Source organism: Pelecanus crispus, chromosome Z (assembly GCF_030463565.1).
Source record: "Pelecanus crispus isolate bPelCri1 chromosome Z, bPelCri1.pri, whole genome shotgun sequence".
In the NCBI taxonomy this organism is placed as follows: Eukaryota; Metazoa; Chordata; class Aves; order Pelecaniformes; family Pelecanidae; genus Pelecanus; species Pelecanus crispus.
In genome coordinates, this window is record NC_134676.1 from 26,190,128 (window position 1) to 26,312,023 (window position 121,896).

A 121,896-nucleotide genomic window follows, 5' to 3' on the forward strand; every position below is an offset into this window, starting at 1 on the left:
CTCCTCCTCGCCATAGTGAAACCGTCCTCCTGCAGCCGAGAGACATGCCTTGTATTTTCTCCAGCACAGTAAGTGATGCTGAACCTTACACAGGATTTACACCACTGCTTCTCCCCATTCTGCAGGTGTTGCCTTTCGCACTTGACACCTAGAAAAAGGGATGGTTGCAACATAATGATTTTTATCGGTTTAGGTGGCACGTAGAGAAAGGGGCCTTTACAGCCTACTAAATCAATGCTTCTGCTAGCCAAAGATCAAATGATAATGTTGCCAAATTACTGGCGAGGCAAGTGAAAGCCACAGAATCCGTTCTGCTATAGCAATAGAGGTTTTCTATTTCAGGCCTCATTCATCTGGGACCTTTCATATTCACAGGGCCTTTCTTTAGTCATGCTATGTAAGCAGCTACTGTATATACTGAAAGCCAATTTTCCCATATACTTAAGTGTGCTGCTGGAGGAACAATAAATCATTAATCTATTTCCAATTTCATTACCCTTTATGTGATATTGATACAAAAGCATCCTTTCCCCTCATCTGCTTGTTTCTTGGATGAAGACTACAAGAAAGGCTTCTTCTCTTTATACAAATTGGCAGTTAGCTGTTTTCCTTTCATCAATACAGAAGGTGACAGACATTTTCTATCACAAGAGGATTTTGGAAAAGGGATGTGTGTATTGGCGGTGTGTCATTTTGCTTCCAAACATGCAATACACTGGGCTAAGTTTTGCTGCCGTCGACACCAGTGTAACATCTCCAGAAAATCCCTGATGAACACAGAATATTTTTTTCCTTCTGAACATGAACAGCCATTTTAAAGAATCATTATGTAAATATACATATACATAATGTAAATAAATGTCAACCACAGCTCCCTCTCATCTTCTCTATGAGCAGTGTCATTCTAGCACATCAACAGAATTACAGTAGATCTCAGCCTTGTACTTACGCTGCGTGGCTATAAATCAAGAATAATTTCATTGAAGTTCATCAAATTCTGTTGATGCAACTCCAATGTAAATGAGGTCAGAAACAGGCTTCATGACCTCTGGTTCCTCTCGCCCACTACATGCACAGAACATAATGAACTAAGCAAACATAGTAGGCAAGATAACACTATTCCTGTAGCATAGAAAATACTAAAAGCAATTAACAACATCAACATTACAAGATGAGTGTTATGAATGGCCAACACTTACTAGAAGTAAAAGAGCAGAATCACTTCTCTGGAGACCTGGCACCAGGAGACAGAACCCATCATATGAAGTCAGCACCCCAAGCTTGTTCTGGTTTGGTAATTACTTAAAGTAGTTACCATCTGATTGCAATTAGGTGGACTAAGTGAAAGACTTCATGGTTTCACTTCCATTCCTAAGCAACAAGACCAATGCTCCAGCTGGCTCACATGGCTCTCTTGCATATTATGAGGCATACAAATACTAAGCTGAGCTATTTATGATTCATGTTAAACTTATATCATCCAATCCAAATCCCATTATCTGAATACAAAGATTCCCAAGGGGGTCCACAGGGTTTGGATCAGATCTACAATGACAAATGCCAAGTTTGTAGGGCCAAAATGAGCTGACTACTCCAGCGTAATTTTGGCATAACTCTATTAAAGTCAGTGGGGCTACTCTGATTTATGACAGTCTGAGAGAAGAATTTAACCATTAGTGGTTTGCACTGGAATACAGTGTGCTTCTTATTTTACAGCAGCCCTAAAGATTTTGGGTTTTTTTTTTTAAAAAAAAACCCTAATTCTTTTTTCTTTCAATTGTAGCTGTTACACGTTCTCCTGATGGTTTTTCAGATGTAAGATACCCCATTTAAAGAGCTCATGATTTCTTCCAGTAAAAATATTGGTTACAACCTATAATAGGGCAGAAAAGCTTTTAGTACAGTGTAGCCTTTAAGCCAAATTCAGCTCTTACTCACACTTCAGTGGGATTCTGTTCTCACTTGACATCAATAACGTTGCCTAAAAGGAAATGAGAGAGGGGTTTGGTCAATTATACTTGTATAATTTTTACAGAACCAGCTTGAAAGTGGCAGAAATAATCATTAATTAAGACTAATGGGAAGATTCTGGGGTACAGAAATAACTATTTACTATTTCATTTTAAAGGCAAAAATGGGAGGACAAAAAATGAATGATCACAAGAGCTACAACCCAGTATGGAGCAGTGTGTTTGGGAGTATATGGCTATTAATAAAGTCATATGCTGGTATTTCTGTATGAATAATATCTCAAAGCTTTATGCAGTTGCCGCAGCCTTGCCTCACATTTAATGAGAAGGCACCACCAGTGCTCTGAAGCACTGAACAGGTTAAAAAGCTGGGTAAAACTACTTTTGCTTCTCCTGAGACTGGCTGGTTGAGGCAGCTCTGATAACTAAGGAGCTGCCCTGTGCTTCCCTGCTGTTGGTGTCAACATCCCTGCCAGCCACCAGTGCAGAGGAATCCCAGGTCAACAGCAGCCACCTGCACGCCTCCCCAACACGCAGGAGTCACAGTATTTTACAGATAAATAAAGCTGTCTGCAAGGAAAGGGAGTTGTCATTTGTTTTCAGAAGTTATCTCCTGCAAGGAAAAAGCCCATTTCTTTATCACTGGGAATAGTACTATTTACAAGAACGGGACACCGAATCAGGCCAGTCTTCCCAAAGAAGCCCTACAGACAGATGAAGCTCAGGAGAGTTTGGCTGCTGATTTGATGCTTCTTACAATCCCCCTGAAGCTTTGAATGCCTTGGTGTCATTATTAGGGGACAAAATTGCATATTCCATAAACCTACCTTAATCTGGCAACTTTTACAAGTGCTAAATTCCCTTTTAAAAAGGTGTCAAAAAAAAGTACTGAGGCACAGATTTAATAGCTTGGATTTAGTCGGTCAAAATCAAGGGCAGGTACAGAATAGCTATTAAAAAAGATCAAACGGCATGCGCATCACATCCAGCGGAGGTGGGTGCAGTGATATATGGTGCAGTTCAGTCTGCCCCATTTGCCCAGAGTCACTGCATTACCAGCACTATATCCTAACTTAACTGCTCTGTAAAAGTGCTTTGGAATAGGGAAGTGCAAGATGAGCCATATAAAACCAAATTCTCTTCCATTCTATTTAAAAGTTAAAGGCACCAGTAAAAAGAGAATAAATATCACTCCTCACTTTATGCAGATGGGAATATCCATCATGAAATGATTGATAAGCCTTATTCGAAAGGCAGCCTTCAGGGTGCTGCTCTGTGCCACCTCGCTGAGAGACACCGTGCCATATCCACGGGCCACAGCTGCAGAGGCGGTGGGAAGGTCTCCACCAGCCTCTCTGTGCCCCGGGCAGGGTCACCCACCTCTGGGGCAGGCTGCACAGGTGGCAAGCCTGCTGCAATGTTTTGGCTGGGGGCCTGGACACATGCCCTCGCACGTGCCCCATAGGTGGCCCTGTGCTACACCTCACCACTTGCCACACCTGGACCATCTCATTCCAGAGGAGGAAATAGGGATGCTCCAGGCTATCCATGGCATCAGAAAGGATGTGCCAATAACTGTCCTGTCTCTGAGCATGTCACTCCTTAGACACCTTCTCTAGGAGAGAAAAAACCTCCTGCCTGTGATCTTTAAGAACCCAGAGGGTATGCAGGAACAAATAAATCATCTACAGCAATTTCAGATGCCTGGAGACCTCTTCAGTGCCCACTTGCAATATGTGCTGGGAGGAGTGAGGGAAATACTCAGCAGACAGCAGTCAGTCACTGACAAAGCCAAATGCACCTCAGGAAGAGGACAGGACAGGATTTGCACAGAAAGGCGAACAAGAGGGTGAAGCTGCCACACCAACACAAATTTAAATACCAACTTGTTGTCCAGAACAACTGCCTGCACTAGACATCATTAAACTTCTGGGAAAGGGACAGTTAAATGAAACTCTCACCAAGGAAAAATTATCTCAAGGAGAAAGATGCTTCATTAGTACAGCACCCTCCTCCCAGCACTCAGCTCACAACCATCACTGTCTGCTGGCAAGGCAGCCGGGCAGGGTTCTTTGGCAGGGAGGTACCCCCAGTCAGTGCTCCCCACAGCTGTCACAGCTGTAAGTCCTGCACCCTGAGAGCCCACAGCACCTCCTGCCCACTCTCCTGGACAGCTCTGCTTTTACCTGCTGGCACTCTGGTGTGCAGCTGAAACATGAAAACGTGGGTATCTCGCAGTCCCCCCAAGGACTGGAGCATCACCAGCCTTGGACATGGCCCCAGATGACCAAAAGCATTGGGCTTAATTGTAAAAAGTAAATTACTTAAGTAAATACCAGACTGAAATTCTGTTGAATTATGTGTCTGTCTTATCTCTAGCTCCTGTCAAATGCAGTGACATTTCCCCTGTGCTCACCTCAGCAGCCAGCGTCGTCGCGTGCCAGCAGCCCTCCTCCTCACGGAGGGCAGTGAGCCTGCCAGACCTGCACACTGACCCGTCTCACAGCTGCACACACGGGGCACAGCTATCAGCCTGTGCTTGCCCCTGACCAGAGGCTCCATTCATGTTTCCAGCTCTTCCCTTCAGTAAGAAGTTTCTGGAAGGTCTCATTGATCACTGGCTGATGGGCTGACCCCTGCTGCATGCTTATTAATCTCCTCTAATTACTAGGTGGTGGAATATTTAAAACAGATTCTTTTCTGACTGGTTTGTCGCCTGCAGTGTAAATTTTGTTTGCACTGTCCATATGGGGATGTTTATTTCTAAACTTCATTGTTTTCTGCCCATCTGTGTGTAAGGACAGGTGTAAAAGAAACCTCTTATTTGATGTTAACCCCAGCAGACCAGCACGGTGAGCTGCCACCTGTAGGGACAGGGCGGTGGGTCTCTGCTGGCCACCTGGCAAGGTGACAGCACAGCTGCCTGTGGCTGCCACATCTAGCAGGGGGGATTTTTGTGCACCTGGTGAGGTACAAATGGAGCCATCATCCTTCAGAGGATGTCTCTGAGTAGAGCCAGGGACAAGTCAGTTTAACATGGGCCATCTTCTCTGTAGAGGATGCTGGGCAAAATTCATTTCATTACCCAATGAGTCCCTGAGATCCTCAAGGTAGGCAGATCCTACACTTCACTTCGCTGTCCCATGGAGCCCCACAATTGCATCTGGCCAGAGAACAGCTGGTTTTGGTCTGACTGAGACATTTTGGTCTGTCTGGGCATCCGGCCTTGGTATGAAAACATCAGGAAATAGAAACTCCATCTCCTGCCTCCCTGGTTACTCCAGAAGTACCACCTGCCCTGCACTACAGCTCCAGCTAGTTATGTTTTTCTCCACTACATTAAATACTCTTTTAACAGCTACTACTCTCTCCCCACAGAAGTGTTACTCACCACAAGCAAATCACCTCTCTGATAGATAACAAAGGCAGCAAATGCTTTGATCCCAGATTCTGCATGCACTAAAGTGAAGTGAGCTTGGAGGGACCAGCCTCTCCATAACCTTCTTTTGAGAGGATGAAGCCCCTCATGAGGGAGTCACTTCCTTAACTTTGTCCACGTCAAAGCTGGTATCTGAGGTGTCCCATTTGGTAAGAAAGGACAGCAGCCCTCTGTCTTCGGTGTATGCCTTAGTTTTAATACACTGAAACTTACTTGGTTTAAATGGGTACACTTCTGAGTGTGGTGTTCTCAGTAGTAATTACTAATCCTTGTAGTGGCCTCCACTAATCCTTGTGGTGGCATGAACTTTAAACAGAAGCTATTTTACCTTTGGAAAAAGGGTTACCAATAACAATGTTGAATAACATGAGGTTTAGGACAGATCTCAGTATTACAGTCATCCCAATTCTGTAATGCTTTCCCATGGCCAACTGCTCTTCCAACCCTGTCAGTCCATTCCCAGAGCATGGGTTTTCCGCATATTAAAAGAACAAAAGGCAGGTGGATTAGAAGACTTTCATAAAGTGTGAAGTCAACCACCTACATGTGCTACATCTTCACAGCCGGGCCTCACAGGAAAATTTGTCCTCTCATCCAAGGAGTGTCTCAGAAAATCTTGGTGAGAGCTATGTTTTCTGAAGCCAGCTCTGGAAATCAGATGGTTGTGATTGCCCAGATGAAATGCTTCTACACGAATGCACACAGCATGGGGAACAAACAGGAGTTGGAAGCTACTGTGCTACTAGAAAGCTGTGACCTGATTGCCATAACTGAAACTTGGCGGGATGAATCCCATGACTGCAATGTGGCTGTCAATGGCTACAGGCTGTTCAGAAGAGACAGGCGAGGAGAGAGGGGCAGAGGCGTTGCCCTCTACATAAAGAAATTGATACAGTGTGAAGAGCTGTCCCTGAAGAATAGCCACGAGCAGGTTGAAAGCTTATGGGTGAGAATCAGAGACAGAGGCAACAAAGGGAACCTTGTGGTTGGCATCTACTACAGGCCGCCTGATCAAGGGGAGCCTACTGACAAAGTCTTTTTCCTCCAGCTCCAGGAGGCTTTGCGCTTGCAGACTCTTGTCCTACTGGGGGACTTCAACCACCCCGGCATTTGCTGGAAAAGCAACAAGGCGAGCTGTAGGCAATCCAGGAGTTTCCCAGAATGCATTGAGGATAACTTCCTAAGCCAGGTAATAGACAGCCCTACCCAAGGGGATGCAATACTGGACCTGATGGTCACCAATGCAAGTGAGCTCATCAGTGACGTCAAGACTGGAGGCAGCCTGGGCTGCAGTGATCATGCTTTGGTGGAGTTCACACTCCTGAGGGACATGAGAAAAGCGAGGAGTACAGTCAGGACCCTAAATTTTAGAAAAACAAAATGCCAGCTTTTCAAGGAGTTAGTCAGAAGGACCCCCTGGGAAATGGTCCTCAGGGGCAGGGGAACAGAACAGAGCTGGCAGATCTTTAAGGACGCCTTCCATAGAGCACAAGAGCTCTCAGTCCCCAGGTGTAAGAAGTCAGGCAAGGAAGGGAAGAGACCAGCATGGCTGAGTCGAGACCTGCTGGTCAAACTAAAGAGTAAGAGGGAACTGCACAGGCAGTGGAAGCAGGGACAGGTGTCTTGGGGACAGTATAAGGAAGCTGCCCGGTTGTGTAGGGAGGGGGCCAGGAAGGCCAAGGTGCAGCTGGAGCTGAACTTGGCAAGGGATGTAAAGAATAACAAGAAGGGCTTCTACAGGTATGTCAACCAGAAAAAGAAGGTTAAAGAAAGCGTACCCCCCCGATGAACAAGAATGGCAACGTAGTATCAACAGACAAGGAGAAACCGGAGGTGCTCAACAACTTCTCTGCGTCAGTCTTCACTGGCAACCTCTCTCCTCACCCCTCCTGAATCGATGGACCACAAGACGGGGATCGGGGGGTAAAGCCCCTCACACTGTAAGGCAAGATCAGGTTTGAGACCACCTGATGAACTTGAACGTACACATTACGGGACCTGATGAGAGGCATCCCAGAGTCCTGAGGGAATTGGCTGATGTAGTTGCCAATCCACTCTCCATGATATTTGAAAAGCCATGGCAGTCAGGTGAAGTCCCTGCTAATTGGAAAAAGAGGAATGTTGTGCCCATTTTTAAAAAGGGAAGAAAGGAGGACCCTGGGAACTACGAACCTGTCAGCCTCACCTCTGTGCCTGGGAAGATCATGGAGCAGATCTTCCTAGAAGTTATGCTCAATCACATGGAAGACAGGAAGGTGATTTGAGACAGCCAGCACAGATTCACCAAGGACAAGTCCTGCCTGACCAACTTAGTGGCTTTCTGTGAAGGAGTGACTGCATCAGTGGACAAGAGAAAAGCCACAGCTGTCATCTATTTGGACTTCTGTAAAGCGTTCGACACAGTCCCCCACAACATCCGTCTCTCTAAATTGGGGAGATATGGATTTGATGGATGGACTGTTCGGTGGATAAGGAATTGACTGGATGGTCGCATCTAGAGGGTAGTGGTCAATGGTTCAATGTCCACATGGAGACTGGTGACAAGTGGAGTCCCTCACGGGTCCATACTGGGACCAGTGCTATTTAACATCTTCATCAATGACATTGGGATTGAGTGCACCCTCAGCAAGTTTGCAGATGACACCAATCCGAGTGGTGCAGCTGACACGCCAGAAGGACGAGATGTCATCCAAAGGGACCTGGACAAGCTGGAGAGGTGGGCCTGTGTGAACCTCACAAGGCCAAGTGCAAGAAGGACATGGACCTGTTGGAGTGGGTCCAGAGGAGGGCCACAAAAATGATCCGAGGGCTGGAGCACCTCTCCTGTGAGGACAGGTTGAGAGAGTTGGGGTTCTTCAGCCTGGAGAAGAGGAGGCTGCAAGGAGACCTTATTGCAGCCTTTCAGTACTTAAAGGGGGCCTATAGGAAGGATGGGGACAATCTTTTTAGCAAGGCCTGTTGTGACAGGACAAGGAGTAATGGATTTAAACTAAAGAATAGATTTAGACTGGATATAAGGAAGAAATTTTTTTCAGTGAGGGTGGTGAAGCACTGGAACAGGTTGCTCAGAGAGGTAGTGGAGGCCCCATCCCTAGAAACATTCACGGTCAGGTTGGATGGGTCTCTGAGCAACACGATCTAGTTAAAGCTGTCCCTGCTCACAGCAGGGGGGTTGGGCTAGATGATCTCTAAAGGTCCCTTCCAAAGTATTCTATGATTCTATGATTCCATGATTCAAATCAGTGACCACTTCTGCTGCTTTCCAATAGGAGAGGGGTGAACAAGTGCACCTTTGTTTGCTGGTTCAGCGTCATCAGGAGATAATAAAAGTGCAGTCAGCAAATACGATGCAATGCACAGAAAATGCCTATGTCTCACACCTATGTCTACAAATAGTCTAGTGAAAACACACCAGAGCTCTTGTTGCCTGCAACCACATTTCCTCAGGAGCAGAAACATGGAGAAAATATAGGTTTCCTTCCACCGAATGGCTCTGTCCAAGAGCACAGTTTCCAAAGACAAAAAGTGCTCACACACTTCCAGCTGGAAGCACTGCCCAAGGGCTCTGCCAAGTCACACCTGGCCCACAAGGCAAACACATTCATGTGTTATCTGCCTGTTGGTAAATCTGCCCTTACCACTGGAAAGTATCTCTTTACACAGTCTCAGAGAAAGGACGGTATAATTGTTACCATATGAGTTTCAGATTAAGGATTTCCTAGCCTGCAATAGCTCTGTGATCTTCAGCAAGACACTTAATACCTTCCTGGGAATTCTTCACTCTTTAAAAAGCATAAGGATAAAAATGCTTCCCTATTCACGGCAGGTTGTAAGGATAAACTCAGTTCACATGCTGAAGTGCTGAGATACTGTGATAACATATGTGCCATAAAAAGGAAATATCTCATGAATACATTGAAGAAGACAGAAAACAGGTTAGACTTCAAGGAACAGCATATGTCAGTCTAGCAATGTACAGTCAGACATTTCTACAGCTTTCTTATTTTCCACCATGAAGGACTAAAACCATGGCACACTAGCATCATCTGCTTGCCATCAAAGCAACACTGCTCAGTCAACAGCATCAAAAGCTTCAGACAAGATCTTAACTGTGCACTAAAAATTAATAACAAAACCTGCCTGGTGCCTGTAGCCTGTTACACAGAAGTGACGGTGCACAGGGAACTATTCGCAACAGAACTAACTTTGTATCATGACCTCTGATGACATCTCAAAGTCAGGAAGGTGCCTTTGTTGTGGAGTAGAGGATTACCCAGACTTACCATGAAGTCATCCTGGCAATTTGTATCTGCTTACCATAATGCCTGGGTCCAAATCTGCCTTAGCTCTGGGGAAAGGCTTAGGGCTCATTTTCAACGACAAGAGATGCTGGAAGGCCAGAGTGTTCTAGGCAGCCTGAATGATCCTCAAGTAAAATTGGTAACGCTGATCAAAAGCAACCTCAAGTACAACACCTTGGACCTCTGTGTCCAAAAATTACCTCTGGGTTTAGTTCATAACTCATTTACTCTGGTTATTCTGAGCCCCTACAGTGCTGTACAAAGTCCATCCAGTACAGTACATATAGGCTTGACCTTTATTTACAGTGGAGCTGTACAACTTCTCTGATTGCCCTTTTTGCTATGACTTTCACAGAATTGTAAGATCGATAGCAAAATTGTTGTCATGGTTAGGGATAAGAGTCATGTTCTCAAACAAAACATTCTGTGACAGCTTATAGTATCAAAAGATAAATAAAAAGTCTGTAATTAGGGAAAAGAAAAATTCCATGAACCTGTAGCAGAAACTTGGTGCAAAATGGCTTGTAAATCCTTCTTCAAGAGACAAAAACAGTTTTGGGATAAACATGATGACAAAATTGGATGGATTGAATATACAACCAGTGTTAAAAGATGAGTGTACAAACCAGGAAGAAAAAGGAACAAACAAGACCAGAAATGGTACTCCACCGGTACAAGAATGTCCTTCTAGGAACAACATTAAGCTGTCAGAATTTGATCTAAGAGGAGCAAATCTGTATGTCCATTGTCATGAAAAACAAGAGGAAGAGAAACACAATGAAGAACAGCACAGAATATTGGGCTGCATATAGTCAGACACGAACACCCACACTCAGGCTGTTTCTGCAGCTTCATCAGGGCACAGACTGGGTTCCTCTGGATACACTAACCCCGTGTTATACACTGGTGTAGAGCAATACTTTTGCCTGTCTTCTGTTTTTATCAGAAAAATACAAGTATCAGCAAAATAACAACACTTCTGAAAAAAAGGTTTTTTTCTGATTCTCTAATCTGCACACAAAAAGACAGAGTCATATTCTCTTGGGAAGCAGATGTATTTGGATCACATTTCTTCTTTTTCTTTCTCTTACAAAGGAGAGGCATTTAAAAATAGTATAGCATCATTTTAAAATAGATTTATCATCCAGTTTTCCAGTTTCCCTTAGGCTTTTATAATTGTGAAACTATGAGCATGGGAGGGACGTTCTGTCCTATGTAAAGAATGTGCCTCGCAGGGGACCCAGGCATGGTCACCTCTCCTGCCCATGCCTCAAGCTCATGGCTTCTCCCTACCAGAGCACTTCAAAAAAGCAGAGTCATGGTTGCCTTTGTCCCTTAATTTTCAGAACAAAGGCTGACAAATGCAAACAAATGACCTCCAATTATCATTCATACAATGGTCCGTTTACACTTTTCTGGAATTTTAAAGGATCTTTCAAGGGGGGTTGTGTTTAACCTTCACTGCCTTTCCAGCACACACTGATATCTGGAGTCTCGACTTAAGTAGACTCATTATTTCTCCATAAAGATGTCTTTCTAGATGAGCTTTCTGATCTTGTTTGTGTTTGTGATTGAAAGCGTTATGTCCCCAAACGGCCAGTATAAATCATTAGAGTTTAATTATCAAAACTGTTTTCTCCTCCAAGTAATCTTTGGCTAAACAAGTCAATGTGACAAGTGAAGGAAGACAGGAGTTTTTACAGACAGCTTGTATGTACCCAGGTAATGTGGACAGCAAGTGCACATGCAAGGTTTTTATTTCAGGAAGCTCTGCAGGCTCAGATCACGTCCTTCATACTGGAACAAGCAAAACATGGTGCACAAACCTAAGCACGGCTCCTTTGTCTTCAGATGGTTGTTCTAATACAGGACTAACAGGATCTCACCCAAAACATCTGCATGAGGGAATGCCACTGTGGCTCCTCTGGGCATCCTCAGGGGTCAGCTGGATGCAGACCCCGCCCCCCCCCCCATCCATACTGGAACTGATGATGACAAATCCAACACTGTATGTATGTTATTCAAAAGGTAATGTGGCCCTGCAAGAAAGTCAGCAGTTTGGATCTGTGACTTTGACAGCCTGAATCTCTCCGTTCAGGCAGTCCAAGGGCAAAAATGTGTACATTGCTAGAACTGTAAGAATATTTCCAGTTAATAGGCTGCATTAATGTCTAAAAGTTAAATTACAGTCTTTACACTTCCTCTGCCTTTTCTCTGAATACTCAGCTCCATTTGTGCATTTACAGACAAGAGAGATTTTGAATTAATAAGTGTGGTATTATGGCATGATCTACAACTGAGAGACGAAAGGCTGATTCTTGTTTCAGTCCTAAGCACACTGACATCAGGGGTAAATGTGGATGGAGCTTGATGCAAGGGATTCAGCCATGCAACTGACATTAAAGCTAATAGGAACCACAAGAAAAACAAAATGACATTCTCTTCCTTGGACAAGAAATTAAATAAAGATTACAACTTATTCAAAGAGTTCAAAGTCAATTAGTTTTTCCAGTGAAATCAATGCGAAGGACTTTCCATTTCAGTTCATCAGACTTGCTGCCCACTGAGAAGAGTGACTTTATCTGGGATCTTTATCACCATTTGCTTTCCTGGGTTGTGGGCTTTTCTTCTTACTTTTTTTGTCTGATTGATGATAGGTCTTATAAATACAACACTCATTTTTTCCAAAGGTAATTCCACTGCTTTTAATAACTGGCTAGAATTTTGAAAAATCACTGGAATTTTCCTTTTAGACACTGTAAATGCCACAACAAAGACCAATATTAGCTGGATGAAACATCCAAAGCACACATCCCGCTCCCCAACAGGCCTGTTAAAGTGTGGCTGCAGATCTATGGAGACACTCTGACCAGGATCAACTTTAATCCAGTGATGTCTCTAAAAATGGTGTGCATACTTAGACTTGGTCTTCATTTGTCACTGTTTGGTTAAGGTAGGTGTCACCTGAATGGACTTGATCTTTCTCCATTGGCGGTTAGCAGTGCGCACAACAGCAGACAGTCACTTATAAAACCACTAGAGAACATAGAGTAGATGTGCCTGAAGGACATTAGGCTGATGTCTACACTCCATTCATTCAAAGATGTCAACTCTACCTGCTTACATGTACCGATCCTAAATTTTGGTATAGGAGATTGGGTGTTGGCATTGCCATCTCCAAGGCCTGGGCTGGTTCCCAGCCTGACAACCGCCATTCATCCTGAAAACCACATATCCACACAAACATGACATCTCTTCCCTTTATCTTCCATGAAAGGTTTGCAGCTGATCCGGGGCTACTATAAAATTAGTGCGCCCTCCCAGCTTATGTACAGCTACACCAGCCCAGGCAAGCTGAGGATCCAGCAGCCAAATCACCAGGGCCTGATTTCTAACATTATTTAATAATCATCATAACATTTAGTTGCTAAGTAGCCAAAGTATTTAATCACATCGTTCTCAACTTCCCATGCCCTGTAGTTATCACGCTCCCTGCAGTCATTGCTCCGCAGCCCGCCTGGTGTGCCCGCAGCAGCTGGTGACCAATGCACCAGACCGCGGAAGAGCTCTGCCCAGCTGACTTCACCCCCTGGTTGTTTGGACCTCGAGCTTGTGCTTGTAAAGATGGATGTGCAAGATGCAGTGGGGACACATGTGCCGGTGGGGCAGGGGTGGGAGCAGGAGGTGATGGTGCAGCTAACACTGCCAGAGCTGCGGTGGCTGGGTGTAGCTTGCCATGCAGTCTCCAAGGGGAAGGGACGTGGGGAAAAGGGAGTTTTGTCTCAATATCACTTGCCCTCCCCGCCTCGATACTACTATATATAAGTACTAGATATATATGTAGTATATGCAGGGTTTGCTTCCAGTTAGCTAAAGGAAACTATTATTTTAAGGACTGTCCTTCTCATGGTAGATTTGTTTTACTCTCGAATTACCATCTGCAGTTTAAGGAAAAAAAATCAGAACTGTATTTTCATTAAAAATCTTGTTTAGACTAGGAGAAAGGGAGAGACTCAGATCTTTTGGAGAAAGAGCAAAGAGCATGAAACATCCCAAGCGGACAGGCGATGGGTTTATCACCATGGCCATGGCTCTGCACAGTAACACCTGTGTCAGCTACCCAAACAAAACTGCACAAAACACTTTCTGATAGCCAATGTTGTGATAAGAGGCAGAGTGTGTCTTTTAGCAAATACCCATGTGGGACACACACTGAGCACCGGTGTCAGGTCTCCACTGCTACTGGGAAGAGGAGCTTATCTTGCTGAGTTCAGCTCTGAGCCATGTCCACCCCAAGCGAGCTCCCCACTCTCAGCAGGCAGCCATCCACCAAGGGTGGGCTCAGCCCAAGCGCTGCCAGCTCAGCCATGCCTACTGCCTGGCAACACTTACACTCCGGTGTGGCATTTTTTCCAAGGCATCAAAGGCAGCAAATTTCACCCCAAATGAGATGCGAACTTCCTGATGAAGCGGACACTGCCACACTGTGGCAAAGGTGGCCGGTGTTTGCTTGCCCAGAGCTGTTGCCCCGGGGCTCCCCTTCCCTCATGGGAGGGAAGCAACTTGCCACTTCTGGCTTGTGCCCAAAACTCCAGGATGCACCAAGCAGCCATAAAGGGACTTTATTTTGGTCATACTGTCCATAGAAATACAGTGTTTCCAAGCAACAGCGGTGACTATATAGGTTGTAGGCTTCTAATAATCATGGGCTTTGGCACCACAGTAGATGTTCAGGACAGCCTAGTGGCTTGAAGACTGTTTTGTGGCATTAGAGACATGAGTTCAGCTCAGCCACAAACTTCCTGGAGATGAACTGCTCAGCCTGTTCTGTGACTCACCTTCATCTGTGCAAACAGAGCCGCTATCTCACAGGGTCCTCCAGTGAAAAAAATAAACCAGAGACTACGGTGTTCTCACCTACATCGGCGCTGAAGGCCAGGAAAGCCCCCAGAGCCCCCACTCTCACTATTCAGCCAGTAACTGGTCCAGGACTGACCACCACCTCTGAAAGTTCAGAGCATTTAGGCCTAGTTATATCCTGACAGAGCTTTTACATGTGCTTATACAGCCGATGTGTAAGACAGGCTCTGAGATCACTAGGGCGAGTTACAATGTCATAAAAAATCCAGTGAATCTCATTGCTTTTCACATTTCATAAATAAAAAAAATGAAGTGAGATTTTTTTTCCTGAAATAGCAATTTAATTGATAAAGTAAATTCCTGTTGTTTGGCTCCACTCAGGATATAGTTCTACATGTAACAAAAGGATAAAGAGGACAGAAGTGGAAGACAGTCTACACTATGAAGATGAAAAGAAGAAACATTGTGATCTGTGCAAACCCTCTGAAAACCCTACTTTTGCTTTTGCTTTTATTTCTCCCCTGTATTTTTAAGAACTCAGTTGAAATAATAAATATCCCACCTTCTACCACTGGAAGAATCACTGCATTTCATAAGACATAAAACAGATGTTCATATAGAGACTTCATACAGCTTGTTTTCAAATGGATTCATCTATATTCACACAGATTATTAACCCTGTAACCATTTGGAATCACATTCATGTACATGAGTCTGTACATATGCATTTCCTTCACTATATACATTATTAGCAAACAGAAATGTTTAAGTTACAAAAGGACAGCAACTCGATCACTACAGGATCCCAGTGGCCACTACCTCATGGGATTTTTATAGAGTAACATTACAGCAAAATCACTTGCAGTGATTTATATACCATAAACAGTGTATCTCAACAGCACAACCAAGAGCATGAAGAGTCATCAGGAGCAGAGAAGGCAAGGGAAACAGCCCTCCCACCATACCAGCAAGGGGTAAAAATAGAACTATTCCAGTAATAAAAGATTGTCACAACATAACCTTGCTCTGTGACAGTATGTAGTATTTGCTGTGCGTTAGCATCAGTATTTACTGTGGCAGTGAAGGTGTTGCATCAAAGTATGTAGCAACAGGCCAGAGGCGCTGAGTGATGGGTTTCTATCAAAGGGCTCAGGGTGGGGAAGAGAGAGGAGATCCCATGCCAGCCCTGGTGCCCAGCTGCTGTGAAGCGGGGCAGCCCCAGAAGCGCTGGGTCCAGGGGGTCTTCCCAGGGGGCCGCAGGGGACATCCCCACTCCCATGCTCCCAAGGCACCCCTTGCTGCTCGCTGGGTCATGTGGCTCCAGTGGATGAGCTGCTGGCAGCAGCCATCCCCCTCTGTCACCCTCCCTTGACCGTCCATGGTACCTGTGCTTTGCAGTCCCCTCCCCAGGATGCTGGCTGGAGCCCAGGTCAGATTTGGAAAGATTCCCCCCACAATGTGTCCTCCAAAATCCTGCCCTCTAACCCAGCAGCAATCCCACAAGCTGCCTCGTCCCAGCGTGCAAAGTCCCAGGAAAGCATGGGTCCCACAGCTGAGCGCTGCCCCACGCCTCCCTAAGCTGCCTCAGATGGAGAAATGAGACCCCGGCACACTCAGAGAGCCAGACCCCACCTCGAGCCTACTTCTGCCCTAAACTCTGGGGACATGGACAGCTTCATACCTTCTCTATCCTTTTTTTTAGACCTCCTGATAACCTTGGCAAAGATGAAAAAAAAACATCATCATGAGAGAGCCCTCTGCTGGTAAATTAATTTCTGGCTGGAGAAGAAATGACAAAATTTGTCTTGTGTAGGGTTTCTTCTCTACCCTGTCAGCAGATCTGTAAGGTTATACAAAACAGTATCCTTTCATAACTGCATTAAAGGAACAAGGACATCTGAAAATCTATGTGCTGGGAAGACGGTGGTGAACAAGGTCCCCAGGTTAGGGAAATCAAGTTAGGACAGTTTGCTGCTGATTTCCTGGGGCAGATTTAACTATTGAGTTAAAACCCCCCGACATTAGAAGTGACACTACAATATAAGTCAAAGGAAGACGCTGCGGGAGTTCAGGCTGGAGAGCAGAGAAGGAGGGGACACGCTCCCTATCACCTGTCTACACAGTGATTGTCCGGGTGCATTGTGTGCATGGTGATTATCAAGTTCTCATACAAGGCACAAATCTGGCGTGCCATTTGTGCCACACAGGCTGTCATCTAACTGTTGGGTATGAAAACTGCTGTCCCCAATCTCTGCATTTCAGTCCTACTACAGCAGGTGTACTAATGTACCAATTCTGTTAGGACAATACTATCACCTTTGAAAATGCATTTAGGGTTGAAAGAAATCGAGGGGAGAGCAGAAAGCCAATTAGGTTTATGTCGGCAGTGGTGTGTGGCTGGAAGGCAATCAGTGCAGCATCCCTCTGTGAGCAAGGAGCATCATACCCCAGGGCAGGAATACAATCCTTCCTTCCCTACACAGCTTTACCGTAACCCTCCCTGGGATTTTGGCATCAGTTCTGACCCTTTAGTTATCCATGACATACGACACAGAAAGGGAAACACATGAAAAAGTAACTGGTGAGGGATACTACGCTTCAGGCATTTCTATTATCTTTCTCCATCAAGGCCATTCAAATTTAAAAATGCCCCCAGTAGTCTTTGCCCTGCCACTGCTGATGGCCGTGAGTGCCATGCCATGGTGGGTGTCCCCTTGTTTTCAGTCACTGGCCACAAGCAGGAGAGAGCAGCATGGTCTGTGCAAGACTGGCCCTGAGGGGGGAGGGATTCCTCAAAACTATGGCTCTGTAAGACCCTTCCATATTTATAAGTTGCATTAACCCCGAGCACCATGTATTAAGGTATTGATCTAAAAGCTGCTTGATAACACACAGAGAAATACTACATTGATGATATATGGCAAGGGGAAATACATCTGGGAGATAATGGCAACTTGTTGCAGTTTGAAATGGTGACAAAATGTGATTATCTGAGGTAAAAATATGCTACTAATAATTTGGCAAGAGGTCAAGCATACTTCAGCTTTGTGGCTCCCCTGCAAAGCCCGACAATAAAAAGCGGAGGGAATGAATGGCGTAAAGGCTTTCTTCTCACTAAGATCAGCTTTTTATGTTCATCTATTGAATTTTAAAACAGCCAATTTGGAGAGGGAGCCTTAATAAACTGACCTATTCTCTGCAACGCTGGTTTCATATTTTTCATCTCTTTCCTAATATAATCGATAGTAAAGGAAAGATTGGGCTGTAAGTAAAATTGCTCATGTGGGCAGTCCATGGGAAGCACTGAGAGGATGTTTTAAACACCCTTAATAACAATTAACATCTCAGAGAGGGTGTTTCAGCCATCAGTGGGGCCGGGGTTAGCACACTGTCAGCAGGAACCATTTCCGTCAGACCACACACCTCTGCCATGCCACAAACTTCTCGAGTTTTGGGAAAACATAGTGCACTGGGTACAAATTTAGCAGCAGTCAACTTCTTTTTGCAGGTAGAGTACAGGATACCCAGTCCTTACTCCAGAGAGAGAAGCTAAGCCCCACTGTTGAGAGGGCAGGGCAAAAGGGACAAAAGTATCAGTGGACCCCAAATCACCCATATCAAGAACATCTGTTGCCACCAGGACCCAGGCTGGATACCTTTCCTGATCATCCCCCACTGAGCACACCTTCCCCTTCAGTGGATTTGTGAAGCGGTCACCAAGCCATCAGATATGATCCCCTGACTGGCGAAAATCCTGGCCACAGGCCAGCACACAGGTTTCTTTGATCCTTCAAGTGGGCACAAGGCTATTTCATATCTCCCAGGAATGCCTGCCACACCTGGCAGGATCTGCCCTGCAGGAAAAATGCAAAGAGCCTCTTTTTACAATTCTATACTGGGAGCCCAGAAGTTCATCTAAGTGCCATTTGCAGGTAGTGGACTTCCTTTTTTTTTATTTTAAGTAATCTTGTTCCAACAATTGCAGTATAGACCTCAAAATGGATTTTATTATTTTATTTATTTACTAAAATGTAACATTTGCACTTAAAACAGAGAATGCTCTCCAGCTGTCAGCTGTCATGCCAATTCATTATTCATAATCCCGATATTAATTTTTTAGATGTTAAGCTATTGTCCAATAGCTGGTTGTGACATTTTGGCACAGGGGGAGTGGAAATGAATGCTTTTGAATTGGTCTGGACTCACTGTACAGGAATTGCAGTTGCAAGTACCCCTCACCACTCCTCTGCTGACTTACTCCTCTTCCGTAAGGAGATTTCTTGCACCCAGTGATGCACCCCAACAACCTCCTTTGCACCCATTTGTCTGCCAGCACGTGTGAAGGGGATGCAACTTACAAAAGGATTAGTTGGTCTCTACTATGGAAGGTGGGAAGAGGTACCAAATGACACCAGACTGGAATCAGGTACTTCCACAACCTTTTAACAGTGCCCTGAGGCATCCAGTTATGAGCAAGTTGGGTTTTTTATCATCTAAGTGACAGTCAGATCTCAGTAACACGCGAGGAGTCAGCTGGCCTGTGGTTTAACTATGTCCCAAGTGCTAAGAAACTGGGAGGGTTTCACGTAAACTCCCCTGGGACCACAGGCACTGTGGTCCTGTTCACACAGAGGGTCGCTGCACCAATGTACCTCTCCATCCCACAGCCTGGAGAACTCAGTTCTTTGCCTGAACTGACATCATCTGAGCTTTCTTTTTCCTGTCACACCTTCATTTTATGTTCTTGGGCTTATTTTCTGTATAGCTTGCTTTAGCCAGCTTGTTCCAAACTACCCACTGCCCTGGGTGACCAAGAATTATCACTGAAATAACCATGCAAGAACAAGGGAGGAGACATTCAAAAGCAGAGATGAGCATGAGAGTCTCATCTGCATCTTTGAAAATTCCCCTCATTAGTATTACAAGCATATCTTGAGAAGGATGCCTGATAGTGGCAGCCCATATGGCAAAAAGAAAGACAATGTTCAAATAACAAGAGACATATTTGCCAAAAGCCAGTGCAGAAGCAACACCAGATTACATCCCAGGTGTTAAGTGCATTCCCCCAGGCACTCTCCGCTCATATACCTTTGCTGTATGTCAGACCCTTACTCAGCACCTTCTTCAAAGAGAAGAAGTAAAACCTTTTAGACACCCAGAATGAGTGTTGTAAGAGCACCCACTTTGGGGTGCCTCCAAAACCACCCTCAAATGCAATATTCCTCTTGCTTTCTCATTCCAGTTTCTACTTGTTCCATGACACTAAAATCTCGTCTCTACACAAGCTTTGCTCTATAATTCACTCTCCAGTCTCTGTTTAAAACACAACAGATTCCAGCTATAAACTGCTTCAAATATCCTGAGAACTTCTGCAAAGCACAATGCAAATTTTAAAAGTTCAAGCCTGGTGCTAATGCAATAAAAGAAGGCGAATATGATTCCAGATATACAGTTGGTGTAATGCCTTTAGGAACCGTTCCATCAGTTTTATTTAGAAAATGATTGTATTATGTTAAAACAACTAAATTGGATAAGAGGGAGAGGGATTTGTTGACGTAAATCTTGTCTCTGGGTTCCAAACCCCTCCAAGTAGATTCAAATAAGAAAATATATACAGAGAGAACTGCCAATTTCCCCTGAGGAGATCTTTTTTCAAGGAAGTAAAAGTCCATATTGGAAATCAATCCAGTTGTTTATAAAGCAAGAAACCTCTATTGGAAGTCAGCAGGAAGGAACATTGGAAGCAAACCATCAAATAACAGAGACCAAAGGGGAAAAACACCCAAACTATATATCCCAAACTTACTGTTTTCAAATAATGGTTCTGATTCTGACCTCATCTGCAATAATTCTGGAGTAACTTGGCATATGTCAGCCAAATATCACCAGCTCAAAGCAAACAAAACACAATGGAAGAGTGATCAGGAATAGGCCAACAGCTTTAGTAAGGGTTGCCATGAATAACCAGCATGGGGAAGAAACAAGGCAGGAACAACCTTAGGCAGCAGAAATTCTTCAAATATTTTGCACAGACCTGACATGGTATGCTGGCGGCAATCTTCAGCCTACCAACGAACATTGATAGCTATTCACTTTAATATTTCTCCTGCCAGAAGAGTCCTGCCAAACAATATCAGCCCAGTGGGAACAGAGAGCCTGGGCAGAGGCCAGGGTAGGAGATGAAGGATTTGCCTCCCTTCTGCTTTCCCCTGTGCCTACAGCTCCCCAAAATTGGGATTAAGAGAGGCGGGGAGCAGAGCCTGCTGGAGGCACATGTCCACAAACAGCTGTGATTTTGCCAATCAATTCTTCTTCCAGCCCAGCATTGTTTGTCCCTAACCTCCTGCTTAAATAGGTAATTGAATATTGTTTGGCTGAATTAAATAGAAGATCTGGGAAATAAGTGCAGCTTCATGCTGTAGAAATGATGGGAAAAATTATCGATACGTACTTCTGTGTAATGCTAAACAGCTGTCAAGACGTAAAAAGAAACAAATCTGAAATGACACTGTTACGCATCTCCATACAAAATTCTTTCCCTGTAACCATTACTGCTCCTTCATGTGTTATGCCAGCAGGGAAACATTTGCTAGGTGATGAATTAACTCATTAAGATATTTCAAAGCTTTGATTGCTGAGCAATGGCCAAAGGCCACTGTCCCTCTGCCCACAGGCTGGTGTGGCCATGCCAGTCACTTGCAGCCCTTCATCCGGGCGGATGGCAGCAGCAGTGATGGTGACAGCTGCCTGTGCTCAGCATAGGTGCTGCTGCAGGTGAGGGGGACCTCAAGCCATGCACTGGCCACTGGCTTCTGGGAGAGGGATCCATTGTAAGGGTTGCCAGCCTCGGGGTGCCTGGATCCTAGCCTCAACTCGCCCTTAATTTGAGCCAAGTCATCATGCAAGCAAATGTGAGTAAGGCAGTTGTAAATCCCAACAGGCAGCATGGCTGCAAAGCTTATTACAGACAGAGCCTGATAGAAATGGAAAAATCCGTGCTTTATCTCCTCCTGCGCAGAGTGAAATCACAAGGGCATCTTGCCCTTCCTGTGAAGCCACAGGACTTTGGTGATTGTGGGGGATGGGGACTTGTCCCTGGGGCAGTGGCAGGAGTGAGCCGGCTCGGGCACCTCTGCTCGCCCAGGCACCGCAGCTCCTTGGCCCCTTTCAGCCCTCTCCCCTGGCGAGTGACCGCTCTCACTCCTCCAGAAATGCTACCATCTTCTTGGCAGACTGGGCATACTCATTTCTTGTCCCAGTGGTATGTGTTGGAACATGCCCTAGCACTTGACTAAATCTTGAGCACATTACTGACCCATTAAAGAGTAAAATGCTCTTTCCTGCTCAGCACAGTAATGGACTGCCTGAGAGCCTTGCCATGCACTGAATCAGACATGGTCTGTGACCATGTAGACTAGTGCTCGCATATTGCATACGCATATTGCATACAGCATCACCTCTTTCACCAAGACAAAATAAAAGGGGGATGGGCAATCCATTTGGAAGAAGCTGATCCCACCCTGGTTTTTGAGGAAGGCATGGGCAATTATTCTGAGAAAGTGGAAAACAGCAACAGCCCCTCACCAGCTCTTGCCCTTGCCACAGGCAAAATAAAGAACAGCAAGAGAGAGGGTCTTTTCATTCTCTTTTACTGACAAACAGCTCAGTCTTTGACAAGGAGGCATGCCCTAATACCAGGGCTCTGATCCCATGAGGATAGGGATGAAGCTACAGGCCAGTGTTCCTGCCTACAAACCACTGGAGGAATGGGTTTATGCATGGCAGAGAAAGCAAGCTGTGTGCTTTTCCTTGGACTTCACTGGTTAAAACCAGAAGATCCTGCTGTATGACTGACTACAGCGTCTCAGCCTGGGAGAGGACCCAGGTCTCCTCACAGACAGGGCTGCAGAAAGTGAAGCCACCAGAGATCAAAAAAATCTCACCTGCCATTCAGCCAATATTTTATCAAATAAGAACCCTTCTTTTCTCCTTGAGAGCCAGTTCTCACTGATGCTCATAGATATTCTTGCATTGTCAGCTCATATTTTTGTGATCCTTCCCAGGGGACTGAAAGAACCTTATTAACATTAGATAGTTTAGTCTTCTATTATCCTGTTTAAATTGTGGCTGTGACATAGCATGAGGGGCACAGGTACAAACTGTAAATGCAAAGGAACAACTAAGCTCACCGGAGGTCTCACTTGGTGTCTTTCAGAAATCCCTGTGGAGAGACATCATCTGATGCTACCTCACTGCAGAGGCCTGTCACTCAAGCCACAGTAATTCATTTTTCATCACGGAAGAGGGAGTTGGTTGAGATGGCATCATCACAACTCCATTTTCACCCCAAGATGAGCTTAGCGTCTACCAGCGCTTGTCCTCAAATCTTAGCCCACTCCTGCCCAGCGCCACCCTGATGTGACAGTCTGCTTCTGCTCCTGCAATGTCCATGATCAAAGTTGTCATCAACATGTCTCTGAGATGTAAAAATGTTTCTCCTTCCCCTTGAAAATCCCTAGGTCAGCTGTACATTGCCATGACACTCCTGTAAGAAAAGGAAAAATACATTCATCCAAAAACCTCAGGTGCTGGAAAGAGGAGGTTTCATGCTAAAATGTCCCACTGCTGCCTCTGCTGCTAGTAAGAGTCATTGTGGCCCTGCGCATGGCCAACTTTCAGCCCTGATAGGCATTTCTTTTCCCAAGGTCACCTGCAGGAAAATCAGAAATGGGATAAGACATCCCAGCTCCAAATCTTACACTTCAGTCATATGGCCATTGCCTCCTTCTTTTGCCTTTGCCAGTTTTATACTGTCCTGCTTGCAACAACGTTCATGCTCTACAGCACCTCTCTCCTCCAAACAAAAATCAATAGAAGTCACCACTGGTTTAAAATTGAAGCAAACAAACTTTTCAGTAACTCTAACAACTGCTCAGAAAGGACAAAAGCACTTCAGATGCCTGCACTGCATTGGATTTCTGGAGCAGCAACTGCTCTGCTTTCCCTTGCCGTTTCCACCATGAAAAACCAAACTCGTATATCACAATTTACTAGAGCATATCAAGATCTACCATTCTGTACCAACCTGGGGAAAATATGGAGGGGGAGTATAATAGCTGTAACAACTAGCTCTATGTATGTATCAGCCAGACCTATACTGCTGTATAAATACTCTGTATGAAAATCCCCGGGAGAAGAGCGATTACGGTAAGGGTGGCTTATCTGCATGATATTTGATTAACTGAAAAGGAGCTAAACAAACAGTCATTTCTCTTTAGCAACTTGTCCTATTTCCTCCTTGAATGGTAGAGTATTGAAAAAAGAAAGCAAAAAGTCTATTTTTAGGTACAGCGAGTTCTTGCCAATGCCCTGTTCCCGCATCCCGGGCAGCTGCCACCCACCACAGGTTTGGGGAAGGCGAGCGACACTGCTGCCGGGAGGGCTGGCAGCCTGCGTCCTTGCAGCACCAGGCACAGCACCATGGCCACTGCACCAGCACCTCCCGGGGGGCTTTAGAGGCAGGAGGCACACGGCAAAAGCCAAGCCCCCTCGAAATTAACAGGGTGTCATCCGGAGACTTTTGTAGCAGGCACTTCCATTTCTGGCTTCATTTACTGCAACAGCTAATTAAATACATTTCAACTAACATTCACACCATTCACATCGTGTTGTCCTGCCTGGCACCCCAGGTGAACCTGGGCACAGCAATTCTCCCCAGAGGAAGACTCCACTGGCAGCCTGGGGTGGAGGAGTCCACACTGAAGGAGCACCCACATGTCTGTGTAAGACAGGACCAGGAGTCCACAATGGCAGAAAGATAATTCAATTCTCCTTTGAAAAAAAAAAAAATCCCTGTGGAAAACACTAAAGTCCATATAATTCACACCTATTTTTTTTTGCTAGAAGTCTGGCCCCAGGGTGTGTGTAATGATGCAAATAAGAAAAACTCTTATTTGGGGAAATTAACTGTGCAACCCCAAAAAATCCCCTTCACAATAAAGACGTGTTTCTCTTATAAAAGTGAAAAAAAATCCTGCTTGGCTGTTAACTATTTTGTAGGCATCTTGGACATTATATTATTTGCATCAAGATGGGGATGGCAGAACATCTCAGGGGAACCTCACACAGGTATTTCAAGGGTTTCTTCTTTTTTCTTTTTTCCAGTTTTCTATGTGCAAAACCTAATAGCTTGTTTTCCTTTTTTCTCAGATAGAAAAAATTTTCCTGATTCAAAGCAGCACTGAAGTACAAGGCTCTGCCAGATGTTACATAAACGATGATGTAATGCTGAAGTATTTCATTACATATGCAGCTCTGTTCTTCAGCCCAGCAGTGATTTATTACATGTTGTCAATCCCATTTTATGTACCCACATCATTTTTACATCATTTTTCTTCATGACATTGTTACATTCTCACAGAAGCACATAGAGATAACATCATAACAGTGCAGGCAATGAAGTTAGCATTTTACAAATAATGTTACTAATAAATAAGTATAGCAGTGAGGGGGAAATGGTCTGTCTGAGAGAGTGAAAAGCAAATTTACCTTTGAATAATCTGATGGGGGGAAGAGGCCATAGGTCCAATAAGAAAACTGAGTTTGTATCCTCTCAGAGCATCTTCTGCCTTCATGCAGAATGGTGAGTAAATGCTGTTCTTGCTTCTTTGCAGTTTAATCTCACATTCTCTTTGTTTTCCTAACGTGTCCTGTGTGCTGCCAGCTAGACCATATACACCATCTGCTTGGTCAAACAGATTCATCAGCAAGTGCAAGAAGATCAACGCTTAAAATCTGTTTTGACCCTGAAATTATCAAGCCATCAGATATATCAGCTTTTTTCCCCTGATCTTCCATGAAGGTTTGTTAGAAAAAGCACACCCAGCAACATCGCTTCTTATCAGGAGAAAAAGAATTCCAGAAACTATAGGCTGAAAAGATATGAAGGTCATGTCAAAATAATGCAGCAGGATACATAAAAAACACATTCCTACAGCAATATGGTTAAAGAAAATAACACTTCTAATGAGCAAGATGCCAAAAATCCTGTTAGACAACTGAAACAGAGAAGTCCTCTTTTCTAGCAGACGGCCATTAACCTGCATCATGCAAAATGTTGCAGTGAGAAGCTGCAGTTGATAATAATTTAAAATTTCCTTCTTCCAAGGAGCACAGAGGGCCAAATTCTGCTTTTGCTATGTCACTAGCAAATCAAAGAAATCTACTATTTTAAATGGCATGTCCCCTTTGGGCATATAAAAGGCATATCCCTGTTTTATGCAGAGTCTTTGCAGGTCGGTATTTGTCACTCAGTAGTTAAGGTACAGGTCAGCAGAAGACTCAAGTATATGCTTAATTCTCATGAATTTCAATGGTTAAGCACCTGCTTAGAGATTTGGCTAAACCAAAGCTTCCTTCTCCTTTTCTTTGGGATATGCTTGGGCCCTATTCCAAAGCCCATTAAAATTTGTCTGAGGCCACCCACCGACTGCATCGCATCTGGTATTTCAGTGCAGAGCACTCAGCCTACCCTAAAATGTCAGTGTTTCACAGAGACATGCTTCTACACTTACAAATAGCTAAGTGCTTCCCCAATCTGGACATCGAAAACAAGGAGTCCAGAAAGGAGACTGCTTTCTGCTCCTAGACATCTCTGAGTAGCTGTCTGGCCCACAGACTACTCTTACTGTCTAAAGCAAGTGAAGAGATAAGCTGAGTTTACTTTGACTCCCTGCTTGGGTTTCAGACCATTTGTAATTAATCCTCTAGTTGCACTGGTAGGTTGGGACTCACCACCTACTATTGTTTGCGCTCCCCAGCTGATGAGACTCCCTTTTCCACCAAAGGTAAGCAGAGAATAGAAGTGGAAAAACCTCAACATGCCACAATTTCTTCCATCTCTAGTTAACCCAAGATTTTGCCAAGCAGAATATTTTTTAAAAAATTATGCCATTCTGCCTTTATTGTTTATTTACTTATGGATACCCAACCAGCCATGGCACCACAGTAAGTCATCTCTACTGCCATTAGGCAGTTCAGGAGAGGGGTGCATGGGCAAGGGGCGGCATGGAGAATGGAAAGGACTTGCCCGAGACTGCGCAGAAGATGAATGGCAGAGCCAGAAACAAAGGTAGGTCTCCCGAGCCCCTGTTCTCTTACTGGACCCCGCTATTACAGTGAATTGCCAGCTGAGAGGAGAGTTTCATCTCTTTTGGCTAACTTCAAGCAAAACATTCATGTGTAGTTTTGGACCTCCAGCCTCTTGACCAGCTCATTCAGGGCTCATGTCTCTGGGGTGCCTCAGTGGCGGGTGAGATGCTGAGCAGCCAGTGGGATGGCACGTTTCTGGCAGGGCAGCACACCCTGCCTGGCTCCAGGCATCACTCATGGAGTCCTTCAGGCTCTGAGGACATTTCCACGGTTTGGCCTACAAGCCGACATTGGTTTTTTTTGGAGGGGAAGGAGGAAGGACTGGCTGTTCAGCTGTCTCACAGGACTGAAATAACTGCCAGCACACCAGCAATGCAACGCAGTCATCCTCTCAGCCTTGTCCTGTGTAAGGATACCTGGAAATGGAGAAAAAGCTTTTAAGGTACCATGGCACACATGAGGATATAACCCCTCCGTGGGTGCAGGTTGCTTTTATCTTCTCATCAGAGGGGGAAAAAAAAAGTTTATTATCCAACTAGCCATGAGATTTAAAATGGGGCAAATAGGAGTTTGATTTCTTTTCAGATAAAAGAGATGTTACAAATGAGAATTTTATCTTGCATGGAGGCGTGACAAAGTATGAGACAGAATCCTTCTTGATTACAATCTTCCATCATTTTGATTTTATAATTACTGAATGGAATCAATCAGCTTTCAATTGTTACCTTGGCAAAAGATTAAAACATCATTACTTGTCATACATATTTCACACTTTAGCAAATTTTAATAAACTGAATGCATGAGAAATGGTCATATTATCTTTCACAGCACTGGGATGCTAATGACATTTCTATTGATTTTAATTCACATTTGTTGGTCAAAATAGCTCAGATTCAGGCAAGGCATGGACTCCTATAATCAACACTAACAAATGAAGACTGCTGAGCACTGAAATGGCTAAAAGGGAATCATTCATCAGAAATATCATAAAATAATTGCCAATGAGCTAGGGAGGTCTTATCTTCCTAATGATCATCCTTTACGGTCTATCGATCCATTTGTAAGGGGTACGTGTTGGTGACCACTCCGTGAGAGCACCACAAAGTAGGCCACACAAGATGAGCAGGGGAAGCCGTCTCAGACACAGCTGCCCATCAACCATGACAGCTATTTTCACCACCCCGATATTTTGGTGGGAAGCCGGGATGCCTGCTTGGGGATCTGGCCTCGGCTTGCTGTGGCAGAGATTTTTTCCTCATGGCGCTCATCACCCTGGCCAGCCAGGACAAGCCCTTTGGACCTGCCAGTGGTGTCCCCACCAAACCACAGCTGGTGGCAGCACTAGCCTTTACGGCTGTGGCAGTCAATCCCACAACACTGTGTGTATGCCAGGTCTCATTCCTGCTGTACCAGCCCAGTCTATGCAAGGTAGTGATGCCTGTTCCATGAATAAAGCAATGGGGAGCAAGTTTGGGTGGGTTTGGTGGGTTCTGAATACCCTTTAAACACAAATTATAGGACAGTCTTCTCTTACCACATACACTGTGAGTAAACTAATATTCCAAGTTATCCAACTAATCGAAATAATCCCATCTATTAAGACAAGCAGAGATAGTTACTACTCAATATTCCTGAAAGTTTTAGAAATCTAGTCCAACCAGCACTTTTTTGCTGAATCATATTTTGTTGTTTGAACTCATATTGGTGCTTTCTCTTCTACTTCTAAGCATGACTTAATAGCAAGATGATGTAATTAGATCTTGAATTACTCAGACTTCATTACTATTATCAATACATTACAGAACATTTACTAATATACTCTGAAATGTTATAAATAATTAAAACTTAAATACATTTGTTGAATTAATACAGCACATTTTGTAATACATTTTTTTCCTTCTTCTCCTGTGGTCCAATACTGGGATGCTATTAGCCTACAGACCTGCAAGCTTTTAAAAATCAACTCATCTCTAAGCCCTTGAAGAGTGCCATTAACACCAGTAGAGCTAGACACAGCTTTAAAATTGAGCACATGCAGAAGTGTTTGTAAGATCAAGATTTAGCTTTCCTGCCTACTACTGATCTCCTTGAGCTCCCATGTCAGTCAGCGGAGTAAGTAGGTTTACCATCCTGTTTTAGGTTTACCAACCCAATAATACTGTCTCAAGCTTTTACTATTTTAATGCATGCACTCACAGACATATACAATTCAGTGATTTACAGCAGAATTTTGCCACTCATGGAGCACTTTAGCAAAACTGTAGCTTAGCTGAATTACCAGCTGATCTGTACAGTTACCACCAGAAACCTTAATTGTCCCTCTCCTCATCATCACCAAACATAAACACAGGTGGGTGGGAGTACTATATGTCATGGTTTTAATGTGTGTAATGCAAAGCAGTACATTTATTAGCACCCTTAAATAGGGTGTGTTTGTTCTAGTGGTGCTGTGTTTTTTGTTTCAGAGGTCTCCCACACAGAAGTATGGATGTAGTGTTGTATCTCTTTAGTAAATATTATGATTTAAGACCCAGCTTTACCATGCATAGAGAATGTATACCTACTGTGGTAACCCTTAGAAACCACGCCCCATCCTGTTACACAGTATATGTCTACACATAACCGTTAAACATTCCCTGCCCTAAAAATTGCCAACTCATTTGCAATGCATCACACAGTAGCAGATAAAGTGGATTATACATATCATTCATTGCAAATCATTTAACTACATGAAGAAAGTGAGATACAGGTACTTAGAAAACAAAATGTGGCATCTTCCTTGGTACACTCCTGCTGGAAACAAAGGACAAATTCCCTGCATTCCCTCTGGTGTAGAAATTATCAGTTACCTGGTGAATCTGGCTCCTCAAAAAATTGCACTGTGAGCACAGGCAAGCCAGGGTTGGAGGCTCACTTCTACACTGTACTGAATGAAATCCAAAGATACCAAGAAGGATGAAGGGGACCTCTTTAGAGTTTGGCATGGATGAGTAGCCGTTTACACACAACATGAAGTGGAAACGTAAGAAAGAGCTGCACAAAGCTGCATCAGCTGAAAGTTTGACTCTCAAGTGTGTTAAAAATACACCAGGGGTGAGTGCATGTCACTCGGTCATATTACAAGCTTGGGTACCACATTTCAAGGCTGCTCAGGTCAAGTTTTCCTGATACTCTCCCTCTTCTATCGGGTTAACTGCTAGGTTAACTAAGGCATTCTCATAAGCAGCAGAAACATTGCAAAAGCCAATACTTATTTTAAGATCTAATTCTGCTAAAGGTAAAATACAAATGTATACACCAGGCAAACAGAACTGAGCTTGGAGCCATAATGAAGGGAATCATGGAAGCCGACAGTGCTGTGGACCAGCAACACCAAAACCCAATGGACTGTAAATATTAATCTTCTCCACTCCAAGATGATAAAACGTGCTTCCCTGGTCCCCCTGCATCTCTTCAGAATGGGAGATATGATAACCCTCAAATGCTTTAACAGAAGCACATACTACACTGGGGTTTTATGCCTCTTTGTGCTTAAAAATCACTATTCCAAGCAAAACTGCTTGTGCACTTGCCTTCAGTTTGAGGCCCCATGCAAGCTCTCCCAAACAACTTGTTCACATCCAAAACATCAAGAAATTCCAGCCTCTGTATTTCCTTGGCAACGGGTTAGCAGCCAGCAAAACATCCCCTGATATCAGCCCACAGGACTTCACATCCTCACCAGGAAAACATGGCATTAGGAAAACAAATCCACACTAACTCACCAGGAAGCCAGCAGCATTTTTCTTCTGATTATAGCGGCTCAGGAACAATCAGGCGCTGTCCTTCATGTCCAAAGGCACAAGAAGAGACACTAAGTTTTATCTTGTTGATGATTTGTTGATTAATGGCTTCCTAACAGTCGAGGTCATTTACTGCATATCCAACATGACTGATGCCAACACACTGTGGTAATAATCTCAAATCAGAGGGACATCAAAAATGAGCCTTGAGAACAGAATTCTCCCTTTCCTATTCCCACATAACGGCCATTTATAAAGCTACAACAAGCCTCAAAGTGCACCTTGCAACACCAAATTTAACATAGGAGCCTGACTTGCAAAGTAAAATGAATGTAGAGGAGTTTACTCACTGTATGTTTTAGCTTTAGAGGCCTCTTAGGGTATCACTGTTAAAAAAAAAAAAAATCAATAAAATTATGGCAGTGACACAAAACCAATAACACAGATGAATTTGGAGTTGAGGAATCACTCTTACACTGCATCAGTCCCTAAGAGAATAAAATGTGTTGCTAAACTAAAGCCTTGTTAAGATGTCATGTACTCTTCCTGTTTTCCTTTCCATGGTCACTGGTTACCAGGGTTTCTCCCATCTAATCAGTTCCTTTTTAGTATCTTGCTCATACTGGGTGAAATATTGGCTCTAGAGCCAGTGTGAGGTTTTCCATTTACTTCAGTGGGGCCAGGACCTCACACTTGGATTTTATCGTGCCTGTAGCTTGGCGTAGCCCTGCGGTGCCCCTTCTGCCCTGCACCTCTGCCCACTCCCGGCCCTTCCCAACCCTCTGCCCACCAGATATCCCCACAGCTCCATCAGTAGCAAGAAATTCCTACCTCTTAGTGACCACATGGCTCATGTACATATATGTGTATGGATATGGATACAGATATTGGTATGCTTATGCATGTATGTATGCATGCCTCTGATTCTAAGGAGGGGAAGATAAAGTATATACACCTAAACTAGAGATTTCAAATATTTATAGGTCCCACTGCCATATTAGCTCACACAGTTATCCTGCCCAGAGATCCAGCTGCACAGTCCAGGCCACCTCAGAGCAATAGGACCCTGGAAAGGTGTCACCTCCTGGTCCCCAAGTTTTGCCTCCCCTCTGCTCTAAATTAGGTGGGGCTTGGACTGTGGTTCCCCCAGGTCTGGTGTGTGGTCAGGGCCATGGGGAGATTCCTGTCCTCCCGTCACTGAGGGTCACGGCTCTCCTGGCACTCTTGTCTCATGCAGTCCTCTGCTTGTCTGCTTGTGGGCTGGCATGGGTGAGTTACCACCATGGGGAAGAGAGAGACATGGGTTTCAGGGCTGGGGAGGGGCTGCAGGTGAATGGGACACTGTCTTGTAACTTTTTGATTTTGGCCTTCTCTGTTATAACCATAATATGCTTTTAACATCTTTATAGATGTATATGGAAGTGTCAACTTTGTTGTTGTTATGTGTTGCTAAAGAAGACTTATGACTCAAGGATCTCCAGCCAGAAGAGAAGAGCTTAAAAATGGAACAAAAGTGCCATCCATAATTTAAATGGGCAGCTCTCCCATTGAAAAATGCTTTTCAATTTAAACTCCATTAACAGGAAATTAGGAGATCTCCCATCACAGTGTTATTGTTTATTTTAAAATGAAAACTAAGAACATAAAAATACTATCAGCACAAATGTTTGATAGACCCAGAAGTAAATTAAACCATTTTATTACATTTTTTTACCCCCAATGTTTATCTTATAGTCTCTGGCAATTTAAAGTTAATAGACAAAACTATTAAGAAGGTAGTGTAATTTGAAATTTTGGGCCAACTCGTCATTGCTCTGGAATCAATGACAGAACTGCCATTGATTTCCATATGATCAGTATTTAGACTAGGGTGTTCGTATTAACAGCATGGATTGCACAGAAGAGGCTGACCCTTGACTCTTCATATGACCAATCTTCCACTGGTGTCAAGAGGAGAGCACCACAACCATAGAATCATAGAATCATAGAATCATAGAATCGTTTAGGTTGGAAAAGACCTTTAAGATCATCCAGTCCAACCATTAACCTACACTACCAAGTCCACACTAAACCAATCAAGGGTAGACTAGACTAAACCATGTCCCAAAGTGCCACATCTACCCGTTTTTTGAACACTTCAGGGATGGTGACTCCACCACCTCTCTGGGCAGCCTGTTCCAATGCTTGACCACCCTTTCCGTGAAGAAATTTTTCCTAATTTCCAGTCTAAACCTCCCCTGGTGCAGCTTGAGCCCATTTCCTCTCGTCCTATCGCTAGCTACTTGGGAGAAGAGACCAACACTCACCTCACTACAACCTCCTTTCAGGTAGCTGTAGAGAGCCATAAGGTCTCCCCTCAGCCTCCTCTTCTCCAGGCTAAACAACCCCAGTTCCCTCAGCCGCTCCTCATAAGGCCTGTGCTCCAGACCTTTCACCAGCTTCGTTGCCCTTCTCTGAACACGCTCCAGCACCTCAATGTCTTTCTTGTATTGAGGGGCCCAAAACTGGACACAGTATTCGAGGTGCGGCCTCACCAGCGCCGAGTACAGGGAGACAGTCACCTCCCTGCTCCTGCTGGCCACAGCATTCCTGATACAAGCCAGGATGCTGTTAGCCTTCTTGGCCACCTGGGCACACTGCTGGCTCATGTTCAGCCAGCTGTCAACGAGGACCCCCAGATCCTTTTCGGCCAGGCAGCTTTCCAGCCACTCTTCCCCAAGCCTGTAGCATTGCATGGGGTTGTTGTGACCCAAGTGCAGGACCCGGCACTTGGCCTTGTTGAACCTCATACAGTTGGCCTCGGCCCATCGATCCAGTCTGTCCAGGTCCCTCTGCAGGGCCATCCTACCCTCCAGCAGATCGACACTCCCACCCATCATCACATGTAAAACAGAAGGTTCACACTTGCTGTCTGGATTCACTTGTGAAAAATGTACCTAGATATAGATGTAATGTGTATGCATTTTAGGGATAAACATATGCATACATTTGTGTGTAGCTGCGGGTACAGCTGTGTGTACATACGTATATCAGCATAAGTACCCAACAGCACTGCCAAGGAGGCAAAGAGACTGTAATGTAAATGAGAAGTTGGCTCTGGGAATTTAGTCCCTGTTAAACGGTTACATGTGCAATGTAGGGTTCAGCAAAACTGTTAACTCAATATTCCAGCATACAGAGTCCTGCGCTTTTATTTGCAGAGCAACCAGTAGCCTGAGGCATAGTTTTCAAGTGTCCAAAACCACCTGATTTAGAAAAATCACAACATTGCATGCCTTTTCTTCCAAGAAAGATTCTGAAAATTCCACATTCCTGTCTGGCCAGAAATATAGTAACACCAATCTTTCTCATAACATGTGGGTTCTTCTGTGGTAATGTCTAAAAACAAGAAGTGTAAAGAGATGCAAAAAGGAGAACAAAAAGGCTAGCTAGAATTTTGAAAACCTCAAGAAAAACACAAATTGTAATTGCATTCACAATTAAAATGTTCCCAATCATTGCAAGACAAGCTCCTGGCTTTCTTTAGTTTGAGTATTTTTTTTTTATTTTCATATGAACAGTATTGGCTCAGTCATTCCTTGATCTAGTTTTTATCAAAGTTTGCTTTTCCTGTATTGTGTTTTTAGCAAAGAATTTCCACATGTTTACAGTAAAGAAACATGACTTCTTGCAGTACGAGGTTGCTTGTTTTTCTAGCTCATATCCCTTGTCATATGTCCTGAGGGCTTGGTCTCCATGAACCAACAAAACGCCAAAGAGCACCAATAAAACCTGATAACAACTAACAGTGTCAAAACATTTAGGCAAATGGGACAATGCCCTTCAGTGAGTTATACTTTAAAGGAGCACTCCTAAAGAAGGAAACAAGCCTGTAGGATAGGGTTGGCTCTTCCGTGACTTCAGCAGCAAAACCTGCTCCATCCCCTAGGTTCACTCCCGGTCCTCCTCTCCCTCTGGGCCAGCGCTTCCGAGCCCAGCTCACAGCACGCCCCCAACATGGCAGCATGTTGCAAATGAGGCAAGTTTCTCCATGTAGTTCAGCTCCTTCGGTACCAGGATGCCTGCATGCCGCCAGCCAAACCTGCTCTCTCCACATCCATTAAAGAAAGCAGGGGAGGGAGAAATAGCACCAGGAGCTACTGAGCTTCTGGAGTCTGGTTTCCTGCCACTTTGCCTCTCAGGCTTGGACTTTCTAATCAAGCACAAACTCCAGGTGAAGCTTTCTTTTATGAGGAACATCTAAAATATCCCTTTCCCATGTGGATTTTCTATGGGGTTCAATAAAGGGTGAACACAGACAGCCACTGGCCCCTCAAAGGAGCCCTTCATGGCATCTCTCTTCTCTATCCAGGCTGCCATTTTCATGAAAACTATTTTAAATCAGTGCTTCTACATCTCTAGCTGAAATTAGCCCATAGGTCCAGGTGACAGCTGCAAGCACACAGACAAAGATGCACTCCACATGGCTACAACAGCCCTCTTTTTGTGGGGAAAAGGGGCAAAATGGATGGGTCTTGGCCATTATTGGTACTGATGCCAAACATCCTGACAGGAACACATACAGGCAAAGGCATTGTTGCTGTCTTGGTGCTGCAGAGGATATCAAGCTGTAAGACATGTTAGTTGTCCCAGTTAAATCCCCAGGCTTTTCCTCAGATCCTCTCATGCAATGCAGTTGCCATCAGAGATGAAATCTCTCTCTCCTGGCAGCTCAGATGTCCGCTGCTCTGAGCCCTGGCACCCTCCTTGCTCCATCCCCCCTACAGCTTCAGGTTTCTCCAGCAGCTGCATCTCCAGAGGCTATAGGGTCAATATATCTCCTCGGTGAGAGTTCATCATTCCTCTGATGTCCCCACCTGCACGGGGGAATCTGCAGCAGCTGCTAGGCTGAAGCCAGTTTTGCACCAGCATCATCCCAGACACATTAGATATGTCTATGGGGTAGATCAAAGGGAGGAACAGGTCTGCTTTTCCTCCCTGGCAGGATATGAGCCCTGCCATCTTGGGGAGTGTGTGGCCACATTAGCCTGACGCTGAGCTGAGTAATAATCCTTCTACACACATGCAGCATGCACCCGCTCTGGCTGAGCCTCTCACCACAGCATGCTCAGGCTCAGGCTGAGCTCCTTGGTGTCTGACCAGCTCTGAGCACAGGCAGAGCTAGCACCGTTCCTCCAGACTGCCCCGTGGCTGTGTTTTAATGGCTGTAAGACTCAAGTTCTCTATGTCATGGCACATTTCAAGTGCTTCCAGCTGCTCCAGACATGACAAAAATAAGCCTTGGTAATAGGCTGCACTAGAAGGACTGAGACATGACATCTCCCTCAGCTCATAATCCCAGTAATTGTTTATCAGGAGACAGAGAGCAGCTTGATCATCTCCAGTATGGACTAACTACTTAGCCCAGTGCTTTTTCCTGAATTCTGGTAATCTCCTTGTTCCACATCCCATCTGTCTTTACACTCAATACCAAATCCAGACCTGGCATAATAGGCCATTCCATTGGTTTCAGTGGACCCACACTGGTGGATGCCATTGTCAGATCTTGCCCTTCATCATCCATGATCCTACAGGGCTACCCATCGGCTGCTGCTCTCTGAGTGCACACAAAGCAACTGTTCATGCAGGAGCATCCGCACTGAGTGAGCTCAGTGATCTCAGGCTGTTCCAATAACCTTGACTAAATTCTTTCTCCTTTTCTTTGCTAAATCCACCTACAGAAAGACAGCCCACTTCAAAGGGAGACTCTTGCCCTGCCTGACATCATGGCATGTTGAGATAATTCAGAGCAGTTATGATAAATGTTCTGACTACTGGCATCAAGAAACAAACAACGGGCTCACAGCAACATAAGATTAAACACACTTCCACAATTATCTGGGGAATTGTCTTGTTGACCATGTTCTTTCTTGCTATTTTTTACTGCCTGAAACGGAGAACCTTAGAGGGCTGTGTGAAATACAGCTGCAGTGCTTTAGACCCCTCCAAAGGCAGGGAAGCTCTGTTAGAAGAGGGTTTTCACTTCTCAGGTAAGAAAGGACATGTTTGTAGCCTTCTGCACCACAGGCTCCTCTTGGTCCATTTGAGAGGGAAGCAGTGCTGCTTACAAGGGCTAATTCTTGCTCCTGGGAGGGTAATGCTGCACCATTATCTTGGAGGAGGGAGGCTACACTCAGTCAGGAAAGAACAAGCCTGGGTGGCAAAAGCCAAAAAGATTTGTAGTGAGAGGAAGCATGGCCTGCCAAGCCAGAATGCAATGCAAGCCTTGATCCCGGCCACCAGCTGTGCCAAAGAGCCTGGTACTCTGTAGCCCAGCCATGAAAACACTCAGCCTTGCCAAAGAGCAAGTGGGAGCAGATGGAGCAAGCTGGAGAGTACAAAAATATGAGCTCAGAGCTCTAGGAAGGACCAGATTATGAAAGAAAAAGAAGCAAGAAGTAGTTCATCAGAGCACATCCATCTCAATTCAACTGCTCCTTTCCTTGCGATCCCCTCCACTGCATTTCTTCATTTGTTTTCCATTTCCATTGCTTCTCTAACAAGGACTTACCACTTAAGTTTCCCCTTCTTCCACAACACAAGGACAAGCTACCTCCTTTGGCCCCCAGAAACTCCGCACACCTCTGTCCTTTAGCCAGCCAGCCACCCTCCATTGCACCCTGCCTCCAACCCACAAGATCTCACAGGGTACCCTAGCTGTGAGTAGTCATGCTGATGAGTTTTCTTGGGGTGAGAACCAAACCCATACCCCAAGATAGCCTGACGGAACCCACTGTCCATGGCCACAGGTGCCAGAATCCAGTCAAACCATTTCACAGCTTCAGTCCAGTGCCCAGGCACATTGACCACTTATTTTCCTAGCTAGGTTCACTGCTGCTGGACATGTGCTTTCTACCAGCCTGCTTTCCTAAGCATTGCCTACAGGTAATTTCATTGGCTTTGTGTTCATCCTTTCCTAAGACATATTTACTTGTTGGCCAGCCTTAGCTACTGATGGAGCACTAGACGTCCTAGAGACATTCAGTTCACAGAGTTCTGTGAAAATATGCAGCCAGGTGGAGAAGAGAGACCTAGACTGGCGTCCCACTAGGGAAAAGTCTTCAGTGTGAGTTTGACCCAACTACCAGCAATAGAGAATCCACATAGATTAAGACCATCCTAAACGCCTCAACAGCAGGAAAAGTTTCATTCAGGTTTAATTAATGATTCAGTGGCTAGAAAGACATTCTAGACAACCTACATACCACTAATAGCTACGGTTTTGGCAATAAAAATGTTCCTTTGTTCACAGTGCCTTTTTTATTTCTCTTCCCCCTTCTCCTCACCTTACCTGCTTTCATAACAATGTTTTTTAAATCCTAAAAACCTCTTTTATTCAACCTTATGTTCCAATATGGGCAAAAATGCATACTCAGCATAAGTCCTGGTTCTCCAGGGATCAGGCCCTATTATACATCTTGTCAAAACAAGAGCTGAGGAATACCAGTATGGATGTTAACAAGTAACAGCATGGGAAAAAAGCATGATCTATCCCAGGACAACATAAAAGAAAACACCTGCCTGTTCAAGCAGTACATATACATACACACAAGAGCTCAACAATGGTCAGAAACCCTCTGCTCTGCATCTTGATAAAGTAGACCAGCTGTCCCCCAGGGGCCGGCAGAAGAGGAGATGAATGTGTAATGTGAATTCTGCCTTCAATTTATGGCTTAATTTTAAAATAACTGGAAATAAAACATGAAGAGGAATATCATCCACAGAGAGTAGTCTGAACTCTGCTTTCTATCACTTTCCTACAGCTTCCATTTATCTCTGTCAGCACAGAGAGCTTTCTGAATATGCCTGTACTATGAGTTACGCATCAGGCCAGACTTGTTCCCAAGGCTGGGCTTGCCCACCATCCACATTGTTTAAGCCCAGTATGCATCTGCAGTCCTCCACAGCCAGGAGCCTGAGGTCCCAGTGCTTGCTCATGGGCCATGCACAGCTTACACCGGCACAAAGCCAGATACAGTGGGGCATAGTCTACCAGAACATAGCCCAAATATAGGGTTTTAAAAGCATAGCCCCTGGGCAGTATCTGGGGGGAGGCAGGAGGGCGGTGAAGAAGGTCACAGGGCTTAGACCATCTATTGCCTTGAATTCAGCATGTCTCCATCATCACCCCTGCCTGCATTACCAGCTCTCTTCAATTTTTTACTAGTGCTAGAAAATGTAGGTGGGCTGGTGTAGACTGACCATTAATGTTTTTATCTCTGTATCAACCAGGAGTTTGAAGAGGACAATGTTTTTATTGCTAATGTCATGTGATTGTGACTCTGTAACTGCTGCCTTCAGTCACACTGAGGAAGGGGGAAATTTGAGGCAAAATGCCATTGAAAGAGGTTTGTGTGGTTCAGCTTCTCAGCAGCACATGTTCCTTGTTTCTCAGGACTGTCACAAGGGAGGGAAGACAATACAAAATAAGAGCTAAGTGAAGCTGCTGTTTTCAGACAGAAAGCTAGCATCATGCATTTGTCTCTACTCACACTAGCCATGCTTCATGAGTTCCCTAAAGCAGAATTCACTCCATCAGCAAAACAGAACATGTGTTAATTTACATCCTTAGGAAGGAAAGCAATGAATCATTTCTAATGGTTCAGGTGCTCTACTCATAGCACCTAATTAATTCCAACTGGAAAGTTGCAAAAATTTCTCTGAGACAATTTCAAGTATTTATTTCAGCTTTATTATTAAATAAGTCATAATGAATGAGGAATTGACCTTGTGGTTAAATCACTGGCCTAGGACTGAGGTTCAGTCCCCGACTCAGCTCCCTGGGAAACCATATCGCTTCGCTGGCCCTTGCTGTATGTCTTCCCTCCACTAAACTTTTTAGCAAACCACACACATGACCTTGGGAGATGCTCAGCTCTCTGCATGCATTGCCGCCATCAAAGGGCCAAACCCTGAAGGGGAGACATGGAAAGGAGGATTGATCTCTGGGGTTTCTTGCTTTTCTCATGGAAAACCCAGGTCAGACTGCAGACTAGCTCTCAGCGGGGCCACGCACTTGAGCATAGAGCTAGGTGGAGTAGGCTGACTGCCCTCCAGACCGGAGATGCCAGAGCCGGCCAGATCCCCACCACCGGCCCATCTGTGCTGAGCACAGCAGAGCCAGAACGGCACTGGGAAGACGGTGCCGGGGCCGCAGCAACCACCACTGCTTGGCGCCGACAGCCCGCAGCGGGTAGAGGAGGGAAAACTATTGCCAGAGACCTGTGTTAACGAGTCTGAGTAACACAAGCTGCTTATATCTAAACAAAAGCTTTCTGATAACGCAAAATTAAACTGACAGGAAGCAACACACATGTTAAAATACAGTCTTTAGCATTTGTTTTATGTAAATTTGAACAGGCACCATCCTCTGTGACCAGTTTGATAAGGAACACAACTCTCATTCCAGCATAGCAACCCTGTGTATGTTTTCTCAACTTTTATTTTCTGCTACATTGACCTCAGCTACAAATTTCCCAGCAAAAACACAATAGATGGTTTATATCACATTACAGGAAATCACAAAAGCCTCTAAAGTGACCCTGATTTTCAGGTGCTTTTCTGATTTTCTATCAGCCCTTTTTTCCCTTCTCATGCCTGCTACATAGTTAATATTGGAGCTGTATAACAGGAAAATGTCATTTTTAAGTCACAATAAGGCTTTCTTGCTATGTCATTTATCTTCTCTGAATTACTACAACACGGGCTTTTTTGTTTTTCTGCTTTCTCTTCTATCACTGTAAGCAGCACAAGAAGAATGGAGATTCACAGCAATCCAAGTCACAACATTATTTCAGAGGCAGCTGCCCTCCTTTCCTTGCTTTCTCAGACACCATGCCTGAAATTTTCTGTAAATTGCTGTGGGTCAGTTTAGTATCATGAAGAAACCGAAATCCATGGACCACTGATGTCTGTGCACTTCCCAGTAATGCAACTCTCTCCTCAGTTGTTCTTTGCTAGCGGAAAAATGAAAGAGCACAGCTTGCACTAGAATCAGAAGGAAGCGTAGTCTTCACTGGGTAAAAAACTGGTTGGGTGGCCGAGCCCAGAGAGTAGTGGTAAATGGAGTTAAGTCCAGTTGGCGGCCGGTCACAAGCGGTGTTCCCCAGGGCTCTGTTTTGGGGCCAGCCTTGTTTAATATTTTTATCAATGATCTGGATGAGGGGATTGAGTGCGCCCTCAGTAAGTTTGCAGATGACACCAAGCTGGGTGGGAGTGTTGATCTGCTCGAGGGTAGGATGGCCCTGCAGAGGGACCTGGACAGGCTGGATCAATGGGCCGAGGCCAACTGTATGAGGGTTAACAAAGCCAAGTGCCAGGTCCAGCACTTGGGTCACAACAACCCCATGCAACGCTACAGGCTTGGGGAAGAGTGGCTGGAAAGCTGCCTGGCTGAAAAGGACCCGGGGGTGTTGGTCGACAGATGGCTGAACATGAGCCAGCAGTGTGCCCAGGTGGCCAAGAAGGCCAACAGCATCCTGGCTTGTATCAGGAATGCTGTGGCCAGCAGGAGCAGGGAGGTGATTGTCTCCCTGTACTCGGCGCTGGTGAGGCCGCACCTCGAATACTGTGTCCAGTTTTGGGCCCCTCAATACAAGAAGGACATTGAGGTGCTGGAGCATGTTCAGAGAAGGGCAACGAAGCTGGTGAAGGGTCTGGAGCACAGGCCTTATGAGGAGCGGCTGAGGGAACTGGGGTTGTTTAGCCTGGAGAAGAGGAGGCTGAGGGGAGACCTTATCGCTCTCTACAACTACCTGAAAGGAGGTTGTAGTGAGGTGGCTGTTGGTCTCTTCTCCCATGTAGTTAGCGATAGGACGAGAGGAAATGGGCTCAAGCTGCACCAGGGGAGGTTTAGGTTGGATATTAGGAAAAATTTCTTCACGGAAAGGGTGGTCAAGCATTGGAACAGGCTGCCCAGAGAGGTGGTGGAGTCACCATCCCTGAAGTGTTCAAAAAACAGGTAGATGTGGCACTTTGGGACATGGTTTAGTCTAGTCTACCCTTAACTGGTTTAGTGTGGACTTGGTAGTGTAGGTTAATGGTTGGACTGGCTGATCTTAAAGGTCTTTTCCAACCTAAACGATTCTATGATTCTATGAAATGCAGAAGCCAAGTCTTAGCAAAGTCACTGTCTTCTTATGCCGAATCAGAAAGAAAAGACATTTTCTGCCATTCCAATTATTTAGTTAATCCCAGTGAGCTTTTCCTGGAACAGATATCTGTGTCGCCATTACTCAATAAATACAAAGCTATTAAGATATTTTCTAAACAAAGCTCTTAATGAAAGCACAACTTGGAGTAAATGCCCATCGGCAGCACTGCTCTGCCAGAGCTCCCCCACCAGGACATATGCTACTCTCCTGAGTGTGCTTCCACGCAGACCTGAGTCCAGAGGCAGCTCCAGATAATCACTCCTGCATTCGGTGGCACCCACACACATAATTTCTTTCCACGCAGAAGGAAAATGCTTGATCTTTCTTGACAGACCAAAAGACCAAACTTGAAATGACTCTGCAGCTCTTCATTGAGCACAAATTTAAGTACTTTTGCTTTCAGGGGAAGGGGTGTGGTTTTTTTTTTTAATCTACCATAGTTAAGTGTAATCTTGAAATAGCAAAAAGAAGTAAGTCACTTAGAAAGTGGCACAGGTCCTTTGTTGCTTCAATTGCATCAAGATCTCAGTTAATAGAAAAAATGAAAAAAATTATCCTCCCAAATTTCTCGCAGCCTTTCTCTTCTGAGTTTCCCTTGGTCTCACTGGGTTGCAGCAACAATCAAGTTTATTGTTTCACAGGGACATTTCTTAGACATGTGTTCTTCTTACCACATCACATTTTCATGAAGAGGAACACAGATGCCCTAGGACCACTGCTAACACTCCAGCTACACTTTTTTCCCAGAGCTCTAACCTTTTAGATTTCTGATTTCACAGCTCAAGTCTTCAGGAGCATACAATATTTAAGCAAAGAGAAACACAGACTTCGCAAGGCTCCTCAAAGGAAAAAAAAAAAACCCAACAAAAAAACCCCAACAAAACCAACCAACCAAAAAAAAAAACCCCAAATGCCAAAAAACACCCTAGCTTAACACGTATTTAGAACTAAAAGAAACAATAAACATTTATACATGATTTTATGTCTTGATTTTCTCACCAATTCTGCAGGTTTTGCAGGTTTTAAATAAAAGCCCTTTCAAACCCTGCTCAAGAATCCCATATCCTCCTGCATATGGCTTCTCTTTTCAATCATAAAGTCTCTGGGTTTGCGTCTATTCTTTCTGAGACTTTAGTTTTTTCCTCCTTCAGCTGTCCCTGCAGACTCCAACTTTGCTCTAGTTAATAGTATTTTTTTTTCTCCATTCCCTTGAACAACCCTAACCAGTTTCACCAGGTGTTTTTCCTTCTGCAATTTCTTTTTAGTTACCTGCCCTGTCTGTACAGCAGGGCAGGAGCCATCTATGTGTCCAGTGGTGCTCCACTTGAATATATGAACACCCATTTTTAACAGCCTTCACACTGACTCTGGCAGGGTCTAGTCATGTGTATTTTCACAACTAGTGGAGACACAGTATGTTTTCATAGATAATACAGTTCACATGCTGACACCAAGACATCTCTTGGCCAAACCAAATACCACTGCACTAGGCCAACAAGCCAGGGGTGGATTTCCACTATGCCAAGACCACAGGCAGATCTACATGCATGTTAGCTCATGGCCTAGGTATGCTTCTGTATGTACAGGTGAGGCAGGACTGCCAATGTGGCAGGATACGTGTCCTCCCAGAGGGCTCCTTTGGGCTAGGGGTCCTGCTGGGGTGCACGGCCAGGCAGGGGTGCCCTGCCACCACTCCAGTCCAGGACACCCAGCACCACCAGCAGCAAGAGGATGCCAGCAGGCACAGGTGCTTGAGACATGTGTTGAGGAAGCTCTCGGCAGGGGCCAGTTGAGTGAACTGGAGGCCAGCGTCTGGGACAACGCAAGGCTTGTGCATGCTGTCACAACCCAGAAGTCGCAGGCGAGCCACTGATGGGCAGTAGCCTGTCCCAGCATGCCACATATTCCCACCCTTAAAAAGTGTTGAGGACCCATGCTGGCATCCCCTGGTCTTTACAATGCTGTCATCTAACTCACACCTCTATTTTTCATGTTTCTCCCAATTTTGGTCCCAGAAAGCTCTCCCCTGTGCCCCTCTAGCCTTCTTCTCTTTCCCCCTCTGCATGGCTCTGACCCAGCGGGTTGATTCTCACACTCTGCCCACTCCCGCAGCACCCGGTCTCCCTACCCTGCTCCCAGGGCCATCCACCCACCCCTGCCTCTGGTTTGCAGTCCATTGCCTTGTGCTGTTTGCCAACATCTCCATCTCCCGGACACAGTGCGCATGGCATGTAACTGAACATTTTTTTTTTTTTTCCCCCTGCCTACAAACGCTATCGACATTTTCTGGTTGATGCACAGGCTTCAGGGAACTTCAGGCTGTGAACTGAGGGCCTTTGGACAGGAGGCAGGACCTGTGGATTAAACTTTTAAGGGGTCTTCACAAGGTGGCTGAAAGAGCAGAGCCGGTATTTCTCTCAATAGGCTTATGCATGCCATGCAGAGGTCTCCACCTGTACTGGGAACAATTTGCAAATCTGCAAATAAAAAAAAAAAATAATCTTTGATCTCTGGCCAGTGAAATTCTGAAGTTTTCATTTGCCAGCAACCATACTCCTTTGTACTCCCATCACTTCATCTCTTCCCAGTTAAAGCCTACCCAAGCTCATTACTTCAAAGAAATGCAACATGCAGCTGGCCATTGCTGAGACTCATTCAACACATGATGCTAGCAGAAGCAGAGTGGAAATAGTCCCCCTTCCTCTCACCTCTCCAGCCTCTTCTCTCTGAGACACTTGATCTGTGTCCCTTTCCCTGTGCCATTCCTCCCCTACTCCACCTCCCTTCACATCAGTTGATTTCTGATTTCTTTGTCCTGCTTCAGTGCTGAACTAAGGACCAAAATCATGTGTTGGGATGTCCCAAAACCAGGGATTTTGATACATGGCTGGAAAAAACCTGCTGGCCCATAGTATGGACACTACCAACTTTCTGTCTCAATTTTATTAGTTTCAACTGGACATTTTAGTCCCCTGCACTCTTCTGTAGCATCTCCATAAACTGTTACACACTTTGTGTGTCATCCAGGATATTGCTCCACTTTACCTGTGAGTGAAGCGATCCCCGTGCAGAGACCCTACTGGTATGCTGGAGGTGGTGTGAAAACCAGCTGGGTGTCAGGCACTTCACTGAGGATAAATACCAAAACTCACCAGTGTGGAGGACTTCCCAGCTTCGTGACTGTTACCGGAAAATCCTGAGCGACCTAGTTCATGCATGAAAAAACAGCCATATAATGGCTTCGCAAGCAAGATCAGGCTTGGGTAGAAGCATGGTGATGTTGATGCCTTGTCCAAAAAAGTGGGGGCTTCAAGGGAGGGATCCACAGGCAGGACAGCCAAAAACTGACTATCGAAAGCAAGGAAAGCACTCAGGCAACTCGGAAGACACACGTGCCAAGGCTTCTGGCTCATCCACTGAATCACCAGGCTGCTGGGGGTGGACTCCATTTCAGTTGATAGATCTTAAACAAAAATCTGATCCCAACCATCTGTGTAATTAGAAATTAATCTAGGAAACTAGGACCACACCAGACTGCTGAAGTGCAAGGAAAAAAAGAAGAGACGCCCAGTGAAGGGCATACAGCAATGGCCCTGAGAAAAATTAAAAGACTGAATATATTTTTGGTGGAAGCGCTTACAGGCGTGGAGCCGTCAGCAGGGAAATCCTCTCCTGCTGCTTGATCCTGACAGTGGTCAGGACAATAAGGCTTTGCACATAATAATACAAAATAATACAAAACAGATAGGCTTGCATGAAAAAAAATGCAGTTCCACAATTCACCTCTCCTAACGGAAACAAGTTGCAAGGCTCTATGTATTGACCAACTTTCAGATGGAAAGGAGTGACATCATACAGTGCAAATTGCTGCTACCTATTCTATCCGATTTCTGCCAGCACAGCGTCCTTTGAAAATGAGCTACTGGTATGTATCATTTTATTAGTGAGAACAGCTGCGGTATGCTTCTGATACCAGATGGTGTGATACAACCCCATTTTCAGGGCAGTGGCATGGCAGCTCAAACCTGCCGAGCCCTGGCTGAGCCTTACTCTACAGCACCATATATGAAACTACCATGAGGCAGGCTGCATGGAGCATGGACGAGTTTAAGGTCAAATACGCAATGTGCCAGGGGAGGTTTAGGTTGGAAATTAGGAAAAATTTCTTCACGGAAAGGGTAGTCAAGAATTGGAACAGGCTGCCCAGAGAGGTGGTGGAGTCACCATCCCTGGAAGTGTTCAAAAAACGGGTAAATGTGGCAATCTGGGACATAGTTTAGTCTAGTCTACCCTTGATTGGTTTAGAGTGAATTTGGTAGTGTAGGTTAATGGTTGGACTGGATGATCTTAAAGGTCTTTTCCAACCTAAGCGATTCTATGATTCTATGATTCCTTCAAAGCACAGTAGAAGTAGAGGACAAAATCCGAGTACGGGTGGGGAAAACAAGCAACACAAAATGCGTGGCAATTAGTGCTGTATATACAAGCAGTGTATTTTAGCGTTTTTAAAGCTCAGTTTCACTCGCGGTCTGTTGACCTGCGGCCCCGGCAACCCTCGGCTTCCCTCCCCAGCGCAACACTGCCAGGTACACGGCGCTACGTACAAACAGCCGCAACTCGCTAAACGAGGGGAAAACGGCTCTCTGTGAAAACAACACAGCGCAAAACCACAACGCTTCTTTTCGCATCGGACACCCAAAGCCGGCACAAAGCAGGGCCCACGGGGACCGGCGCCGCCCGCAGCCGAAGCCGGACGCACAGGCCCCGCCGACACCGCGCTGCAAATGGCGGCTGCCTCCGCCGGGCAGCGCGACCCCCGCCCCCACCCACGGCGGCCCAGCACTGGCCACGCCCCCAGCTACGTGCTTCCCGCGCCCCTCCAGCGCTTCCGGCGCCCGCGGACGTGACCGGCCCCGGCCCCGGCCCCGGCCCCGACCCCGACCCCTCCGCCGAGGCGCCTGCGCACTGCGCCCGGCGCATGCGCGCGGGCGGGCGGGCGGCCGGGCCTCCTGTCCCTTCCCGTTCCCCCCCCCCCGTCCCCCCGGCAGCGGCGGCCGGCCGGCCGCGGAGCATGAGGCCCCCCCGCCGCGGGGCAGGCGGGCCGCGCCGCGCCTGAGCGCTCGCAGCGCTTCCCTCGCAGCCCTTCCTTCCCTCGCAGGCGCGCGGGGCCGCGGCCGCCCCGCCGCCCCGGCATGGAGGAGAAGTACAGCGGGCAGGCCTTGGCCGGCGGCGGCGTGCTGGGGCCCGTGGATGTGCCCAGCGCCCGGTAACAGCGGCGGGGGGCGGCGGGGGCAGCCCCTCCGCCGGGTGAGGGGGGGCCTCGGGAGAGCCCCGCCGCCGGGGGCTGCCCCTCGCCGTCCCTCCCTTTGGGGAGCGGCGGGCATCGCCCTTCAGCCTTTGGGGGGGGCGGCGGCCGGCGGCCTCCTCTGCGTGGGGCGCAGGGCCGCCGGGGAGGGGGAGGGACGGGCGGCGGGGCCTGGGCCCGGATGGCGGCGGCGTGTGCCTGGTCGCAGGAGCAAAGCATCCTCTCTCCATTTGTAGGCTGACTCGCTACATCGTGCTGCTGTGCTTCACCAAATTTTTTAAAGCCGTGGGACTGTTCGAATCCTACGATCTTCTGAAAGCGGTCCACCTCGTGCAGTTTATCTTTATAGTGCAGCTGGGGTGAGTGTGCAGGGGGTCTGCCACCGTTACAGCATGCTTTCTCTACAGTGCTCTTTGTCAGCGTCAAGCTTATACCCTGCATTATGCTATTATAGATTAATTGAGGAGGAGAAGGCATAGCAGTGGATCCAGGAAACACTGTTCATAGCAGTGGCTTTCCTTCATGTCTCTGCTCACTATAGTTTCAGAATCATAGAATATCTCAAGCTGGAAGGGACCCATAAGGATCATCAAGTCCAACTCCCTGCTCCACGCAGCACTACCTAAGAGCATCATCCAGATGTTCTTTGAACTCTGACAGGCTTGGTGCCGTGACCACTCCCTGGGGAGCCTGTCCCAGTGACCAACCACCCTGTCAGTGAAGAACCTTTTCCTAATGCCCAATCTCAACTTCCCCTGGCACAGCTTCATTCCATCTCCTCATGTCCTGTTGCTGGTCACCACAGAGAACAGATCAGCACCTCCCCCTCCGCTGCCCCCCTGTGACAAAGTGAACTTGTAGGCTGCGATGAGGTTACCCGTCAGCCTTCACTTCTCCAAGCTGAACAAGCCAAGCCTCTCCTCCTAAGTCTTGCCCTTCAGACCTTTCACCCTCTTGGTCACCCTCCTCTGGACACACTCTAATAGTTTGATGTCCTTACATTGAGGCACCCCAAACTGCACATGGTACTCAAGGTGGGGCCACACCAGTGCAGTGTCGAGTGGGATAGTCACCTCCCTTGACCGGCTAGCTACGCCATGCTTGATGCACCCCAGGACATGGTTGGCCCTTTTGGCTGCCAGGGCACACTGTTGACTCATGTTCAACTTGCCATCAACCCATACCCCCAGATCTCCTTCTGAAAGGCTGCTTTCCAGTCCCCCAGTTTGTACATATAACCAGGATTACCCTGTCCCAGGTGGAGAATCCAGCACTTGCTTTTGTTAAATTTCATATAGTTGGTGATTGCCCAGCTCTCTAGTCTATACACATGTCTCTGTAAGGCCTCTCTACCCTACTCTACAAAAACTTTAATGTTTTTGCTGCTTCAAAATTGATCGTACCATGACAGCACTGATCACAGGAAACTCAGGCATGTCCAGATTTTCTTAAGAAAGGCATAGAAGACGAGCTTTCTTCCTTGTAATTTGTATTGCTGTAGTTCCTGTGAGCTTCAGCTGCTGGTTTTCCCTGATTGAGAGCTGAAGTGTAGAAACTGATAACAAATATACGGAAACAACCTTTGCAGACAGAATCCTGCTTCATGTTTACCTGGTGTGATCTGGAAGAGCATTTCTGTAATAAACTTGGCAAAGTTGGAACATTTGGAATCTCATTTTTTTCCTTTTATTTCAAATTTTACGTTTCTGGGCTTCTCACTTGCATGTTCCCAAGCACCATAATCTTTTTCCCCATCACATACTCTTGATTCCAGTTGAGGAAGATGCATGCTGTTTCTTACCATTTTTAACAAGACTGTGTAGTCAGCATTCCATTTGTGAATAAGCCTTTGGGTGTATGTATCTTGCTAATAAAAACCATAGTAGTATTTCTCCTCAAAACTTCTGAGGTCAGTTATTTTGATTTTTGTAAATCACAGGTAGACTTCTTGTTTGCCATTCTCTGAAGAACTTGCATTTAAAGTTGACCAGAGCTGAAGTTCACTTGTCATCACCTTTGTACTGGTATCTGACGTGTAATGCAGCAGGGAAGATAAAACCACTGAGTGTGGTCACTGCATCCTTTTAATGAAAAATGTAGAGGAAACCATTTTGTAAACTGAGCCTGATAAGAGAGACCTAGTTATTTAGAGCTGGTTTGAATAAAAAGCTGACTGCTAAGAAACTAATAGAGAAACCTTTCTCCTTTTAACAGGTCTACATTTTTTATGGTTTTGTTTCAAAAACCATTTTCTTCTGGAAAAGTGGTAACCAAGCGTCAGGTGAGTTGACATATGTAATAGTGTTTCACAACTTTGTAGATATGCTTGACAACATGGCTATTGCCAAAACTGAAAGTGAGACAAAGGTTACTGCACTTGGAAGATGTGGTTGCAATTTCCAGAAGTGTGTAACTAACATTGTGTCTAGTGCACTGTAAAAAACAATAATCATTTTTAGCTTTTCTCAGCTCCTTTTGAGAGTATTGTGAAAAGATTGGTCCCTAGCTCCATACAAGCATCTATTTTGAGGATTGGATCTTCAAAAAGAGCTTAGTCTACTTAGATGACTTTGACAGTTTAGAAGGGCAATTTCTGGACTGCCAGAATGTGGAAGTGCTGCCCCACACCAAAAGAGTGCTTTCTGCGTGGTGTGTTGTGATGAGGGGCTAGTCTAATTGCTCTTCATACCTGTGTTGAGTTCCCAGTATCCCCATAAGTAAGAGTAGGGCCATGTTGAAACCCCCTGTTTTGTAAGAAATAAATTTTCTTCACCTGCTTCATATTCATCTTGATTTTATGTAACTGCGCAAAAATTTGATCTATGCGCAGTGTTACCAGTGTACGTACTGAGAGAATCTGAAAGATAGCATCAGAAGTGTTCCAAATCTCAACTGCTCTTGTGATTAGACAGGTATGGCAGAATTTTAAAGTGTGAACAGGAATAAATTGCATCTTTGATTTGGGTTCAGAAAAATCCATTTATGGTTTCACTATTGCTAAAAATTTTTGAATTCTGGATTTGGAAGATGTGATGTTTGTCATAGGCACTTTGACTTGTTTAATGTATTTCCACAATAATTACTTTTCTTCAAAAACTTGCATTTTAAGTTAATAATGTATTGAATAGCTGAATTATAACCTGCTTCCTGAAGAAAGAATTTCATGTGCATAAATATTTGTAGACTTAAAGTCTTAGTCTCTTTATCTTGGATGTTTTACCTATTTCTATGTATGTTTATCAGATATATACAATAGATTACAAAATAAACGGCACCTTTGACAGGTAAATGGACTTGATTTTTTTTCAGCCTTTTTTTCAGATTTTTTGTAAAGAGATCTCAGACTATACTATAGAATCTAGTACTGTGATAGAAAAGAAATAAGTAGTTCTGGTTCATAATATGTCCAAACAAACCTCAGTTGCCTGGCAAAGTAGGTAAGAAGATAATCATACTCTAAATTTTGCAGAATGTATGTTTTTCCCCTCTATTTCTACAGCTACTGTGCTAAAAGAATGCTAATAATGGAGTGTTTATTTTGAAACTATGGAGAAAATGATAATGAAATACCTTTCTTTTGTAGTGGATCAAAATTTTTAAGCATGCTGTTGTGGGATGTATCATTTCACTCTTGTGGTTTTTTGGCCTTACTCTTTGTGGACCACTGAGGTAAATACATATTTACTCTAAAGAATGTTACCTCTTTTTAAGCTAATTTTGTGATCTTTCCCCGTCTTGCTCCTTTGGTTTTTGTTTTCTGTCCCATGATGCCTGCCACTTGCTTATTTTTTTAATTTTAAATGAATCTTCATGCTTTTTTCCTGTGAGCTCTGCCATGCTTGGGAAAAAATACATACAGTTTTCTGTAGAACTTGTAATTTTCTTCATTCTTTGACAAGATGCCAGTGAAATTCTTGATAGTGCTTCAACTGTTAATGTGAGCAATACAAGAAGATCACTGACTGACTTACTGACTGTAGTTTTCATCATTTCCCTAATCTCATTTATGTAACCCCAATTGTTTATTTAACTGTTTGAAGTCCATGGCTTGACAGCTAGTGATAGCAGCTTGGATTCCTGTGCCAGGTGACTAGAATCAATTTTTGCATTTGTTGCAGGGCACTGCTTTATCTGGTCATGTGCCTGCACTGTGTGTGAATTGAGTAGCATTAGTGCATATACTCTGATATATGCACTGAGTAAAATCACTTGTGCTGTTTCTTAGAGGTACTGAGTAACTATAAAAGAATAACATTAGACTTCCAAAAATGAAGGTTAGTGTATTAGAAAGCATCTTTCTTTAGAGAGAGGAAGGTAAAGCCTTAAATAACACATTTTATGAAGTTGACGTTTTATCCTCTACACAGAAGAAGGCATACCTGAGAATAATAGGATTTCTTTAGGAAATACTGTAGTACCTTTCTGGATGCTGGCAGTCTTGCCAAACAGAACCAGTATGGTGGGCCCTAGCAGGTTGTATTGCTATGCAGAGAATGGCACAAGCATTTGGTAAACTTGGCAGCTTTTATTACTTTTATGTTCTGCTCCAGCAGGTGGTCAGTATAGCTTGTTAGCCTTTGCTCTCTGAAGGAGATAGTGTGCATGTTAGAATTTCTTATTTTCAACAATGAAGAGGTTCTGAGGTTGCATAAACTACTAGACGATCAACACCTCAATAAACAGGATGTAATACAACAGAACAAGACCTCTTTTTTTCTCGGAGCCAGAAACTTTGGTTTAGAAGAGGTATTGTAATGGGAATAATAATTCCATCTTGAGCAAGTTAGTGTCTTCTTGTGTTACCAGAAGAAATTACAATTTAAAGTAATCTATCAATGAATAATTCTAATCTGTTCCTTGAGTTAGGAAGTTCTTTGTTTTGTGATATGTCTAGCTGTCCGCAGCTAGATCTATTGCTGGTGAAGGCAAATAGATTTGCATTTATCCTTTTTAATTGTTTAAACTTGCTGTTGAAATCACAGGATAAATCTTTGACTGCTGTGTCATTGAATTTTAGCTGAAATAATATATTTCAAACTTGTGAGGTAAACTGCTTGTAAGTGGACATGTTTATTTCACTTTTTTATAGGACATTGTTGCTGTTTGAGCACAGTGATGTGGTTGTGCTATCACTCCTGAGTGTCTTGTTCACAAGCTCAGGTGGAGGACCAGCAAAGGTATTTAAAAATTTATTTTACCACATGCAAAAAATACCAAATGCTACAAATTCAAGTACTTTTCTACCCAGAACAGTGTTTCAGACCTATGTTCATAGAAACTGTGCTTTTTTTTAGTTTAGTTAGTGGTTAAATGATAAAATGTACTTACTACTTCACATAATAAGTATGACATTAAGAGAGAAACGGTGGGTGAAGCTGTTGAAGATCCATAGCAGATATCTGAGAAGTTTTCCTGTTTGTAGGCAGAAAGGAACCTGGAGAATGATTTTTGCACTTCAGCATTCTTTGTAATGGGATTTTGGGTTCAAACTGACAAAAGGACGTGTGCATGTAGTGGTCCCGGCCTTTAGGCACGGAAGTCTGGCAATACAGTCTCTAGATCCTTGCCTAGGCTCTTCAGTGTCTGTAGCTTTTTGTTTTTCTGCCAAAAAGCTCTCTTAAGTACTTCAATGTCTGCACGAGCCTATATGTGCTGAATACTTGGGCCCAGTCTTTCACTTAATCAGAGATCTATATTTGAAACATCCTTTGTCTGAGTCCCATTACGCACAGTTTTGCAAGGTGTTCTCTAACTGCCTAATCGGCCCTAAATGGAATGAGCTCATCCCAGCACCTAGCGGTCTTGGCCACTTTCCCTCAAAAAGAGTAAGGAAGCTACCTTATGATGTCAGGTACCTGAGGCTAGAGTACTTGCTGTGTAAGAGAAAGTCTGGCTTTGGTGCTGCCTCAGGCTGGGAGTTTTGAAATCACTGTCTCCTAACTGCTCCTGGAGTCCCCTAATCACTTTTAGGCTTAGAGTGAATAGCACAGTCATCTGCTCTGACACTCTACCCCTACCCCCCTCAAACTGAGATGCTTAGGGCATCCAGCATGAAGCTCTTCACCTGGAAGACAATTTTTTTTCCCAGCCATCCATCCAAAGGGTATATGTAGAGCTTCAGAGAGGTTCTTTGTCAATCTGTATCGTAATGGGCCACGCTTGGCAGTTAAGCTGCATGTCTAAGGCAGCAGAAACAAGGGAGCGATAACCCTGTCCTCTGGATGTTTCAGCTTTATGAAGTGAACTGTGGCAAAGAGAAGTCAGATGACTTTCTGAACGTGATAGCTGTATTTGGCTTCAGAAGATGAATTGTAGTAGTAGTTTTTAGCCGTAGAGCTCAGTGTTTTGCAAGGTGATGAATACCAAAATTGCAGTGTTTTAAGTCAGGGTGGTGAAAGCTCTGGGAGCTGGGATTTCATAGTTAGCTCTGCCCCTTCCTCATGAAAGCACTACAGACCTCTGCTTTCTCAGAGCCTTTGCACACTGCTCTAGCCTCTCCTTCCCATAAAACAAAATACTACAATTTGTCTGCTAGATCTTGTTTATAGCTCCTTGATGCTACAAAATATTAAATCATCAGGCTTAAGTAGCTCTGCATTCTGTCAGGCAGAAACACACCATGAAGAAGGAAGCAATCACACTTGAAGTTCATAAGATACAGGCTTCTGGCTTGTTATAGTGGTGATTTGCTCTAAGTTATCTGGTAAATCTGAAAAACAGAGTAAATATAAAATTATATTTTCAAGGCCACTTTTTAAAAAAACTGTGTTTTTTCCTCATGTTTTTCCTACCAAACTAAAATATGCTTACAATGATCAGGAAGGGGGGAGGGAGAGGGCTGATTTCCTGGATTTTTTTACCTTAATCTGTTACAGAATATTATAAAAATATTTGGGTTTTTTTGTTTTTTTTTTTTTTTACAGACAAGAGGTGCTGCATTTTTCATCATAGCTGTCATCTGCTTACTGCTTTTTGATAATGATGACCTCATGGCTAAAATAGCAGAACATCGTATCCTTTCTTGCTATGTTTAAAAGCGAGTGCCTGTTATTGCTGGAGTGGAGAGAATGTGAAGTTGAATGCACTGAATTAAATATGCTTGCTTTTTTTTTATAGGAATCTTACCTTTCAAGAATATTATAGCATAAAATTTTACATCTAAATACTGATATTTACAGCCGAATGAATAGCAAGCATTGCTTACTTTGTTGATAACTTAGAACGCAGCTATAGATTATAAGTTGCAGTTAAAGGCTCGCTGTCCATTTGCACATATCAGACCACTTAGGATTGCTAGAAGCTTTTTTGATTAGCTCTCATGTTTTTAGAAATTCTAGAAATAAGGGCTGTAGCTTAAGTGTGTGCAGTTGACACAGGGTTGACAGCCTGGCTGGCAGTTTTTTTCGTGTATCCAGAAAGATTGTTTTGTGCTTTTGCAAATGTGGTAATCTCAGTTCATCTGCTAAGCTGAAAAGTAATGTGAAATAGCCTGCAGTAGCTCCAACAACAATGGACTTCAAACTGCAAATGGAAGCTAGTTAACAGGCTTTCAAAGCCACTGAGCTAATTGAAGTGATTCTGAAGTAAGTTTTCAACAGGTGTTCTCACCATAGTGAAGTCTACTGACAAAAAGTGGTACATCTGAGGATGGGCAGTAAAAACAAACAAGGTGAAAGTAAACTTCTCAAAGAAGGATGAAAACATGGAATGACAGATGCAAATGGTATGTTCAGGAATACTATCAATTAATTCACTGAGTTTTCAGTGAGTAAATTCATTGTTAAAGTGCCTTCTAGTAGTTTTCCCAAAAACTATCATTATTTTAATCTTTGCTGGATTGTGCCTGTCAATTGCTCTTTGTTTTCTAAAGTTTAAATATTTAGAAACTGGAAAGATACCGATGATATTTTAGGCACATCACTGGTTTAGTGCTTTTAGTGAAAGTCAATCTAACTTTTAATGCTGTTGAGTGTATTTTTTGAAGTCTGGTTGCCAAAATTAACATAAATCCTGTATCAGGACTACTGTGCAGTATTTAGCAGTGATTATGTTCTCATGTTTTAAAATACTCTTCTTTATTTTTTTTCCCCAAATATTTTTAACTATTTATTTTCTGTGGAAATATTTTCATCTTCCCTAAATTTTAAGGATCTGACGAACCTTAAAGCTCAGTTTGCCTACTTCTGTTTCCCATGGTCTTCTGCCACATCTACCTATTCTTTGGTTTAAAAAAAAAAATAATCAAATGAAACTCTTCCTTAACTTTTTTTTATTTAGCTGAGGGGCATCATGACAGTGCTCTTACCCATGTTCTGTATACAATCATTGCTTTCCTGGGTGTTGCAGATCACAAGGTAAAGAACTTGTATTTTAGTAGGTTAATATTTATCTAAGTTTTGTAGGTAAGAATTTCACCAGCTCAGAGCTAATCCAAGCCTAAATCAAAACCGAAAAGTTCCACATCCCCACTCCATATTGGAATTGAACTAGCACTGTAATTTTTACATCTTGATTGAGTGCAAGCAGCTTCAATACAGCAAGCCAAACCATACAATATGCAACTCATATAGCTGATAAGGACTTTCCTGTATTGTGTAACCTAGAAAGTCTAGTTAAAATTATCATAAAGTACTCCATGTCATCAGTGTTCTGGATGTTCATAATGCTTTGCATACAGTACATTTCTTGCTCACTTCTGGGGTCTGTGTTTTGTTGCTGCATCTTTATCTTTCCTAGTCTTTCCTTTACATTAGACCCTTGTATTTGAAGACACAGATTCTGATACTTCTCAGTAGTATAGTCCCATTATAATTGGTGGCATGAATAACTGAGTGTCAAAATCTTACTGTATGGGATTGACGTGACTGATTGAGTTGTTCTGCTAGCTTACTCTTGTTGCTGAAGTGGCTGCACTGAGGACTGAAACAGGAAAAAAAAATACATGGAGCAGCTGAGAAAGTATTCATGTAAAAGTAAATCCAGTGTTAGAGAGACTCATTAACTGTGTGCAAAGCAAGTGTGATCTAAGGGAGATGAGATGCCGTGTGTGTATCTTGTGATTCATTTATAGAATAACTTTGAAAGAAAATATTGTGAAGAAATGGTATGGTGCGATTAAAGGTAGGTGAATGGAAAGAGTATGAAAGGATTGGAGGCTGAGGTGACAAGGACACTTTTCTGGTTTATGTATACTTTCAACATTTTTTTAATAATGGAAGATGGGAAACACAGTTTTGTGTGATGTTTCTCTTTCCTTGTATGCTGTTTGCTACCAATTCACTGCTGTTGTGTGCCAGTTAACACTATTGAGAGTTTTAAACTTCAGGTCATGTTAGGCTGTTATGAATAGTGCTGATGTATAACTATGTATGCTATATTACTGTTTTTAACTAGACTAGCAATTAGAGGAAACATCCTGTCTTTGGCTTTTGTTGATAAGTTAAGGAAAGCATATTAATCTTTTTTCACCTAAGTGTCACTTTGTTTGGAGTGAGGTATTTGGCTCTCAAGAAATGCTAACAGGATCCCTCTATGTTTCCAGGGAGGAGTACTGCTTCTGGTACTGGCATTGTGCTGTAAGGTTGGTTTTCACATGGCTTCCCGAAAACTCTCTGTAGATGTAGGTGGAGCCAAGCGCCTTCAAGCTTTATCTCATCTCGTTTCTGTCCTTCTGTTGTGCCCATGGGTCATTGTTCTCTCTCTGACAACAGAGGTAAGACAAGTATAAAAATAAATCATTTTTTTGAATGCTTCTGCTTGTGAAGTGCAATTTAATTATTTTCTTTAAAATATCTTTAAATTTCCAAAGTCACCATTTTTCTAGTAAGCGCTGTTGCAAATTTTTCCTCTATATTTTGATGTATATCTGCATGATATCTTAATTTCCTTTTTCGTGTGATAACTTTATTTCATCTTTTTAGCTCAGATGTTATATCCTGCATTCATATACTAACATTGCAGAAGTATTAATGACTGTATAAATACAGGGCTCTGTTATTCCTGAGGAGTAGATTATTGTAATTTAAAGATGTGTTCATTATACCTGCATGCTTAGGGAGAGTAGACCCTTTGCAAACATGGCATTGCATATGGCATTACTTTTAAAGACATGAAAGTATTTAACATAAGGTACTGTAGTACATATTAGCTATATGTGTCTTTCTGTAGCTGGAATGTTGGGTTTATATGATAAACTGTGTAAAAGTATTTATGTTTTGATGGATTGCTGAAAACATTTGTAATGAAGGTGAACTAGATTTAATGCTGTATATACAATCACATCTAATGGTGAACAATCCTGTTTGAAATGTATTTTTTTGTTGCAGAGTAAAGTAGAGTCTTGGTCGTCTCTCATCATGCCTTTCATAACAGTCATCTTTTTTGTTGTGATCCTGGATTTCTATGTGGAGTCCATATGCTCTGTCAAGATGGAAACTTCCACGTGTGCTCGATATGGATCCTTTCTTACTTTCATCAGTGCACTGCTTTTTGGCAACTTTTGGACACATCCAATAACAGACCAGCTTCGTGCTATGAACAAGCCACCACACCATGAAAGCACAGAGCACGTTCTTTCTGGAGGGGTGGTAGTGAGTGCTGTCTTCTTCATTTTATGTACGTATTCTTATTTACCTTTTAATAAATCTATTGTCTGTGCAGGAAGCCAATCAGAAAATGGATGTGTGTAGAATTCTTTTGGATGAGCTTTTATGGATTCTTTTGAATAAAAAGGGCCTGTAACTTTGTGCTCTTTTACTGTCTGTCTAAAAAAAAAAAAAAAAAGAATGTAATAGATCTGTTGTGGAAGTGATCTAATCTTACATAGCAATGAAACCTAAGGATAAACATCAAGGTGAAGTTGACGATCATTTTGCTGCCTGCAGGTTTCATGTAAGCTTTGATTGCTGTTAAAACAGATTATAAAATAGCTGTGAAGCTTAGAAACAGCAACAAAAACTTCAATACTTTCCTTGCAGCTGCCAATATCCTGTCCTCCCCCTCCAGGAAAGGGCAGAAGGGTACCCTTATTGGCTATTCCCCTGAAGGCACTCCTCTCTATAATTTCATGGGTGACGCATTGCAGCAGAGCTCTCAGTCGTTACCCCGGTTTATTAAGGAGTCACTGAAACAAATCCTTGAGGAGTATGATTCTAGGCAGATCTTCTATTTCTTGTGCCTAAATCTGGTAAGTGCATGGTTTTTTTCAAACCCAATCACAGCAGTACATGCATAGTACAGTAAGAAGAGTTATTCTTGAAAAGGGTTCCATGATTGATTATTTTTAAAGTCACCTTTGATAGAGTAGTTTCATCAGATGGTATGTTAAGCTAAAAGATGCTTATGTTAATCTTACAGTAAGTGGCAGGTCACTTTGAGTTGTTGTCACAGTGTGGTGCTGGTTCTATGTGTAACTATTATACCAGTAAGTTTAAGATTGAGGTATCTCAATGATACCAGCAGATACGATGAAACTAAGAAGGCCTTCAAGGATGAGGACAAGAAAATAGGAAGTGTGGGACTGAGTACTGTCATTTTGGAGTAGGCTGGTTTTATTTCTAGCTTCCCTCTTTCTCAGATGGGAAAAGATCATGCAGTAAGCAAGATTGATAGAATCTAATTGGCAAAAATCTCTCTTCATTCTTTGGCAATAATCCAAGAAAACCGGGGAGAAACTTGGGGTTTCCATGATAACTTTAAGGAATTCCATTATGGAATATGAAAGATGGGAAAGAAAGTTCATAGGCAGACCAATTAATAATAGTAAATCATACAGGGAAAATATATGTATTAAAAATGTTTCCTTGTGTACCCTTCTCAAAATTAATTCACAAGATTTAAACAGTCAGCTAATTGGTGAAGAAAATGTTAGCGGAACAGATGTATAGACAGCATTGCTTTTACACTAATAATAGATCAGATCAGAGTTGTTACATTGTTTAATAACAAAATGCCTGAAACTTTGTCTGCACAACATTAGTTTAAAATTCTAAATGAAAACTTAAATCTATTCCTGTAGAGTGTTGTTTTCTTAGGTCTAAGGATTTGGGGAGGGTAGGTTCAAAAACGTCTCTTCATAGACTTGGAATGTATCACTTACTTTTGTTTCATTGGAGGAGAGAGAAAATGGTCTAGAAATACTTTGAACAATACCTTTGAAGACTATCAAGTGTCCTGTGAAGAGAGTTTCCTGCTAGCTACCAAAACATTAAATTACAAGTTAATGTTTGAGGAAAAATTCAAACTCTCTTTCGTTTTAGGCTTTCACTTTTGTGGAGCTTTTTTATGGAGTATGGACCAATAGCCTTGGTCTTATTTCTGATGGATTTCACATGCTTTTTGATTGTTCTGCATTAGTGATGGGGCTTTTTGCAGCTCTCATGACAAGATGGAAAGCAACTCGCATATTTTCCTATGGGTATGTATAGTAGATTCTTTAAGGACTATATAAAAATTATTCTACTTGCTCATTTTCAAAATGCCCTGCTATAAAGATTTTTTGGGGGATGTTTTAATGGTGCATGCTTCTGTGCATTTTTTGCTATGTCTCTTTGTTGTTCCATTTGTATTCATGCTATTCCCCTCTTACCCCAGCGAAAAAATGTCTGAAATGTAATTTTCATTTATCTCTACAAATAAAACTTATCACTGTGAATATTATGTAGAAATTGCTATATATGTGTATGCATGTCAAACAAATATGTTGAAAGTCAGGGTTTATATGGGGATTTCAGTTGTGCTGATGTAATCAAAATTTGTATGGTTAAATTGCATAGTGGTTTAGCAGTTTGAAGCCCTGAATGTGCAGTATATATAAAAGAATACTTACTTTAGTATAGCTTTATATTATTGGTACTGTGTTTGGACAGTTGCACTCTAGCTACCTCTTGGTCAGACATAAATAACTCAGAAATTAAGGTATGATTTTGTGACATTGAGGGAAAAAAAGCAATCTTAATGTTCTGTTAAACGTATTATAACTTTATTTATTATAACTTTGAAATTTGTTCAGAGTACCCATTCTTCACTCTCAAAAGTACCTATGTTTGCTTTCAGGTATGGACGTGTAGAAATTCTCTCTGGATTTATTAATGGCCTCTTTCTGATGGTAATTGCTTTCTTTGTCTTCATGGAATCAGTGGCCAGACTGGTGGATCCTCCAGACATAGATACAAATATGCTAACTGTAAGTTTTATCATTCTGTTTGAATGTTGTTTGGGAGTTAATGGTTCATTTATGTTTGTCTTAATTTAAAAAAAAATGGTAAGGAGACTAAAGTTGCATACTCAAGAGATGTGAACTGTGCCTTGACTTTTTAACATACTCTAATTTTAAAATCCAAACTACATCTAGTTTTAAAATAAGAAAATATACAGGGGTGAATATAATTTAATTGTAACAGTTAAATTGAATTTTTTTTAAGACATTACAGCTGTACAGTCTTTTTAGCTGGTGATCTTTCTACAATAAAAGATACTAAGGAAATATTCTGTACAAGACTAAATTTGGTTCTGCTGTTATGTATACCAAGGTCAATTACTACGGAAAAGATTTTATATTAGTCTCTGAGAAACCTCAAAAATCAGCTAGAATTCATAACATTATGCTGAGTGTGTAACTGTGGCTTAAACAGTTATGAAGCTGTGCATAGCTAATCTTAACTACACCTGTGTCTCTCTACCTTCCACAGCCTCTTCAGGGGCTCCCCACTTAAAGGGTTATTCTAATGCATTTATTTCAAATGCAATAGTTCATTTTCTTCAAACTAAATTTTCTTTTATTATGGAATTCTGCAAAACCATTTTTTTTTCCTAGTGAAAGCAAAACAAAGCTTGTATTCAGACCACTTTATCTCTTTTTGAAAATAAATAAAATCAATCTCCCCTTCTTAAAACTAGATTTGCTATCTTGTCCTGATTTGTGGATACTAGGTTTTGCATTTTGGTGGTGATTATTGGGTGGGTTTTTTGGGAAGGTTGGGGAGAATTGGATTTTTTTGAGAGGGGAAGAAAATTCTTTTGAAACCAGCTTGTATACTGAAGGAATATGATGAGGAATCCACATCAGAATAATCCTTCTGTTGATGTTGATGCTTTCACAGTTTTCCTTTATTAGGTGTACAGTGCCTCTGATTACCATGTTCCAGAAAATGAACACCTGGGAAGATGTAGTGATGTTAAAGACTTTTCTCCCTTTTCTCCCTCTCACAGCCAGTCTCCGTTGGAGGTCTGATCGTAAACCTTGTTGGTATCTGTGCCTTTAGCCACGCACACTCCCATGGGGCTTCTCGGGGAGGTTGCCACTCACACGATCACAGCCATTCTCACCACGGGCACAGCCACAGCCATGGGCACGGCCATTCCCACAGTGACCATGGGCACAGCCATGGACATTCCCACGGGTCTTCTGGAGGAGGCATGAATACCAACATGAGAGGCAAGTACAGACTGTTGAATCATAAATTATATATGTCATTTTCAGCAGACTTCGAAGATTTTCAGAATCAGACCCTGTAATATGGATCATTCTTAAAATCTCCAGAAGTGATCTGACAGCCATGTAATGTAATATAGATGAATTTCTCAAACTGTTTCTTCATTAATGAGTTTAACTTGAAGAAACATAACTTGAAATGTTTCTTTGCATGGCTTGCTTAGATGTGACTAATACCTAAGGACCAATAAAAAGCATTAATCTACAGTCTTCATTAATATTAATAAAAGGTCATTGTAAACTTTATTGAAAGAGCTTACAGTCCATTGTTCCAAGTCCCATCTGGAAGTGAAAGTACAAGGTTTCTATCTATAAAGATACTACCATGCTTCTAGGTGTTCTGTGACAGCTGGTTGTAAAAACACTGGGGGAGGGGATAAGAAGCAGAAGAGCAAATGCAGACCAGCAATCTAGAATATACTTCTATTTGTGATTCAGAAGATAAGGTGGTAAAGATGAAACTTTCTTTTTGAAACCTAAAATCAGAAGCTAACTGAGAAGGGTAATATATATATAAAATTTCAGCATAGCTACTTAGAATTTTTCCCCTAGCAGTTAGAAGGTAGTTATTTACCAACTGCCTGGCTTATAAAAAAAACTCTATAAAGCAATGAGGTTTTTGTGTAAGCTTGTCAGAGCGTAAGCTTTTTAGCTAATAGTCTCATATTTCATTTGTTATTTTACATCCTAATTCAGTTGGCTATTCTGTTCTCTGGCATTTTTGTGAAGTCTGCCCATACTCTTAACTATTTCAATATTCTTTCAAATCTTGACACTTAACTAGCACTAACCTTACAAAAGGTTAGAGATTATTTTTCTGTGCCCTTTGAGTGTACGATGAGATTGCTCCCACCATTAAAAAAGTATACAGGATTATTCTTAGCAGTAGCAGATAGACATCTTCTTATAGAATAGGAGCAAAGTTGGCATACAAAAACCAAATGGTGCATTAAAATCTGTCCACATTAGCAGGCCAAGGCATTTACACTCGTCCTTTTATCCTCTGTTAAGGATCAATGAGTCCCTCTGTGCAGAGTTAAATGATTATGCTATATAGTACAAATCCCACTAACATTTTAAAGACTCTTCACATTTGGTTTAATCTGCAAATGCCTGCCTAGATCATTGCACTGTAGAGTAAAAATGTGGGGGGTTTTACATTGATTTGTAATTAAACATTAGAAAAGCTAAATGTTTTTTTTAATTTTGCACCCAAGTAGGCAGATAGTTGCCTTTGTTTAGCTTCAGGGGTGTTTATTATGTTTAGTAAACACTACTGTGTTTCCGCTATTGAACATATACATCCATTTGAAACAGAACTGTTCAACTTAATCACTCAGTTTATTTTGTTTTCAGGTGTGTTTCTGCATGTGTTAGCAGACACTCTTGGCAGTGTTGGTGTTATCGTATCCACGATATTTATTCAGCAATTTGGATGGCTCATAGCTGATCCACTCTGCTCTCTTTTTATTGCTACATTGATTTTTCTTAGTGTTATCCCACTATTGAAAGATGCCTGTCAAGTGCTTTTGTTGAGGATACCTCCAGAACAGGAGAAAGATCTGCATGCTGCTTTAGAAAAGGTCAGAACTACAATTCTAAATGTTTTCATATGCAAACATACAAAGCTATAACTGTTTTGAATAATTATTAAACTCAAGTACTTGAGTCTGACAGCTTCTGTTGTCTTCAACTTCATGTCTCAAGCTGTTTTAAATATATTTTGCAGAGATGTGACAGGATTAGGAGTTCTACTGATTAAAGTTGTTTTGCAACTAAAAAAAACTTGTACTGTTTTTTGCTTTTATGGGTAGCTCATGGTTTCAGATAAGTATGGTAACACTGTGGGAAAGGTACTTAGTGTACTAAGAAAGTAATGTAGCAATTTCCAAAAGCTTGCAGCCTTTTTAAACTTCATGTGTACAGTTCAGGCTACAGGATTGTATCTTGAGCCTGTAATTGCAGGTTTTCTTACTTGTCCATATCATGAAGGGCATGGTGGTTCACAGTAGGTGAGGTGGCAAAAGTAAAGCTCTTTTTTCTAAATACTTTCTCATTCTAGTCCATTCTCTTCCTGTCTGCTCCAGTACAGTATCTGTTTTGAGGCTGTACTCAAATGTTGGCTCATTTGAAGTTCCTGCCCAGAACTGTAGTACAGACCGCAGTGTGGAGAGCTCCCCTCTGTCAAAGAACTAGCTACACGTTCTTTGAGGATGCCATCAACTAGAGGCAGCAAGGAAGACTGTTCTGAATGGTGTCCTGTCAGTTAGTAGAGGGGGAGATGTGTTCTTGTCTGCATGAGAAAGAAAAGAATAAATGGAAATTGGCTGGGAGGAGACTTGTGTGATGAAAGGAAAGTAAGGTGCAGGATGGTGTTTCACTTTTTGATGAGGGAAGACAGAAAGCAATTCAGGGAGATGGAGGAAGAAGAAAGTACTTTTTGAAAATAATCAAAGAGCAATTCATTAAAAGATTATAGGAAAAGTGTTTTAAAAAATACTTCACAGTAAAACAATATGCTTGCTGCAGGTTGACCCCAGCCAGCAGCCAGGCACCGACACAGCCACTTGCTCGCTCTCCCCTTTACCACCACCACTGCCAGTGGGATAGGGGAGAGAACAGGGAGAGCAAAAGCAAGAAAAATCTGGGAGCAATATAAAGGCAGTTTAACAGGTGAAGGAGAGAGAGGGGAAAAAAACAAGCAGTGCACCACCTTCCACAAGCAGACCGATGCCCGGCCAGTCTCCGAGCCACAGCCACCTTGGAAGCCAAAAAACCCCCTTCTTCCTCTGCCCCAGTTTTTATTGCTGAGCATGGCGTTACATGGCATGCAATATCCCTCTGGCCAGCTTGGGTCAGCTGTCCCTACTTGCTGGCATGGGGGCAGAGTGGGAAAAAGAGAAAGCCTTGACAGTGCCCAAACACTGTTCAGCAATAGCCAAAACATTGGTGTGTTATCGGAACTATTTTAGGCACAAATCCAAAACACGGCACCTTACTGGCTGCTGTGAAAAAAGTTCAATCTATCCCAGCCAGACCCAGTACAAAGATCAATTTTAAAAAATGATAAATTATGCGAAGATACTATGTCTCAGAATTAAGTCCAGCTATGGTAACTAAATAGCTGCTTATCCTGGACAGTGAGGTAGCAGATCCCCTAGAAATGGTTAAATGCCCAGCCAGCTTTCTCTTTGGTCTGTCCATTGATGTTACTGTGATCTGTACACTAAATCAGTTTTTTCTCATGCTATTTAGCATTGCATTCTGCTGTTTTTTTCATTTAGTTTGACTTTCAGCTTCTAGTCTTTGACAGTATTAGTAAGGTGACCTTTCAATGCTACGTGTTTCTATATACCACTTAGCTGGAAAGCAGCTTCGTTTCCCTGTGAAATGTTTGCCACCAATATCCATGTACATATACAAGTTTAAAATGTGTTCTAAATGAATTGTTGCTAATGTAATTTCTTTACAGATTCAAAAAATAGAGGGAGTCATATCCTACAGAGATCCTCATTTTTGGTGTCACTCTGCAAGTGTTGTGGCAGGTACAATACATGTGCAAGTGGTATCAGATGTGATGGAACAGAGAATTGTACAGCAGGTAAGCTGCAAGGGTTTTAGACCCTAATGTCTTAATTTCTTACTTTGTAGCCCTTTTTCAGTCATAAACTGAAGTTTGAAGCTGCTGTTTGTGATTATTTGTATAGCTATTAGTTGATGTCTCAGAGCTGGTCTCTAATGCTGTACTTTCCCTTGCCTGCTGGCGTGGAATTAGTTACATAAAGAGTTGTTTGCTAAAACATCTGCCAAAACATACAAAAAAAAAGTTGTTTTTTTTTCCCTTGCTGTTGAAAGTGGCACTAAGTCTGCTCTGGGAAAAGGAGAGGAGGTGGATTTCATGCTGCAAAACAGGCGGTAAACAGTAGGGATATCTGGATGCTATTCGTGGGCTTATTATCTCTCTGCTTGGGTTATTCTTTTACTTAAAGAGACACTGATCTCCTTTTGCAAGACACTAAGAATTACCCATTATGCAGAAGTTGCAAAGCCATACCCTCTGAAGCTAGTCTTTGCTTTCCAGAAAACTGAATTCTTTACGATGGTATTTTTTTAATCTACAGTATTTCAGAGCCAGAATATTGCAAGTTACTGTGAGATGCATAAAAGAGTAATCTGATGTTAACCATACTCTTCTGTTCAGGTTACAGCGATCCTGAAAGATGCTGGTGTAAACAACCTAACTGTCCAAGTGGAGAAGGAAGCTTATTTTCAACACATGTCCGGACTCAGTACAGGATTTCAGGATGTCCTTGCAATGACTCAGCAACTGGAATCCATGAAATACTACAAAGATGGTACTTACATCATGTGACACAAAGCTGTGTTCACCAAAGGACGTGTAAATGGTGAACCTGTAGGATTCTATATTCGTATTACTTTTTGTCGGGAGATCTTGCACATACGTGTACAGAAACAAATGTACTATATATTTGAATTTTTTTAAGCATACTATCTTTATTAAAATTGAATCAAGATGCTTTTATAAATGAAATAAGGTGGACCTGAATATTTGCTGTATATGTGAAAATAATGGAAATCTTAAATACTGTACCTGGTGTTTATTAAACAGAAATCTTGCAACTTGTGGATGAACATGGATATATTCCATACTTTCTCTTAAGTATGGAACATCATGATTGTAATTTCATCTTAGTGATGGGAAATGGAAATATATATTGGAATGCAAACATAATCAACTGAAAAATATTTTGCTTTCTTTCAAATACAGCTTGAAGACTCTTTGAATGAAAAAAAAATTACACGTTTATTATGAGGAGTAAAAAATAGCATGAAGCCATGTTTTTTGCACACTGTTAGAAATAACACAGTTTTTATGTTATGTCTCAGCATACGAATCTGATTTTTAAACTTAATTTTAATGCGTCAGAACAAATAGATAATACCAATTTATATCAAATTACTTCTTTAAGGAGAGAAATAGGTTAACAGTGAGAAATTGGGAGGGGAAAAGATTGTAGACACTTTAATGGTTCCTGAGAAGCCTCAGAATCAAATAACCACTCGGTAATTTTTTGTACTTTTTGTATGAATAACTGCAAATGCAATAGTTTGAAGCTTAAAGTACTTCACCAGTGAGCATCCTAGCACTCAGCTAAACTTCACCTCTTTGAGATATGTTATGCTGTCATTTACTTTTTTCCATAGTACCATAACGCAGCTGCAGGTGCACTGTAGCCAGCTGTACCTTTTTGTATTACCTAAGGAAGCAGTCCAGGTTTAGAATGCTAAACTGTGCCAGTAGTCGGGGACTTGGCAAGTTGCTGAAACAAACTGTAAAGTGAGACTTCTTGGCTGGAAAGAGAAAGGGTGTGTTTAAGAAAGAATTATGCGTGTTGGGGTCTTAATACTGTGAAGAAAACAAATCTCTGTCTTTAGTGAAAACCTGTCAATGGGGTAATACATGTCTTCAGAGGTAGTTATCTTTACATCTGTTTACAGTCTTTCTGTGCCCCCTTTTCTTCTTGGCTGAACCCCTTAAATACTTTACTTGGAATTCAGCAAATCAATTCAGGGGTTAGCAAGAATGAGTACGTCTTTGACCATTCCATGTATCATGGCAGTCTTATTTTGTCATATTGTTTTCTTGTCCTGGCGTTTAGGATCGGTACCTGAGTATCATTATAAAGACTGGACTCGATATTAGTGGAATTTGAGGATAGAGTGATACAGGATTTACATGATCAGATTCACCAGCAATGCAGTTTGAAATGTCCTTGAGCAATTCTGCTTCTCTCAGACTGTTTATGCAAACTGCATAGTTTCTTTTGGAACTCTTGAACATGTTTGCATTCCATTCTCTTCACTGCGTTAAAAACACTTACTGCAGTACAGGACTGACTTGAAAAACTGGGGTCAGAAAGTCTGTGAAAGATGCATTGCTTTTACATGAATGATGATTTTTACATGAGTGATGAAGATTGACTACACAAATCGCAGTCCCTCATTTCTCAGGATAGTGCTGCAAAACCAGCCAAGTTCTCAAAGCTTGACCCTGTTTTCTTCTGATGTATGCCTTTGGCAGTGTTTTTCTTGCCTTGTTTCCTCCAGAACGCTCAGGTCAGTTGACTAACAGTGCTACAGTTACACTTGGCCTAGAAGCAGGGTGATCTTTTGGTTTTGACAACCATTTTCAAACAAAAAGCTCATGTTAACATTTATATGTGCCACTCTCATTTGGGGTGATTCATCTGGAGCTGACAGCATTTTACCAAACCGAGCATTAGCCCCATTGTGATAAGTAGATGAAAAGGGGTGGTGATTCTTCCTTTTCAAATCAAATTAGCTTAACGTAATTGAAAAGCTTTCATGCTTGCCACAGCTTTCTCTGAGCAAATGCCAATTTCCTACTTCAGCTGCTAACAAGACCCGAAACAAATTAAGGTGGCTGGGACCATGCTAGATGTTCGTGGCAGTGAAGATCAGCTCATACCTGGATACTTGATAGGCAAGGACAAACCTGCATGTTAACACGCATCAGCAGCTTTTTGTGTGTTACCCAACACATGTGCACAGTGGTTTTCCGGGCTACCCTGATGGGAAGACAATGGCAATAAATGTCTATGTTAAATTGATTTAACAAGAGCCCGTATCTGTCAGTAATCCTCCAAAGGAGGGTTCAGACTAACCCCCTCTGCCCCATGAGATCTGTTAGAACCATGCTATAAGGGCAGGTTTTCAAATCCCAGGTGCAGGCCAACTGGTTTATATTGTAATGAGTACTGCGGTGGGGGAGTTTTTAGTCTTGTCATTTGATCTGTATGCAGGCAGTTGCAACCCAACACTTTCAAAGGTGAAGCAAAGGTTTAAAACAAACTGCACCTATGTGTTATCCGTCCGGCAGCAAGCGATAGATGCGTGTATGATAACGAAAAAATAAATGTGTTTTGCAGTAATATTGTGATGTTAGGTAGTGGCGCCTCGACTCTTCCCATTAAAAAGTTAGCCGGGATGGGAAGAGGACGGCGCGTTAAGAAACGCCCGCCCGCACGGAGAGCTGTGTTTTGCAGGATCCGGCGCGAGGCGGGCCGCTGGAGAGCAGGCTGCGGGAGCCCCTTCCCGGGGCAGCTCCCGGGCGCTGCCCTTGCCCGGGGACCGCGGCCGCGCTGCCGCTGCGGGGAGCGTGGCCCGGGGCCGCCGCCGCCGCTCCCGCTGGGCCCCGCCTCCCGCCGGCCCGCGGCCACGCCCCCCCGTCCCGGGCCACGCCCCCTCCCCGCCCGCCGCGGCCGTAGCCACGCCCCTTCTTCGGACGCGCGTGGCCGTCCGTCGCCGGTCGCCGCGGTAACGCATTAGGGCGGGGCCGCCGGCAGCCAATAGGGATGCAGCCGGCGGCCAATAAGAGGCGGCGGTTGAGAGGCTTAAATGCGGGGCGGTTGGGTAGAGCTCCGTCCTGTGCTCGCCGCTCGGCCATGGCTCTCAGGATTGCCAAGGTAGGTGCGGGATGGAGCGGGGAAGAGCCGGGTGCCGCGCCGCAGGCGGGCGGCTCGCTGCTCGCCCTAGCCCGAGGCGGCCGTGCGGCCCGACCGCCTCCCGCTCCCTCCTTCCCTCGCCCAGAAACGCCGCAGCCTCGCGGGCGGAGCGGGGCGCAGCAGGGCAGCCTTCCGCGGTTCTTCCACTCACCCCAGTTCCCCCTCGGCGGGGAAGGCGGTGGCGTGCGTGCACCCCTTCTCCTGGGGCACCCCCTCGGTTCTCCCCGGCTCCCCCTAAATCCTCAGGCAGCCGTGCCCCCCTCCCCCAGGCCCGCATCTATACTCCTCCAACCTCGGGGGCGTGTGGCCGTGCAACCCTTCCTCCGGCCCGCGGGTCTCGGGCGGGGGTGGTGGGGCGGGCAGCCCTCCTCCAGCTCTCGCGTTTCGGGGGTTCAGCCGTGCAGCCCCCCCGCCGCCCCCCGGTGCTGTGCCGCAGCGTGCAGGCGCGGAGCCGCCCGGCCACGGCGCGCTGAGCGCCCCGCCCGCTGCCCGCAGCACATTCGCGCGGCCGCCGAGGCCGGCGAGAGGAGCAGCCTGCAGCCGTTCGCCAAGCGCGGGGCGCTGGCCTCCGAGATGGGGCTGCGCCCCCGCACCGCTCTGGGGGACATCGGCAACCGCGTCGCAGAGCCCAAGATGTGGGCCAAGAAGGTGGCGGAGGCGGAGTACGAGGCGGAGGCGGAGGCCGAGTACGAGCCGCAGCCGGCCACCAAGCCAGCCCTCAGCACCCCTGAGGAGAAGTTAGTTATGAGGAAGAAGGTGAGGACCATTCCTGAAGACTTGCTGCGGCCGGCCCTGGAGCCCCAGCTGGAACCCTCCCAGGTACCTCCCGCGGCCTCCTTGGGGCCGTGTGCCCCCCTCCCCGGCCCAGGTCTCCGCTGCCCCTGCGGCAGGGCTGGGCCGAGCGGGAGGCACAGCCTCACGCGGCACCCTGAAACGGGGGTGGTGAGCCCCTGCAGCACTCCCGCACTGATCCTGAATTTCCTTGTAGTTGGAGCCTCAGTCACCAGTCCCCATGGATATATCTGGATGTGCTCTGTCAGAGGACATGCTGTGTAAGGCTTTTTCTGATGTCTTGCTTGATGTGGAAGATGTAGATGCAGAAGACAGTGCGGATGCAAACCTCTGCAGCAACTATGTGAAGGACATCTACAAGTATCTGAGAGACCTTGAGGTTGGTAGGAGTAGGTCAGAACGGCATCTGCTGACCCTTCCAGTGAACCTGTCATTATAGGCATGGCTTGGAGCTGGTATTCATTTTCACCTATGTATTTTCATAAGGCATGAATAAGTGATCCCTCAACTTGAAATACAAGATTAAACTGAGCTGATAACATAAACAGATGCCAGCTGTTAGAGCAATCAACTAGTGGTATCAGTACCATGTTCTTTCTAGCCCATCTCTATTAAACAAAGAAACCTTGTGCCCTGTGGCCTATACCTATGGGCTATCTCTGTACTGAACTCCTTGATAAGCCTTAAGATGCAACAGAGGCTAGGCATGGCAAATGCTTCAGCTAAGTGACTAGTTCTATTAACCCTATTCCTTCCACACAGGAAAATCAACCTGTCAGACCCAAATACTTGTCGGGCCAGGAAATCAACGGGAACATGCGTGCCATACTAATTGACTGGCTGGTGCAAGTACAGATAAAATTCAGGCTCCAGCAGGAGACCTTGTACATGGCAGTTGCTATCATCGATCGCTTCCTGCAGGTGAGTGTCTCTCACCTAATGTCAGGCAATGCTTTTTTGCCTAGGCTAAAGCACAATGAGCACTGATCAGTAACATCACACATGGTTAGACATGTTACCTGTAACAAAATACAGCAAAGACCAGCAGAGGGCATTTGGTGTTGAACTGTATGTACCACATAACCCTCTTGGCTATGAACAGTGATTTAATATATGAAAACTGCTTAATCTTCTCCCTGATTTGATCTCAAAGCCTTCTAATACTCCTGCAGATGCCAACAGAGGTAACAGATGATGTACAGTTATTCTGTATGCCAGTATGAACATCCTTCCGTAGAACAAACCTTACACTGGCTACCTTGAAAAGCTGTGTTCTCAGCCAAGTCATTTGGATAAATCTCTACTGCTTCTTACTACAGGATAATGCTGTTTCTAAGAAGATGCTACAGCTGGTTGGTGTCACAGCTATGTTCATTGCCAGCAAATACGAAGAGCTATTTCCCCCACATATCAATGACTTTGTCTATGTAACTCATAACACTTACACGAAGTTCCAAATCTGCCAGATGGAGATGAAGATTCTGCAAGCCCTCAACTTTGGTCTGGGTCGCCCTCTCCCTCCGCACTTCCTAAGGAGGGCTTCAAAGATTGCAGAGGTAATACTGAGAGGGAGGGGGTGTTACTGTAAGCAGCATCTGGAAAACGCAATACTCAGTTGTGGTAGCTTGGCAAAACGGTTCAAAGCTTTTGAGTACTGCACCAGTTTAGCAACTGAGCCTAGTTGAGACTCGTCTCCCATGTAGAAACGGGTCTTGTTTCTGTGCTTTCAGTCACGTGAGCCTAATCTGCCCAAAACCAGGGTTAAAATGCCTGCCTGGTACTGCAGGTGACTGCTAGACTGCCATTGGAAAGAGTGGCTCTAGACTACGAGCAGCCTAATATAGCTCAGAACTGCTCTGTAACGAAGCCACTTGAATTTCAAGCCTATAGCTCTGGAAATGTTTGCTAAGGAAGTATTTCTTCCTGCTTGACTAAACAAAGGCTTGACAAGGATGCTCTTGCCTTGAGGATAGCCAATACTCAGCTCTGACTTACTGCAGGTGGACTTGGAGCAGCACACTCTGGCCAAGTACTTGATGGAGTTGTCCATTATGGACTATGACATGGTTCACTTCCCTCCATCCAAGACTGCAGCAGCTGCTTCCTGTTTGTCTCTGAAACTCCTCAATGGGTGTGAGTGGGTAAGTCATGCTTCTCAGACTGCCTCCTAGTTTGGGAATTGGTGTGCCTGTGCACCAGCTTAAAAGGCCACTCTGGGCCAAGTGTGTGCCTTCTGCTTCCTTCGTGGTATCTTTGCATGTTCCTGTCTCCACATGGTCCATTACCAAGGGGACAGAAGTAGGGCAGTAACTGTTAACCCTCCGCTGTGAGGCAGGAGACTGCAATTGCCTAAGCCCCACAGAAGACAAAGAGCCCAGCATACTCGGATTGTGCTTGTAGGCCTGTCTAACGACTCTCTTCCTTTCAGACACCAACTTTGGAACACTACATGTCTTACACCGAGAATGACCTTCTCCCAGTTATGCAGCATTTGGCAAAGAACATAGTTCTTATGAATGAGGGCATTACGAAGCAGATGGTAAGGATCTCACAGTGTGGGTGGGGAGTGTGTGTGGTTATGAGTCAATACGTGGTGCTCTGAAGCTGCCTTAGCTGAGCCGCTGCTGTCTGACCTGGGTCAGGCCTCTTCACTACAGCTGGAGGTCTCTGTCTTGCCCAAGTGGCATGAGCCAGCTGTGAACTGGTCTTGTATGCTAGGATGGGCTTGGCTTGACCACCAAGCCCCAGGCAAGCTGGAGCAGGGTAAACTTATTCAAACTTATCTCTCTGCAGGCAATCAAGAACAAATATGCCAGCAGCAAGAATGCCAGGATAAGCACCATTGAACAGCTAGGCTCTTCTCTCATACGGAATCTCGCTCAACCTCTGGTTAAGAGGTTGTAATGCTGGAGCAAATGTAAGCGGACCTGGAGTATTGTGTGAGCAAATGTAAGCGGACCTGGAGTATTGTGTGCCACTGTGTATATAATTTATCTGAGTGTGTGTTTGGGAGTTTTAATAAAATTTCTCTCTTTTAAAAGTCATCTTCCTCGTGGTAGTAGAATTGTGTTCCTCCTACAGCTGAGGCATCTCTGTGGAGGCTGTGAATAGTGAGAGGCTAGCCCGGGGGGGTTGCTGGTCCTCCAAGTGCTGTGACAGGTGGGAGTGTCACAAATTAAGAGTGCAGCTCTATTAACTTTAATGTTTATTGTAGTATTTTTTTTTTGTTAGTAAGTTAGCTATCAGCTCTAGGAGAATACTGGTCAGGGAGTTAGGTTAATGGTTGGACTTGATGATCTTAGGTCTTTTCCAGCCTAAGCGATTCTACAATTGGAAGTGGTAATTGTTCTTTGCCCACCGCTCCCCCCTTTTTTTTTTTTTTTTTTGCCTCGTTCCCCGCTCGAGCCCACCACAGGGGCAGGGAGGGCTCGGGTGGGGACCGAGCTCCCAATTAACACCGACCCGCGGCACGCGCCCCCCGCCTGCCGGCCGAGCGCCGAAACGCCGATACAGCAGAAGAGGCCCAGGACGGGCCGGAAGCGCGCGGGCTGCTGGGGAGCCCCGCCCCGCCAGGCAGAAGCAATCGCCGGTGGCGCTGCGGAGGGGCGCGCGCGGGAGATTTGAAGGAGCGGCCATGGAGCGGCTGCAGCGGGAGCTGGGCGCGGCGGTGGTGGCGGCGGCGGCCCAGGCCCAGCCGAAGGCGAAGGTGGACGTCCTCATGCTGCTCCGGTCAGCGCTGGGGCGGCCGGGGAGCCGCTGGGGCGGTGGCGGGGCCGAGCGGGCAGGGGTGGGCGTGAGGGGCGGAGGCTGCAGCGGGGCCCGCTCGGCCCCGGCTCTCCGGGGCCGCGGCGCGGGGTCTGGCCGCTGCCGCTTTGCTTCCAACCTAAACGATTCCATGATTCTGCTCCAGCATGAGGGACCAGATGAAGCAGCAGCTCATGGAGTGCAGCACTGCCGTTCACGCCGGTAAGCTCACCCCAGCTATAACTCTCCCCTGTGCTTCCTCTTAATGTGATGTTACAGTAATAAACAATGCGACGTGGCTAGTATATGTACCTTAAAAAATTATCAAAAGTACTCGTTATAGTAATGAAATGTTTTTCTTGGCTGAGCACCTTACTGCATGTTCTAGACAGCTCTAGGAGACGTGTTTGAATACTTACAAAGCGGCTGCATGACTATTGCCCGCTGCCCTTCCTCCTCTTGGGTTTTCACTTTAGACCCCTCTGACACGTGATGACAGTTTTCAGGAACCTGATCACTGGGGCTGAAGTCTTGCCAAAAGTCTGCCAAACTGTTTGGCAGTAATACAGATTTAAGGTGTTTCCATTACCTGTGTCCTCTTCTACTGAACCAGCCGGTGAGTGACATATGTGAAGCAGTGCTGTGAGCCGGCTCTGGAATGTCTGAAAGGTGCTAAATGGAAATATTTAAAAGCCACATTATTTCTCCGATACAGCTGATTCATAGTGTAGTTTCACAAACAGTGGAAGAGATGATAAGGGGTGGAGGTAGGAATACCTTGTTAGTATAGCCATCCAACTGCTTATCTTTTATGCTCTGTAGATTGTATTAAAAAGTCTCTGTTGTGCTTTTTTTAGTGATGTTCTTTCTTTGCAGGTCAAGAAAGTTACTCTGATCACATCATTGAAGAAAACTGTGTTGTGAAGTACGTCATTGGATAATTTCAAACTTTTGATGTACTTTAAAGAGGAGAAGCGTTGAGAATTGGAGGCTCTCTTCCAGTTACTCCTTAGCAAATCACTGGATTAACTATCAGTACTTTGCAGGAGTCTGGTGAAAATAAAGGAAATGAAGAGAAAATATGGGGAAGAAATATTTTACTCAGTCTTCTAATGTAGTTCTGTATATGATATAGCTTCTAAATTTGCAGTCTCCGTTGTGATGGCTAGAATTCACTAATATAGTCCACATGCTAAAATACTCCTCACCTTAATAATTTGTGGTTTATAGGAAAAAGTCTTATTTTAGACACATAGAGAGCAAGTTAAAAATGTGGTATTGCTTTTAAATTTTTTGTTACCTTCACACCGTCTGTGGTTCGGGGGTTTTTTTTTTTTTTTCCTTTAGTGCCACATGTGATTTGGAAAAAGATATGGATGAAGTACAAGTCTCTTTCCAGAACAAGACTTTAGCCTTGCAAAGGTAGAATTTTCTTCCTGTTTATTTGGAAGTTTTCTCTTTTGTTTATGTGTGCACACATAGATGCACATATACATAATTCTGATTAAAACAGGATTTCAAAGTGATAAGGTGTGTGTTACAAACATGGGAGATTTTAGTACCATTGAACCAGTAGGAATGCAGATGGAGATGCCGTAGAGAACAAAAAAACCCCAGCACTACAAGTTGGAATGTCTAAACCCAAAGTTCCTGCAAAATTGTGAAAGTCTGACTATATAAATCAGTAAACGTATTTTTTGGCAGTATTTTACAAATGCCTAGGAAAAGGTGGAAGCTGATAGGTGTTACATGTCTCCTGTGTTACACGGCTGTTCATTTGAATTCCCACCTTTGTCCAGCTTCCCTTCTGCAGACTCTGGGATTAATGGTGTCCGAGTATGTTCGGCAAGAGAAAACGGAGTTGTCACTCTCACAAATAATCACTGATACGCCTTTCTTGTCCTGAGAGTTAAGCCACATTATTTAAGACGTGATATTTAAAAGGTGCTGAGTATTTTAGGTATATCATTCCAATGTGAAAGTGGACATAAATGGAACCTTGGAAATACCTCTTCTGTTATTTATCTAAAGCTACTTCCCTCAGTTTCTTATCAGTTGTCCTCAGTTACATGTTTCTTCCCCACACTATGCAGGATCCAACTTGCGGTTACCCTGAGAAACAAAGTGAAGCAAAATGATAATGACTCACGGTAAGGTGTTCTTGGGGAAAGGATGGTTGGCAAGGAATGGACTTCACACAGTTTAATGTGACATGTTTCTACATTACTTCACTGTACCTTTTTTAAAAGCGAGCTTCCTTCTTCTAGTTTTGATTGAATGATATAGAGTCCACCTTCTGGTTAGAATCAGTGTGATCAGACCTATTATATGCAGGGTGGATTTACATTTGGGCTCTGAATTAACCAACCTTTGATTATAGAGATCATAATTTTTGATTCACTAGTAAGAACTGTTTGCAGTTAACAGGTTTTTGTCTTTAGTGCATGTTACCTGTGTTTATAATAGCTGAGCACGTATTACAGGCTTGTAACAGAGCCTTGCCTCTGCTTTGCTGCCTTCATTAATTAATCATGCAAGAGCTTAATGTCTTTGAAAAAGAACTGAAAGTTTCAAAGATGTTTAAAATTAGCTTTTAATTTCCTGCACAATATTAATGGGTGCACACATACAAAGTATAATATAAGAAATTTAATTTCTGTCAGAAATACAGCTGAAAACATTTCATCTCCATGATGTCCCTGCTACACACCAGAATTCAGGAGCTTCCTTGATGGCTTCCAAGCTCCATGATTTGAAATGTTAGACAGACTTAACTGAAACATTAGGGAAACTGAGAGGGAAATAAGGTGACTATTTGGCGCCTACAACAATACTTAGTACAACAACTGTAAAAAAGAAAGGGTGCAGTTTGTAAAAAAAAAAAAAAAAAAAAAAAAAAAAAAAGCTTTGTTTTGGTGTTAGGGGAAATGGGGATTTTTTTGTTTAATCCAAATAACCTTTATTAAAATGTTTGTACTGTTGACTCATATTAATGGTCTTAAGGTATGCAACTGTGTTTCCTCCCTTAGACTGATCATGGAAACTATGAAACAGATAGTAACGCTCAGCAAGGCAGTAATTGAACATCAGCAGGTAAGTGGCAGTAGTTGCTTCTGTTGCAGTTGTGCAGGTCTACGAACCTCAACATGGGCAGGAGCGCAATTTGAAAGTAATAGGATTGCACAAGTCTTTTGAAGCTAAATAGGTGGCCCAAAGGCTGCGGTTTCTAGTGGTGTTAAAAGTACTGAAACGATTACATAAAGTATGTAAGAAAGCCTGCTTCGAGAGCTGCCCTTAACTGCTTTTGTGGATTGAATTAGCATCTTTTAATATAGTTTGGAGCCAAGAGTCTAGGAAATACTTTTTTTTTTCCTTTCAGCAAGCACGTGAGAAGGAACAGAAATTGATGGACCTTAAAAGGAAAAGATTCTGTAAGTGTGTTGGCTATATTGACTTTGTTTTATATTAGAATGTAGAGTTCATATTTGAAAGTTCTTGTAGCAATATTAATTTACATCTGAAGTAACTGCGAAACTCTCAACACAGTTATAAAAAATTCTGAAAAGTGTAGGAAGTACTGTAAAAATGAGCTGGTGCGTTGTCTACTTGAGCGTGAGACTGACACATTAGAATCAGAGATGCAAGACGATAATCAAAAAGAATGTGGTGCCTTTTTATTATTTACTGTAAGCTCCCCAGAAAATTACACATTATCTAGTAATTTAAAACAGTCCTACAACACCTAAAGGATTTTTTTTTTTGTCAGACTGCACCTTTATGAAATGTTTGCAGAATAGTGGAGGGGATTTACTTAAAAAGAACTTTCATAACAGTACATACGTTGGTATTCAGTAGGCTTGTTAGAGTGGGTCAAATTTAAATGTGAAGTCAATCTTCAGAACTTAATAAGGTAAATATGTTTTTTGAGTGCTCCTGCTGTCATATGACCAGGTTTACCAACAGTTTTAACAACTATTGTTTGTTTCCTGCATAGGCAGTGGTGTATATGTTGACAGTAATGAACAAACACAATGAAAAATCCATCTTCATAGGAAAAATGAACATTCCCAATATCTTTGGAAATAAGGAACACTGTGTCAGCATTCCTTCACTGTATGAACTGCCCCTAAATGGTTTCATTCAGTCTAGTTTTTAGCCTGGTTTCCTATAAAAAACTATTAATACTCATAGGTGTTGTCCATATGCCCCTTGTATGATTTTGGAATTTGGTTTCGATCCAGTTTGAACCAAGGGGAAAGGGTCTTAAACACCTCTGACTATAAAAGTTGTGACAACCAAAGACGGGGAGTAGGACAGATGTTCAAATTACGGTCCATGCCTGATGGAAATGCAGACAGCATACAAAGTACTTCCTGTTTTGCTAGCAGCTAGGGAACCAATCGATGTACTTTGATACCAGGTAGCCACAGCACATGTTGCCTCTTGTGTGAAAGGAATATCTTGAGGTATATTGGAGGGAAGGGATGGAGTGTGAAGTTAGGGTTATTGCAGTGGAAGTGCCTTAGGTGTCTGTAAGGAAAAAGCATATCTTTAGTTCTACTCTCACCTAACTACTTCTTAATGCTTCATTAATGGAACAGCACTAAAACAAGCTGGAGGACAGAAACTACTACACATTCATGCCAGGATGAAAAAACAAAAGGAGGAACAAGCAAGTATGAAAGCGAGCAAAATGCTGGAGAAGATATGTAATAAGTTACAAAAAGAAAGAGACTTCACTACAGTAATTCAGAATGTATTCCAGGTAATGTGTTGTAGCTTTTAGAAGCAAGGTTGCAGTTTTGTATTACAGTCAAGATAACACAGTGCATGGTAAATGTAACTTCAAACAAAATTGTGTTTTCTAAAAACTTTAAGTAATGATGGTAATGGATAAAATGCTGTATGAAAGGAAAATTTTATTGCTTTAAAGGCTAAAAGCATGAAATTGTCACAAACTTTTTTTTTTATTTATAAATTTTTATATAATTTTTAATAAATTATTTTATATTATAAAATTATTTTATTATAATTATTTACGGAGTTTAGACAGACTCTATCAATCTATCTTTATTCCTTTGTTCCCTTAAATGTACAAAAATAATGCATTTTCTCGGAGAATGTCTGTCGTGACAGTGGGTGTGTTTCCCTACACTGAAAGTCACCCCTACACCCCCCCAAATCAGTTCCCCCATCTCATGGTTAGGAAAAATAAGTAGCTCTTAATCCCTTGATACCAGTGAGCCAGACTGCTGCCCCTCACTCTGCCCCTTCTGGCCATGTGCACTTCTCTGTTTGTGTCGCCCGCTGCAGCCTTGTGAAAGCCTTGGCCCCGCAGCCACCGCCAGTCTCCAAATACTTTCAGTGACGTAGTCTTCAACCTTGCGGTTACCCACATACCAGATGCTGCTGACTAGTCTGTATCCATATAGCTAGCTGGCAGGTCATCTGGAGTGTGGAGTCACGCAAAGTGAGGAAGTAAACCTCATGATTTGGGATAGGGTGGAAGGGCCTCCTTGCAGCATCCTGTGCTCAGAGGGGCTCTATAGGCGTCACGTATGCTGTGCTGCAGTCTGGTACTCTGCCTCTCACCGTGTGACTTGCCATGGCTTCCTTTGCTTGGCCCCACACATCAGTGACTTAAGTACAAAAATGGGAGGCAGAGTGAACGGTAAATTGCAATTGCAGTGCTCTGGAGTTTACCTTCAGACGGGTTATGAAATCCCAGTTAAGCGCACACAAAGTTTATTTAAAAAATTTAGACTGGGGAAAAAAGAGAACATATTGGAGGGCTTCAGGTAGAAGAGAGGATATAACCGTGCTGTGAGTTTCAATGATCAGAAGACTTTCAAGGACAGAAAAAGAGCCATATGTTTTTCTATTGCATGCTATGTCTACTACTAGTTTGCATCAATAACAAAGTTACATCTCAAATTGAGAATAAGATATTAAGTATTTTAGTGGATTTTAGATTAGATTCCTAGAATTATCTTCTGGTTTTATATTCCTGAAATCTTCTGAGCCATAAATAGAGCAAATCTTCTTTGGTTAAATTTAATAATTCCCCTTTTTCAATCCAGAATGGCACAGTAAGAATGTTAACTGTGTTATCTTGTGTTTGAGGCAAACTTTATTTCATGTGTTTCTAAAAAAAAAAAAAAATCCTCTAAATTCCTCTGTTTAAAATAGGGGTGGAGTGCAAGCACCTCTAAGAAATTCAAAGCACCGCTTTTTTTTTGCCTCTATGTATTGACAATTGGATCTAAAACAATACTTCCCTTTCTCCTCTTTCCCCCATCTCGCCTACTTGAAACACTGCTGTGAATTTCAAGGGTTTGCAAATTAAAAATTAAAAACCAGACAGCTTTTGAGAGATTTTAATAGGAATAATCTTTTTTAAAGGCCTTTTTTAACCATAATCTTTCTTTCTTACAGAATATCATAATTGGAAGCAGAGTTAATTGGGCAGAAGATCCATCTTTAAAGGCAATTGTTCTACAGCTTGAAAAAAATGTCTATTTTCTGTGAGTCAAGAGAAACAGTGTTTAATTTTATACAGTCTATGTAATTAAAGTACTAAACTTGACAGATTTAATATGCATCATGAAAGCATTTTTTAAGAATTTGAAAATTTAACCTTTCTGGAAGTTTGTGCTCTCTCTAGAGACTCAGAACATGGCCACGCAACTCTCTGAAGTGAAATTGAATTCCTGGTACACAAGAAATGTTTGAACACGTAGTTTCATCAGCTACGCCATCTGAAGAGCCACTTCATAGCTGTCCTGTCCCACGTCCTCATCTCCCTCTGAAAGGCAGCGATAACACACGGCAGAAGAATAATCTATGTATTTCGAGCTTTTATATAAAAGTGGGTGTCTGTCCTCTGCCCCTGTGGAAAGCCCAAGCTAGAAAACTTAGTTAAGTCAGTCTTTGGGGTTTTTTGCTTCTTTCTTTCTTATTAAAGCATTATGTATAATTTTAAACACCTTATGCTCTATTGTAACAATCAGCTGTGACTGTGCTGTATGCTGTTTAGTTAAGCAGAGCATCCAGCAGTAGATGCAACCTGTAGATGCCATCCCGTGTAGCAAAACATGACAACCTTAGGGAAAATGAGTGTAAAATGGTAAGAGGTGACTTCATGCTACCGACTGTGCAGCTAAGCAGTATTTTAAATGTATTTTTTTTAATTGACAATTGCCATTTTTGTTTTATGCGTGAAGAAAATTGAGCAAATCATAGCGTCTGACATGTTAAAGCGTTGTCATTTGTACTTGGCGAGTGAATAGCGTCTTCTAAAAGGTGGACGGGACGTGTCTTGCTCGAATAAAAATAAAACACAGACTTCCTGGGATTTTTGTTTTTATTTTGCCACAGCCCCAGCGCCGGGCCCCGCCCACGGCGGCAGAGGCCCCGCCCATGAGGGCGGGGCCTCTGCCGCCGTGGGCGGGGCCCGGCGCTGCCGCTCAGACGCGGGCGGCGGGGCGCGGCGGCCGGGGGTCACCATGGGCAGTAAGATGGCGGCCGCCACTAGGGTCGTTCAGGTAACGGCGCTCGGCACACGGCCCGGGGCGGGAGCGGGGACCCGACGGGTGGGCCAGGGCCGGGAGCCCGGCTCGGGCGGCGGGCCTCGGCTGGCGTGCGGCCGCCGGGGCCTGAGGAGCCGCCGGGGAGGCCGGTGTCCTTGGGGCGGGGGAAGAGGCTCGCCCGGTGTCGCCGGTCCTTTGATGCCGGTGCCTGGTTCTCTGCTACCGAAGGATGCTACAGGGCAGCCCGCAGCCTTTTGTGCGCGGTTCGAGGGGAGGGCGCTAGGCGGCAGCTCCTTTCTAAGCCGTTCTTCTTCAAGGTGAAAGTGAGACGTGGAGGCTTCTTCAAAAGGCATGTTTCAAAAACAAGCTGTGTGGCTTCGACTAGCAAGCTTTATAATTTATATCTTTTTTTTTTTTTCGTAATGGAGCTCGTCAATCCCGTCCACCCACCTGAACTAACATCTACAGGCAGAGCACAGCTGGCAATTGCATGTGGTGAAACTTCATAATTGTATTTACGGGACTGTGGGAGCTGTTTCTGCAGACACACACCCTGATTGCTCTGAGAAAAGGAAGCGAACGCTTTTTTGTGCTCAGGACTTTAGGGTGGAGGAATGCCTTTAAAGGTGAAATTTCTCCATGGGTGAACATAGAACAAGTACTAAGTTTATCAGAGTGGTGATACAGAAAGCAGTGGTATAGAAGTGGTTGTTTGATACGTTGTATGTTCCATTTTATTATTGTGACGGTAATGTGTGTCTAGAAATATATTTTACTCTCCCTGTTTCTCCTACTGCCTTGCCTTGTTCTAGGTAGTCAAGCCGCATACTCCATTAATTAAGTTCCCGGACAGAAAAAGTAGTCCCAAACCTAAAAGTAAGTTATTTAATCTCTATATACAACTTGCGCCACCTTTCTTTGCATTAACTGTTTTATATAAGGACCAGCACACGATTTTTCTGCTTCAACTACACGACTGATTTTGACCAGGGCTTCTGAAACATAGTTGTTCTAGTTTGAAGGCAACGCTTTGACTCTTCTTTTTCGGACTCTACAACTGTGGGAATACACATAATACATGCATGTCTTTACTTCTTGGTCAAGGCAGATTCACAAAGATTTCTAGTGTTGCTTTTCTACTTATATATAAAGTCCCGTTTTTCCAAATACTAATCTTTGCCTGAAATGATTGTGCCCAAGTCAGTTTGAAGCAGCTTTAGGTATTCGGTGATATTTGCAGAAATGATGTTGCATTTTCCTCATCTCTTCTTAGTTGGAGTATGCGATGTCTGTGGTATTTAAAACCCCAACTATTGCTGGGAGGTCCATCCCACTGCAGATTTTAAGAAGTGTTTCCTTGTGCTACTAATTAATGCTGAGAAAAAATTTCATTTCATTGCAATCTTTGACATTAATTATTATACTTGTAGCTGTGTTGATATTTTATAGGATTCCCAATACTGTGACATTTGGACATCAATGTTATATGAGTGATACGTTGTTTTAATACTCCTTTTGAGTCAACAAAGCATTTGAAACTAAAGTAGGAGACGTCTTGAGAAGCTCTGTTATGTTATTCTCGCCTGTTTAGAAATTATACTGTACCATGTTATTTGCCACAGCATTATCCCATTTGTGTCTTAGCTTTAAGTTTAGTTTATCCATTAACATTACAAAGTATCTACAGTGCGCATCAGTGCCACTTCTGACTTACCTGCAAACTCTTCAGGAGCTGTTTTCTGCAATAACTTTCTGTAAGAATTCTGTATGTTGTGCACAATTCGGCCAAATGCACCACCTCTCATGCCAGTGAACTGCTTTCTCAAAGGCTTGAAACCATGTTACTTATCTCTTGTTTATCCCTGCATCAGAAGATTTTTGTGACTGTATCTTTCAAGTGTGTTAGACTTTTCTACCTTAATCAGGTAGAGTCATCTCATTAGTGAATTGCAATCTACCTCATCTTGGTTGAATGCTCTAGCAGTAACCGTGTTTCACTGGACTGGACTGTTTCTTCTGCGTAGCCAAACAGAGGTCTGCAGATCAAGACTAAACTTTTAGGGACATGGGTGCTTGAAAGGCCAGCCAAATTCTTTTACCATATTACTACTGCAACACAACGGTCTCAAACTGGGAAGGGAAACATGGTAGAGACTGTATCTGAGCTAAAGCAACAGCAGTATTAAGTCAGGTACTTTTGAGTCTTGACTTCCCATGTTTTTAATTTATTTTAATTAATTAATTTAATCCTCTAGACATTTTTGTGGTGTATGAAACAAACTTGGAGAAACTGTTTCTTGTTTTTTCATATATAAGGTGTGTTATTTCTCGAAACAAAAATACTTTGCCCCCTGTTCAGAATGTGCTCCTTCTGATGGCCTCTCTTCCACCTCACTCTGTTCTGGCCCTTCCATTGTCAGGGACCACCTGATCAACTTGGGACTTTCAGATACAGTCTTCTGACTGAGAACTTCTAAATATGCCTCTCAATGGTGGCTTTTTTTTTGTTTGTTTTAACCAGTGTTGGTTTGATCGCACTGCTGCAGGTGTTTGACATCCCAATCCTGCCATTGACTCTCACTCACTATAGCTAAAACTGTCTCCTTGGTCCTGCTGGAGGCAGGAGGGAGAGAGGCAGGCAATGCTGTGGTATTTTAACTCCTCACATTCTTTGACCCATCCAGTCTTGATGCTGCTTGTTTTGTAATTATATAGTCCCTCTGTCCCAGCTGTTTAGATGTTGCATTTGTCTTGCTCATTTTTCAGGAGCACTGAGAGGGTCTTCCTGTGGAAGCATTCTGCTTTATCAGGTGTTTTAACCTTATACATAGAGGTCTGAGTGCTTACGAAGTAAACATTGCTGTGAGACTCTGTCCTGCCAGGTGGAGTAACTGCATACTTCCATTGTAAAATCGGCCATGGTGGGACAGGCCTAAGGTTCAGAATGCTGACTTTGACAACACTGCCCTTTTGTCATCTGTTCTCCTGTCCTCAAACTCAAGGCACCTTCTCTAATGTGCATTCCTTAAACCTACCTCCTGGCCCTCACCTGTAAAGTACTTCATGTACTCCTTGGTCAATTTCATGAACATTGATTGCTGATGCCCGATACTTGGTGGTCATCCTGCATGTCATTAACAAAATTTGATACGATGCCATTTTGTGATACTAAAAATGGGTACAGTGCTGCATTGCATGTTGTGGTATGACGTAGCTGTGAGCTTTATCTTTCTGTAAGCCTCTACCTCTTTTTCCCTTGTCTGTCTTTACAGTCACAGAAAACAAAAAGCATCATCTTAGTGGATCTTAGTTACTTATCTTAGTTATCTGTCTATGTAATTGCCTCCACCCACACATTTATGATACTTTGTGCTTTTTCTGTAAGTACAGCTTCCCAGTGAAAAAGCCTTTGTTAGGATATATGCTGATTTGTGTTCTGTTTCTACATCGGTATGTCTGCCACTCAGACTTTCACTGTCAGAATTGTTTCACTATGCTCTTGAGATATTTAACAACAATAAAAATAGGTTGTGAGAAGTAGAGTGTCTTAATTCTTTTAAGTACTTGTTATAATGAAAAAAGTGTCAATAACTGGTAACTTTTACTGGCTGCTCATTAGTTAATGTTACAGTTGTCTTACATTTCTGTAAATGGTTTTGTAATCTGGGTTTCAGTACAGGAATCTCTACAAGCAAGTGTGCCATCTCTCCATGCTTCAAAAGCACAAGAGTCTGTAGGAGGCAGATCGCCGGCATTTCAAAGTATTTCACCTGTTAGTAGAGTACAAGGTACACCAGACACCTCTGAATTAGCAAGAACCTTACCTCAGAAATACAGAAGGAAACTTATGTCAGATGACGAGATTGAATATATTCAAGTAAGTTTCCTATATTGGTATGTATTGGCTGTGTCTACCTAGCATTTAGCTTATTTCTACACCTTCTTCAAAGTTTCAAATGCGGTATTGCACTGCAATTCTTGGTAAGGGTGCGCTCCCAGCTTTCACAGCTTTGATGCGCAACACCCAAACTACAAATTCTTAATACACAAGGTACCCAACTCTCACTAATTAGTAGCTTGTGGTAGTAGCTGAGTGGAGAGATACGGACTTAAAACAGGCATGCAGATAGCTAGCAATAGCCGTAGCCTACGTTAGTCGCCCTCACTACCTGTTTGTAACAGCTGTTTAATGTGTCATTTGTATGTGCTGGACAGGAGGACAGGAGTCTGCTCTTAGACCAGCAAAGGCTAAAGTCCAAAATATTTCTCAAACTAGTTTTTATAAGTTATTTATTAGTAAGTGAACTCCTGTATTTCTAGTAGTGGAAACATTTTATTAAACTTGATATAAATATTTTCTGCAATATTTGCAAATCTGGCATTGTACATGAAAGGCAAGAAAACAATGCTTTTTTTCTGTAACAATTCTCAGCTGTAAACACTGATGCATAAAAAGGGAGAATGGACAAAATTTGAAGAACTTGTGAGATGGGCGCAAGTTTGAAATTAAAAGATGCTTGAATAGCTTTGTTAAATGATAAGGACACCTACAGTGTAATCATGTTAGTAGAGGAAATCAGTTTTCCTGCATGAATGTGGGTAGGGTATTATAATTAGAAATAAAACAAGTTAGTTCCCATAGTAATACACTTCTTGACCTCTACCATAAATTTTCTAACGGTGAGGTAAGTTGTAAAATAATGTTGTTGGCAAAATAATGAATTGAATACCTTTCTCATTTCTTGTAAAGATTGTAATGGCTCAGCTTGGCTTTGTTTTTACTTTGCACTTTGGAATTTGGGCAGTGAAAATAGTTCTAAAACTTGCGTTCACTGCTGCTGTGTTTGTCAGACCTTTCAAAAGTGAGTTGAGTCAGGTTTCTTCAGAGTGGGAGAAGTGGAAGCAGCTGTGATCTTTTTGTGTTCTCCCCTGAAAAAATGGAGCTGCTCCTGGTAGATGCTGATATTTGACACTCTGTGCATGTTCTTACACAGATTAAAAATCAATGTATAAATGAGAAATTAAAACTAGAACTTTGTCTGTTAGTCTGTAACAGTGCAAAAGAAGATTTGATCTCCATTTCCTGTTCTTCTGGTGGAATATATTTAACTGTCTGCTTCTCTTTTACAGCGTGGAGGTCCAGAATAAGTATGGACGACAGTTCATTGGCCACTGCTGAAGTATTGTATTCACAATAAAGGCTTTTCCTTAATATTATAAATGATTGTGTACTTAACAGCTTTAATAAAACCCCGTATGAAGGGTCAGAAGGTTGATGCAGCACACCATATATTGTGATTGAGAAGGATTTTCAGTTGCTGGCTAACTAGCAATTGAATATACCTGATGTCCACACCATTAAAGTATTTTTCTAATAAGCCACTTGCAAACTGGACAACAGAACTGGGTGATTTTGGTTTTCTACTTAGAAAGATTCGGATGTCTCATCAGGAATGATTTTACGGGCTGGGGAGGGGCACTGAAGTATTCTCTCAAGGTCCCTTCCAAACCAAAGCATTCTATGATTCTGTTCTCAGAGATCATCGAGACGTTGCGGTTGTTCTCAGCAGTTACACAGCTTCGGCCGGGCGGTTGCATCGCAGCCGTTTTCCCTGAATATCAGATCTGAGCTTGGGAGCAAAATAAGCACAGGTTCTTCCGGGATGATTTAAGTCGTTAAGCTGTTTCAGCAGACAGCCCTTGGGGCCAAGTACAGTTAGTTACCAGTCCGCAGTACACCTCATCTGAAGGCGTCCCTTTATACTAAAATGGTGGCTGTCGCCCTTAGCTACGGCCTTTGACCGGCTCAGAGGAAAGCGAGCTCCTGCCGCGGGCAGGTACGGCCGGGGCCGGGGCCGGGGCCGGGGCCGCCTCTCCCCCTCCCCTTCCCCCTCCCCTCCCTGCCTGCCCCCCGTCACGGGGGTGACGGCACTCCGCCTCTTCCTCCACCCCCCTCACCCCGCCCCGCACGGGCCTCCGTCGCGTCGGCGCGGAGGGGGCGGAGCCTCTGCGGCTCTCGCGAGGCGCCGCCGGCTGCGCGCGCCGGGGGCGGGGCGAGGGGCGCGGTGACGCCGGCGGTTGCCAGGAGCGGGGCCGGAAGCGGGGCGGGGCGCTGGCGGCGTTAAAGCCCCCGTCGCGGCCTCGCGGCTCCTCCGCCAGTGTCCCCCGTCCCCCCCCCCCCCTCCCCCCACCCTCCCGCCGGTGGCGGCGACGATGACGATGGACGCGCGGGCGCGCGCCAAGCGCTACGAGAAGCTCGACTTCTTGGGGGAGGGGCAGGTGAGCGGCCGTTGGGGCGCGCGGGAGGTGTATGTGGGAGCCCCCTCGGCTGCTCCCCGCCCCCCCCCCCCCCCCCCCCCGCCCCGCCGGCCCCGGGGTCCCCTCTCAGGGGCCGGCCGGGCCCGGCCGCTCCGCGAGGGGCGGTCAGGCGGCGCCGGTGAGGGCCCTCTGGTGACCGGAGGTGCCGCGGCCGGGGGGAGCCCGCGGCCCGGGGACTGCCTGCAGCCGGGCCTGGCCCCGTCTCGCCTTCCGCAGGCGGCGGCGGGGCCCCGCTGCGGTGCGGGGGGGGGGGGGGGGGGGTGCCGCGGTTCTGGGGCAAGAGGGGAGGCGGCTGGGGAGGCAGGCTGACGCCGCCAGCGGGCTGACAGCAGGGCTGCGTGGCCCCCTCCTGAGGGCAGGCCCCGGCGCGGGCAGCTCTCCGGCCTGAGGAGCCGGGCTCGGCGGCCGCGGCTGCATTGCGGCTTGCTGGCCCCTGTCGTCACGCCAGCCTCTCTCTCTCCCCCCCCCCGCCTCTTAGTTTGCCACGGTCTATAAAGCAAAGGATAAGAACACCAACCAAATCGTGGCTATTAAAAAGGTGAGTGTCAGAACATTCCCATTGTGTGATCAAGTGTCTGGTTGCTCTTGACCTGCCTAATCATTTTTTTTTTTTTTGACCCACTTGATGGGTAATGGGAGAACATATATTTCTGTTTCTAGAGTGTTTTGTTTAAATGATCTAGTTAACCTGTCTTTAATGCTTCCCCTCCCCCAAGAAGATAGAGCAGCTTCAGGCTTACTATATTTCTGAGTTTCTGAAGGGTTACCTGGTCTGTAACTTGAAATTTCAGTTATTTGTTAGATTTATTTTAAAAAACTCACACACATTTCCAAACTTCAGACTTTATTAGTCCTTTATAGTGGCTTTTTTTTTTTTTTTTAAATCTTTCCTTCTGCTGTGCCAGATTGCCTTCAGTCCAGGAATGTTACTCCTGAGTTCTTTAGAATTGATGATAGTTTTCTGACAAAATTTGACAAAAGCAATCTTTGATCTGCAGCTTACCTGTTTGAATACAAATGTTGACAATGGATATGTTGTCATAAAGCATTTCACTTCATGCTATCTGAAGAGCTTGCAGGAAGTTTTTGTATTAAAAAACGGGTGATTAGCCATGCTTTGTGAGGGATGCAAAATGCACATTACAGTGCTTTGGTTAGTTAAAGAGCCTACTTTACTAGGCAAGTTGAACCATATCAATAGTAAGTAATTTTATTTGATACGCTAATCCCTATTAGCATTATAATACTTTTCCTGTATGGTTGCTACTAGTAGCAGCTGCTGTGAAAAGCATTCTTTTTTTAATCAGAATATTTTCCTTTATCATCTTCAAATATCAATGGTGGGATTCTGGACTTGAAAATTTCAGGGCAGTAGACGATGGAGATAGAATGATTCTAGTAAAATTAGCATACTCTGTAAACTTGGGCTGGCTTAAAGTCCTTCAAAGATGACTGTCAATTAGTTTGCTCTCATTTCTGCCTGAGGAGAAGCTCATTAGTAGTATTAATAAAACTTTGTGGCTACAAAACATTTTATGCTGCCAGTTTGCATTATGTCTGTTTTGAGCGCCATCATGACTATTTTTAAGCTTTTATAAAAACTAATGCTGTCAAGACAATTTTTTTTTTTAAAGGAAAAAAAAAAAAAACCACCCAAAACAAGCCCTAGCTGGTAAAGTGCTTCATGGTACTGAAACTCATTTTGTCTTAGAAGAGTAATACTAAAGAATGCATCCCCTGCTGTTGGGGTAGGTGGCTTAACGTTATATAATATGAAACATTTCTTTTCAGATTAAACTGGGACATAGATCAGAAGCTAAAGATGGTGAGTTTTAAAACAAATTTATGCTGCAGAAGCTGTGCTTTGTTTGCTTTGTTTTTGTAAATTGGTACGTTAATTGCCCACACCAAAACTTGGCTGAGAAAAATGAGCTCAGCTCTCAGTCCAAGGCTTAGTAGAGGTTTGCTTCCCAAACTTCAGGGACAGAAAAAAGCAGCAGAGATATCTGTGTGCATAGTATGTGTCTAAATATAAGTGTACTACCGCTTAGCTTCTCAATTTAAGTGGATTATGAACATGAATATAGCATAGAATAACAATCTTTACAGCACTGAGTTTAGAATACCTTTTTGTATTGATGCATCTCTGTGCCTTAAATACTTAAGACAGGTGGGAGTATTTCTCTCTGTTTTCTGATGTTTCCTTTGTTCTATTTTTGTTATTTATGCTGAGACAAAAGTTGATAAAAACAGGATTTTAAAACTCTTGTCTCTGTGTGGGTTTGTTTTATGTTGAGAAATCAGGTTTATAGAGCAGAGCCTTTTGATCATGTGCTCTGGCCAGCCACGTGCCTTTAGGCATGAATATTGCAAATAAAAACCCAATAATCCCGGTCTTCTCTTACAGCCTGTGTGGTGCAGTAGAATTTTGTGTGTGTGTGTGTAGGCTGCCATCCTTCAGGGATCCTGCATCGGGTTACCAGCTTTCCAGTGAAAAATCTTTGCTCTGAACTCTCCAATTCTGTTCTAAGGGAAGAATTTTTAGAGAGACACTGAGCACTCATCCCACAGTCCACAGTTGAGCCAAATGCCAGAGAGTCATGATCCACCTGGCCTTCAGTGGACTAATGTCCTTTAAGGACAGTCATTACTTTTGGCCTATACAATGTCTAGCTATAGTTCAAAGATGTTATTAAAAATAATGATCATGTCTGGTTTCCCAGTGTTATCCGATAACCTGGTGTACTTTTTTTTGGAATCTAAGGCTTTGGCCACCCAAAAGCAGCCATTGTCAAGTTGATTCCAAAATAGGTAATTAAAATAGGCAAAGCAGGAGTGTAAAGTAATCCATGTTGCTTTGCCCAAAACTTTGCTAGAGTCTTTCGTGTTGAAGCATATCCAAGGTTTTGGGAGAACACTGTTTATCAGCTCATGCACAGCTGAAACTTTCTGCACAGCATACCATAGGAATATTTGCTTGCCAATCAGTTTTTGTAAAAGCCATACATACCAGCATTTTTGAAGGAGGAACTGTTACCCTGCAGGAATCATGGTTTGATGCAGTGCAGTCAGTGTGACTGCCAAAGTGCACTGCTCTCCCACTGTCCCCCCGAGTTTTTCCTCTATAAAATCTGGGTTGTTAAAATATTCAAGCAAGGGTGACTAGGTTTTGGCCACTGTACCTTTTGTGCCACAGCACAAATATAGAAAAACATATGCGCCTTGCCTTATTACATAATGCTATGTCAAAAAGAGAGATATTCATGAGGCTTGTCAGTGTGCCTCCCTCTGGAAGTGAGGCATGTTGAAGAACTGATATTTGCAAGATTAACGTTTCTTTAAAATAAACCCAAAGCTTACAAAACCCTGAAAAGGTGATTTTTTTTTTTTCTAGGCTTTTGCTAGAACTTTCTCTTTTGGCCAAAAGGGGGGCGTGTTGCTTCATAATCTAAATCTGATTACTGTGGTGTAGAATTTATTTGCTGTGGAAGAAAGTGTATGTCCACTTTTATTCTGCAGTAATCTACTTCTCTGTGGCAATGTACTTGTTATTTAACAATTTATTGAGCGGCGAGAAAGTAGTTTGTAATAGTGAATTGTCAGTGAGTAATAGAATAAGAGGTTTCTTTGGAGCTTAATCCAAAGTTTTAAATTTTGTTCTGTGTCTCTCTTCCCCCTCCCTTCTCCCCCCCCCCGTGTAGGAATCAACAGAACAGCCCTCAGGGAGATAAAATTGTTGCAGGAGCTAAGCCATCCAAATATTATTGGTGTAAGTAAAATGAATGCTACTTCTGGAGTCAGTCCTCAAATACTTTTGGTACAGGTTCAAAATGAAATTTAGAATTAGTTTGGTCATGGAGATGCTACTTAATTTTATTTGAGCTCTTCTTCCCCGCCCGAAATGGGCAGTAAAACAAGTGCTATGGCAAAACACCTATTTCAGTAACAAAGTAATTTCTTTTGAAATCCTCTTACTTTATAGCCTGGGGCTGTGTGGATATTAATGGTGGGGAGAATTGTGGAAATCTAGATTACCTGATTTTGCATCTCTGATAGACTTGCAAATGAGGCAGTGCTGAATTTACCTGATTGATTGTTTCACATGGAACTGGTGACAGCCAAAAGCAGGCTTTTGTAAGCAACGGTAAAGTGGGATTCATGTGGCTTGTTAGGTTTTAGCGCTGATATCTAAAGCCTCTGTTGGAAGGAGTAAAACCTGTATCTTTTCAGTTGCATTTAGGTTGACTTCCAGCTACAGATACGCAGCAGGAGCTAAAGATATTTTAAAATAATTGGCTAATAGCAGTAATTTGAAGGTCTGCCGTAAATATTAGGCCACATATGAGTTTTCCAGATATTTTATTTAACTTTTTCAGAGTGGAAATATGGTTCTCTTCTGGACTGAGAACTTACTTTCAAAGTGGTTGCTTTAGCTATCAAAGTTAGAGAACGTGCAGAGAAAGACAACAAAAATGGCAAAGGGATGGAGCATCTTCTTTATGGAAAAGTCTGGGATTCCTTACTCTGGAGAGGAAAAGGCTGGGAATGGGGAGGTCTACAAAACTGAGGTGGTAGGTAAAATGCATGCAGAGCTGATATTTGCAAAACCCCACAGTACTAGAAATAAGAGATGCGTTTAAAACATATATGTGTCCGGGTGGAGGGTGGAAATTGTACCACTTGACACAATATTTAGTGAATTTCTCGAATGTGTTGCCACAGGCATTGTAGAAGCAGATAGCATCAGCAGTTCAAAAAGGAATTAGACAAATTTATGATCAGCAGGTCCATAAGCAGGTACTAAAGGCATTAGACAAGGTTGTACTCCTCTTCACAATCCTGGTAAAACTGTTGTGGATGTTGGAAGTGTAAGGGGCATGAATTACAAAAAGTGGCCAAGCCTGTAGGCTTACCTGTATAGTATCTCTTGTTACCATGGTTTCTGCCAAGGAAGAGCATGAGCACAGTCACTGCTGTTACAAACTATGCAAATGACTATTTTGCAGTTGGGTAATTCACACAGTCATCATACTGAGACTGTAAGGAATTAGCCACAGCATGGAAAGCATACCTTCCTGATCTTGAGGGTAGAATACCAGGCTAGATGATCTGTTGTTCTTACTTAGCATCAGGCCTGTGTTATCTCCAATTAAAAACTGATTCTGTTGTTACACAGCTTCATCCAAAGAAAGGATGTTTAGATGTTCTCCAAAAAGTTTTATTTATCCTAGAAAGCTTGCTACAAACATGAATACACACCTAAGAATATCTTTGAAAGGAAGTTAATGAGCCTAACACTTAGAATTTCTGAATACTGCATGCTTACAGGAAGCAGATACACAGAACTGAATCCATGGGAAGACTTAGTCTGGTGTCAAGAAAGGATTGGAGTTTTGTAGAACAGCAGTTTGGGGAGAGGACAAGGTGTGCATTAGATTATCTGTTGTAGCTAACATGGTAAAGTTAATTCGCTCTTTCCCCCCGCCCCGCCCCTGCCTAACTCCAGGAAGAAGGGGCAATTGTGTAAGATGTTATTACCATACTCAATGGGGATATTTTTGGGGGGGGGGTGGAGACTGAGTTAAGAAGCTAAACTGAGTAAGAATTTTTGTATTGCAAGTCAAAAAACTTAAACCAGTTCAGCAAGCTGAAAATCCACATGCAGACTACAATGGTGCAGAATTTTAGAAAACTAGAAGTATAAGAGTATGCTTCATCATAATATATTTTGTCTTGCAGCTTCTAGATGCATTTGGACACAAGTCCAATATTAGTTTGGTGTTTGATTTTATGGAAACAGATCTAGAGGTAAGATTTTTTTAAAGACTTTTTTATTTCAGTATCTTCAAATGGTTTTTAAAATACTATTTAACAGGCTTACATTTGCCCATGTTAGAAAGGTAACTTTCATTATGTTAGTTGATTAAGATCATGTCTTAAAGGTAGTTTGAATAATTTGACAATTTTTGTGAGTTCTCAGCTGATAATGCCTTTGCTTCTAAATATTTGTCAGCATGATCTCCAAGAAACAGATCATGTTTACTATGTTAGTTTTCTGGGACTCCAGTCAGAGCATAGAACCTCAGATCAGCATCTCAGAGTGCAGCTGCTAAGCATAATATCATCAAACGTGTTCAAGTAAGTGTTGATACTAAAGTATACCAAGTGATGAGCTGGTACTAAAATCACATGCACTTGAACCATTCTTTTCAATGTAACAATGCTAGGTACTTGCAAATTGCATCTTACAAATGTTTTATTCTCCAAGACCTTAAGTCATTTTGTCTTTGCAGAAGTCTTTGTATGAGATATTTTCATGCAAGATTCTTTAGACTGTCATAGATGGCCATTCGTCAGATCTGTATATGCACACGTTATACCTACTCTGGACTGAAATTAATGTAGTTGTTAAGCTAGCTTGTTACACATATGCTGTTAAGAACTGAGGCTAGCTTTTAAAATGTTAAGAGAAAACATTGACAGACTTGATAAAAACTAGAATGCAAGACTGAAAAGGTTTGATGAGTTTTTTGCTAATAGAAGTTAAAGTCATGAGTAGACTTTCCAGAGGATTCATTCTGTTTACTTGGTAACTACGCAACATTTAGAGCCAAAGAAGATAGTGTACAAAGAGGAATGAAGTACTCTTGTACTGCATAATGCTGTGGTATGCAGAGCATTGAACTGTATTGTGGTATCACTCAGGCCACCGTTTGGGACTGCAGCCTGTTGTGATTGGGCATGCGCTGCATGCATGAAATTTTGTGTAGTCTTAGACAGCTATTTTGCAAGTCTCAAACAACTGAAAGCTTTGAAAAGGCTATTACTGAACTGGACAGTAATATTATTAAGCAAGTTTTAGGGAGTAGTGTAGAAAATACTTTCAAACAGGATGTTTACATAGAACTTTAATGATAAAAATCAAAGAATGTAGAAAACATAAGTATATTTGTTGAAATACAGTAAAGTGGCCATACCTCCTGGTCTTCGTGGAAATAGAAGAGGAAATCATTGCTTTTACAAAGATGAGATGCTTAGGTTGCATGGAGAAAGAAGGAATAAGTGGAAACATAATTTCAAGTTTACTGACACATTTATCATTTTTATGTGTACATCTTTGTCTTGTAAGTTTGGGTATCAACCTGGAACTGAGATGAAATAACAACCTTGTGTCTCCCACCCATTTTCACATTTGCTCGTTATGCAAAGTTCATGTAGGCTATGTGGACTCCCCATTTCAATTTCTGATCTCCAGAATAGACATATTTGTCTGGAAAAAGGGTGAGAATGGTACAGAATATGTGACTGCCAGTTCAAACTTTGTCTTAAAGGATGAAGTAACTTTTGAGCTGAAGGAATGGAAGTAAATTAATATTGCATGGTAAGCTTTTCTATCAATCTAACACTTTACAGGTTATTATAAAGGATACTAGTATCGTGTTGACACAATCTCACATCAAGGCATATATGCTGATGACACTTCAAGGATTAGAATATTTACATCAGCACTGGATTCTACACAGGGTAAGCGTGTACTAAATTGACAGCCTTTATGCTGTAACAAAAGTCACATTTGATAGTTTTGATGTTCATGTGTTCTTGGTCCATAAGCATTCGTGCTAGCTGTTTTGGAGAGATAATAGCAGTACCGGAAATGTTAAGAATTACTGATGTGGTTAACATTTAGATATTTATACAAAAGTGTCTCAAGTTACATGGGACTTTGATTAACATTGTGAACTGTGTCTGGCTGGGATGGACTGGACTTTTTTCACAGCAGCTGGTAAGGTGCTGTGTTTTGGATTTGAGCCTAAAACAGTTTTGATGACACACCAGTGTTTTGGCTATTGCTGAACGGTGTTTGGGCACTGTCAAGTCTTTCTCTTTTTCCCACTCTGCCCCTGCCCCAGTGAGTAGGCTGGGGGTGGGCAGGAAGCAGGGAGGGGGCACAGCTGGGACAGCTGACCCAAGCTGGCCAGAGGGATGTTGCATGCCATGTAATGCCACGCTCAGTGATAAAAACTGGGGCAGAGGAAGAAGGGGTTTTTTTTGCTTCCAAGGTGGCTGTTGCTCGGAGACTGGGTGCTTGTGGAAGGTGGTGATTGATTTCCATTGCATTGCTTGTTTGTGTGGATGTTTTCTTCTTTCCTTCACCTGTTAAACTGCCTTTATGTTGCTCCCAGAGTTTTCTTGCTTTTGCTCTTCGCTCCCCTGTCGTGCTGAGGGTGGGTGATGTGATGAGAATGGAGTGAACAGATGGCTGTGTGGGTGTTTTGCTGCTGTCCAGACGTCAACCCACAACACACTGTTACTGTATTAAACTGTATAACATCCATGATTTCTACAGTTATTTGAAACATTTGCAAGGTCTTTTTATTATTAATTTGGCAACTATGCAGTTAAGACAGAACTGCTGTTCCTGCAGCAAAGCTAAAACCTATCAAGAGGCAGGGGTTTTTTTTAAAACTCTGCAGCTTAAATATGATAATATTCAAATGGGCATGTTTCACTATAATTTTCATGTATGATGAAATACTTGATTTCCTGGGGTTTTTTTAGGTGTTTTCCTCACAATGTAGACTTACGGTAGAATCAAAAGTCTGCATTTTAGAATACAGTTACAGCATACCTGCCAGGAGGTTCATTATATGTCTGTTTTTATCAACACTAACAAAATTCATTCTTTGCTTTCTGTATTGACAGGATCTTAAACCAAATAATTTGTTATTAGATGAAAATGGGGTTTTAAAATTGGCTGACTTTGGCTTGGCAAAATCTTTTGGAAGTCCAAATAGAGTTTATACACACCAGGTAGTAACAAGGTAAGACATTCTATTTTGTTTCTTACATAGCAATTATGTAGCTGTTTTGTAGTGTCTCTTGAAATTTGTCATGTCAAAATGTTCGAAGTTTGACATCTAGCTCACGATACGGCTTTAGTGCCAAGAGCCTCATAAAGAAAACAGAAGAAAGCGCTGTTTAGCAAAGTCTCCATAAGAACTGCTAGAATATGCATCCATGGGGGTTGTTCTGGGGTATGATACTCTCTTGAAACATGTGGAAATAATATGTATCTGCCCATAAGCCTGGCTTTCAGAGCAAGACAGCTGTTACTTTCTGTTAATCGTGAGACCTAGAATCTTTTTTTGTAGCTAGTCACATTACTTATTATGAGACAAAAGCTTGATATTTAATGTTAATATTTATTAATGTTATTTATGGCATGCTTATCTAAGGTATGCTTTAAAAAGCAAGACTGCAAAATGCACAAGGTATTTCCTTTTGTCTGCTGTAATGGTAAAACTATTCAGGCAAAGCTGGTTTGTTTTAACACCTTTACTCAAAAGGCAGAAATGCTACCATGGTTTCACATGCAGCGTGTATCAGATCATTGCATTAAACTTGATTGTTCTTAGGCAGTGGAAGTAGCTATTTTAAACAACTGCTGTCAAGGTTTATTTTGCATAAAACTAGTCTCCATACTTAGGTCTATTGGTATGGAGGTTTTTGGAAGCTGGAAGGAATTCTGTCTTTTTGTCATTTCTTCAACATAAAGTTTAAAGACAATTTGGGTTTCTAACATGCAAACCTGCCTGTTAATACTTTTTTCCTTTGCACATCTGCAGTTCTGTTGCTTGTTAATCAGCTCAGTTGAAACTGTAGTTAATTTGCAGTTATATGTGACCCTGTGGTGAGGAATGCAACAGTTTTGTTCAGTCTTTCTTAAAACACTTTGCAGGGTAGAGTACAGCTCTTCAGAGTCTGAAAAATACATAGGCAGAAGCAGTATCCTCTTTGTAGTTCTTGCATTGCTACAATGTACAGCATTTGACGTAGAATCATAGAATGCTTTGGGTTGGAAGGGACCTTTAGAGGTCATCTAGCCCAACCGCCCTGCCGTGGGCACGGACAGCTTTAACTAGATCAGGTTGCTCAGAGTCCCATCCAATGTGATCTGGAATGTTGCCAGGGATGGGGCCTCCATTACCTCTCTGGGCAACCTGTTCCAGTGCTTCACCACCCTCATTGTAAAAAATTTCTTTCTTGTGTCTAGTCTAAATCCATTCTTCTTTAGTTTAAATCCATTATTCCTTGTTCTGTCACAACAGGCCTTGCTAAAAAGATTCTCCCCATCCTTCCTGTAGGCCCCCTTTAAGTACTGGAAGGCCACAATAAGGTCTCCTCACAGCCTTCTCTTCCCCAAGCTGAACAACCCCAACTCTCTCAGCCTGGCCTCATAGGAGAGGTGCTCCAGCCCTCAGATCATTTTGGTGGCCCTCTTCTGGACCCGCTCCAGCAGGTCCATGTCCTTCTTGTGCTGAGGGCCCCAGAGCTGGATGCAGTGCTCCAGGTGGGGTCTCACCAGGGTAGAGGGGCAGAATCACCCACCTCGACCTGCTGGCCGCGCTTCTTTTGATGCAGCCCAGGATACGGTTGGCTTTCTGGGCTGTGAACGCACATTGCTGGCTCATGTCCAGCTTTTCATCTACCAGTACCCCCAAGTCCTCCTCCACAGGGCTGCTCTCAATCCCTTCATCCCCCAGCCTGTCCTGATATTGGCGGTTGCCCCATCCCAGGTGCAGGACCTTGCACTTGGCCTTGTTGAACCTCCTGAGGTTCACAGAGGCCCACCTCTCCAGCTTGTCCAGGTCCCTTTGGATGACATCTCATCCTCTTGGCGTGTCAACTGCACCACTCAGCTTGGTGTCATCTGCAAACTTGCTGAGGGTGCACTCAATCCCACTGTCTATGTCATTGATGAAGATGTTAAATAGCACCGGTCCCAGTACGGACCCCTGAGGGACTCCACTTGTCACCGACATGAGCAAAGCCAGCTGATTTTCCGAAAATGTGTTTTCTTTTTCAGATGGTACCGAGCCCCAGAACTATTGTTTGGTGCTAGAATGTATGGTGTTGGTGTCGATATGTGGGCTGTTGGATGTATTTTAGCTGAATTGCTCCTCAGGGTAAGTCTTCAAATGTAAGCATTTTGTATTTGCTCTTCAGTGTATTACAACTTCGTATGTGGGCTTTCTCTCTCCTGCTAACAGCAGCAGATGAAGGCAGTTAGGCTATTTAGGAAAGGAAGAAGATGAGGGGGGAAAAAACTTCCAAAAGCTTCCTAACTCTAAGGAAAGTGAAGTTTTGGAACAGACTGAGGTTCCATAGGCATCACAATCATTGGAAGTCTTTAAAAACAGCTGGGTAAAAAAATTGCAGCAAACTGTCACAGTCTTGCCTTGGGGAAGGTTGAGTAGATAACACTCACTGGACTGGAAGAGTTATCCTTTCACACAGCCTTCTGTCACTTTTCATTTGCTATCCTTCTGGAAATGTGACATCATAGATACATGCATACTCTGTCCCTTATACATTGTTCCCCAATAACTGTAAATAATTATCACCAGTACCTTAATTGTGGGTTTATTTGTAATAAGCAGAAGACTGATGTTTTTATAAACTTGGTTAGTTGACAATACTGGATTGAAGCTGAAGGTTAACATCAGGCTAATCCTGTGCCACTCCTGTGTAAGGTGCACAGATGTAATGGTCCTTAAGTATGGTTTACTGAAGTAGACCATTTATTATGCACCTCTTTGGAGAGGACATGAAAGTGTGAGGTGGGGCGTGGAGGGTTGGGGCACAGATACAGCTGAAAGCATGAAGTAGCCTGCAGTATATTTTATCTTCCACGAGAAAGTGGCTTCTGCTTGGCTTTTGCACTGTACTTCAGATGTTTATGTGGCCACGTCATGAATGAATGAACTAGACTGGGGAACTGGTCAGTCTGAAAACACCATGAAAGAAATCTTTTCCCTTGGTTTATCACATAAACGGGTGTGCTGGTACAATTTGATTGGCAGTTCAGAAATGGAAATGTACAGTGGTTGTTTAAGCAGCACTAGTGATGTGTACCTAAATATGTGTTAGACCTGCTGAAGTTGGATAAACTCAAAGTCAGAAAGCAAGTAAGAAATTGTTGAATTCTGTTGATTCTTTGGGTTCCTACAAAGAAGAAAATGTGTAATGGTTCAGTTTTATCACTGTGATAGTTTTAAATGTATCTGTCCTTTTTCCTGAGTATACCGAGTTGAGGTTGCAACTTCTAGGAGCTTTACAAAAGCAGTTTATATTCAAGGGGCTTTCATGACACCAAAATTTAGTATGCTGCCTAATAGGGATGTTCATTGTGGTCTTTCTGTCCTACTTAGTTAAATACTGCCTCTAATTCTTCATAATTTTGCTTTGGTTACAAAGTCTCTTTTTTTCTTGCATTGTGTGCCTGATGCACAAGCTACAAGTTGAGCTGGGCAAATATCCCCTTTTCTGTCTTCTGCTTAGTTTAAATGAGATGTGACACTGATTAGGCAGTTTCTATCCTAGTGGGTCACTACTCTCCCTCATGCCATGATCTCATTCCATCAGTCTAACTGGTGCTTGTGTAATCCAGTTACAATTAACTTTAAAGGTTTTGAATATATATAAAGCCTAACTTCAGGGAGCAGATGATGGGTGGTGAGCACATGAGCATGGTGAGGCACTGGAACAGGTTGCCTAGAGAAGCTGTGGATGCCCCCTCCCTGGAAGTGTTCAAGGCCAGGTTGGTTGGATGGGGCTCTGAGCAACCAGGTCTAGTAGAAGCTGTCCCTGTCCATGGCAGGGGGTTGGAACTAGATGATCTTTAAGGTCCCTTCCAACCCCAGCCATTCTGTGATCTGTGATGGAAGGATCACTGTGACCAACTGACTGCAAACTGGCAACTGAGATCTAAAATCTTTCCTCTCCTGTGTTTAATTATTTTATGTTAATGTGATGGTGTTTTAATCTTATGTTTAGTACTCTGCTATCAAGTCAGTGATACTGAGCCTGGGTTGCAAGAAACCTTCAGAATCTATTTGGACATCAGTAGAAACCCTCAAATATTCAGTGTACCTCTTTGTGGGCAGCTGATATGCAAAGATGTTTTGCCCTGCAGTTATGAGGGATAGCTCAAAGCTCCTCTCTCAAATTCAGAAGTTAATTCAATCAAATTCTGTTGCCTTCTTCCAGGTTCCTTTTTTGCCTGGAGACTCTGATCTTGATCAGCTGACAAGGATATTCGAAACGCTGGGCACTCCAACAGAAGAACAGTGGCCTGTGAGTCCTTTTGTTTAACAGACTGACATTACTTGACAAGTTTTACTTGATACTCTCTATGTTAGGCTTTTGAAATTAAATTAAAGGGTATACCAGAATACTTGAGTAGATTTTCAGAAGGCAGCTGCCTGATCTCACAAAGCAGAGGATAAGCAGCTGAGATTTATTTTTTCTGTTGGCAAATCTCTGGTCAATATAGCAGTGTTGTTAGCCTTAAGTAATGGTAATGAAACTTCTTGGTTTCCTTTCTGTGTGTACCCACAGTTTTGCATGGCTGTTGGTGTGAAATTATTGTTGTTGCTTCATGGTTTTGAGATACTTGGTTAATTAGTCTGCTTTAACCTGAAAGGCTTTAATCACTTTCAGAAGTAGGAACAATTTGTAGGCACTTAAGTTGGCCTGGATAAGTTATAGTTTTGGGATACAGTAAGAAACACCAGACCAACAGCTTTAGGGATAAACAGTTTATGTCAGAGTAACAGTACTGTAACAGACACAAATTAGTAGTACAATGATTAGTAGTACAGTGATCTCTGAGATGGCAGTAAATTCAGTAATTCAGCAATACCAGGCCAAACTTAGTGTCAGAGCACACAATGACCTACCTAACCATGGTCATGAGGCAGACCGACAGGAAGCAGGGTGTAACTCTTGATGAGCAACTTGGACCCACTGATGGGCATGGGGAGTCCTGAATTCCCTGACCAGACTGTCCTCTTTTGTAGTTGAGTTGTGGAAGTGCTCTCTGGACTTGCTAACCAGTTATCACATCCCACCTCTGCTCTCCCTCTGTGCCAGTTTTCCTTTTTGCGAATGGTGCTGGGATGCTACATTAAGTAGTGCACAGTCACCAAATGGAGCTGTAGCCACGTAAGATGTGTGGTCATCACATGGAGGAGACACTGTATAAGGCAATACTATCCCCACGTTTTTACCCCTTGCTTATGCAACTGTGTGTGGGAAAGGGTGGTTGTCTTGCCATGGCAGCACAAGGCCAAGACCGATGTTGACACTACGCACCTCACTGGGAGTGTCAGGTGTGGAGACGGGTCTGATCATCGAGTGATGAACGGTTAAATTGAGACAAGACAGTCAATATGGTGGTGTGCCAAGAAACCATCAGAACAGTGCGGGCCAAAAGCTAAGTACAAATCTTTAATATGACAACTAAAACAAGTAAGAAGCCACTCAAAATAAGGATAACAACTAGGTAAAGTAGTAGGATGTTCCATATCCCCCTGATGGTGGGAGGCCATCCTAAAAGGGATTCCTGCCAAATATGTTTGACTTTTTCTTATTTTTTTCTTTTTTCCTTTTTTTTTTAAAAAAAAAAAAAAACACTTTACAGGATTTGTTTGATCTCTGATACCATGATTATTCAAGTTTGTTGTGCCTGTTTCTTTGCCTGTTTCAATAGTTGATGCCAGTCTTCATGTTGCAAAAACCATTCAATTGGATAAATTCACACTGATAAGGGTATGGATGATATGGTGGGTTTGGGAAGGGAAGTAGGAGATGGGCTTGGAGATGTGGGAATAATACTACACTTCAGAGAGCTGTTGGAGCATTAGCTCAAAGGCATACAGTATCAACAGAGTGAGAAAATATAAGGGTAATGCTACAAAAGGGTTAACACAGGCATACAACATGCTGATTGTTGATCCACTGATGTGCTGGTCCCTTAACTGATATAGAGGTATCTCCCATTTGAATTGTTTACAATCCTACAGTTAACTGTGACGTTCTGCTCTTGGGTTATGGAGGTATAATACAGTCTCAAAGGATTCTATATTGGGGAGCTGTGGAGTTTTCCTCCTACCAGTGTTAAAGTAGCAAGGTTCCATAAGCCAGGTTTTCCTGTTTGTCAATACAATTTGAATACATTCAGCTTGCTGCATTTGAAGATGTATTCCACTGTGTGCTGCAACCTGGGCTAAAGCTTTAACAGTGGGATAACTCCAATGCTCTTGTGACCAGTGGGCTACCACGGTGGTTCCGCATTCCAAGTTGCAGGTTTGGGCTAAGGTTTCCTCAGTGTCATCTGCTACTGTCAGGCTGCTATCAGCTTATCATTGGTGTCAGTGTCCACTGTCACTTCCACCCCTCTGATTGCAGCAGTGGCATCTGCTCAGTCATTCCACCTAGCCTCAGCCATGGGGTGAGCAGAATGGGATCAACATGGCCGACAGCCAGAGTGCGCAAATACCTTCCTAAAGAACGTGGCCCTAATTTCTGTGGTAACAGTGCGGAAGGAGCATGCTTTCCAAGAGGGAAAGCCACCAGGTGCACCTAGAAGAACAGCCCAGGGGTCAGACAGTATGGGCAGAGGAGCAAATGGCTAAGCAGAGGCGCAGGAATTTTAGCCGCCTGGGCAGTACCATGGCAATTGGCCGTAACTGTTTGGCCATCAGTGGTATAGACAATGGTGTCACACCCAAACCAAGCATTACTGCAGAGGATTGCTGAGCCATCAGTTAACCAGGCACCCTCCTGTGGGGTGGTGAAAGAAGGGACTTAATGTAATAGGCAAATCTGAGTGATCGTTGGTAGCTACAGGGATGGGAAAGGCGAGGTGAGTAAGAATACAGTGCTGTGGCCTGAAGGTTGGGCTCCATCAGTGATTACAGGGATACAGAGAACCCAGTGTTGAGTGGCAATGGGTTGAGTTCATCCTTCAGGGGAAAGGAATGTTTTGAAGGATGTTATGAAGAATAGGATGTAAAACCCTAAGTGTAAGGGCATGGTCCCCAAGGAATTTGTCAATGTGAGAAAAGGTAGCAAGTAAAGCACGCTCCTGTTCACAATACAAGGCTTGTGCATCTTGTCACCCCTTGCCACCAAAATGGATTGCTGTAGGGGTATGGTCCTTGGAACTTTGCTCCTGAACAATCCTCACTAGACATCACTTCCACTCTACTGGACCCTGAGTTCAAATCTCCAAGTACGGTTGAGGAGTCCTAAATATTCATACTATTGAATACTACTTAAGAGAAGGGTTAAGGCCTGCGCATGACTTGTGCTCCAGTCCCAGGTTAAATGTTTTTGCAGCAAGGAATACAGAGGATGGACTAGCTGACTAAAACCAGGGGTGTGGGCATGCTGCAATTTATAAAGTGCCTAAAATCTCTGGAGGTTGTATTTGGAGGAGGGAGTAGGTAAAGATAAAACAGATTGGAAGACTATTTCAGGAATACTTTTAGTACTGGCACACAAGGAGACTTGTACATTTTGGGCAGGACCCTGGCATTTACAGGGAGAAATAGAAAGATCCCGGTATTCTTTCAGGGCTGAAACTAAGAGGGTCGTATCTTGTGCCACAGATTCATGTGTAGGTCTGTCCAGGAGAATGTCATTGGTATACTTGTGGCAAGAGAGATCAGGAGTGGAAGAAATTTCAGCTAAGGCTGAGAGACCATGAGTAAGGGTATGACTATGGTGATAACCTTGAGGTAAATGAGTAAAGGTGTACTGAATGCTATTCCATGTAAAAGTGACAGGACCTTGGTCATTTGAGTGGATGGGGCACTGGAAGAATGTATCTTTAACGTCCAAAACTGCCGTCTGTAGGTAAGAAGCAAGGCAAATCATATTGAGTACTTCAGCAGCTATTAGGGCTGTTGTGTGAAGCAGCACACAAGGAGTGTGAGAGGGGGCAGAATGTATGCTGTGGTAGTCAATGGTGAGATGCCAAGGCCCATTTTTTGGGTTTGCCCACTGGCCAGATGGGGCTGCTAAATGGGGTGTGGGTGTGAACAACTACTTCCAGTTCTTCCAGTCCTGTGAGAAGGGAGGTAGGTGATGAGGTTTTGGGCTAGTGGTTTTATAGGGTGCTGCTGTAAATTAACAACATGTGTTATTGGAGGTAGGGGAGGTACCTACGGGAACTAGGAGGTGGTTTGGTTCAGAAGTACCAAGACACCATACCTTGCCTTGAGCATCATGGAAGGTTTGGCTTCTGAGTAGGTTCATATCTAAGACGTTAGAGTCTCCCAAAACTGCAGATCCTTGGGCCATACGCCTATTAGGGAAGTCGTACTTGAGTGTGACTACAGGAAGAGCTGTGTGTGGTCCTGTGAACCCACAGACTGCTGCAGTATGAGGGACATGGTCCCCTGATCAGTGTGTGATCTGTTGATGACAGAAATATGAGACCTGTATCAATGAGGCAACACAAACACAATTTATCATTGATGGTGACATCTAGCACTAGATTGGAAGTCCATATAAGTTGCACCCTCTATAGCACCTCAGAGGGACTAGCGGCTTCTGACCAGCACCCTGTGGTGCTAATTGGATGTCTAATAAGTTTGGGTAATGGAAGGCAGGGGTTTCCAGGCTCCAGCTGATGGAATGGCAGGAGGGTCACTTGGGTCTTTACCTCCAATGGGAGAATGTGTGGCACAATGAGGGGTGTTGGCAAGAGCCAGTAACACTGATGCTGGGACTCTGTGTATGGCCTAGTCGTGAATGCCCAGGGCCAAACAGGCTTTCATGTTTCAAGGTGCTTTGGGTCAGAGCCTTTTCACAGAGGCATAGGGGTATTTTTTAACTTACGGGCGCACAGTAGGTTTTGGTGGTAACTGTATCTGCATCTTTAGGGAGATGGGAAGATAACAGAATGGGCACAGCAGAAACTACCTTTTGTAATAGCAGGGACTGTGTGGGGCTGGGTGCTGCACCTGTAAGGCCAGTGCCTATTGATATTACACATCCAGTAAGTGGACCCTTTTTGACTAGTAGGCACCGCCATGTCTCAGTGGGATGATGATAAGTCTTCATCTGCCACAGGGTCTACATCTAAAGCATAATTGATAACCAACCTGGTCATGCTCAATTCTAAATCTGTGGGATTGGCCAGGGAATAGCCAGGGTCCTTGGTCGTCTCGGGGTACTTCTCTTTGAACATCAGCTGTTGATGGCCAAAGGACAGAGTTGATATTTTCTGGTGGAATTTGTAGTCAGATTCCAGACCCTAAAGTGAGGGTCTGGGCTTCTGATTCTGAAATTTGGATGGTATCCTGCCCTCATATTTTCAAGTCAGGCTAAGTAATCCAAAGTAACAGATCTGCAGCTTAATTTGGCTAGGTGTATGTTTGTGAAAGGGTGTGTAGAGATACTTGTGATGCCTCCATTAGCATCACAGTCAGTTTCAATAATTGATGGGATTTGTAAGTCTGGTTGGGCTTCAAGAATTTGATGTATCATTGTTTGAATCCAGATCGAACCAAATATTTTATTCCCAGTCCTCTTGGTCAATATATAAAGCTTTATGTATTTTTGTTGCAGAAACTCCCTTTTCTGTAGCTTCCAGCTGCTGGTCAAATTTTTCTCAGGCAGGTGCTGCTACCAGGGGGAGCATGAGGTACTCTTAATCTCTCCATGCAAGCCTGCATACTTTTAACACAGGCAGTGGTGAGAGTCTTATCTTCAAATGCAGGCTGAGTATCCTGCTGGGCTTGAGCTAATTCTTTTTGTAGGGAGACAGCTCAGGCTTTGGCTGCAGTGAAATGGTGCTCAGTATTTCTGAGAAGTGAGCAAAGAGGAAGAGGCAGAGTAACTTCCCCTTCATGTTTTTCTCTTTCTGAATTTCTCTAAAGTAGCTAGGGAAAAGGGGACAGGTAATTCCCTCTGTCAGAGAATCTAGTGTCTATGGATGGGGCAAAACAACCAATTAGGGCACCCAGTGCAAGGCTGGGGCAGGTAACAATGCTGTGTACCATATCCCACGTCTGATACCAGAGGTGATCCAGCCTAGTTACAGGTTCAGGATATGGTAACAGACACCAGACCAATAGCTTTAGGGATAAACAGTTTATCTGAGAATAATGGTGCAGTAACAAATACAAATCAGTAGTATCATTATCTGGGTCAAGATGACAGTAAATTCAGTAATTCACTAATACTAGGCTAAACTGAATGTCAGGGCACACAATGACCTACATAACCGTGGTTATGGGGCAGGCTGACAGGAAGTGGGGCATGGCTTCTTTGGATGGGCAACTTGGGCTAGCTGATGAGCACAGGGGATCCAGAATTCCCTCATCAGACTGTCCTCTTCTGTAGTTGAGTCATGGAAGCACTCTCTGGACTTGTTAACCAGTCATCATATCCCACCTCTGCTCCCTCTCCGTGCCACTTTTCCTTTGTGTGAATGGTGCTTGAATGCTATGGTACATGATCACCAAATGGAGATATAGGCATACGGAGAAATAGTGTATAAGGCAGTAGCTGCCCCACACAATTCTGTTGTTGCTCCAGGATTCTAAATGAAACGGATGAAGATTTTTTGCAGTGACATTTCTGCTTTCTTCAGAGAGGAAGAGTTAAGATATAGGTGGGGAGAGGAGAGAATAGGAGATTTGCTAGCATGACACAGATGATGCGTTCCCAAATTAATTTGCAAACACATGCATTTCAAGAATTGAAACCTTTACTGTCAAGATTATAAATGATTGAGCACATTTTTCACCTCAGTGTTAATATTTCATTTTGCTTGGATAAACTTGCTGAAGTGTGATGACTAGAGGTTTAAAATACTTAAAACACTATTAAAATACTATGCTTGGATAATCGTCTAAGATCATTTTTATGATAGAATTTGAATACAATGGGATTGATTTCATACCTACAGGAGAAAAAAGTATGCGATTCATCTGTTTTTTAACTGCTTGGCGTATTTTCTTTCCCTCCCACCACTCTCCAGATAAAAAGTTTGTTGTGCATTTCATAGAATCATAGAATCGTTTAGGTTGGAAAAGACCTTTAAGATCATCCAGTCCAACCATTAACCTACACTACCAAGTCCGCACTAAACCAATCAAGGGTAGACTAGACTAAACCATGTCCCAAAGTGCCACGTCTACCTGTTTTTTGAACACTTCCAGGGATGGTGACTCCACCACCTCTCTGGGCAGCCTGTTCCAATGCTTGACCACCCTTTCCGTAAAGAAATTTTTCCTAATATCCAACCTAAACCTCCCCTGGTGCAGCTTGAGCCCATTTCCTCTTGTCCTATCGCTAACTACATGGGAGAAGAGACCAACACCCACCTCACTACAACCTCCTTTCAGGTAGTTGTAGAGAGCCATAAGGTCTCCCCTCAGCCTCCTCTTCTCCAGGCTAAACAACCTCAGTTCCCTCAGCCGCTCCTCATAAGGCCTGTGCTCCAGACCCTTCACCAGCTTCGTTGCCTGCCTCTGAACATGCTCCAGCACCTCAATGTCTTTCTTGCAGTGAGGGGCCCAAAACTGGACACAGTATTCCAGGTGCGGCCTCACCAGTGCTGAGTACAGGGAGACAATCACCTCCCTGCTCCTGCTGGCCACAGCATTCCTGATACAAGCCAGGATGCTGTTGGCCTTCTTGGCCACCTGGGCACACTGCTGGCTCATGTTCAGCCGGCTATCTACTAACACCCCCAGGTCCTTTTCTGCCAGGCAGCTTTCCAGCCACTCTTCCCCAGGCTTGTAGCATTGCATGGGGTTGTTGTGACCGAAGTGCAGGACCCGGCATTTGGCCTTGTTGAACCTCATACAGTTGGCCTCGGCCCATCAATCCAGCCTGTCCAGATCCTCTGCAGGGCCATCCTACCCTCCAGCAGATCAACACTCCCACCCAGCTTGGTGTCATCTGCAAACTTACTGAGGGTGCACTCAATTCCCTCATCCAGATCATCGATAAAGATATTAAACAAGGCTGGCCCCAAAACAGAGCCCTGGGGAACATCGCTCGTGACCGGCTGCCAACTGCACTTAACTCCATTCACCACTACTCTCTGGGCTCGGCCACCCAACCAGTTTTTTACCCAGCGAAGAGCACGCCCGTCCAAGCCATGAGCTGCCAGCTTCCCAAGGAGTACGTTATGGGAGACTGTGTCAAAGGCTTTGCTAAAGTCCAGGTAGATGACGTCCACAGCCTTTCCTTCATCCACCAGGTGGATCAACATCTCATAAAAGGAGATCAGGTTGGTCAAGCAGGACCTGCCTTTCATGAACCCGTGCTGGCTGGGCCTGATCCCCTGGTTGATCTGCACTTGCCTGTTGAGTTCACTCAATATGAACCACTCCATAATCTTTCCCGGCACCAAGGTCAGGCTGACAGGCCTGTAGTTCCCCGGGTCCTCCTTCCAGCCCTTCTTGTAGATGGGCGTCACATTGGCAAGCCTCCAGTCATCAGGGACCATCCCTGTTAACCAGGACTGCTGATAGATGATGGAAAGTGGCTTGGCAAGCTCCTCTGCCAGCTCCCTCAGTACTCTTGGGTGGATCCCATCTGGCCCCATAGACTTGTGAGCATCCAGGTGGCCTAGTAGGTCGTTAACTGCTTCCTTCTGGATTATGAGGGCTTCCCGTCCCTGTCTTCCAGCTCAGGGGGCTGAGTATCCTGGAGAAAAAAGTAGCTCAAAATGCTCATGATGATCAGTTAACTTTGAGGAGGAGGACAGTGTATTATTAACTTGGAGAAAATGCAGACTGGCTCTTTTGTGAATCTTGTCTTTTCCACCATGTCAGTTTGCAAAAAAGTTTTACTCCATTTGTCTGCACCCGCTCTAAAGTTCTTTCATACTTCCTTTCTCTGTTGGCAGTTTTGCCTTTTGGACTGGTCACCACTAAAGCAAGTGAAGCACAGATCACTTGGAAAGGGAAAGTGTGAAACACCTGTAACAGCTATTAAAAAAAAAAAAGTCTTTGTGATCTACTATTCCTACATTTATTTTATTTCAGTGACCAAGTATTAGCAAGGTGTTTTGCAAGATAATTTGCTTCTACTGAAAGACAGCCATATAAAGTTCCCTTTCTGTGAAAAGCTGGATTCTTTGTAACTTGAAAAATGCACTTTCTGTTTTTTGTCTTTGTAGGGGATGACGAGTCTTCCAGATTATGTCACATTTAAGTTGTTCCCTGGAATGCCACTTCAACATATCTTCAGTGCAGCTGGCGATGATTTGCTCAGTCTTCTGCAAGGCTTATTCACATTTAATCCTTGCACTAGGGTTACAGCTACTCAGGTATAGTACACTTGCATTATGTCCTAATGTTCATTAACCTACTGTTGATGTCAGATAAATGTGCTTTGAAGCCAGTAAGCAAGGTTTGAAATGAAATGTCATATAGCTCTGTCTATGAAATACTAGAAACATATTTCCAGTGTTTTATAGAGAGAACTCTGAAAGGCATGAATAATGCTGAGTGATCATCTCCTTTCCCGATGTAGAGCAAAGGTAGACAACTAAAAGGTGTATGTGTCATGGCCTTCAGACACTCATTGTATTTGACATTCAAAATTCAGTCACCTAAAGCTTGAAACTTAAGTCATAACATAGCATATCTTATTCCCTGGGTTTGAAAGGCTTTCATCCTTACTTCATTCAGTCTTTTCTCCAATTTCACTTAAACTTTTTTGATTCTTTTTTTAACACAAAATTCTGTGGTGACTTAAACCAGCATTCTGATCTGAATAGCCCTTTCCATTATACTTGGGTGAAACGGATCTCAATTTCACTACTCTTTGATGGGGAGAAATGAATGACTTTGAAAATCTTGCAGAATGTTCTAGTTCAGAATCTTGATTTCTGCTATGAGGAAGATAACAGCAGTTGGCAGTTTCAAAACTGTATTTCTGCCACATTACACTGTTAGGGAAGTGTGCAAGAAACAGAGCTGTCCCATTAAGGCCAGGACTCCCTCATTGCTTGTTAGACAAGGCAGATCCCAATCCAGGGGATTAGTACATGTGTTACATATCTTAGAATCATAGAATCATAGAATCATCTAGGTTGGAAAAGACCTTTAAGATCATCCAGTCCAACCATTAACCTACACTACCAAGCCCACTCTAGACTAATCAAGGGTAGACCAGACTAAACCATATCCCGAAGTGCCACATCTACCCGTTTTTTAAACGCCTCCAGGGATGGTGACTCCACCACCTCTCTGGGTAGCCTGTTCCAATGCCTGACCACCCTTTCCGTAAAGAAATTTTTCCTAATTTCCAGTCTAAACCTCCCCTGGCGCAGCTTAAGCCCATTTCCTCTTGTCCTATCGCTAGCTACTTGGGAGAAGAGACCAACACCCACCTCACTACAACCTCCTTTCAGGTAGTTGTAGAGAGCAATAAGGTCTCCCCTCAGCCTCCTCTTTTCCAGGCTAAACAACCCCAGTTCCCTCAGCCGCTCCTCATAAGACTTGTTCTCCAGACCCTTCACCAGCTTCGTTGCCCGCCTCTGAACACGCTCCAGCACCTCAATGTCTTTCTTGTAGTGAGGGGCCCAAAACTGGACACAGTATTCCAGGTGCGGCCTCACCAGCGCCGAGTACAGGGGGACAATCACCTCCCTGCTCCTGCTGGCCACAGCATTCCTGATACAAGCCAGGATGCTGTTGGCCTTCTTGGCCACCTGGGCACACTGCTGGCTCATGTTCAGCCGGCTATCTACTAACACCCCCAGGTCCTTTTCGGCCAGGCAGCTTTCCAGCCACTCCTCCCCAAGCCTGTAGCGTTGCATGGGGTTGTTGTGACCGAAGTGCAGGACCCGGCACTTGGCCTTGTTGAACCTCATACAGTTGGCCACGGCCCATCGATCCAGCCTGTCCAGGTCCCTCTGCAGGGCCATCCTACCCTCGAGCAGATCGACACTCCCACCCAATTTGGTGTCGTCTGCAAACTTACTGAGGGTGCACTCGATCTTCTTACTAGAAGGCTTTTTCAGAGCACACTCAGGTTTTTTTTGGTCACCATCTTTAAGAACTTATAGAATCATAGAATCATTTAGGTTGGAAACGACCTTTAAGATCATCCAGTCCAACCATTAATCTAACATTACCAGGTCCATCACTAAACCAATTAAGGGTAGAGTAGCAATTTCATGTTTCCTGGCTTGGTGGCTGGATTATTTATAATGAAAGTAAAAACTAGGAATCATTAAGCTTGGAAAGGATCTCGAAGATCATCATTCCAATCATCAACCCAACACCACCATGCCTACTAAACCATGTCCCAAAGTGCCACATCTACCCATTTTTTGAATGCTTCCGGGGATGGTGACTCCACCACCTCCCTGGGCAGCCTGTTCCAATGCTTGACTACCCTTTCTGTGAAGAAATTTTTCCTAATATCCAATCTAAATCTCCCCTGGCGCAGCTTGAGCCCATTTCCTCTCGTCCTATCGCTAGCTACTTGGGACTTGGAATATACATTTCCAAATAATTAGTTCTGTTATGCTTGGGACACCTCTGTACTAGTCTTTATGTATGAAGTAATTTTACAGGTCATATTGTAGGATGGTGACTTGAATATTGAATATATATGATTTTTCTCATCTAGCATTTTTATTGACAATGCCACAGTTTAAGGCAGGAAACAACTTGCGCTTACTGTATTGGCTTGACTTACAGCTAGCATTGAATACCATGTAACTTGACACTAGCAAGAGTAATGATTACCTAAGAGACAGCTTAGCCTCTTTTTCTTAACCACAGTTTATGGAAGGTGTGGAATTCCTCAAATTTAAAATAGGGTATGTAATTCCACTGCATGAAATTAACCCTGCTCACTTGTGTTTCTTTTCTGCTCTAATTCAAACCACGTTTTTCTCACCGTTCACAGTGTAGAAACAGTACAGTTAAAGAAATTTTGGGGAAAGACCTATCTTAAAAGCTAGCACAACAGCTGGTGTCCAGGTCCTGGATCTGATCAAGACTTTGGATATATTCTTTTAATCTTTCTTTATTCCTACTTTATTCTTTATCCTCTTGTCTCATCTGTCTATTCAGAATATAAGCTTTACAGAGCTAGAAGCTGGTTGTTTGTACAAGACCTCCTGCAGTGTAGTCTAGAGTTTTGTTAGGATGTCTGAGCACTAGTTAAAAATAACAGTACACAGTTATTTCTTGGCTTACAAATCAAAGTGCTGTGGGTAGTCATTAAGAATACAAAATCTTGATTTGTCCCAAGGCCACCTTCTAGTGTAAAAGTGTCCAAGCAGTTCTGAAGTCCCAATTGCAAGTGCTTTATTTCATTATAACCTCTTTACAGATGGTGTTCTGACACTTTATGCTAATTACTTGGTTATTTTTCTTCCATTATCATTAAGGCATTGAAACAGAAGTATTTCAGTAACCGACCAGGACCCACTCCAGGAAATCAGCTGCCAAGACCCAACTGTCCTGCAGAAGCTGTAAAGGAGCAACAAAATGCACTTTTAAATTTAAAAAGGAAAAGAACAGAAGGAATAGATCAAGGTAACCTCTTAATGTTTCACCTGTTTTGAAATAGAGCTAGATGCTCAGAGGGAATGTGATACTTCCGGTGTTTCACAACAAAAACTCTCTGAATGGACTACATCCCTGGGCACCAGCACCAGCTGAAGCCCTTTAATGATTTATGTTTTAGGATAAATGCTTTAGGGTGAGAATGACTTAGTTCTGTGTTCTAACAGAATTGGTACAAAATAGGCTCTTTTATAGTGCTTAGGAATCTATTTGTGAGAGGAAATATCTAATTCCATTAATTTCTGTAATGGAGTGTGGTACTACCCAGTAAATTATAGGCTATTATGATGTCCTTTATAGTTTTTTTCTGAGACATCTTACTGAGGTGGAAATAACTTAACTTTACATCACTTAAAATGAAAAAAGGCGAGGGGGGGATAGAGAAACATAGCATGTTAGTCTTTCAGATGACAGACTGGAGAATGTAAATAAGATTCAGAAGAGAGATTTCTGCTCACTCGCTCTCTAAGCAAGTTAACTGTTAAGACGGCTCTGGGTAAGGAACATTAAGCATGTTTCTGTGACCCTTTTAAAAGGCAAGCCTGTTCCCTAACATTTACTTCTATATGGAGCCTCCCGTCTTCACCGAACAGTAGCATGTACTTTGTATCTTCATGGCAAGAAAAGCTCTGAGGACTCAAGACCTGTATCTGACACTAAATTACTCAGACCTTCTAGTAAAGAGGCAACTATTAAACTTGGAGTTGGTCATCTTAAAAGCTGCAATATGCTAAATAGCAGCTGTCAGGTTAGCGTCAGCTTTTTGTTATTGCCAGTATGAGACTCTGTTTTGATACAGGAATGATATCTTTTTGGAATGGAGATGCTTCCATGAAAGAGCATTTCCTCTTGAATTCAGAGAGACAGCTACATTATTAGAGTTCAACTTTTTTGGCACTTTGACTTGTTGTTTCTTAGTCTGTGTCAAATTAAAAGTAAAATGCATTAGTTCCCCAGCATAAGATTCTAATCTCAAAGAAAAATTTCATTAGTTGACTATTTGCATGCTCGTTGCTGACCCCGGTACTGTGGGTCAACTGACATGTGGGAACTTGTCAACTTACTGTAACTTAGTAATTAATTCAGCTCCTTTTGCAAGGACCATGTGAGGGTTGGTGATTAGTGTTTTGGAGTACATGCCCTAAAGTATGCCTGTTAACTAAAGGACAGGAAAGAGGAAGAAATGCTTCCTTGAGTTCTGTGACTTAACCATTTGAAGTCTTGCATTTGACAATGAGCAGAGTTTCCAGAGCTGTATCAAGCTAGAACACTTAATTGCTTTAAGGTATTTCCATAAGTCTCATCTTCAGCAAGAGGAAATCAGACTTGTGTGTTAAACGCCAGGATTTTTGAGATTGGCTGTAACTAAGACATTTAGGAAGTCAGCCTTACTTCTTGAGACATTTGAGTATCAGTATAAAAAGCAGTATCATTTCCACTAAGCGGAAATGGAAACGTAATGGATTCCTGATGTGGATTTCCCATTATGTTCTGTTACTGCCTTAGCTGGGCTGACAGAACCAGAGGGTCTCAAAGGTGGATCCTCTGGTGCCAATGAACATTAAAGGAGAGAGACGATGTTTGAGCTGGCAAATCTGCTACCGTGGATTTCATTTGACATCCTTACATGGCGTTACCATCTAAAGTTAAAATCTGAATATTGGTTTGGAAGAACAATCCTACAGTCTCTGTTTAAATGAAATTTGAAGCACAGTATGTTTTTATTGCTATGGAGAGTGGAAGTGTGCAAAAGTAATTTCAAAGAAAAATAAGTTGCGTTCCCTGAAATTCTTAGGCTGGCCTGTGCTTGCATCCTGCACAGTACATTGTCTTTCCCTTAGGCCTGTTGAGGTAGCACTCTGGAACTTAGCAGAATGGACTGAGTGATTACTGATGGGTACCTCTTATAAAATGTTGGCACGGGGGGCTGGCTGCCAGGAGAGAGAATTTATGCCATTCTTTAAGTGCTGCTTTTCCACAAGAACAAAACCCTGTAGCCTGTGGGGCATGTTCACCAAACTTAAATGTGCAGCAGCTGTATTTCTCAAAAAACAACTTCTTTATTGTCGGGGAAAACTATCATTAGATGGATGACTGCCTGTGAAAAGTATTAAAACATGCATCATTTCTAGCTATTGCTACCACTTATTTCTGGTCAGTGAGGTATGTGGAGACACTGACGCTACAACGACATCATTGTCCATCTTCTCTACTCTGGCAAACAATCAAAAGCAGCACTCCTTCCCCAGGACACCAATTTCTAGTCCTATTAATCTGCATTTCTACAGAGCCGTAGGTTCACAAAACAGAGAGTATAAAAGATACAACGCTAAATTTTTTCCTGAGTTAACGCAGTATAAGGAATCTATCTAATTTCAGAACTATTCTACATTGGTTTGGAAAAAAAAAAAACATTCTATTCTTATCTAAGGTTAAGAATTTGTGGTGTTTGGGCATTTGTTTAAAATCCATGGGTGTGATTCAAATGTCAGGGTATTTTACAGGAGACGTCTGCCTGTAGGGCAGGCAAAACCAGTTGGATCCTTCCATAGTAAGCTTCATAGCTGCCTTCTGGGATGGATATGGTTTATTCTACTTACATTATAAATAAGTAGCATATGAAGAAATGAGAGGACAAGATCTGGGATAGAATCAGAAAAGTACTGCTGCCCTCATCATCTCTACAGCTGATACTAAACACAGACATGGTTAAAGAATGAGGCAGAGACTAAAAGGGCTGTTACTTCCTGCGGACAGCTTATTGCTGGGTAGTGACAGTACATAAGAAAAATCATTAAGAGTGTATGTGTGGTGGGACAGGGTTAAGCCTTAGAATAGCTTGCCTTTCTTAGGTTTAAAAGTAGAATTAACTGCCTAGTTTTTTAAACCAACCGAGAGATATACTTACATGTATCCCAAATGCAATTAACACTTAATTACAGAACTTGGGACTCATTTGGAGTACATGTACTGATTCAAGTGAGCTTTGATTCTAGCACTCTTTCATAGATTCATTGGAAAAAAACCATCAGGTACTGCTGCTGCAGCAAACAGCATTAAGCATCTCAGAGTAGATGTATCTCAAGAATGGTATCAAACAAATACTAAAACCTTGAGGAAAGGGCTGGACCCCTTTACTTTGGTAACAATGTGATTTACACTTTTCAGGATTACCAAAAAAATTGATTTTTTGATTGCTGTGGATCGAGGATGAAAATGAATGAAAATGGCCCGAGTCCCAACCATTGAAAATACGCTGCAATAGTCACTGAATGGGTTATTTCGTAATATTTTCATATGTAAAATGTGAATTTAGTATTTCTTTACTGAAACAGAGGTTTCATTAACCCTACTTCTTTTTTTGAATAAAAGCATTTTTAAGCAAAACAAGAAGATTCCTTTCTGTGGTTTGCTGTCTCCTTACTTTGACTCGTGCTTTGAGGTAGTAACTGTCAAAACTACTTGCTGGCTACAGATTTACACAGACTTAATTTTGCAGAACCTTTATGCTGAATCACATGCTATCCTCTACAGACACACCCTAAGGAAGAAAACTCCAAATAACACCCTTCTCACGTGCAGCTCAAATGTGCATAGGATTGTCTCCTAGCCCCATAATAAATGTTGGGAAAAATGTATCATTATAAAGGAAAGGCACGATGCTTTTTTTGTTCCAGTTAATATGCCAATGTATTAACAAATGAGTTTGCATGTGGTCTTCCAGCAGTCATGCATTAAGACTTTCCAAGGACACATCCACTATATTGAAAACAATATGATGCACCGATTGAATGTGAAGTGTTGGGGGGGTTTTGCAGACTCCAGTCTTCCAGGAGAAATTATCTGAGAGCATATAAATACTGTTTCCTTCACAGCCTGAAGACTGCAGTAAGAGATGGAGGGAGATCCAGCTGGGAAAACTATACCAGCCCTCCTGTCAACCTGTGGCTGTTGAACAATTCATAGTGCAGATACTGGGCTCAGCTATGTTGCCTGATTTCCAGCATGGCTGTGTTGCAAAGTGGCTGCTGGGTAACCAGACTTCTGCAGTGGAGAGAAACAAGCCAGTAGGTGCTGTTGATGCAGCTTAACTGCATGCCCACCCCTGTTGTGCAGTGGATCTCAGGGATACCTGGTGAGCCATTGCCATTTTCCCACCTGTGAACCACTTTCAGCGTTCTGTTTCCTAATGTGTGTGGCAAGTGGATTAGTAGATGACTTTGCAGCTCATAGAGGAAGAGCAAGCATCTTCTTGCTCCTGTGTTACTTCATTTGACTTCTGCCTTGAGCCAATGTGAAGTATGCTGGCCTTGTGATGGAGAACAGTTATTAGTCTCCCAATGCCCTACTTTGTTCTGTATTGGTTGTTGGCAGTTGAAAATTAAATTTCCTACTAAGATCTAATTGACACTGTAGAGAAAATGTTTATTGAATAACATTAGTTACAGCAGTTTTTACTGTCTGTGTAATCAAACATCATCCTCAGTGCAGGCTAGGGGATTAAGAGAACTGCAATCCTACTTCTCACAGGCACATGTACAAAAATATATTAATCTGAATAGAGAGGAGAGAGTTAGGAGTACTGTAAACCTTTTTGCATTGAACTTATCTAAGGCAGTGTTCTGACTGGACTTCAAAGCCTAGAAACCTCCAAGCCCTAAAGCAGCTATTGCATTTTTCAGTGAGTATCCTAACTATTGGGTATAACAAATAGAGTTTGTGTGGCAGTGACAATTTTAAGGATTGTGTCAGCTCTGCTTTGAGAGTTACACCATTCCCTTCTTGTCAAATGCTGTGTGTGCCTAGGTGATACCCTTCCCTGAAGGAAGCCTTTTCCAGTTAGAACAACTGAAAGAGCGCAGATTTAGATTAGATACAAGGAAGAAATTCTTCACTGTGAGGGTGGTGAGACACTGGAACAGGTTGCCCAGGGAAGCTGTGGATGCCCCCTCCCTGGAAGTGTTCAAGGCCAGGTTGGATGGGGCTCTGAGCAGCCTGATCTAGTGGAAGGTGTCCTTGCCCATGGCAGGGGGGGTGGAACTAGATGACTTTTAAGGTACCTTCCAACCCAAACCATTCTATGATTCCACATAGCAATCCTCTAAGCTCCTATTGGCAAAAATTGTAGAGCAGGTACTGAGTTAGCTGGGCAGTGTTTGAATGTATAGAGAACAGTTACTGTGCTCTATAAGAGTGAGGTCGGAGAGAGAGGCTATTTTGTGACTAAGGCTCCTGTCTTGTATGCTTTGAGTCATGTGTTCACCACAGCAGATGCTCAGAAATAACAATGCTTCTATATAATGTAAGTTTAGGAGCTGTTCCCTTGTAGCTCCCACCCTGCAATTCATTTGGCATACAGTGCACTGTGTGTATGGTTGGGGCCTGTTCTATACCATGAGGGTATACAGTTAAGTCTTGTTTTCAGCTGAGTTCATGAATGAAGCCACCTGTGTAATGGACTAAAATTGCCTTGCTCTTAATGGTGGCATTGTGCATAGATAAGGTGTATGTACATCACAGAGTAAGATAAGATTAGAAAAAGGATCAGCACAGTATTTTTTCTTAATCTCAGGCTTTTGGATAGTTTGATTTAACTTTTGTGACTTGGGTCAGAACTCTGGAAGGAATATTTGGGACTCCTGGTGAATATAACTTAATATGCAATCATATGCAATTAGCCATCTAAATACTGTTTAATTTGTGACTTGGTTACCTTGTAAGCTTTATATCGTGCTAATCATGCTTCAGCTTTGACAATCTGTCTTTTATCACACCAACTCACTGAATATACAGCTGCTGCAATCTACTTTGCTTCTGTTCAGAACCATAACAATCAAGGATGGTTTGTCTTGAGCCTGCAATGTGCATTCTTGTGCAAACTGGAAGGTAATCTAAATGCCTTCTCTCTTGGGTTGAGACAGTTCTTCTGCCCTTACCACCTTTTCATCGTGAGTTACTGCTGTTTCTTCCTGAAAGGTTAGTACTCCTCTTTGCGAACTTGAGGGCTCTTACCTCAAGACTTAATGGAATTTGAGTAACTTCTATGCATCATACTGATACTGTTTATATAATTTAATTAAAACTTTGTTTTCTTCCTTCCACTGTTGCCACAATAAATGTAGCAGAACTCATTCTATGAGCACACAATACAGAAGGGGAAGGTGCTCTCAGTTTTAAACAAAACTGATTTCATTTTCTCACATGCCAGGATTACTTGTGGTGGCATGGAGAGCAAGGACTGCTAGCTGTCACACCCTCATCTTGTCTCCCTCGTTCATGATTGGTGCCAACGCTGCATGCTCCCTGCATTTTTGTTTTGACAAAGAAGGCTCAGAGCCAGATTGAGTTGTAACACACAGTTGTTGCTTTGCATTTGTGACATGCTTTTATCCATGGTGTGGCCTTGATGCTGTCAGCACTCCTGGCAGCACTGCCAGTTCTTTGCTTTTACCTGTTTGTTCTTGGCTTTTATGGCTGTTCTTGTTCTCCTGACTTACTGCATGTACACTGCTTGCTTAACTCCTACTCAGCCATTTCTTCTGGTGCACAAATGTTCATGGTCCATGTGCTCTAATGTAATGATTCCTCTACAGAGCAGGTTTCACCTGTGACCTTTTAAATACTCATTTGCTTCTCCGAGAGAAGGGAGGGATTGTTACAAAAAGGCTATAGCAAGGCCTGCTTTTCTTTGAATCCCTCTGTTCTGCCTTGCATTTCCTACTCCACTATGTCAACTTCATCTCTGAGGTAAGGTATTCTCTCCACATGGCTGTAGTAAAATCAGAGGATAAAACGGGGATAGGTCTGGATGTAGCTTGTCAGGTTGAGATAGAGAAACTTCTCAGAGAGCTAAACTGAGTGCTTTGAACACTTCTGGCAGGCTGTGTTTTGACAGACACCTTGCTGATACCCAGTAGTGTGAGAGGCTGGGGAAAAGACATGCATGGCTGCAGTCTCTTTTTGCCTCCAAAATACAACGCTGCCTAGGACAACCTTCTGTTGATTCTGATCTTCCCAAAGACCTGCTGGGAATTAGATTTATTCCTCCTGTAGCCCACCATCACTACCAGGAAGGCTCCAGAAGCAGCTCTGTTCTTGCTAGCTTGAGAACTCCGCTTGGCCAAACTTTGTTCATCGTTATAACACCAATTTCTCATTTTCAAGCTTGCCCAAGTAGAGCTGGAATAAAATCTCAGTTTTGACACTATCGAACTAGCCTCATATCACCTCTGTGGTCAATTCTAGTATTCTCCTTTTTTTTTTCCCCTTTCTATTTGTGAGCAACTTGTTCAGAAAATTTCTATTTATTTTCTTTTAGAAACTCATATTCTTTCAGATAAAAGGACAGCGGGTTGAGCAGGGAGGGTTCTGTCTCTTCCTTCCAAAGAATCAAACCCACAGGCAGGCAGGTCCTGCATGAGGATTTTCTGAGCGGCTTGCTGTGTGGTCAGCGCAGAGACCATCAGTGTTGTGACCGTTTCCTCTAGTGCTGTCAGCTCAAATTGTGCCCAGAAACCTTCACACTAACAGCATTCATTACTGTGATAAGAACAGAAAGGTACGCAGAGAAGGGAGAATGAGAGGGGGCATTTCACTCTTAATTAGAAAGCATTAGTGGAATGTGATTTATTGCCTACTACAAGGTATTTGTGCCACTTCAGTGGGGACACTGACAGTTACACTAAGCTGACTTTGACAACGGGTTGTGAGCTAAGTACTTTGGCTTTGGGACACCTCCACTCCAGTTTGGGCCAGACTGATAGGGAGGTACCCTCAAAGAATACTTACGCCGTCCTGCATAGATTTGCCATTTGTGAATGAATATATTTATTTTTTTTTTAAGGAAAAAATTCACTGACAAAATTAAGAGATAATTAACAATGTATTGCAATCTAGCAATTCTGAAGAAGTCTGCTACTGGGCTGACAAATGTGAAACTGTCTTTTTCTTGCTGCTTGAAACTTACCCATATGTTCAGGAGCTTCCTCTGGTTTTCTCACATCAGCATCCTGAGGAAGTTAACAGTGCCACCATGGTTTATATCTTTATATATATGATGGCAGAAACTGATTTTAATCTATCAGACTTAATTGCAGGAGTTGAAATGCTGATTTACAACTGGATCAGTTTTCCTTGCCACTAGAGGCAGTGTCTGACAGAGAAATAAGGCAGATGGTTGGATGTGGTTAACAACTGTTGGTCTTAACCTAAAACTTGACTCTCTGAGAATCATCACTCTGCCAGCTTGAAGCTCTGTGTAAGGATGGAGAACTGGGCTGCCCCTCAGCATGCAGCTTGAGCCTGCCTAACTTAATACTCTTGTAGAACTTCTTTAATAAGACCCTTTATCTTGACCTTATCTAGTAACTGGGGGGTATGTAGGCTTCCTTTCTTCCGTCACTCATTAACTCCGGTAAGACTAGTGCCTCAGGCCAGCACCAGACTCCCTGCTGCTTGCTGGCTGCTTACCTGAGTGTCAGAAATGTGTAAATGTGCTGGGAAACTGCTGCTGTCTCCTTTTCTCCTAGCACAATGTTTCCTTAATGTCACCTGAGTTAAATGTCTATGCCAGTTATTTGTAAGGTAAAGGTATTAGCTGTCATTAAGAAACCTGAGACATCATATAATAAAATCCTCATTTAGTAATGAAAAGCTACACTGCATACATTTGCTGAGAGGTCAGAAAGAATGACATTTATAATTGGCATTACATGGTATTGTGCTAAAAAGGGTCGACAAAAGAGTGTGCAAATGCAGCACCTGGAGAGTTCAGATCAAAGCTGTGTAATATTACTCTTCTGTACTTTGGTTACAAAAATTAACCTACTTAGAAAGGTTTAGTTGGTGCATTTCCTTAATAGACAATGCAAATTTTAATCCGCTTTGAATTACTATTGGAGTGAAAAAACAACTAAGCAACCAGTTTATTAAACTGTCATTCTTAAAAGTTTTTTTTAAGCAAATTTGCCTGGAAGTACCAGCCTTGTGGGTTTTTTAATACTAAAATCTTCAAATGCTATGAAATGCTTTCTTTCAAGTCCAACAAGTGACTTAAAACATTCCGTTTGCT

General features: G+C 43.3%; 5 protein-coding genes across 14 annotated transcripts; all 5 read left to right on the forward strand.

Moving 5' to 3' along the window:
- Window positions 1-46,886: 46,886 nt before the first annotated feature.
- Window positions 46,887-66,627, forward strand: SLC30A5 (solute carrier family 30 member 5). Its single transcript, XM_075726056.1, has 16 exons — window positions 46,887-46,960; window positions 47,236-47,358; window positions 49,214-49,280; window positions 50,583-50,668; window positions 52,089-52,176; window positions 53,923-54,010; window positions 55,277-55,353; window positions 56,541-56,711; window positions 57,325-57,613; window positions 57,976-58,184; window positions 59,257-59,414; window positions 60,053-60,182; window positions 61,208-61,433; window positions 62,847-63,073; window positions 64,963-65,091; window positions 65,692-66,627. Exons 1-16 carry the CDS (start codon window positions 46,887-46,889, stop codon window positions 65,860-65,862), a joined length of 2,313 nt encoding a protein of 770 aa, XP_075582171.1. The 3' UTR covers window positions 65,863-66,627.
- A 2,260-nt stretch (window positions 66,628-68,887) lies between these two features.
- CCNB1 (cyclin B1) lies at window positions 68,888-72,753 on the forward strand. Its single transcript, XM_075726426.1, has 8 exons — window positions 68,888-68,998; window positions 69,533-69,856; window positions 70,026-70,208; window positions 70,592-70,750; window positions 71,149-71,385; window positions 71,830-71,970; window positions 72,258-72,368; window positions 72,623-72,753. The coding sequence occupies exons 1-8, from the start codon at window positions 68,888-68,890 to the stop codon at window positions 72,731-72,733; spliced, it is 1,377 nt and encodes a 458-aa protein (XP_075582541.1). The 3' UTR covers window positions 72,734-72,753.
- A 710-nt stretch (window positions 72,754-73,463) lies between these two features.
- On the forward strand, window positions 73,464-80,101 carry CENPH (centromere protein H). Its single transcript, XM_075726066.1, has 9 exons — window positions 73,464-73,558; window positions 73,740-73,795; window positions 74,450-74,498; window positions 74,921-74,995; window positions 75,667-75,723; window positions 76,603-76,666; window positions 76,953-77,004; window positions 78,175-78,338; window positions 80,009-80,101. The coding sequence occupies exons 1-9, from the start codon at window positions 73,464-73,466 to the stop codon at window positions 80,099-80,101; spliced, it is 705 nt and encodes a 234-aa protein (XP_075582181.1).
- Window positions 80,102-81,061: 960 nt separating this feature from the next.
- Window positions 81,062-86,450, forward strand: KGD4 (alpha-ketoglutarate dehydrogenase subunit 4). Of its 3 annotated transcripts, XM_075726178.1 has the most exons (5): window positions 81,081-81,117; window positions 81,531-81,728; window positions 81,915-81,978; window positions 84,777-84,979; window positions 86,233-86,285. In XM_075726178.1, the coding sequence occupies exons 2-5, from the start codon at window positions 81,717-81,719 to the stop codon at window positions 86,248-86,250; spliced, it is 297 nt and encodes a 98-aa protein (XP_075582293.1). In that variant the 5' UTR covers window positions 81,081-81,117; window positions 81,531-81,716; the 3' UTR covers window positions 86,251-86,285. The 3 variants fall into 3 exon arrangements, with proteins under 3 accessions (XP_075582290.1, XP_075582291.1, XP_075582293.1); XM_075726175.1 differs by lacking the exon at window positions 81,531-81,728 and having other exon boundaries at window positions 81,062-81,117; window positions 84,777-84,996; window positions 86,233-86,450; XM_075726176.1 differs by lacking the exon at window positions 81,531-81,728 and having other exon boundaries at window positions 81,062-81,117.
- An 832-nt stretch (window positions 86,451-87,282) lies between these two features.
- CDK7 (cyclin dependent kinase 7) lies at window positions 87,283-116,219 on the forward strand. 8 transcript variants are annotated; one of them, XM_075726057.1, is made up of 13 exons: window positions 87,283-87,381; window positions 87,899-87,958; window positions 89,212-89,245; window positions 91,122-91,189; window positions 93,160-93,228; window positions 94,834-94,944; window positions 96,124-96,242; window positions 98,288-98,387; window positions 100,471-100,557; window positions 108,227-108,454; window positions 109,415-109,564; window positions 112,649-112,796; window positions 115,995-116,219. In XM_075726057.1, exons 1-13 carry the CDS (start codon window positions 87,316-87,318, stop codon window positions 116,018-116,020), a joined length of 1,266 nt encoding a protein of 421 aa, XP_075582172.1. In that variant the 5' UTR covers window positions 87,283-87,315; the 3' UTR covers window positions 116,021-116,219. The 8 variants fall into 8 exon arrangements, with proteins under 8 accessions (XP_075582172.1, XP_075582176.1, XP_075582173.1 ...); XM_075726061.1 differs by lacking the exon at window positions 108,227-108,454; XM_075726058.1 differs by lacking the exon at window positions 93,160-93,228.
- The last annotated feature ends 5,677 nt before the right edge of the window (window positions 116,220-121,896 follow it).

Bases quoted from the DNA above. Each gene is read 5' to 3' on its own strand.
- SLC30A5 (XM_075726056.1), top strand. From the start codon at position 46,887: ATGGAGGAGAAGTACAGCGGGCAGGCCTTGGCCGGCGGCGGCGTGCTG. The intron at 49,281-50,582 runs GTGAGTTGACAT...TTTCTTTTGTAG, and splicing joins AAGTGGTAACCAAGCGTCAG to TGGATCAAAATTTTTAAGCA. The intron at 52,177-53,922 runs GTATTTAAAAAT...TTTTTTTTACAG, and splicing joins CAGGTGGAGGACCAGCAAAG to ACAAGAGGTGCTGCATTTTT.
- CCNB1 (XM_075726426.1), top strand. From the start codon at position 68,888: ATGCAGCCGGCGGCCAATAAGAGGCGGCGGTTGAGAGGCTTAAATGCG. The intron at 70,751-71,148 runs GTGAGTGTCTCT...TTCTTACTACAG, and splicing joins TCATCGATCGCTTCCTGCAG to GATAATGCTGTTTCTAAGAA. The intron at 71,971-72,257 runs GTAAGTCATGCT...TCTTCCTTTCAG, and splicing joins TCCTCAATGGGTGTGAGTGG to ACACCAACTTTGGAACACTA.
- CENPH (XM_075726066.1), top strand. From the start codon at position 73,464: ATGGAGCGGCTGCAGCGGGAGCTGGGCGCGGCGGTGGTGGCGGCGGCG. The intron at 73,559-73,739 runs GTCAGCGCTGGG...ATTCTGCTCCAG, and splicing joins GACGTCCTCATGCTGCTCCG to CATGAGGGACCAGATGAAGC. The intron at 74,996-75,666 runs GTAGAATTTTCT...CACACTATGCAG, and splicing joins AAGACTTTAGCCTTGCAAAG to GATCCAACTTGCGGTTACCC.
- KGD4 (XM_075726175.1), top strand. From the start codon at position 81,079: ATGGGCAGTAAGATGGCGGCCGCCACTAGGGTCGTTCAG. The intron at 81,979-84,776 runs GTAAGTTATTTA...TCTGGGTTTCAG, and splicing joins AAGTAGTCCCAAACCTAAAA to TACAGGAATCTCTACAAGCA. The intron at 84,997-86,232 runs GTATGTATTGGC...TCTCTTTTACAG, and splicing joins CAAGTAAGTTTCCTATATTG to CGTGGAGGTCCAGAATAAGT.
- CDK7 (XM_075726057.1), top strand. From the start codon at position 87,316: ATGACGATGGACGCGCGGGCGCGCGCCAAGCGCTACGAGAAGCTCGAC. The intron at 94,945-96,123 runs GTAAGCGTGTAC...CTGTATTGACAG, and splicing joins AGCACTGGATTCTACACAGG to GATCTTAAACCAAATAATTT. The intron at 109,565-112,648 runs GTATAGTACACT...ATTATCATTAAG, and splicing joins CTAGGGTTACAGCTACTCAG to GCATTGAAACAGAAGTATTT.